Source organism: Struthio camelus, chromosome 1, assembly GCF_040807025.1.
Source record: "Struthio camelus isolate bStrCam1 chromosome 1, bStrCam1.hap1, whole genome shotgun sequence".
In the NCBI taxonomy this organism is placed as follows: domain Eukaryota; kingdom Metazoa; phylum Chordata; class Aves; order Struthioniformes; family Struthionidae; genus Struthio; species Struthio camelus.
The window spans coordinates 191,242,485-191,347,495 of record NC_090942.1 but is presented as its reverse complement, the minus strand read 5'-3'; the positions used below and the strand labels follow the sequence as shown (position 1 = coordinate 191,347,495).

At 40.9% G+C, this 105,011-nt stretch overlaps 2 protein-coding genes across 12 annotated transcripts; both read left to right on the top strand.

Annotated features, from left to right (window-relative positions):
* Positions 1 to 843: 843 nt before the first annotated feature.
* CPB2 (carboxypeptidase B2) lies at positions 844 to 21,874 on the top strand. Its single transcript, XM_009682401.2, has 11 exons — positions 844 to 972; positions 5,421 to 5,496; positions 8,034 to 8,158; positions 8,256 to 8,364; positions 8,907 to 9,008; positions 9,568 to 9,672; positions 15,867 to 15,983; positions 16,970 to 17,060; positions 20,192 to 20,394; positions 21,157 to 21,241; positions 21,378 to 21,874. Exons 1-11 carry the CDS (start codon positions 902 to 904, stop codon positions 21,560 to 21,562), a joined length of 1,269 nt encoding a protein of 422 aa, XP_009680696.1. The 5' UTR covers positions 844 to 901; the 3' UTR covers positions 21,563 to 21,874.
* Positions 21,875 to 22,405: 531 nt separating this feature from the next.
* On the top strand, positions 22,406 to 71,073 carry ZC3H13 (zinc finger CCCH-type containing 13). 11 transcript variants are annotated; one of them, XM_068929785.1, is made up of 21 exons: positions 22,416 to 22,602; positions 28,673 to 28,795; positions 29,213 to 29,322; positions 34,958 to 35,069; positions 41,720 to 41,828; positions 42,487 to 42,552; positions 44,798 to 44,937; positions 46,255 to 46,415; positions 47,775 to 47,972; positions 49,267 to 49,440; positions 52,823 to 53,133; positions 54,205 to 54,669; positions 55,743 to 55,925; positions 58,938 to 59,481; positions 60,583 to 60,686; positions 61,100 to 62,119; positions 63,189 to 63,698; positions 65,892 to 66,047; positions 66,973 to 67,173; positions 70,012 to 70,175; positions 70,583 to 71,073. In XM_068929785.1, the coding sequence occupies exons 7-21, from the start codon at positions 44,851 to 44,853 to the stop codon at positions 70,751 to 70,753; spliced, it is 4,449 nt and encodes a 1,482-aa protein (XP_068785886.1). In that variant the 5' UTR covers positions 22,416 to 22,602; positions 28,673 to 28,795; positions 29,213 to 29,322; positions 34,958 to 35,069; positions 41,720 to 41,828; positions 42,487 to 42,552; positions 44,798 to 44,850; the 3' UTR covers positions 70,754 to 71,073. The 11 variants fall into 11 exon arrangements, with proteins under 11 accessions (XP_068785882.1, XP_068785892.1, XP_068785885.1 ...); XM_068929781.1 differs by lacking the exon at positions 42,487 to 42,552 and having other exon boundaries at positions 22,406 to 22,602; XM_068929782.1 differs by lacking the exon at positions 42,487 to 42,552 and having other exon boundaries at positions 22,409 to 22,602; positions 28,670 to 28,795; positions 65,892 to 66,041.
* The last annotated feature ends 33,938 nt before the right edge of the window (positions 71,074 to 105,011 follow it).

The following is a 105,011-nucleotide window of genomic DNA, read 5'->3' as shown; positions in this document are numbered from 1 at the left end:
CTCTAAATAGGTCAGGCTTTTCTATCTGGAGCTGTAGTGTTGGTGGGTGGGCTTTGGACTATGAGGAGTTTGATCATTACCTGTGATTTACAAGCATGTGGCAGGTGTAACTGATTGTGCTGTTGGACAGCCACATACTCCTGACAAGCCTTTGACACAAGCAGACCAACCCCCTGAATACTTCCAGTAATTGTTGCATATTGCTTGTACTGCATATGGATGGCACTTTCAGTGCACATGATAATTACACTGTAAGAAGCTTGCCATGTCCTAGCCAAGCTGGATTTATTGTTCAGGCGCAGAACATACATGAAGATCATCTATGCTGGACATGTCAAATTCATTCAGCTCTCTGGTATGTCTTGTCTGGACCATCGTGGATAGAAATATGAGAGAAAAACCACAGGGTCATGCAAAACTTAATAATAATGTTTAGGATTTCTCTAGCTGGACCTAATAGCCTCACCCCCAACTCCTCTAACCCAGCTACACACTTGGCTGTGATTTGTTTTCAGAGTGCTCAGTGCAAAGATGTCAGAAGTTGGACCTCCGTAAATAGGACAGGATCACACTACCCAAAACTTGGTGTTCGTATTCTTTCTCATCTGTGTGCTTCCTAGCCACAATGAAACAAAATAAAAGCACAGATGACAAAAGTGATTAGTCAATATGAAAATGTCCAGAACGTACCATACCCTTTCCGGGCCCGGCTACATCAATACGAACAGAACCTACCCCAGGAATTCTGTCATATTGACTCAGGCACCAGGAGCATAGGACTGAGGTGAGAGACAGTATTAAATTTTAACCACTCTTTAAATAACATTTTTGAAATCCATAATGTGGGCCCTGAACCCTTGGCTTTCCAATTGCATTGGGTTTCATTGTGGATGCTGTTAGGATGAAGTTTTCCCTGCTCTTTTTTACTCTGTTTATCTGGATTCAGGAGAAGCATGGCTTCACTCTTCCAAGGTAAATACCTGTTGGTGCTACCAGGCTCTTAGTGTGTGGGGAATGGGAAAGGAAAATAGTGAGGTAAAATATCTCCAAAATGCATAAGCAAACATTTGGCAAAGGCTGACATTTATTCATTGCTCTTGTAATTGGATATGTGGTTCAATTTAATATATAGATGGTGGAGGAAATTAAATTATTATAAGTCGTCTTTGCATCCATAAATCTTATGTTTTTAATCATATTAAAACAATTCTTTTCAGTCTAAGTGCAAATCAGTTCTGTTCATTCAGTGCTTTTGAGTGCCAATAAAGGGCATTCTGAAACTTAATGGGAAAAAATAATTTGCTTCATTTGCCTTAAAACAAGACCTTAAATAAATTACTTCTAGAGGTAGAGAGAGAAACCATTTCTGAAAGTGCTAACAATCTGTCTTCTTTCTAAAGTTGCTTTTATGGTTGTTTTTCCAGTCATGAATCATTTTTGAATAACCATTTTGTATTTGTACAATGTTTCAGAAGCAGTTTTATTGTTACCTATCGATAAACTTCAGAAATGCCCTGAAACCAAACGCTTTGTTAAAACATGAAAACATATGTCAGAGACGAAGACAGCCAAAGAGCTTTTATTCTCTGTGTGTGCAGCTGGTTTGAAAAACTGAAATGTTGTAATAGGTGGAACTAAAAAGATAACCCCCTCATGTGGCGAAATCAAGCAAGCTGAACAACCTGCAGGAACCACGATTAAACGGCGCCTGCTCCCAGAACTCAAATAGCTACACAAACAATAATGAATTATGTCTCACAACCCTTCTGTAACTTCGCACCACAAGTCAGTGGCAGAACTATGACAGGCGAAAACCTCTTGAATTTGTGCCTTAAAAACAGGATCATTCATCTCACCTTGTGTTGCAATCATATTTTGTTGTGGATTACCATGGAGCTGTGGGGGTTAAAGCAAAGGGACAGATAAATAAGCTTTTAGGTGAATTCAGTGGAGCAACATTGCTCTGTGCTACTTGAAGGTTCATTTATTCAATGTTTAAATAAAACACCGAATATCTGACCCTTAGAGAAGAATATGGCATTTCCCACTGAATCTAGCCCTCCCGGGCCAGTTATGAAAATGGCTAAAAAGAAAGAGATTTTAAAGGTGATATATTTTATTTCTCTTTTTACTTTTATTTGACTGCTAGTGTTCAAGAATTCAATGGTCTTGTATTAAAGCTTCTCTTTGCAAGGATATTGCATGATTACTACATTTGAACCTCCAAGAAAAATATCAAATAATGCAAGACTTTCGAAAGAGTGGATAACACTGAAAACACGTGTAGCTCACTGAACCATTACAGGGAAAAGAGAAGGCTGGAGGCTGTCTGAGAGGCAACAGGGTGGGAGAAAAGAGCACCCACAGACAGACATCTGTTCTCCAAGAAGACTAACGGCTTAAATGGTGTTACAATTTTTAGCTGGCATCGCAGCAAAGAATTTTAGCAAAGAATCTGAAGGAATTCTGTGCAGGGGGTTTATAGCTGTACAAGGGGAGAGTTACCCAGACATCAACAACTGGAAGAGATGCAAGACAACAATACTTGTTTGAAAATGTCATATGAAATTGTCCACAGGAGTGCAGGCTGACACATCAGGGTCACCAGATTTGGGAGTAAGGCTTTCATCAGTGAGTGAGGGAGGATAGGGAGAGTGGAGATAGGCTCTTGAAAGAGAAAACAAGTAGTATGTGCCTCAAGTGAAGTAGATGAGGGACACAGGCAGCAGGTTGCAAGGTCTGACAGGGCAGGAGGAGACCTTTGCAGTACTCCTGCAGCAACGTAACCTGCTGAGAGCCTGGATAGGTCTTCCAGTTGTAGACAAGTAAGAAGGCCTCTCTCCCTTAGTCAGAAGGAACGTGTAAGGTTTAAATGAAGCCAGGCTATGAGGTCCTGGAGATACATACGTGCTGATGCCTTGTTTTCGTCAGCCCATGTGATAAGTAATGACGATGGCCTGGTGATTGAGAAACGCAATGGAAGGAAGGGTGAAGAGACTAAGATGACTGTGGAGAACTGGCGCTGATTTATATCTGTTTGTGAAATGGCGGCCAGGGCCCCTGGATGGGATTCTTCTGACCATATGGGTTTTCTACACAATTCTGCATAAGAACCAGTCCCCTTCACCTCCTATACAGCCAATGGAGAGAAACATATGTATGTACTAATGTACGGTAATTAATTACAGTTCAGCATACACATCTAAAACAGGTCAGATATTAACTGAAACCTCAAAATGTCTATTTCTTTATAAAGAGAGCAAGGGGTTCAGATGAAGATACCAAAACCATGGACAATGAACAGTGATGGAACCTACTTACTGTGTCACAGATACAGAATAAGACCTGAGCGTTGTAGTGTGGGGCTGTCAGCTGAATTTCAATTTACCCAGAAGTAAGAGGCAGAGGAAAAAGAGGAGGGGACCAGCAATAGAGTCCAGGGGGACCCTGACAGAAAGTGAGAGCCGGGGAATGGGAAAGAACTTCTTAGGGATAAACTCAAAGAAGAACTAGGGAAGCAGGGCAAGAGGACAGAATCTGAAAGAGAAGAGGTGAGTTGAAGGTGAACATTTTCAGCTGTACCCAAGGCTGCACACAAGGCAAGGAAGGTGGGCATGGAGGGTTGGTTCTGAGATTGGTGTAGGAGGCAATAACTAGAGCTTCTGATTGGAATAATTTTTAACAGGAGTGGGGAAGAAGACAGATGGGAGATGGTATAATGTTGAATCAAAGCAGAGGAACTGAGAAGCCCAACAACTACAACTTCAGCAGGGGCAGAACTCAGACCAACCTGTTTGCTATGTTCCGGTCCTACCAGCGTGAGCTATAAAGGACTCGCTGCTAGCCACTGGCTATCTGACACTTACGACACTCACCTGAGACACAAGTGCAACAAATTGGGGGTATAAATATATTCCCCCTTCCTCATTTTGTACTCCATGCTGCAGCAGGCAATGGGAAGTGTAGGACACAATGACATGCAGCAGTCCTCTTCTGGTCTCCCTTCTGAAAAGATTCCCTGTGGCAAACATAAGCATGAGAAGACAAGCTCACTTTTGAAGGAGTCCCAAACGCAAGCTTTGGAGTTTACTTGTCTAAAGAAATAGGCAAACTGCCAGCCCTGCCTAGCCCTGATTGCTATTTGATGCTCTGTCAGATGATGGTGGAAGCAAAAATAAGGCTGGCATATTGTTGGTTCTGCATGAGAAACAACAGTGATTGCTTGGAGCCTGGCTAAAAGTAGAAAAGATAAATCACCTGGTTGCTGGATGCTGTCAGGTCTCTGCTTCAAATCAGTCACAACAATGAGTTGTGACAATCATGTTCTGCAGCTTGAAAATACTTGTTTTGAGACCCCTGCCTGTTTTCTTTTCAGAATAGTCTTTTCAGACAGGGCTCTTAAGGACTTCTGCGGTGCCTGTTTTATGCGCTGCCATCAACTCCACACGATTAGAGGGCTGAGAAGCTCCCCAGCCCAGAAAATGGAAATAAGGGTCAGATATTTCCCCATGAAAACATGAATTATTTTCAAGCCTATCCAACACAATTGTGAGCTATGGGCTCTGAAGATCAGAACTGGATTTACAATGCGAAGTGATATATTTCCTAAGATAAATTTAGACAATAAAGATCTCTTCAGACAGCTGAATTATTTCTCCCCCTCACTTGCAAAGTGTGTGCTCCAGCTACTACTATTCTGTACTTGCACAGGGGTTGAATACTGTCCTTTCATTCTTGCTGAACTGTGTGTGTGAATTTTACTTCTGTCCTTGATGGTGGCATCAAGCACAGAGTAGCTTGGAAGGGCCATCTCTCTGTACAACGTGTTTGGGCTGTGGGTTTCAAGTAGAAGGAGGAATATCAGTTACTGCACAGGGAGGGAGGACAGTGGTACCAAGCACTGGAAACCCTGCATAACTGGCAGAGGGAGAGAAATGAGGTGAGCAGTAAGAATGGATTGGAGTAGGAAGGATGATGGTAGCACCCTCTGCACATCCATGAAATGCTGTGTTTGCCTTTTGCAGCAGGCTGGGAGGGCTCGTGTTACTGCTGAAGGGTGAATGAATCTGAGAAACTTGGGGGACAACAGGAGAGATGACTTCCCAATCTAGTCTGGTTTTATACCTGCTGCACTCTAGGTTAGCCAGAGCTGTGTTGCATTGGTACCAGCTCCCAGGAGCAATCTGGGATACAGTAGTAGGTAGTGGTTACCAAAGCCATATACCAGCCAGTTGGCTCTTTCATATTTTGGCAGATTGGCAGAAGCACAGGCTAGAACTGGGCCCAGTGTTCTCACTACTGAATCCTCTTTGAGTCCATGGTAGCCAAGTCAGGGAAGACAAGTAAGGCCAAGTCCATTTTGCATAACTTATAATGGTTTCACATACCTGTGCTTTATCTAAATACCTTTGCCTTTCCAGGGATGAAGTTTTGTGGGCTCTCCCAAAAACAGACGGACAGGTTGAAGCCCTTCAGAATTTACTGAACACCACTGAGGTAAATAGTTCCCTATTTCTCTCTGGTCTCTAGGGCAAAGTCTTCTACAAAGTGCACTAGTACTACTTCCGCTCAGAGGAAGATTTAGCCCTCTGTCTTTCATTCTTGTCTCCTAATACAGCAGCTCAGCAAACGCTTTGTTTTCATTGTTCTGGTATCTTATGGTTTACATAAGGAGGGCCTCTGCAATGTTTTAGTGAATTATATCAGAGCTCAGAATTCTGCAGTTGGTTTTGTGCACTAACACACTGCAAAGCTGGTGAAGTTCCAACACGCAGTAAGTAACAAACACATTTGTTAGGGAACCCCAGCACTTTAGACCAATGCAATTTTGAATCACATGGCCTGTAGGGCTTTGAAGATCAGGACTTACCCAAGGGGTATTTTTCTTAAAACAGCATTTAGATGATAAAAATCTCTTCCGTTGTTGCTAAGAATTCTAGTGGGACTTTTTCACTTCTGCCTGCCATTAGAGAAGAGAGCTTTGAATTAAAATAGGACACCTCCTCCTCTTCAAAAGCATTTTCCCAATCACACCCTCACAGTTAGTCTGAAGCCAACATTCTGCAACAAAAAGTGTAACCGTTCGCTCAACCACCGTCATTTACAACATGATTGAAGATGTGTCTCAGATAACTGAGAGCTTTTAACAATGTCTTTGCCCACACTCCTATCCCATCTTTCTTGGGCCCTATTCTATGCCCACGTCGATTCCTATTATACTCTTCCACTACACCTCCTAGCATCATCTTACCCTCCTATTCAGTCCCTACAAACTTTGATACCTTTACTTGCTCTTTTCTACCTCTGCATTTCAAGGAAAAGGAAAAAGAAGAGAAAAAGGAAAGAAAGACTCATATGGCACCTCCTAACAAATTTTAAACTCCCCAATATGGTAACAAGAGTGTTCAGATCATCACATGAACTTCTTTAACATCTGCAAAATCAACATATTTTTCTATATGTAGACGAGCTGTGTAAGCTAGAACTTTAAAAAAAAACCACACAAATCCTCAGCTTGTGGCAAATACTTGACATATAACAGTACAGCCCAACGAGTTACAATCTAGCAAAAAAAGAAACAACTGAAAATTAGAAGAAGAATTAGCAGGCTAATTTCAGGTGCTACTCTTGCAAAAGACAGAGAACAAAAATCTAAAAAAAGGAAACACTTCATCCTTACAATACCACTGATTAGAAGAGCCAGACCCAGAAACGTGTATATCAGTCTTTACTAGCTGTCCCTGAGGCAGTATTGACCATTGCTGATGATCGGCTGATGACCAGTAATCCTGCATGTTATGAAAGTTTCTCTTTTATCAGTATTTGTTGACTTTGACTCAGCTAGGTCAGTCTAGAATTCTTCGGATTTCCTTATTCTCAACCCGAAGAATGCTTTCACCAAAGAGAAACCAAATCCACACAGCTGTACCTCAGCGCAGACAGCAGGCTAGCCAGGGCAATAGGGAAATCAGCACTGGTGAACTTGGCATCCAGATTGCTTCTTGGATGGGTTTTCCCAACAACGAGGCATGTGATGCCTATAATAATGTCTGAGATGTCTACACTGAGACTGGTTCAGCTATGTGGACACCACATCACCTAGGGCTGTAGTGTTTTACCATTTATCATTCCAAAATCTTGATGAAAAAACATCTATATGACGTTGCAAATAAAAACATCTATACGATGTTGCAAATCAGTTCTGTCTAAGAAATGAGTAAGGTAAACAGTTGATAGCCGATATGTTCCTGGAAACATGGTATCCTAAGTTGAATATAATATTCCTAGTGTAATTGCACCAGAAAAGAGTAAAAATGCCCTATCTTTTAGTGACTCCGTGCTGTACCTCTTTAAATATGCAGCTAAGAATTATGTTGACCTTTTTCATATTGTAAATTCATGTGTAATTTTCTGCTCACTGCCACCTCTAGGTCTTTCGGCATTATTGCTTCTAAAGTGTCAGTCTCTTATTGAGTATGTCGGTTTCTGATTATATTATTGTATAAGATTTACTTTTACCAAGAAGAATCTCATTTTCTTATTCTCCTCCCATTTCTAATCTCTATATTGCTGCTTCATCTTGATTCAAACCCCTTCTGGCATTTATTTGGTCCCTGATCAAAGTAATCAGTGAATACAATAACTACAAAGCCTGGGCTGATCTTCATTAATTCCCCAAATACCCTGAGGGAAAATAACTCTCAGCAGACTTGAAAACATGTAACATAATAACCGGCTAAATGTATCTATTACACCAGAAATATTGTCTCAGGAAAGGTTGTGTTCCTGTCTTTGTTCTTGATTTATGAATTTATGTGCAGAAGTCATTATAAACACTTCTTCACTACACACTTTTCATTTCCAGCAGTAGCAGAATGTTCTAAGAAAGCACGTGGAACATTAAACTGCTTGTTATAGATGATCTCTGAAATTGAAAACATATGCTTTGATTATTTTCAAAATACTTATTAAATGTTAATGGTATATTTTTTCTTTCCTTGATAACACATAAAATGTTCTTGGAAACTTTGCAGGTCATTCTCTGGCAGCCTGTTATGGTTGAAAACATCAAGACGGACAAAGAAGTCCATTTCTACGTTAGCTTGTCCATTTTAAATAATATAAAGGCTGAGTTAAGGAGACTGACCATCGAGCACAAGTACGAATTCTTTATTTCTTGTTATGAATGTTTCGGGTAAGGTTGTTTGGCAACATTGTCATTTAATAGAAGGTTGTGCTCTTTCTTTGTTATTTAGAGTTTTGATGGGAGATGTTCAAGGACTTATTGAAAAACAGACTATCAATGACACAGTCAATCCACGCAGTTCGTCGTCGTATTATGAAAATTACCACTCTCTGAGAGAAGTAAGACATTTTCTTGTAATCCTCCATAGGTTTATTTAAGAGGTTAAATTTGTCTGGTGGCTGAGAATGGAGACAGGGAAAGAAATCACCACCAGGTAAACAAGTAGCATTATATTGCCCAGCTAGTGACAGTTCTAATTACTACAATGCCTTTATAGAGAAGGAATGCCAGCAAAAGAAAAAATCGTTTACGCATACATTACTTCAAACCACCACTCCAATACAGCCAACTCAGAAGGGAAATGTAGCAGCAAAACACCACATAAGTATTTAAGGCATGAAAAGAATAATATTTTAACCAAATGAAACTGAAGAACAATTTCAGGGTAATACTTAGACTGTACCGTGAATATATCTCACCGATTCTTTTAAAAGAAACCAGATTCTGGCAAAGGGTAAGTGGTCACAATTGCTAGTTTCTCTTTCCAGTTAGCTAGGGAAGCAACACTTTGGGAAGCAGAACGAATCCAGGTCCAGACCACTTTCAGGGATGAGGAGAAACAATAGATCCTTTTATTAATTGATCCACTTCATCTTTTTAGATACTTTTTTGGATGGATGAAATGGTAAAAACCCATTCGGACCTTCTCCAGAAAATATATATTGGATCCTCATATGAGAAACGACCACTTTATGTTTTGAAGGTAGAGCTGTGACTTACTGTGAAATCTTTCCAGGTAGTAATGTAAGCAAGTGAACAGTTTTGGCCAAAACACTTTCTTAAATCTATATTTATATGTATATTTTAACAATCTGTAATTCTTTGCCCTTTTCCTACGTTCTTCCAATAAGGTGCCATTATCTTTGACCAGTTTAGCTTCCTTGTTGGATCACTAAAAGCCAGAGGAGTTACCACATCTGGGCCACCATCCAAAGGCATGAAATATTGGCATGGTGGATATCCTCCTCTCTTGACTATAAAGGCAGTCTAGCTCCATATCCCAAATAGTTGGTGATCTGCTCTCCTGACCTCATGTACTGCTGAGGTCTTGGTGCCTGTGCTAGGGGCCTGCTGCAGGCTCTCTGAATATGGCCCTCTTACTGGACGCTAAAGTAAATGAAAGCGGTAACCAGCCCAGGATCAATCTAAACACTCCCTACAACACAAACGCTCCCTTTTCCACCTCGGTTACACTTTTCAGTTCCACTTTTATGTGGTATACTTTAAACAGTGACATTCTAATAAAATTTCTCTTTTGTCAGCTTTCTAAAAGGCAGGAAAAAGTCAAAAGTGCCATATGGATTGACTGTGGTATCCACGCTAGAGAATGGATTTCTCCTGCTTTTTGCCTGTGGTTCATAGGCCATGTGAGTAGATATCACATTGGATTACCGTTTTTAAAGAAAAGTAAAATGTCCTGACGCCATTTACCTTCTCTTGCAAATTACGCTCTAACTTGTACAATGTCTTAAGCTGTTTACTTGCAGAGCACCAACACATGAGATCTGTGTTTAATGTTTATACGTAGCAGTATGCGTGAGTGTGTTTATGAGTGTCTATGTGTGTGTCCACGGATAGGGATGAGAGAGAAAGAAAGAGAGAGAGGAAAAATGTCACATGGATCAAATGGGAAAGAGCTTAAGCGTATTCTCAGGTAAGAAAGAAAATTTTCAAAGTATGTGCAGCAAATTCAATAGAGATTTCTACAAGTATGGAATGGCCAGGGATGGAGCAAGTATGCCAGGAAAAGGATGTATTTGGAAATGCATTAGGGCTCTGTCTATATTGTGACATAGATCCTTGCAAAGGAATGATCCCGGCTCTGGGACAAATATCGCGTGGTATCTCACATCCATATTTACTACTGCTTGCACTGCTTGGAGTAGATCAGATGGCACCTAGAGCGAACTCAGAATATCCTACAATCCTTGATTTTTCCCTACACGCCTCTGCAGTGCGACAGATACCCCACACCCTCCATTTGCTTGCTCTAGGCATGACATAGCTCCATATCAATAGACTCTTCAAAGAGGCTAAAGGGCAGGCACACCAGCAACCTCTGTTGGGTTCTTTCTGTGAGGTGTCACCTGCTGCTCTGCCTGCTGTTACTGCTCTTGCGGTCTCTGATTTTCTGTTTGCACTCATGATTTTTTCTGGATTGGCCTCATTCTCTGAATGAGGCCACACAAGCCACCTTCTTCTGAAGGTACCAGCCCTGCAGGAGAAACTGTCATTTCAGACCTCCAGGACATGAATGGCAACAACTGCCAGCACTGATCACTGATGGGATGAGACTGTACTATGTACTCAGCATAAGCATAAGCAGCAGTAAATTCAGCACTTCAGAATCTGAAGGGCCAAATCAGAAGGTCTCTGTAAGGGTGTGATATCAAGCATCTCCATTTCAGGCACCAATACAAGTGGAGAAGACGCTCATGGTTGCCCTCTGCAGTCTCATCATTTCTGCCTCTTACTTACTGGTAGGAAAGCACTCTAGATTTGACCAGTTTACTGCAGTCCACATTAACAGTGTCATCAAAATTGTGAAGGTTTTGCCCTACAGGGATTCTGCTCTGATGCAGTTATTTCTCTAACTGGTGTTTTCCGTGAAACTCTGGTGGGTACCTCACCCACAGGGACTGTCATGTCCACTTTCTGCAAACCTAGTGGATCATGAAAGAATTGTAGATGGGATGAACAGGTACTCAGAATGCATGCCCAGACCTTCTGAGACTCTGCCCCTCTGCTACGGCCCCAAGCTGAGCAATCTTCCCTGCAGCACATGGCAATCGGATATCTGCAGAACCTGCTTGCCTAGTGCTACCATGGGTCACACAGTCTTACCGAGACAAACACAACCCCTCACCACACGCCAGTGGGGCTTCAATTTTAAATACTTGCAGGATCTCAGGCTAATGTGCGTTTGGCCTACCAGTCATGAATGGAGAGCTTTGACAGACAGGCTGGATGTCTGTGCGCTCTGTGCTTTGCAGACTGTCACTGTCTGCTATTTCTTGCACAGCCTGTGGGAGGCCACTGGTGAGCAGCTCCTTTCAGAGCTGCTGGCATGGGACCAGAGAAATACATTACATACACGTGGCTCAAAGTCAGTACCATGAAAGAACAAAACAAACTCAGAGTTGTATTTCAGCAAGGTCTCTGGTGCTAGCTCTGCCCAAAGTGAAAAAAATCTGGTTTACGTTTCCTTCATTCGCTTTTCGCAGTACAAACTCTCTAAAGAGACTGCTGTCTTTTTCTTCCCTTTTTGCTAAACAAACTCTAGTCGAGCATTGTCCTCTCACTGATTAACCCCATAAGACATCAGATATAAACCGACATCAGATATAAACAGTCTGCCTCCCAGTCCAGATGAGTTCAGCCTTCTCTCATGTCAAGTCTGCTGCTTCCAGACCTCAGCAGATACCCCAATAACTCCAAGAGACAGGATCTCTGCTACTTATCTCTTCTTTAGAATTGAGACCCCATGCCATTTGCTCTCTTGCCATCGTTAGGCAGAATGATTGGTCTAGAGAACGTGGAGGAAATTAAATTATGCAATAGGCCATACAACAGAGCACAACACCACTTACAATCAAATAATCAAAATACAAATGTGTTGTTATCAAGAAGAGAGTAAATGAAAATAGGTAAATGAAAATAGTAAGTGAAAATATGGGCAGAGGTATACAAATAGCGGCATTTACACAGAAATGCCTTCATTACCTAGATGTAAAATAAAGAAAAATGTTGCATAGTCCATGGCTTAAATATAAAACAGAATAAAACAAAAACTCAGGCCATGTTTCAAAATATATGCCGTCTAACTAGTTATCAGAATAAAGGTAGAGAGTTATCACCTAAACAGAAAATTAAAAAGGGTCTCACAGGCCAGGGATAAAAATGCAAAATGGCTTACATAGCATGGCCACTGTGTCTTGATTAGACAACCACAATGTGCACCGTAACGTAGGAACTATTAGTTCAGCAATGGGATTTGGAGATACGAAAGGTCTTGCTGCCCAAAAGTCTTGTGGTTTTTCAGGAGGAGAGAGGGATACTAAGCCTTTGTGTGCAGAAAGGCCCGGAGCAGCAGGGGTGTGAACAACCCTAGAAGAAGAGGTTGGTACCACTCCTGTTTTACTTTTTTCTGCTGCAGGAACAGCCTTCTCTGGAGAACAGAGAAGACAAATTGCTGCACTTTCATGCCATTTTCTCCCTGGAGCTAGACCAGAACTTCAATTTGCCTATGCAGACGCTTTCCAGAATTTCACCGAGAACTCATTGCCACATTATGGAGATGCCTGGGATCAAATATTTCCCTCTGGATAACTTTAAAAGGAAAAAAAAAAAAAAAAAAGCAAGGGTATCAGTCACTGGGGATTTCTACAGATACAAACACACTGTGCACTTGCCTAAACTGTACCTTTCTGCAGACACCTGCATCCCAAAACTGAATTTTGCAAATGAATTTGGGTGTTGGGCTAGACTCAAAACTTATGCAGAACTGGAGGATGGCTTGGAGAAGAGATCAGGATGGGATGTCCCAGGTACTGGCAAGTGTCTCGAGGCCTGGTGAGGAAGGGAGTATTTCTGTGGTTTTAAGTGCTGATAGGAGCATCCCTGTAACAGCCTGCACGGTGAAGGCCACGGGAGGAGAGGCAATTGGCTGTGTGTGCCATGAAAGTCAGTTTCCCTGCTGCGTCTTTGTAGCCTATATTGAGTGAAGAGCAGGCTGAGACCTCAAGAAGCCTCGCAGGCTCCTTGTAAAGTAGAGGATGCCTTTGAGAAGAACGAAGGGACATTGCTGTTTTTCACTCTGCAGCTGCAGAGACCTGTACAACTGCCCATATAGATCCAGCATTTTTATTGTATAATCCAGTGCGCTACCAAGCTGTGCTGATCACTGTAGGCGGCCCCTTATTGAAGTGCAACTGCCTGGAGTTTTTCCTGTAGGAAAAATGTGTTTACCCCACCCATGTCAGGTGGTCATGCACCTGGTCTGCCATGGCTGTAGTGTTCTGAGAAGAAGTTTCAGGGACCCTTGATGGTAGCTAGTGGAAGACATCCATGCCCACACCCCGATCCTGCTCCTGTGTCCAGAGGTTCCCCTTTATAGTGATATGAGCAATATCCATCTCACCTTGGGTTACGAGGGAATACTCTAATCCCTGATCCTCGTTCCACTTTACTGAAGCATGAAGTGTGCAGTGTCTTCTTTGAGCTCCACACGGTCTCTCCATGGACAGAGACAGAGCAATGTCCTGTGCTGAGGTGAAAGATGAAGGCGGTACCTCGCTTAACCTTGTGCTGGGACTGACTTGAGCAGACGAGCTGGAAAAATAAACGAAAGGGATGCTGAGGAGGTTGGGGGTGTTGCAGGTTACCTCAGTCAGTACAGTGACAAGTAAGCCTACGAAATACCACTACAGCCACATACGGTTGCTGCCTCTAAGTCTATGTGGGATGGTAGGGGTCTGAGGTATGGGCAGCACCACTTTGAAAGTGATCCCCAAGTCTTTTGATTTGTGCAAGTGAGATACTGAGGTGCGTTAAGCATGTTTGCGGATGACTGTTGGAGTTGGTCTTGATTGAGAAACACACTTGTGTGCATGCTGTGACAGCTGGTTGGCAGTCATTTAAGCTGTGTCACACAGAAATGTGATTCCCAGGCTGTGATGTGCCTGGAAGTCAAACAGGAAGTAAGTCAGTGTCAGATAAAGAGGCGCCTCAATATATAATTGTCACACGGAATATGTCCCCTAAGCTTGCTTCATGACCTGTCTTCTTCCTCTCCTCCTCATCCTCAAGCAAGTAGGAGAAAAAGTTATCATTGACCAGAATGACCAGACTGCTGCAGTGACAACTCTGAGAAGATTTGGGAGTACATACCCACTCCCCCTGTCCTGTTCTTTGCCCTCACAAGCAGGTGCTGAGAGGTGGAGACTGGCATCTTGAACCCCTCCAGCTTTGTTATGCAGCTCCAGACCAACGGTTATACCTGGTCTCTAACGAGCTCATACAGCTCAAGACAGTGAATAAAGATATGCCAAGAGACAAGAGACTTCTTTGGTCTTTTTGAATTTGCTCAGCACTGCAGGTAAAACTCATCATGCTGAGCTGTTTTTTCAGTTCTTAGTATGGGCCAGGAAAAAGGCTCCCAAGAAAAAACTCATTCTGGCCTAGCCGAGGTTGCCCAGGTTGCTCCAGTACTGTCCTGAGACATTGTTTATTCAATTACTTGTTCACAAAAACAAACCAGATGAGATTGTGACTTCACAGTCACCAGCACTGCAGCCAGAGTAACAGCATAGATGAGTCCTTGAAAGATGAATTACGGTTTGTCCACGATGGAACTAAAGAATAATAATAAATTATAAAAGAAAATAAATACGTTTATTTCTATCCTCAGTCACAACTATAAAACCTCATTGACTATAACATTTTTAAAGGAGATTGCAGGAGTTAGGTGCAGATACAGCTGAATATACCTTATGCCCCACTGGTAATTTCAGCCTTCAAGGCTCCCTTGGAGAGAAATGCATTTGCCCTTTTCATGCTGCTCCAAATAATTACCAGCTGTGCTGTCGCTGTGCCAGTGAAATGTCCCTGCGACATTTTTCAGCAGTAACAAGCTGAACATTTGGTTTCTCCATCCCCTTGATCTAATTCACGTGTTTTAAATTCAAATTTTATTTCCATATCACTTCACAAAGTAACATTTCAAAGTCTGACATTAGTAGACGTCTGCACACGCACATTAAGATTAGTAGCGCTCTGTTTTGCAAATATGAGGCATTTTTTACAATGTTTTCACTTCTTCTCATTTAATTTTCTTGTTAGATGGTAGAAAGATTGACACTTTTCACTTAATTCAGAGAAAGTCCATTGCCTGAGGAAAAGTGGGAAGAATTTCAAATAGGAGGTGCTTCAAGTAAGGCACAAAGAAGAAGAAGATATGATTAAAGACCTAATCTATCCTATTAGAAACACAGTCATTTATCTAGGTTAAAATTTATCCCAGTGTGCTGGACCTACAACCAGGTTAAGTATCATTTAAGCCTTCAAAATTAGCTATAAGTGAGGCAAAATTAGCAGTGTAGCTCTTATTGGCTCTTTACATACAGCTGCATTGAATTCGTAATGAAACCAGGAAGAATGCTGTTACGTACAGCAGCTGCATGAAATGTTATTTGTTATTTTGTGTTTGTGTTTGTGTTATTTTATGCTACTTTTGTGCTCTTTTGTGCTTCCCTCCACCCCTTATTTATTTATACAAGCAGCAAAAGCTCAAGCTCTGTCTCATGACCAACTCGTTAACATTAGACGACTGTAGTGTATCTGACTGACTGTACCAGTTCCATTCCCGGCCTCTCCCCTGGGAGTTTTAACCAAAGGGCTATTTGGAGTAGCAATTTCTCTGATGCGATACACTTCTACGAGGAGGCAGCCTGGTGTGATAATTGCACGATTATTTTACCATAAGGCCATCAGGTGCCTTCCTCGGAAGGTAAGAAAAACACTATTATAAATGCTTTTAATAAGTTTTCCTGGTGTCTTACAGACAACGCATTTGCGTGAGAGAGATCAGACCATGACAACACTTCTGGAACACTTTGATTTCTACGTCATGCCTGTGGTGAATGTGGATGGCTATGAGTACACGTGGAGCCAGCCCTCCGTATGTAGAAACTTTTTAGACATACTGTGGAACATACTGACATGCCATTTATGGTAACTGTCAGTGTGTATGCTTAGGACACAGTTTCCACTCTGGAACTGCACGCCCAAACTTGTTCGTTGCACTTGAAATTTCTGCACCTCTGCCTCATTTAAAGTACAGCAAATACTGTGACTACTTGATATGTGACCCATACAACCTTTGCATCCTCCAAATTGCTGGAAACGTATTTGGAAACGACAGCATCTCATCCTAGGATTTTAAAACTTTCAGACATCAGGGAACGCCTATGTCTGCCTTTAGCAGCAAGGTTACAAATACTGGCACAATCCAATACAAGCACGTCAGATGAGCCACAGCCAGTAACTCACTCCTTCGTCCTGCAGGATAGCCCGGTTCTTTGAGTATTTTTTTTTTCAAGTGGATGAAGGTACAACAGGTGAAAGCCATCTATTCAGGATTTTATTTACTCATTGGTTTGAAATTCTGAGAAGCTGAAATGGTTCTTTGATTTTTAGATCTTTCACTTAAGTTTAAGCAAAAATCTCTTCCGTTCTTTTTACTCTCTGGATTTTCATCCCAGCTCTGCTTGCATTTGGACAGCCACGCTTACACAGCCCAACAGCTGCACACCAGATTCCTAACTTTCCACATGCTGTCAGCAGTCCCTGCAGAAAGGTTGGACTTGTACTTGTAAACTCATATACCTGGCTAAACAGTTTGCCTTCTCTCCTCCTTCCACAGTGCAAGTCTGTTGAAATCAGACCAAACGTCCACATCTTTTCCTGTCCAGCACTTTGTCTCATCGCTCAGGCTTAACTGGCAGTCAGATTGTGGTTTTATAATCTTCCTTGGTTTTTTGCTCCTTCATTGGCACATGACCTGTAGAGATACATGAGAAGATATATTTAACTAAGCAGGGAAACGATGACAAAATTTGTATTAACATTTTCCCTACACCTCAGTTTGTGTGTCTCTTTTCACAGAAACGGCTGTGGAGAAAGAGCCGCTCGTCACATGGTAACAGCAAGTGTATCGGTACTGACATGAATAGGAATTTTGATGCACACTGGTGTGGTATGACCTCACTTCTTTCTGTTCTAGCTCTGCTTCAGTTTTAACCTTCAAAGTTCCTAATTTTTAAAATATTTTCCTTTACTCTTTCACAAAGTGACTGCTGATAGAAAGACGAATGCACCTGAATAACATTTATGAACAGAAGAGCAGTTCCTCAACTTCAGACACTTTTTGTGGGGACCCAGGATTTTCACCCTCAAGACTGTACACTGGCTACGAACCTTTTCCCAGTGTCATGACAAGGCCGGGGGGGGGGGGGGGAGGGCAGGACTCTATACCCTCTCTCTCGCATCACGTGCAGTGCGAGGAAAGGAAGGAAGAGGTGGCCCTTGCCATGCCACCCAGTGCCTGTCTCAACACTGAGTCAAGTAAATGCTCCACTATATTGTATGAACTGATCACCTTCAATAACGCATTCAACTTGCCAAGCACTTCTGGTGGTGAACAAATTCTGAGCCAGAAAAGTGATTCTTCTTTACAAAAAGGAGAATAACACAAGTAGACTAAAGAGTGGGTCTTCTCTGAAAAAGTGTTTGAGCAAAATGTACACCTTCTTACGGGGCAAAACTGGAGCATCTCATTTTAGTGACTAGGGAAGTATTCATACTGTTTTCAGCTGCGCTATGCTCCTCACTTACTAAGGGTTGGAAAGATAAAAGAGAGAAGCCTCAGCACCTTGTAGGGTCATCAAGCAGAAACAGCTGCTTGTACAGATGAGTCTAAGCATCAAAGTCAGATGCTTACAATAACTTACATGGTTGCAGTCATCTCCTTAGGTTTCTACTCCTTTTAGTTCTGCAGAGTCAGTAAAATGCTTATGAAAAAAATCCCATTTGTCTTAGCTATCGTAAAAAACATTGCTTGTATTTAACCAGATAAATCTTTGAATTGCAAGTGATAGCAATGGTTGAACAGATGTTATTCAGAACATATTCTGAACTGCAGAATCTCCATTATTGATATAGCTCTGCAATAGAGAATGATCTCAGCAAGATCCTCTAAAGAACCAAGCCCGAGTTTTACCATTTTATAACAATCTTGCAATTATTATCAGTTGCGTTAATTACTTATACTGACACAGCTGTGTTAAGTGACACAAAGTCATGGTGAAACGTTCATGGGACTTTGCATATTAGTCTTTACTCACATACCTTTCAATAGCCAACAGTTCTTGTCAGAGGTGTTACACGCTCAGACTTCCGTTGGCTTCAGCTTTGCCTGTGGAGACACTTGAAAACACCGCAAAATTCCAGGATTTAAATCTATGCATTTAGGACTTAGAACTGTATTGCTGTGTTTTTCTGTTCTTCCTCTTCAGCTGTTCAGATAACAACTTTCTGAACAGGAACAAAGCTCTCATGGTTTTTATGAAAAGCAAAATACACTACTTGATGTGCTGATATAGTATGCTTTTCTTTTTATAATAATAAAAGGTAAATTTACTCCACTAAAAGCTATGTGCTTTGAATTTGCTCTGTGGAACTAAATTTCACTGGACCATGGACCTAAAATTCCTCCAGGTTTTTCACGTTATTTTCTCAGCTGACTGTTCTCTCTATGACCAAGAATTTGGGAAAGCAGAATCCAAAATTGCCAGCAAACAGATTCTTCATTGTCTTTTATTGTGGGCAGTTACCCACTTCTGTGCAAAACAGAACAGTATAAAACGTAACATTCTCATTCTCCCACTTTTGCGAGATTTTGCACAGATGCCAGGAACTGTTTGTATTTTCGTGTGCATGCATTTTCACAGACTGCCTGTGAAATCCTCCTATCTCCTTCAGGATGTAGATATATATAGTACGTATACATGTACATATATTAACGATTGGACAGATATATACTGGAACATGAAAAAAAATTGTACCATAGCCCTCCTTGTCCCAACATCTGTTCCAGATTTCCCACAGTCTGCATGTCCCAGACACACTGTCTCTGTTAGCACTCCTCCCCCATGGTCTGCTCTCTTCACTGTATTTCTGTTTCTTCCACTATGTAACAGGAGGGTGTAGGTCACCTGAGGATTTATTTCCAGCCATTGATACTTTAAAGGGATTTGCAGATATCTGTGGAACAGTTAAATACACAAAAATACAGGTTTATTCATAGCATTGGCAGCTAGAGACCACTGTAGCATCTAGTCTTTCTGTCTGTCGCATCCCATTACATTTCATCCAAATATACTTGGCATTGAGCCTTGTGACTTTTATTTTGTTAAAGCCTATATATCTCAAAACTGTTACGTATTTTGGGGGTTGATACGCTCCCCACTACTTTCTGACATGCTACAGATGTTCCCTAGCTATCACTAACACCAGAAGACAACTCTTTCTCTCCTGTGTCATATGATACAGGGCTGCTACTTTGCAGATATACTGGAATTGAGTTCTGCAAGATGGGCATTTGTTAAAGTGTCCCAGGGCCAAGGGGTGAGGAAAATCTTCTGGTGTGTCATATTACTCAAAGTGATATTACTGGAAAAAAAATAAGGATAAAATGTTTATTTAAAGTATTGATTTGTAGCAAAGGGAAAATGTACAAGAAGATAATATATCAAAACACAAAGAGCTGACATTTAACAATAAAGATGTTCTTTGCTGCATCTAAAAAGTTATTTGATCTCATTCTGAAGCTATCAAAAACGGAGAATCAACTAATTCTTTTGATAGCTTGTTCCAGTGCCTACTTATCCTCATTCTTAAAAGCCTGGTACGTTATTTACAATTTGAGCTGTGCAACAGAAGTTGACTTTACGCATGAGATTAACTAAACTCCTAGAATCTGTCTTTTCCCTGTAGAAGTACTTCTAGAGTTTTAGAAGGAATCTCACAATCATGTTCTTGATGAATTTAAAGAAATGGAGCACTTTCATACTCTGGTGTAGGACTTTTTATCCAGCCTTTGAACCATTTTGATTTTTCTTCACCTTTTTCAATATTTCAGAGTATAGCAGTTGAGAAATCTGAGTAAGCTGGCATTGATTTCTGCAAGAGCGCGAGTTCCTTCCACAGCATGAAAGAGCCTACGCTTTCTTGCATATTAGCATCATAATCTGTTCTTTCATTACCTAAACAGATAATGCAGAAGGCAAGAACTTAAGGAGAAACATTGTGTGCTCTCCTTTGTTACAGGTGAAGGAGCATCTCCTTACGAATGTCATGAAACGTACTGTGGACCCTATCCAGAGTCGGAACCAGAAGTGAAAGCAGTGGCTCGCTTTCTCAGACACCATAAAGACATCATTAAAGCATACCTAACAATGCACTCTTACTCCCAGATGGTATTGTTTCCATATTCTTACACTACTGACAAAAGTAAAGACCATGACGAGCTGGTAAGTCTTCCCACTTTCTAAGTTTCACATTTATTCCTGAACTTCTCACCCCGCTTGGTGAGGCTTGTAATGAGGGAGTCACAACACTCTGAAGATAAGGATTCAGAAAGGAGATTTCTCCCGATATTCTGAAGAGCTTAAAGTGAGTATGGGCTGGCCTAGCAGCGGGTAAAACAGCAAGCTACTTTTGAAGAACAAGGAAAAATGAAAATATTTATTCCAGACTGATAGGGCATCATAAATCTCTTTTAGTTTCCAGATTCTGCTATAAACAAATAGAGTCAAAGTTTTTTGGACACCTTGATAAGATTGTTGGATAAAGTTGTGATTATGTTGTATGCTTTACATGAACTATAAAATTACTTGGGTGGCTATCTAAAAAAAAAAAAAAATCCCTCCACATACCTAAGCAATGAGGGATTCTGGTGGATGCTTGCTATTTTAGTAAGGTGTTTTTGTTTTGCTAGGGATATTTATTTCAGATGGTCCTAATGGTGTGATGAAAAGATGTCGCAATTATGTAGATTTCGAGAGTCTTGAGCCAACAAATCACACAAATGGAACAAATGTATCCTTTGCTGGCAGAATGTACCATGTACCTTGCTAATCTCATTCCTGAAGATTTAAATCTTTCCAGACTAGCCGAATGGTGCTATGACTGTCTCATAGGAGCTCTGGAGCACAGTAAAAATAAATCCTAACTCAATACATATGAACTATTATCATCAGGTCATAAAGCTTGTAATGCTTTGTTCATTTCAGGAGAGTCTAGCAAACAAAGCAGCTAAAGCTATTAAGAGGACAACAAAAAAAACATACAGACTTGGTGCAGGTGCACACACAATTTGTAAGTATGATTTTTACTACAGTGGTAAGCATCATAGAGCATCATATCCTCTCTAGCGTCGGAGGACAACTTTTGATCAGAAAACTAGAGTTCTGGTTTCAGCTAATTGTTATCTTTTTTTCCCTTCCTTATATAGACTTAGCTCCTGGAGGTTCAGATGACTGGGCTTATGACCTTGGCATTAAATATTCTTTTACTTTTGAGCTTCGGGACACTGGAACTTATGGATTTTTGCTTCCTCCCCAAGAAATTAAACCAACTTGCTTAGAAGCACTTGCTGCTGTCAAAGAGATAGCTAACCATGTCCTGCAGAATTTGTGATACTTTGAATTTGGCATCTCATAACCTTAGCGCCTTATTTACACAAACTGGTATTGAATGTGATTTATTCCAGCATGACAGTAATTAGTTAGCTCAGTATAATAAGAAAGCTTGCTGCGTTACCACAGTTTAATTTATACACAGGCCAAAAAAACCATGACTGCACCCCTTACGCTTCTTTTCATTTTAGAATGCCTCAGTTTGTTCTGCTATTCTTATATCCTTAAACCTACAGCGCTATGAGGACAGCAACACAGAGGGCAATGCTTCAAGTACAACTTCCCAACACTTAAATATATACTAAAAAAAATATAGACAGCTTGGAGTCTTATTCGCTCTTGTAAGCCTCTGATCAATCCAATTCACTCATCCTTCCATGCAACAGGGCTTTTGAACCCACCCAGCTTTTGCAAAGTAGCTGCTAACATATTACTCCTACGCATCAAGCGGCAGGAGTGTTTTAAGCCCTAAGAAGAGGATCGTTGCGCTGCTGGGGCCTTTATTTGTAAAGCCTTAAAGCAACTTGTGCTTTGTCACTGTTAAAAGCGCTTCGGTTCGGCTCCTGCTGCGCTGGCCAGGACAGCAGTGACCACCTCGGCACGCTCCTTAACTCTGAGCCGCCGCCGCCGCCCTCCTCGAAAGCCAACGGCCGCCGTAACGGCCGCCCGCCCGCCCCCATCATGGCGGCACGGCCGCTTCCCTCCCCTCTCCAACGTCACCGCCAGCGGCGGCGCGGCGGGAAGCGCAGGGGCTGCTGGGAAGGGCGGCGCGGCAGCAGGCGCAGCGGCAGGAGCAGCGGCGGCGGCGGCGCTTTTTCCCGGCGGCCCGCGCGCGCGCGCGGGGGCGGGGGTGAGGGGGGAGGGCGGGAGCGGCGGGCGCCGTTGGGCTGCGGGAGCGGGTGGCGCTCCCCGTCTTCCTCTCCGTGTCGCTCGGCGCTCAGGCCCGGGAGGACGGACTCCCCCCTCGCCCCCTCCCACCCTCTCCGCCCCGGGCGGCGGCGGAGGAGGCGGCGGGGAGCGGCGCGGCAGCGGAAGGAGCAGGTGAGTGCGGCGGCACGGCCAGGGCGCGGAGCGGGCCGGGCTGTGAGGGGGAGGGGGAGGGGCGGGAGGGGCCTCCCCGCCCGGCTGGGCCGGGGCCGGGGCCGGGACGGACGGGGACGGGGTGGCACCCGGTCTCCAGAGCTGGGCCGCGGGAGGCGAAAGCCGCCTGCCCGCCGCGGGGCGCCCCCGGGGCTCCCCGGGGAGGCGGGGTGAGCGCCGCACCGTGCCGGCCCGGCCCGGCCCCTCTGCCCTTAGCTCCGCTTGCAGCGTCATCAGTGAGCGGCCGTGTTTAAGGCCGCCTCCCCGCCAGTTTGGTCTTTGCTGGTTTGTTTGTTTGTGTGTTCCCCCCCTCCCCCCGCTTCTTCACTTCAATGGGGTTCTTCTCCCATTTGCTGGCAGTAAATTGCTTCCTGCTTTATGCGCTGAGAAGGCGCGCTAATTTCCCTAGGATAAATTCACTCATCGCCATTCCTTTAGATAGCAGCTGCAGCTAACTCCCATCCTTTCCAGGGCTTGTAGACTGGGCAGGCTTGGTGAATGTTAGGGATGCTCTTCCTAGGTCCTCGCCTTTGACTTCTCTGCTGGAGTCCCTCTCCACCACTAATTTCTTATTGAGCTTCTGCAAGACAGTGTGAAGACCAGGTTGGACAGGTCGTAGGCTACCAGATAGGACTTCATGGGATCTTGCCGTGGTGCTTACACACCGTGGTTCTCTGTAGACAGGAGTGGACAGACTCATGCTATGATTTCACTGTATCTGGAAATTATAGAGGTATATTAGCATGTGAATGTGCCCGAGATAGCAAGTGCTGCTTCTCAGCATGTTTGCTCCCGTATGGCAACATGCTCGTGTGGCTGTCCAGTTTACAGACTGGCCGTAACGTGTATCTGACAAACTGGACGTATAGGCAGAGTGAGCTTGTATCTGTCTGCTTCAGTCTGTGTAGACTGTCTCTTAATCTGGAAAAGCCTCTTCCTTGAGTGTGAGGACTTTGTTAGACAACATAGGAAACACTATCTAATACCTTCTTTTGTGATACTAGGGTCTCTTTTTTTGTTTATTTATCCATAGAATGCCAATCATAATTTTATATTTGCAAAAAAATATTAGCGGTTGCTTATCACTGCTAATGGAGAAATACCATACGTTAAATTAGAGGGATAACTTCAAGTTAATAAGATGCATTAACAGCATGAAGTTATAAAAGTAAACTTTGAATAATTTCTCGTTTTCTGTCAAGCAGACTTTGTGTCAGTTGAAGAGTGCTAGACTGACATCACATAAAAGCACAGCTAGTTTAAAGAGTATTTTTTGAGAGTTAGCTAACAGTATATTTTACTGTGTTTTGGCACTCTTGGGTGCCAAATAGAGTTCTTTGAAATGTCACTTTACGTATTAATATTGTCCCATGAAACTGTTAAAATAGTGATCTGGAAAAAAATCCCTTTTAGCTGAAAGCTCTTCATTTAGAAAAGTGAAAGGGAAAGAGAGAAACTCTTTCCAAGCTATTATTTAGTTGTCAACATTTAGCAATGATTTAGTTTATCCTAGAGTATTATAGCATAATCAGTTTGTATCCAAACTTCTATAAAATTTTCAGTTTAAACTTTTGCTTGTTATTTTAAATGGAATCTTACTTATCACTTTACAGGTAGGATCTTCTTAAGTAACGTAACGTTTAGTTTGTGGTGTGCACACAGATGCATGCACACACATTTACATACTTACTAGTGATGTCTTAGACTATTGAAGGGGTTTTATCTTCTTACGGATTTTGTGAACTTTGCTTTTGTTGAGTTTTTGTTACTTTTCAGTTACTAGTTTTTCTCTGTAAGCAGAGTTAGTTTTTACAAAGGACCGGGTTAGGATTTGCTAATAGAAAAAGCAGATGTTTCAGGTGGATTTCTCTTGATCGTGGCGTATGTGATATCATACTTCTATGGAAGACAAACATTAAGCGTACGTGACCCCAGATGTAGGAGTATGGATAATAATATGTAAGTGCACTAGGAATACTCACCTCCCTCAAGTCTATGTACGTTTTACATTTACTAATAAGTAACCTTTTGATCTATATTGCACTTCAAATGGAAGTATAATAATGAAATTAACAGATTGTCGTTTACCCTGGAAAAGTTAACTTCTTTAGTGAAATGATGTAGCTGTATGTGTAAGCAAATAAGTTATCGTAATGTTAAAGTATTTTTAATTTTTTATTAAAGATTCCTGTGGATGTTATTTTTGGATGTAAAAGTGGATACTTTATAGTTGTTACAATTAAAGCTTCAGCTGTAGAATTTAATTTAGGAGGATAAAATTGATTTCCCTATTGTCCTACCCTTCTTGTTGTTGATTTGGTTGTATTTGTTAGTTGTAGTAACCTCTGGGAAGTTGCAGATTCTGAGACGCCCCTAAGTCTATTTACTAATGTTGTTTTCTACCTAGAGTAGAGAAGTGCATTGTAGCTTTCTAATTAGAAATTTTTAAAAAAGATTTAACAGTAATTATTTAACATCTTGAAATGGAAATCTAAATGCTTAAGGCTCAGTCTGTGCTGGTACTTGGTGTTGTCTGATCCACCTGAGTGTGTGATAAGGAGATGATAGTTCAAAGAGACAGGAGCTTGATGGAAAGAGAAAGAATTGCGCTGGTGATCGTTGTGGGATTGATAGCAGGACTGTGATCAGCAGGGATGAAACAATGTAAGACGAAAATGTGCAAGAATTGAGCAAGTGATTTGAATTTTTACGGAATATTGCATTTCAGTTGGTTACCCATTAATTTGCTGGCTGAAAAATTCAGAAATTAAGCACTTCATTTAAATTGTCTTGTTCTTCCCCCTCACGCTACTTGTTTAGAAGCTGGGGGGGAGGAGGAGGGAAACATTTCTGTAACTTCTGTGCTTGTCAATATTACCCAAATGCCATTTTGCATTTAAAATTTCAACTGCAGCGTTTGAGCTTGCTTGGTCTTTGAAGAATGAAAATGGGAGTGACTGAACATTCAGATACAGTCTCTCAAATTTAATACATGTATATATTTCACTATGTGAACATTCCTCAGTTTGTCTCTGAGTAGCGTGTTCGGTCTCTGATCCTGCAGCCTGTTTTGCAGGCATATTCTCTTACAAGTGAAATCTCATCATGCAAATCTGATTGCAGAAGTGAGACCCTTATGAGATATTCTGTGCATACAGAAAGTAATATGCTGTGTGGTCACAGCAGGCTGTTTTCATTTTCTTGAAATGGTCTTTCATGAGATGTCTCTTCCGTTCATAAAGTACCTGTTTTTAAATTGCAGTCTGGTGGGTATGGGCCAGAGTGTAAGAATAGAACTGTCAGAATGCTACCTGAAAGAGTGTGGTTTTTTTTTTTTTTTTATTTTCACATTTCAAATTTTTATTTTATTTAAAAGTTGTTTTTCCTACAAAACTTAGAGGATTCAGGGTTGGATGCTGTTCTCTTAATTTCCTTCTAAGAAATTAATCAGCCAAAATTTAGAGATCTAGGGAGTTGGAATGAAAATACCTGTTCAGTTAGGATGATGAAACCCCCTTTATCCTCTCTATGTTTATAACTATCCTTTTAAGGCTAGTCATCATCATAATTTCTTAGACAAGTGAATTCCAGGAAGGTGTTAGTTGCTGGATAGGCAGTAACATTGCGGGGCGGGATCATTTGCCTCTGTTTCTTTGAAAATAAAAGGATATACATATTAGGAGGCAAGTTGAGAATATTTCTTATTCATATATTGTATACTGCTATCATGTCACTGTGTACTGTACTTATGTATTAGATGCACTCATTTTACTCGTCCTTCATGTGTTGAACCCTCTCCCTATGCCATTGCCAGTGCCGTTCTTCTAACCTTTTCTGTTTCAGATATGGTTCTTTTTTACTGTAACCATTTAAACCAAATTCGGTATTTGGTATGTGATTGTCTTATTAAAAATGGTTTTGCATATGTCAGTATATATATATTTTTTTGTATCCTAAATTAAAGGGTGTAACTGCATGGAACCTTACAAATCCAGTGTTTTGTCTACTAAAATACAGTGGGGAACAATCCTGAAATAGAAGGGTGCTCAGCTAGATTAGATGTGGTATTGTTTTGCTTTCTAACTTTAATGGTTTATCCTGTCAGACTTTATAACTACTGCTGCACATTGAGCTGTCCACAATGACTCCTAATTATTTTTCTCGGAAGACTGGACTAATTTGAACTCATCAAGTATTTAGATGAAAATCATTTCTCCGTGTGTGCATTACATTATATTTATTTGCATTTCATCTGCTGTTGTATTACTCAGTTTTCTAACTCTGTTAGGTCTTTCTGGAAGCCTTCTCTATTCTCCAGTTTTTACTAACCCGAATAATTTCTTACTACTTGCAAATTCTGTGTTACTGTCTGCTTCCGTCCTACAGAGCACTAATTAATGTTAACCATTGTTCTTAATGTCCAGTATATACCACATGGTTAACTTCTTCCTTCTCTGAGTTATCCTCTTGGTTATCTGAACCTTACTTATGAGAGAAAATTCTTCAGATAATCAAAGGCTTGGAGAAGTAGTCCTAGCGCTAAGCTGAGAAATCTTGTCAAGCACATACCTAATTTTTTTTTTTCTCTAGTTGTTTACAAAGGACCTAAAGTGCTTAGCAAGAGCATCGGCACAGTTTTATCTGTAGGAAGTGCACGGACATCAGACCTCTAGGGCAGTCTTGTCATTAAAGTAACCGTGGGATTCAGATAATGAAGTTTCACCGAAGTGCAAGGGAAAAAAGGGACACTATCCAAATGTCAAGTGTAAAATCTTGGTTACAGCAGTGTTACATTTTATATGTATACATTATATATTATATGTTTTACTGTAGAGTGGAACCTTATAATCTGAATGCTATGGAAACATATCACTGTTCAAATCATTAAAAATTTGTATTAATCCGGTCTGGTGGTGGTTAGTTTAAATATGTATCCTTCTGACAGTATGGATGAGTTTTTTTTTTTTTTCATTGAAAATTCTTATTTAGGCACAAGAGAAAAGAAATAAACTTTTTAAGTGTGCGTGTTCCAAACACAGTGATGGGTTGATGGCAGGAGCAGAAGAGACGGCAGAAGGGTAGACGATTAGCATTTGGCTGATCATGTGGTATTTTGCAGTGTAGCAGAGGTCCAGCAACAGGCAGAGTTTTCCAAGTTGATTTTATTCCCGTGCAGATCAGTAGCACCTAAAGAAAGGACAATGGTTTTGGAAACTGTTTTGCCCTCTCTCTGTAACCTGTCTCTAGTGCCCCGTATCTTCCTTTTTTTTTTTTTTTTTTATAGTTTCTTTCTATATTCAATAGTTCCTTCGTAACCCAGGTAAGATAAATTGTAACTTCCTTATTTGTCAAGCTTAAGCTGTGCCCATTTCAAAATCTGTCCTTAAATGAAAGGAGGTATTTCTGAAGTAGTGGATCATCACTTTTTTTTTTTTTTTTTTTTTAACTTGGACTCCCGTAGTTCCAAATGATTGTACAATAACAGAACGGTAAAAATACATTGTGTGGATGATGGCGAGTTTGTTTTCAGTAGGTTGTCACACACAGCAAAGGGGAAAAATGGGAGGTCTGATTTTGGGCATTTGTTTCTGAAACTGGGAGCTGTTTTTACTAGTTGGAACCTGTTTCTGAGAGGTTGGTGAAGTAATGTTAAATATTATTTTCACCTGAAGTCACTTGAGTTGATGCACAAAAATACACGATGAAGGAAAGCGGCTGTTCTGTCTTGTTTGCTCTCTGAATGAATAGCGTATCATCTGATCTTTCCCAAAGGGAAGCTGAAGAATCCAAAGCAGGTCATAAAATAAAATAAAATGAAAAGCAATCATTACTGATGCTCAGCTGAATAGTTCAAATCAGAGGCATTCTTTGTAATTAGTTACATTCCACTCATTTACGATTTTTTTCCTTTCTTCATCACCTCTGCAGCAGCTCTTACAAAGTATATCATAATATTTTATTCCAAGTTCAGTGTCAATAGCTCAAAACCTGAAGGATTTTACAGTTTTGCTTTTTTTTTTGGTTGAAGTAGTACAAAATGTCAAAAATTAGAAGGAAAGTCACAGTGGAAAATACCAAGACCATATCCGATAGCACATCCCGAAGACCCAGTGTGTTTGAAAGACTTGGACCCAGCACAGGAAATACTGCGGAGGTGAGTTGTGAAAATATTCTTCTTTTCCTCCCCACCCCAGCATCTTCTTTTCCAGGACCTAGATGGTGGGAAAGAGTAGTTCCCAAGTGCCAAATACTCAGATGTCACTGATGTTAGTTATGGTGAAAAGAACTCCTTAAAGCATGGATGTTCAAAATAATTTCAAATAACATATGTTGTCCCAGCTTCTGCAGAGGAGCAGTAGTACTGTGCATTTAAATAGTATTTTCACCAATCTAAATTTTTCTCTGCCAGACCTGATGTTCGATGTTGAATTTTTTATGAATTAAATTACTGGTGGACAGAACTTACAGATAAATGGGAGTTAATGTGGAGTCTTGTTTGTTCTGCCACACTCACACCAATGGTATTTCCAAAAATGAGTGTGAAATTCACCCAGTGATGTCTGTCTCTTAGACACAGTGCCGTAACTGGCTGAAGACTGGCAACTGCCTCTATGGGAACACATGTAGATTCGTACATGGCCCTTCACCACGAGGTAAAGGCTATAGCAGCAGTTATAGAAGGTAAATCAAGAACTCACTTTGAATTCTTCACGTGCTGTAGGAAAATAGCTTTTGCAACTATGTCTTCTGTTTTAAAAAAAAAATGAAATGCTGTGGTGTGCCTAATGGTATGTTTTAGCAATAACCAATTGCATTGTGAAGCTGCTCAAAACAGTTGATTTGGCAACTTGCAGTGGGTTTTCCCAGGATTTTGTACATAGTTTAAAAAAAAAAAAAAAAAAAAGTTGATGGAGTCTGCTGGATGCAGATTAACTTCTTACGTTACTTGAAATGGGAAATTCAGGTACCTTAATAAATTAATTATTATTTACATACTGTCACTGCAGCTTCTGATATGCCTTTCTGTCCTGTACTAAAATGCTGTTTTGCAACTACTTACGGCAGTACTCACATACTTGCAGCCCTTCTGCCTTCACAGTATTGTTTGATGGGTAAGATGTCTATCCTTTCTCTCCAGTTGTGGAAAAAACACTTCTCTCCAAAATGTAGTTTCATGACTGTATCTGTCAGGTATATGACAAATATCCTATATCACAAGAGGAGATCCAAAAAGTTACTTGATTTTTGAGAATTTTTTTATATGCTGCTTCATACATTAATATTTTTACAAAATGTTCTTTTACTCAGTGTCCTTTTATGTGGCACAGCAGCATGCTTGTTAGTAGAAATTAAACATAGCAGTCAGTTTGTGCTGTTCTTACTATAAGGGACAAACAAGATGGCATAGTTTTCACATGGTACCTCTTTGTATGAAGACTTCACATTTCACAATTATGTTTCATAATGCTACAGTAAGGTCAGTGTTACCTATTTTTTATGGATGGGCACACTGAAGCATCAAAGTTAAGAAACTTTGTGAAGGTCAAACAGGAAGCTTGGCATGAGGTTCTGGTTCTTTCTTCTGTTCCTGTGCTGTACTCTCAGGATGATCTTGATTTTCCTCATTTGATCCTTTATTGCTTCTAAAGGGGAAGTAGCTGGGATACACAGTATATCACTGAGCTTAATGTTTCTTTCAGTATGTAAGGGATCTTGCTCTATTCTGTACTGAATGTTCCGAATAGGAAAAAGAAAGGGAGTGATTTACTCATAAAGATTAAATTTTAAAACTTTTATATATTGAATGTCATTTTTGTCTTGCTTTCAATATTTGGAACATTCAGTGTATCATTCTGCTTGGTCATTTGGAAAAAAAGGCACGTTTCTTTGCTAGACTAAGGCTTTGTTTTTGCTTTGCTTTTATCACTGACATTTAAGACTAATGTTGGTTTAACTTCTTTTTGTTACTAACTTTTTCCTCCTGTTAGGAGTATATGAAAAGTCGAATGACAGATCTTAATGCTTGCTTACCTAATATGTTAATTAAAAAAAAAAAAAGGGGGGGGGGGAAAACAAACCTCAACCCTCCCCACCTCCACAACAAAACTGACAAAGGCCAGGCACAGAAAAAGCTATTTTATTTACTTTGCAGAATTTTGGCATTTTTCACGCCATTTAATGTTACAGACATGTTTGCAAATGGTTTCCAGGTATTTTAAATACAAATTTATAGGCTTTGTGCAAGTCAAGCTAATGCTGCATCAGTTCAATTCAGGTATTATTCCTGTTAGAGTATCTGGGATGTATTGGTAGTGTGGCTACATGCATTCAGCCAGTCCTGTTAGCGCAGTCCCTTGTCTGCTGTGCAAGCAGTTTGGTAGGACAAGGCATCTCATATTGCCTGTCTGTCTTACCTCTCCAATTTCATACCTGAAACAAGTCTTTTTGTTAATGGTTTTATCTGACCGTAATGCTCCCTTGTAGTTCAGAGCATCATCAAACAGTAGGAGAACTTTTCTCCAAAGTGTGAGAAAGCCTCTTAAAGGTAGCTTACATGTAACTATATTTCAGCATTAATACTCTGTCTTACACCATGGATTTTAATCTTACCATTAAAAAAAAAAAAAAGTAGCATGTTTTTACATACAAAGCTGGATTTTAGCAGACAAATGCATGGTTAAGTGTATGTTATCAAGAGTCGTTTTTGTCCCTCAGTAGATTATAATCAAGCTGTCTTCCAGGCACCTGAAATAAGGAGACGCTGTCAAAACATGCTATCACAAAAAGAATTTTACTCTCTTCCTCCACTCATAGATGGTTGGCTAGTTGCTTGGCAGCCTTCCTATGGTTTCTCATGCCATTGCCAGGGCTTATGCAATCACAGGGTCAGAGAGGCTACGAGAGGGATGCTCTTCATCCTGAAGATCCTCTCGTGTGGAGAGGTGCTTTGACAGATCTTGCAGCAGGGGAGTGTGCCACTCTTTGAACCCAGACTACAATTACAGATTTGCTATATGGAATAGCTGACGTATAGGAAAAACCATACGCTTCCAGTGAGTACATCTAGCCAAAGCTTGGCTCGTGCAAATCTCGCGTTATTCCAGCAGAATGAAGCCACTGGGTTTAAAAACCAAAACAGCAGTAATACCAGATAAGCTTGTTGAATTTTGAAAGGTACAAATATTGTTGTACATGAAACTAAAAAACAGGGCAATGTCTGAGCATTCAGTTATACGTACATTATACATAATAATTGTATCATCTTCCTATATAAATAAATACAGGCACACACACACACACACACACACACACACACAAATATGCTCAAATACATAAATTGTAATGTGTTCCCTTTGCTAGGGAGCTGGTCCTGATGTTCTGAGATAGGTAAAGAAGCTGTTGTGAGGAGGCAGTGTTGTGGATGGACATAGTCTAAACAAGCTGCTTGATAGGGAGAACTGAACTGTTGCAGGAAGTAATGCAGTTTAAAATCACTTAACATCACTATTTAAAATTTGAAATGGTAAAATTCTGCATTGTAGATTTTTTTTAAATGTTTGGACCCTGCACAAAATATTAATTCATTGAAGAGAAATTTTTTGGTAGTAGCTTTTCTCTTTCCATGTATATTGATAATATGTGGAGCCTTTTTTATGAGGGTTCTACCAGTTGCAGTCTAGCTATATCATCTCAAACTGTGAAGTTAAAACTGTATTTATCTTTTGAAATTTAGCAGGTTCCTCACCCCGTATGTATAACCTGAAACATTCAGAGGCTACTTAAAAAGATATATATGTGTGTGTGTGTGTGTGTATATATATATATATATATATATACACACACACACATATAAGCCATTATTTAAAAAAATATATTGTGGTACACCTAAAGAAAAGGAAATCGGTTAATAAGCCATCTTACTTTCTATACATTAAGACAAAGTAACTGAAAACAGTTATGGCTTGCTGAATAATTATGTCTTAAACATTTGAAAGATTTGCAGTCTAATAGAAGACTGTTTTGGCTTCTATGACTTTTTTTTTTGTTTGGGTAGGATAGTTACCTTGATCTTGCTCCAGTGTTATCTCACAAAGCTATAAAAAATGACAACTTCAGTTTGTCTTTCGTTACTGTGATTGGTGACTTTGGTGATCTTAACTAGATTTGAACAATGCTGTAATAAACTAAGCATTTTCTTCCCTCCCTTCCACACCAGGAAAGGTGTTAATGGAGAGTGAAATTGTTTGGATGCATGTTTTCACTCTGCTGTGTAACTTTGGGGGGAGGGAGAAAAAAGACATTAATAGTATCGCAATATCTTATGTCTCTCTAGAAAGTACATGAGCTGCACTCTGTGTAAGTTCTCTTGCTTTTCTCCTTCAGCTACAGGCTCCCCCCCCCCCCCCCCCGAGAATTATTGCTTTTGAGGAAGAGTGTTATTGGTACATTGTCTGTAATCTCTTTGCCTTTTAAATACATTTTGTCAGTTTCATAAGTCCAGATCCTTTGTGCCATAGCTGGAATATTAATAATAATTAAATGAACAGAAGGCATTGAATTGCCACTTTAACACTGACAGACATTTTCTTGAGGTAACTAATGGTTTGGAATGCTTCAGAGGGCTAGTTTTGATAATGCAAAGGAATTATGTTTCTAGGCTTAAAAATAGTTTGAATCATAACCTTTACTAAAGTTAGACACTTTAAAGATGATAGTCATGCATGGAAGGAATATACAATATACCTTGCTTTTTTGTATACTGGACGTTATTTGATCAGTGTTAGTGCTGAAAGAAACAGCATGCTACTGTGTTGTACCTTTCCTCTGACCCAGAGTGACCTGTATTTACAATTTCATGAAGAATTAAATGTATTTAAAAATGACAGCAGTCACTGGTCTTTTTCTTCTTGGATCTTAAGACATAGAACATTGTAATGCATTTAAAGCATTAAATATAAAAAACATTGCAAAAAAAAAAAAGGAAGTGGGAACAAATTACTGTGCTTCAAATATGCACAGTTTGAAAGTGAATTTGTATTATTAATTTAAATATTTTTTTATGTAGAAATTGTGAAAGAAAGTTGACCCACTGTGTATTATGTGACTGAGAAAGGGGTGGGGAAGACAGCTGTTTCTAAATGGAAACGTTAACTCAGTTTGGAAAATGAGGCGAATACAAATTTCATTATTCATTCACTAAGGTAGCATCAGCATCTTTTTATGATTGTTTAGTGGAAATTAATCTGTACAGATCCTGTACCTTCATAGAACCATTTCACATGAGAATCTGTAATTAAGGCTAACGGCCATCACAGAAGCACAAAACTCGATATCAAGCTAGATTTACATGAAGAGTAAATTGCTTGCTTGAACCAAAAGGTCATTTGCAGCAGCTCCTACGTCCCCTTTGGTGAGGAACTTGTCCAAATGCAAGAGTTGTTCTCTTTTAACCCATAAATGGTAGATGAATTTGTTGATACATAGTGACGGATGGTGAAATTATACAGATGTCTTGTAGCAGCGTAGGCTCTTCCCTCTCCCTTCACACCTCACAGTAATACGGACTAGTAGAGTTAATCCATTATTGTTTGTTTAAAAATAATGGAATAATTGTGCTATTGCAAGATGGAAAATAGACAAGGTCTCCAAGAGTGAATTTCTGATGCATGGTCCATTACAGCTTTTCTTGGCGTAGTAGTCCGATCAAGGCCTCAGAAGAATAGCAGCTAGGTTAGGTGGTCTCAGCACATGAATTTCATCCATATTTGGAGTTGTGCTTCTGTGTGACTATTATTGCCAGCCTACAGTAGTTTGACTCTGCTTTAATTTTTTATATATGTGTGTGTGTGTGTGTGTGCATATGCGTGCACACGCACTGTGTATATGCGTGCACACACACACTCGCACACACTCGATGCAGCTTAAAATATGGAAGAGGCTAAAGATGCCTGGAAAGACTTGATATAACTGATTGTGAAATGGATTTTCATGAAAGTCAGAAAAAGCAGATTTGCTGCGTCTAGGATCACCTGAACTGATCTGGAGTGCCATAACATAGTGGCATATATAAATACAAGGTTTTTCTTTTCTAGAGTCTTTCTTGGTGGTCTGGAAGAAGGTTTTTTTTGTTCGTTTTTTTTTTTAAAGAGTACTTAAACCTCTTAGAATTCAATATTTTTCTTCATCCTCATCACTTTTGGGTGGGAGGTTTAGATCTTTCTGTATATACTGATAACAGAATTAATCAAAAGATAGATAGTATTCTTTTAAAAATAATCCCATAGAACAGGTTATATTATGTTTCTCTATTACACAGGTCACCAGAAAGGCCAACGGGGGATCTTCGGGAAAGAATGAAGAACAAACGTCAAGACGTTGAGGCTGAGCCACAGAAACGAAATACAGAGGAATCATCCTCTCCTGTTAGGGTAAGAATGGAGTTTGCAAAACTCCAGAATCCCTCAGTAGCAATTGGGCAGTGTGTCCTAGAAACCTGGTCATGGTGACTTGTAATATTTAAAATGTTTTAAAATTTGGTCATTTTGTACATAGTATGTGACGTATTTTGTTATAAAGCGTCTTAACAGATGTGTTATTTTAATTATTTTGCAATTTTATAGAACTTTTTGATCTTCCTGTTTTGATAAATTCTGCAGACTGAAGTATGTTATAAAAAACAGTGCAAACTTTTGAGATTATCAAAAAAATGTATTAACTATTGTTCCAATCATTCACTTTTTTTTCTCTAGTGTTCCTTCATATCCATTGTTTATGTACATCCTAACTCCAGTTGCATTTTGTTTATCCCAAATACCCTTTTGAGGAGACCATACAGTTACCGTTGTGCCGATTCATTTCACCTTCCTCCTCACGTAGTCATCAGCCATCCCAAATGCTCACTTTTGAATTTTGTAACAAATTCAGTCATTATCGTTCTCACTTTCTAAGCATCTTTCTGCAACCCTGCTCCCTCAAATATCGTAATTTACTTATTTTGAAACCTATATTATCTGTTCATACACTGACGTTACAAAGAAGGGCAGAACTGGTAGCGTGACACTGCAGCCGTATAACAATAGCATCAGTGTCCGTGATGTTCCATCATGTTTTTTAAGACTATCTTCATAATAACAACAGTTAGAAGTTCTTTGTGAAAGATTGGTTTTGCTTCTGCAGGTATTAATGGCATCCTCTTTTTCTCTGAATCTGTTTCTACTTACTGTGTAAAATGGATTTTATGTTAGGTGTACAGAAATCAACAGCAGCTGCTCTCATTAAATTAACAGAATGGCTTACCTTCCAATCATGTTTTCAGTTGCTGTTAATTTGCGTAAAATTTCAGTCTTTTTATTCTTTTACTTAAATATATTTCTTTTATTTTTTAATAGTTTGAACAAATGGTTTAGTTATTGAGAACATGGATGGTGGGAAAAGTGTTTTTTCTCAACCATTATTAACAATTTACTGTAATTTTTTCTTTCCTGGTACAACTCTAATTTGGGTGTAGTTTTAGCTTTTGATGAGTTAACCTTGCTTTTTAAAGTGATCTATTAAAGTAATAATAAAATACTCTTAAGAAACAAAACCCCAAATAAAGTGAATTGAAAGGATCAAAAGGAATCAGGGAATTAGTGGGTCTTCTAAAGTGCTATAGATTTATTTACAGGATAAGTGTATTGCAGAGAGAAAATTCCTCTGCCTCAGTCTCATAAAATAAAGGATTCAGGAAATCACTGAGCTTTTGTACTGATTGCATGGAGGCAACTATCAGAAGCTGGGTTACCCAAAGAAAAGATTGTGGAACAAGTAGAGGAAGAGGGACAGCCGTCAACAGTTGTATTGCAAAGGACCAGGAGTTCCAAAAGAACAGAAGACTGAAGTGGCTGAACTGCTAACAAAAATCTTGCTCCATCATTAAAGCTTTTACTATGATGGAGATCTAATGATTGACAATTTCATGTTTTCTGGGATAACTGAGGAACTGCATAAGAAATCTTAACTTTATTTCAGAATAATGACAAGTAGCTTGTTCCATAAAAAGTTTTTTTTTAACTGTCGCTTTAAAGAAAGAAAGAAAAAAAAAAAAAGTGAGAGAGCACTGCTCCTGCACACGGCATTTGTGCTTCACCAGTCTACTAGAATTGAAGCTAAATAGCTTCTTCGGAAACAGAGCTTTTGGGACGATGTATAAGCAGTCAAAAAATAATATGTATAATGTTATCAGGTTTAGAGGCCAGCTAAAGGGAAAATGTTAGATTAGTTTCAAAATGGTGAAGTTACAGAGGATGCCATGGTGCTTCATCTAAATAGCTTTTTTTTTTTAAAGAATCTGGAAAGTTTTGAACACCCCAGACAGCAAACTTTTCAGAAAACATGAAAATGTTAGTGAGATTAATAAAGCCTGAGGAATGCCATAGGGCTTGGGGAAAGTTAGTTCGGATAGTTTCGGGCAGTATAATGGCAAATGAAACCTGGTCTTGGCAAATGCAAGTGATGCACAATGAAGGAAGTAATTAAAACTGAAAACCATGAGTGACTATTTTAAAAGTAACTGAAACATCTTGGGAGAAAAAGAAGTTATTGTGGACAGCTCAATGAAAACTTCTGTTCAAAGTGCAGTCACAGAATTAAATATTCAGGTGTATAAAAATGGAATAGAAAATGATCAATATTATGCTCTAAAAATTCATAGTCCACTTTTATTTGAAATGCTGTTTGGTTATGATCACCCATATGCAAGGAAATATAGTCAAAGAAGGTCTCTTTGAAGTGGGCAAGGAGGTGAGAATGAGACTGGAGAGAAGAAAGGAGATGTGAATGCATATAATGAATGATTGAGAGAATGTAAATCAGATGTGTCTTATTCATACTTTATCCCATAGAAACAATGGCAGATTTGAAAATGACAAAGGGGAATGCTGTTTACCTTATATATAATTATTGTACTGATTGCCACAAGATACAGTCAAAGACCTGAGCAGCTTCCACAAAAAGTTGAGACAGTTTAGCTAGTATAAAATATTTTTAGAAGAGAGAGACTTCTTGTTGCTTGGAGACATAAGCTGGCCAGTAAAAACTGTCTGTCCTTAGGAAGAAACTTCCTATATGGACAGCTTATTGAGTATCCCCTTTTTTTTTTTTTTTAAATGTCTTATATTGTTATTTCCAGAGACGATATACTGCATTGCATGGACAACTACATTGAACTCAGTTGCTTCTGTGTTTTTAGATTTATGTTTGGAATTGTTTCAGAGCTGTATGTTAGTGTATCAAACACATTACAAGTGATTAGATAAGGTTCTTGCCTTTGTTATATTTAGTTGGAAATTATCATGTTGAATTTTTCTCTATATTTTGAGAATACCATTGGAGGTATTTGAAGTATTATCTAAAACAGTTCCTGTGAATTTTGTGTGATTTGGGAGAAACAGTGGGAAGAAATTTACATTTAGGTGAAAGGTGATTGTAAGGAATAAATTGCTTGTAATTTTGTTTGCTATCTTTGTGTTTTTTGTCCTGGTGGCTTTTGAATAGCTGCACTGGAAATGGAAGTCAACATTGTCTTCCATCTCTGCAAAGGAATCAATATCTGCTCGCTTCAGGGAAACGTCAAATTCATTTTCTTGAATGTTTGTATCATATGGCAGTACTTTACACAATGAAGATATTATATGTAGAGCAAAATAATACTGTGCTTACCAAAAAGATTCTAGCTATAATACATAATAGCTTGTTCTAGATTAAAAGGAATTTGTGCTTGTAAATTAGTTTATACTGCTGCTTGCATGTATATGTGCTGACAAGGCTGAAGCTGAAGCTTCTGCCTTGTAAGAATTGTAGACTGTATGAATGTTATGAATGTTTTGTCCATCAGTATTGGCAAGATAACACTTGACTAGAAGCATGTTTTGCAGATTGCTTGAATCCTTTGGTACTTGGCCAAACTCTTCTGGCTTTAGTGGAAAATTTATTCGAATAGGCATTAAATCATGTGCTGTGGGTGCTGGTCACCTCTTATGAGATGTGAAACTTCAACTTAATTAGACGTTAAATGCAATAAAGTCTCCCAGAGTTCAGTAAGGTGAAGTTTTTTCTCCTCCTTAAATAGCGTTTCTCCTGAAATTCCACATTAAACTGCAATAATCTATGCAACACATGCAAATAGTATAACTTTGAGCATATACCTGAAAGTAGCATAGACAAAATCCGTTAAATTATTGTCTGTACTTAGGATAGTTAACCGTATTTTATTTTAGTAAATAATTAGATTCTTGCGAAAGTTTGTCGTTTGTCTTCTCGTAAATGTTTTTCAGAGTCTGCAGAAATAAGTTTACAAGTGTATATGAAGTGCATCCTGCACGTTCAAATACAAATAGAAGACATGCTTTTGGCCTTTAGGAGTTTGACCTTTTTTGATTTTGGCTCAGTAAGGGTGAGAGACAGAAAACCTGTGTAATGTACAAGATGATCTGCAAGGATATGAATGAAATATTTGCTCTTTAACCAGTATAGCACATAGTATGAGGGAACGTGCTGTAAGTGAGACAAATGCAGCCAAAGGAATATGTTGAAGACTGTTCCGTGAGAAATTTCAAATATATATTCTAAGATATCATAACTTAAATTCTTGGAATTGCGTGCCCCAGGAAAATGCACTCAAAAATGTCTAAATTGAGATTTTTTTTTTTTTTTAAGATGCTATATGACCAGAATCTTTTCTCATGACAACTAAACTGAAGTCGTTTAGTTTATAACGGGCTTGGATCAAGTTGTGACTTGTAAAATAGCATGCTGGCATAAAAATTGTCTGTATGCTTCAGCTATATTCAATAATTACAATAAAATTCCTTTCATACGCATTTTGTTCTCAGTTCTTTTGTAGAAGTATGATTGTCCCACTGCTGCCACTACTCAATCTCTCCATTGAAAGGAGAACATACAGGCCAGTGTTTCAAGATGCTTACGTCTGGTTGTAAGTTTGGAGATGTAGGCAAGATGTGTTCGGGTTGTGTATGATTTTTAGCATGGAGTACTTACTAAATTGGGTTGGACTTGAAGCATTCTGACTAAACTCTACTTGCTTTATTGACAAGTTATTTTATAAATTGGCTTTGAGAAGTGTTTTTAAAGGCAGTACTTAAAGGATGTCCTAACGTGTGTGTTTCAGTTTGCTAGGAACAAATAGTGTTGGATTAATAGAAGCTAGCATTTGTACTTAAGAAATAAAGTTTATTTGTAGCAATTAATTGGAGTATATTGTAGAAGTAAACAGTTTTAACTGAACAGTTGCAGTCAGCAAAGAGGGAAGTATAGAAAAATGAAAGTGCTCTAAAAGAAAATGGCTGCAAGTGAGGCTTGTTGATAAAGTCAGAAATTTTCAGGTCTCATCAGAGTCATTTTCTCTTGTAATGAACTCCAAAGTTATTTGAAGTGTCTTTTGTACATGTGGTGGTGGTGGTGGTGGTTTACCTGATGTAACTTGTCTGTAGTTGATGTCAGAGCAAGTAGTGTGACTTGCAAGGTTAGGGTCTTGTGCATCATTTAAGAGATCCTATCATGAAAAAGAAGAAAAAATAACTTTCTTTTCCTTCTTGCTGTAAAGCTGGTTTTAATTGAACTTGACCTGAATTAGTTATTTAGTGTGAAGTTCCTTTTTGGTTTTTTTTTTTTTCCCCCCAGTGGTCTGTTAGTTTTTTTCAAACCTCCTAAGGCTTTGAATATGATGTACTTAATGCATCAAGATGAGAGGCTTCAAGATAATTGTGCGTTGTAATATTTGTTTCAGTTCACTAGGTAAAATAAAAACAATACTTGTTATGTCATCACGTATATCATTAAACTAGAGATAAGATATTAATATTATTCATGAATGAAAAGGAAAAGTTGAATTTTGCTTGCTTGTGAGTGACTGTCCAAGGTGTACGATTATTTCCTTACTGTATTTCTATGGTGATGTTTAGGATTGAAATCAAACAAAGATCTAACTCCTAAGAAAGAATAGCTAGTGAAATTCTCAGGAATACCCTTTCCTTGGCATAAAAACAAAGGGTCCCACACAGCAAAACCGAAGAATCCCCAAAAGAAAGAATAAAGGGAGGTGAGGACACAGAGGAAACGTGACAGGCTTTCATTATGCTCTTTCTGATTTTCTACTTATTAAATTATTCTGAAATACTGCTGAACTTGGATGTACCTTTTTTGCAGGCAGTGAAAAAACTTTGTCCTGTACTCCACTGAAGTCCAGGTAGATTATCTAGAGGATATTGATTCAGCAGAGGCAGTGGTATAATTGCGCAGCTTTATTACTGGCACTTAGTTGGGGGGAAAAAGGAGAGCACAGGTCCAGTTGCCTTTTGAAACAGTTTAATTTCCTGTAGGAATAGTCTCTGGCTTCCTTAGGTATCTGTACAGCCATCTGCCATGTGCAAAGTGGGTGCTACTGCAATAGTTGACTAATAACTGGGCCAATGAAAGTTCACAGATAAAGCTATCATCAAAACTTGATCCCTGTGTGTTGCTTTTTATTTTGTTTTACTCCTCCTTCTGCCAGCCAAAGTTCTCTGATTTGCCCCCCCCCCAATCCTTATCCTCTGTAGAGTTGAGCAGTTCAACTTCTGAGGCTCATCTGCCTTGAATACAGATATTCTTGTTTACAGCTGAGAACTCTTACTCGAGCTCTTAAAAACATACTATTTAAATGCTCATTAAACTTCTGAAAACTTCTTATGAAAGTGGTTTGTTCTTTCAGTTCCTATTTTAAACCTGATTCTCTGATACATGCTTGATTCTTGCCCTGCCTTTAAGCCTTCCTATTTTATGGATCCCCTCTTCTTTCTTCTCCCAGTCTGCTGTTTACATTCTGATTGTATGAAATTACATTAGAATATTTTTGCCTGTGGAGTCTCTGCACATTTAAGAAGGTATTTGTTCAACATACTAAAGGGGAAAAAACTTTTTTACTGTTTTTTTTAAAAAAAAAAAAAAAAGAACAAAAAACCATGTAAAATGTATCTGCTTCTTCAGGCTTCTTTAACAAAAAAAAAAAAACTTGTTTAATTCAGCATTTTTCCCTTTATAGAAAGAGTCTTCACGAGGAAGACATAGAGAAAAGGAGGATATCAAAATTACAAAGGAGAGAACACCAGAAAGTGAAGAGGAAAATGGGGATTGGGAAACAAATAGAGAAGGTAAGTGGAATTTAACCAATGGTCCCCTGCAGTTCAAGTTTTACAAGGTTATCAGATTGTATGTAAAGCAGAATGGTTAAAAATTCACTTTCTGAGCAGTATACTCTTAAGGGGTTGGCCAAGAACATCTATTTTGGGAGAAGAGTGAAGAAGCAGTCTAAATGGGACTGCTACAATAGTAAAACCAACTTTAGAAAATGGACACTTTTTTGACTCCTCGGACAACAAGGAACTTGGCCATTTGGTGCTCTGTGGCTGAGGCTTTCTCATTTAGGTCAGTAGTTGAATCCAGATGACATCTAAAGTTTTTTTTTGAAACTGGTCCAATTGAGGAAAAAAACATAACTCATTTGAAGCCTAAAGGCAGCAGGAATTTTTTTTTCACCAATTTGTATTGGTGTGGACTGTCTCATTAATGAGAACTTGATCAGAATGAGTGTAACAGCTGAAGGTGAACTATTCACCTTTCGAAACAATTGAAAGAGTTGTAAGAGGTCTGCATTACTGCAGTAGTCTTTTTTTTTTTTTAATGATTAAAAGATGATTTCTTTGTCCGTAGTGTTGATAATACTCATCTATTTACTATGCAGACAGTTGAGGAAAAAACTGTCTTGTTTTCTCCTCTCTCTCCTGAGTCTTTCCATTTCCCTTTCGTTAGAGACCAAGTTAACCTGACAGTGAAATTACGACAGCTTCTAATGAAGTTTGGTGTTTACCTAGTTTTGTAAGTATCAGTGTTTCAGCAGTAGTTACAATATTACAAGAGAACATGGGGGTCCTGCTCTGCCTTTGAGGATTCTTTCTACCAAAAATTGTAGTCAAACAAAAAACAGTCCTCTTTCCAGAGTTTACAACTCTTGTGTAAGGCAAGAGACTAGATATACGTGTTTTATATAATTATTTATATGTGTTTTATTAAAGCTTCTATGGTGCAAAATCTTTTGAAATGCACAAATGATTCTGTATGCTTAGCACTTTTGCTTGCTGTTTACGTTAAACTGGAAGAAGTTCATGTTGGAAACAAAATGTGGACAGCCACAGTGCCTTCCTAAACAAAGGGTTTTGTATTAAGCATTTGAGAGGAGGAAGCAACTGTTGTAGATTGGGAGATAAGTTATATGACTTTAAATGTGCCTAAAAATTTACACAGAGCTGTGGTAAGAATTTCTCTCAAATTATAGAGATCTTCAACATTATGTTGCAATTTACCTTTTATGATAGCTTGAAGTCAAATTTGGCTAAACACGTAAATGAAATTTAGTTGCTTGTTCACTGGTTGCTGGTCTAGTAGTTGGTTATAATGTTAAAAAAAAAAAAAAAAGATTTAATAAATGAAGGAAATAAAGATTTAAGTTCCCATGTGGCACGCTTTGTTTTTGAAAAAAAGGAAAGGCATTGAAATTTCTTGAGTGAATTTAGGTATAATGAATCTATTCATTTGTGGAATGAGGCTCCACCATAAATTTCATTGAGTAGGTAGCTTTACTATAATATGTGTTACATGTGTTGCAAATATTGTTCTGCTGTGTCTTAAGCACAATGTGTGAATAGAGAATGTGAAGGCAAATATTAATAGAAATTATTAGAAGCGATTAAAAGATTAGTAACTACATTCCTTGCTATACTACTGAGAGGTTTTTGATATTTTGTTCTGCTGTCACCTCTGGTACCCATAGAATCCAGAATAAATGTTCTGTTCTGTGAGGTTTTCCAACTTTAAGAAAAGCAGCCATAATATATTTTCAGCCCTTGCTAAACTTGAACTTGTGGGGTGATTTAATAAATGCTGTCCTGTGGCATGCATGCCACAGGAAATAGAATCTAATTCAAAAAGGTTTGCAACGTAAAGACCTTCATTACATAAATATGTACTTTGACTGTCTTAAGCCTTAGACATTGAGCCTTTCAGCTTGAGAATTAGGAATTTTTCAAATTGGTATTCATACTAGTTACAACCTCTGACATGGAGGAATTAGAATTACTGCCGATTAAGTTGCAGGGGGTGTTAAGTCGGTTCTTTGCCACTCTATCTGTCTGTGCGCTTAGGAACTGCACCTATCTACAAGCAGCTCCCATGCGTTCATGACGTGTAAAGAGAATTTGTAGATTGAGCATATGAAGAGGGATGAAAGCTAAAGAAAGTTTAATGAGGTCATCTTTTCTTTGAAGAGGGTTTTCTTTGAGTGCTTTCTGAGCATTAGATTTAAATAACTATAAACAAAGTAAATGTAAACAGAATGAGTAAAACTGCTTTCTTTTTCAAGAAGATTTCAGTTGAATGATGTGAAGAGTGTGATATTAACTGGCCATGACTTAAAGAAAAAGTGAGAGAAATATCACCTATCCTGATCTGAAAATCAAGCAGTAATGTTTTAAACCAGAAATAAGCTATCAAAGTGTGATTTTTATCCAGTGATAGTGCTCATGCAGATGTGTTCTTTTTTAAATTACTTTAAAATCAATTTATAGTTTTAATTAAATAAGTATTTATTGCTTTGTGGGATACTTTATTTAAAAAATTTTGGTATCATGCATCACTGTATAAATCTGTTTCACGTGAGATTTCCCAATTAAGTGCTGTGCATAATTTTGGACTTTGTGGAAAACAGTCTTTTTTAATTTGTCGTTACATAAATGTAAAGTGGTAGTTTATCAGGAAGCAAACTAGGAGTATTCATTTTATTCTCCCTTTCTACCTCAGTTTAATAATTGGTCCAAATCTCTAAAATAAATCGAATAGTTTTTTAATGCAGTTTAAGTATTTTAATCATAGGTTGTTTGGATCTAACTGGAATTATTCCAGTTTTACACAGTATAATTGGAGAGGAGATTTGGCTTAGCTTTGATAATGCATGTATGCAGTGCTTAGAAGTTGTAGAAATATTTATGCTTTGCATCCAGTATGCTAAGTAACGTTATTAATTTCGTATGTAATCTATTTATTAATCTATCTACTTTTTTTAATAAAGACTCTGATAATGGAGATGTTAATTATGACTATGACCATGAGCTATCTTTGGAAATGAAGCGCCAAAAGATTCAGAGAGAACTCATGAAGTTGGAACAAGAAAACATGGAGAAACGAGAGGAAATAGTAATTAAAAAAGAGGTTTGTATTATGGAAGTGTGAAATTAAAAAAAAAACAAAAAACAAAAAACCCCACCCCTTTCATAGCCTTCTAATTGTTTCCTGGGCAGTCTGAACCTTCTGGATTACAAATGCACGATTGTGTTAGATAGCAGTAAATAAGTGGCATGTGTATAGCTTGATATGTGACTTGGATATTAGTTGCCAGTATCTGGTCAGTCCGTCCAGCCCCATAAACAAATTCTCGCCATTGTGAAGTCAGTTATTAATTGAGTACAAAACTCTTCCAGTAACTCAGGTGTGCCTTTTAATAACATACAAGACACTCTGTCTCATACAGAGAAGAGGCGTATAGGAAAATACAAGGCGTAACTTATACCAAGCTCTTTATCCAACATTTTCTGTAGTAGCAGAGTAAAACAGAGTGACAGAGCTGTTCCCAAAGTGTTAGAAGAACTAAAATTTAGGGGAAGATTTAAAAAAAAAAAAAAAAAAGTCTGAAAGGAGGTTTCTTTCTTTCAGAGGTTTAACTCTTGTCCTTGGCTGTCCAGTATAGTTGGTGCTTTCATGTTTTAGTGTATTTTAATCAAAAGCCTTCTGGCTTTGTGAAGAAGTGTGACATAACTATAAGAAATAAATACAGTATATGAGTGTGAGTATTCAGAAACTAAACCCGCAACACTTGTGGTCTGTCCCGCTAAATTTTAACAGGACCATATTCTTACTAAGTATTTCTTTCCTCTGGAAAGCCTTTATTACAGGAAGCAATAGAAGAGGAGTTATAGGATACATATGATTATAGATTCCAACTGATTGTCGCACTACTTCTGCAGAGTAGACGTGCAACTTGTTTTCCATATATCCTACAGCACAGAGAGTGAGCTGTAAGGGCCTCTTGATATGTCCATAACTTTTTTCCTCTTTGCTGCTTGCATTGTTAATGTTTTCTGGCTGGGAATATGAGTGAGAACGGAGGAAACGTTAAGGGCTAGCATTGGTCTGGAGATAAATTTCTCAGACAGACTGGAGTGTTAACTGGGATCTTACCAGTTTTGAATATAGTGTCTCTAAACTTTGTTTAGTAATAGTTTTTGTGATGTATGAGAGTGCATCATTTTTTCTTCCCCACTTCCCGTGGTCAACTTCCTTTTATAATGCTTAAGTAAACTAATAAACTGTTTTGAAAACTATACCTGGTGTACTTGAGGTAGAAGTGTGATTGGTTAAGATGTTAAATCTGGACTGTTCCTATGTGTACATACTTGGCACGTGTGTGTTCACACAGTGAAGCTTTTGGACATCAGTTATATTATCAGTTAATATATCCCTTTCCTCAAGATTTCTCCAGAGGTGGTTAGATCTAAATTATCACCATCTCCATCACCAAGAAAGTCTAGCAAGTCTCCAAAACGAAGATCCAGTCCCAAATCTTCCTCTTCAGCTAGTAAGAAAGAGAAGAAAGCATCTACTGTATCTTCACCGCTTTTGGATCAGCAGAGGTCAGTATGTAGATACATCTTGGAGAAGTGTGGGAAGAGAGAAACACGTTGTTATATTATTACAGTGAATTTCATAATTAATTGACAACGTTTTTCATTTTCCTTGCTCCCAAAACTATAGATTTTATAACTTCAGAGGAAGGTCTCTAAATTGTACGCTGTTGCAAGGCTGTGAATCATCTACTGTGGAAAATTGTCATATGCATGTAATTGTCAGTTGGCTAAATTCAGTGTTTACAGCAGGCTTAACTCTTTGAGTGTCCTAGAGTCTCTGGGCTAGGATGAGGAAATATAAGCAGTTACTGGAGAGTTTAGTTTTATTTTGGATGCTAGAACTTGTGAAATAGCTCCTCTAGCCTGAAATGAAATATTTTATAATTTGACAAATTGCAAATTCAGTTGATACTGCGTATTGCTGTTCAGGAAATAATATTTGACTTTCAAGGTAGGGAGTAACTTGCAGTTTGGAGGGGCGGGGGAAAGGGGGGAAGAAAAAAGGTAGGGTACATGAAAATACTGGAAAATTCAAACTGGGTGCCTTGTCACAAAAAGTCAGTCTCCTAAAACTGGTTTTAGGTTCTTACTGGTTGCAGAACTTTTGAATCTCGCTGCTTGCTCCTGTTAGGTAGGAGAAAAATTATCGTACCAGCACAAGCATAGACATCTATGTTTGCTACCAAAAGAAAAAAACTCAAAAAAACCCCAACAGCTCTTAAAACAGAGACAAAACAATCGTGTTTCCACTACAAGAGTATAGAAGAACATGAGAGAGTATGGCACTGATATGTGCCACGCTGTATGTGATGGCATCTAGTTTATAGCTTTGGGGCTGTGATAATTTGTGTGGGGAAAAAAATACATAGTGATATAAATACTTATTTTCATATGAAGTGAGATGCGTATTCAAGAATAATAGGATGCTTCTATCCTGTGTCAGGTAGTTAGCTTTAAAGCTAAGACATGAGCTATTGAAATCATAGGGTTTGCGTATTGATTTGCAGAATTGAGAGTCTAAACGGGCAAGATACTCTAGATTGTTCTTTGGATGTGTGCAGTTCTTGCAAGGGCATTGTAACTTTGGAAACTAGCGCTATCTGAATGGGAGCAGTTCCTCTTTGTTCACCTGCTTCGGAAATAAAGGTTATAAACTGAAGAGCTCAATGTGAATTTTTACCATATGCAGTCACCCTTCGGTCAAGTGTAGTTGTTGTTGAGCACTTTGCTAGTGGCATGGTGAATCCTGTCCTAAAAGCTTCAAGGCACTTTTACATTACAACTTATCCTGCCAGCATCAGAGAAATCCTTATTTGAAGTAGTTGGCAATCCTTCAATTTCTTTTTCCTGTTAATTTATCTCTAGGAGTTCTAAAAGCAACCAGAGTAAAAAGAAAGGTCCTCGTACCCCTAGTCCTCCTCCTCCAGTACAAGAGGAAACTCCCCTAGGAAAAAAACACAAAGAGAAACATAAAGCAAAAGAACGTTCGGAGGAAAAAACAAGGGAGGTGAAAGAGAGAGGGCGTGACTTTGAAAGACACAAGGAGAAAAAAGAGAAGCAGAGGTAAGTTCTGTTGCATTATTAGATTTTTAATATTAATGTAACCTTGCTTTTAACCTGTCATTTATACAAGCACTAGCTTTATACCTGCTTTGGCAGCACTCTTTTCAGTATTCATTGAATATTGTAAATGCGTTATTTAGATGGACTGATAAGCTGATAAGAGGTGTGTAGGTTTTAATTACATAATTTGTCAGCTGCCCTTCTGAAAGATTCATTATATTTTTCAGGATGTTCACAAGTCATTCACTTGTCCACTTGCCGCCTTTTCTGAAGGCTGAGAGGGCTGTTACCTTTCTACATTGGCAATGGCTTATTCTTCCTTTCCCTAATCTTCAGTAGGATTTAAAAAAAATTCTGAAATAGTCAAAGACTACTGTGCTTTTAGAATTTCTTCACTTCCGCATTTATGCATCAAATATGGCTATTCCCATTATTTTCCCATTATTTTTTTAAAGCGTAGGTGTCAATTTAAATTGAAAAATTTGACAACTGTATTTCTAGATCCTGTATTCATTGATGAAAATAGAGTGTATATGTAAGTGCTTGCTTTGAATCTAGCACAGCAAGAACTAAGGAGTTGAAGGTCAGTAAATTGTATATTTTTAACTGATACACTGAAAAAGTGTCACTTATTTAAATATTTAAATATTTCCCTCATTGTATCCCTCATACCTGCCCTGACTGAGTTGAATCTAAGGCCTTCAAATGCCTACTGGAAAGAGGAGCAGTAAAGAACGTTCTAGGTAGCGGTGAAAGGAGCAAGAGAGTACTAGGTTTGGTTTTTTTTTTTTTTTTTCTGAAATAAAAATTAAAAAATAATGTCAAGTCTTCATTATGCATGACAAGTGAAATATTTGAAAATTCAGATCTCTTTCATTCTTTTGAAAGTGTGACTAGTGTTTGAAAATGTCTGTGAACTTTTAAGGCTTCTTAAAGTTCTGACGTTACAGAACATAAATGGGTAGCCAGATAACTCTCTGTTGATGGGAATTCTGTTTCATAGGCACGTGAAATATTAGGTAAAAATCAAAGAGCATTTTGTTTTCTCCATCTTCAAACTTTGTGTTTTACAATCAAATCATTGGAAAGAAATGTAGTGTGTATTTTGCATTCCTTACTTCTGATGAAACTTAAGATGATTTCATATCTGAAATTACAGATGGAACAAATTATTTTGTAAGAGTAGTTCACGATCTTGTAAGCACAGGTTCTCTCTTGGAGTTATTTGTAATTTCTTAGAGATGTACTAATGCCATATTATGCCTGTTGAACAAGCTGCTGTTTGTGTTCCCAGGGATCCTTCTGAAGGCTCCCATAGACAGAAGCGTTCTCCTAGCCCCGCAGATCATTCTGGCAGTAATTCCTCCCCTTCCAGAGAGTATTCACCACCTGCTGCAAGGCGAAGGCAAGCCTCCCGAGCTCCAGCCAAGTCAACCACTCACAAGCATAGCTTCTCACCCTCACGCAGGTGGGGTGTCAGTTGCATAGATTTTATTTTCGTTAATAGTTCTAATTCAGAAACTTTCTCTACTGCTTTGAGTGCTTGTTTGTGTGGGTCTGTTGCTGGTATGTGTGTGCCTCTAACACTTGAGCTCCGAGACAGTATTTTATCTGGGTACTACACTGAGAGTACCTTTCACGTCATGAACACAAGTCGTGGTGCATGCTTCCATTTGTCAGTTCCTCTCAGATGTTTTATCTTCAAGTGGAGCTTTAGTAGTCTGATATGGGACATGCTCAGTCTGTGATCTTTTGGCATCTTTTTATTTTTAATCTTCCTCCCGCCTTCTTAAATAGTACAAAATATAATAGGAGAAATCTTCTGTCTTGGAGAGGGGGAAGGAACAGAGTTTCTCCATTTTAAAGCTGATAAGGAGATCTTGCTTCTGTGCATCTGTCCTGGAAGAAGCACAGCTGGCTAAACAGGACAGTATGAGGCCAATTTCAGAGACCCTTCTTGCGGTGCATTTTAGAGATGTCCTTTGTGCTGGTTCTGGAGGCTGTAGAGGAAAACCTTTGGCCACCCAGGAAAAAGTTACTACTTAGTTTTGAAGAAGAAAGGATCCTTCCTTCTTACGCTGGGCTGAAAGAATCTGGAAACTTAAGTTCAGAATGGTAATTCTAAATACTGTTATCCCATCTTTGTGATGGGAAAGGGAGGCCTACTTACTTTCCACGCTTCTGTTGAGAAGGTGAAAAAAAGGGCAAATGATGTCACATCTGCATGGTGATAGAGCAACCAAAATGAAGCTCATCTTTTCAGCCACCCTGAGTGTCGTAAGCAAGCTCTTACGCTGCTGTGGTGACCCAGTACAGAAGGAACGTTGTACTTCATTAACCTAGGCATCATTGATGAATGTTTTCTTCAAACTGGAGTATTTTTAGGGAAGAGGACAGAGAGGCCAGTTCCCCTTGAAGCTGGCAGTAGCAAGGAGACTAAAGATCTTTGTAGTGCCCCCTTCCGCACTTTCTCTGGCCAACCCCAATTTTTGCTTGTCCCTACTTGCTTGGGGGTTCCATGCAGAAGCACAAAATGTTGTGGAAGGCAATATTAAGCACGTAAGATGAGTGGGGGTTGTGCTGGAGGCAAGGAAGCATATTTGAAATATTTTGTTTGTCTCAAAACAGTTTTTGATGGCCTTCGATACAAGCACATCTCTGTAAGCCTCTGTTTCATATCCTTGATTTAATGGTGAAAAGTAAATGTAATTACAGTTGAAAGACTATAATTCATGAAATTATAATAGATTGTATCAGCCAGTTCTGACCCTGACTCAAGTTTTACTGCCTGAGTGCTTTGGAAGTTTTACTCTTATATCCAGTCCGCCTTTTTCAGTGTATATGGCTAAACGTCCAAGTCATCTTATAGGGATGCAGACTGTTCCCTCAGGAAGAGTCAGTGCTCTGCCCTCAGTGGTTAGACCTTCCCTCATGTGATTGAAAGGTGCAGCCAGCAAGAGTAACTTTTGGGAGAAAGTGTTGAGTTCCTTCCTTCCTGCCATCGCTGAAGAATGCTTCCCTGTAGTATGCGTATAGAGGATCTTCAGATTTTTAATTTTCCAGGCAAGAGAAGTCACACGCAAGCATTTTGGAGCTCACATTGTATGTAGAACTTGCAGGGATTCTTAAGCTACCTCAGGAGCCCATGGAGCTGGAGGTGCTGACAATGTAAGATTCTCACCCTTTTGTCTTTTACCCAGAAATGATGTCCTTGCAGACTGGAGTTTCTACCTCAGGCTGCCAGTGATTTTAGTTAGCATTCTGTACCCAAAGCTTTGCTCCTTGGAAGCTGAATTATTGCTGTTCTTGACATGAGAAGAATCTTTTTACCTGCACAGAATCCGAGTCTTTCAGATAGTTATCTTAGCCAGGAGATCTACTGCCGAGCGGCATTGCCCGAGAGGCTATCCATTTGGCTCTTGGATGGTGTCATGGCATGCTGCAAGCCTGCTAACCGAAATTATTCCAGAGCTCATTCTTTTCAGAGCCCGAGTGATATCAGCTGTCTCACAGAGAAGAATTTCTTGTGGCATTTGCATGGTATTCACCATGAGCTGTGTTGAATGCATACCTGTCTCGGGCCTGCAGGCAATGGGCCTCGTGGATAGCACAGCCCTTAGCATAGTGGGTGCAATGACAAAATACCTTTACCAGCTGCTGAGCTGTTGCAGAAGATTGCAGGGAAGATCCTACCTTTGGTAAAGTAGTCTTTCATTTGTGAGTCACCTGAAACTAAGAGCTTAATCTGTATGATCTGGGGATTTCTTTGAAGTCACCAACACTGTGTATGGACGTTCAAAAGCAGAAAGCAAATGAATTAAAAGTAGAATTTTTAAAAATGCATTGTCCGTGTAGTATTATTTTGACTGCTGTTCCTCTTCCCTTCTTTAGAGCATCTGGAGTTTTGTGCAGAGGTAGGGAGTTGGGAATTTAGGGTAGTGCACGTTTCATGAGAAAAGACACTTGCAAGTTGCTCAGATACTGCGATACTGCTAAGGTTTTTAAAAAAAAAAAAAAAAAAAAAAAAGAACTTGAAGGCTTGAAGAATGTGTTCCTCCACATTAGACTGTGCATATGATAACACATTAGGAAGAAATCTATTTACTGGTGTGTAACTGATCCCTTGTCAAACTGTGATTTCCAAGATGAGAGATATTTGGCATACTTTTTTTTTTCTCATTATGGTAGATGAAGTTTTTCCCTGAACTTGTAAACTTTCTTGTCTGCTAAGCTTATAAGCAGATAAGCACGAGTTTGCAGGACCTCGGCTTAACTTGTTTAAAGATCAGTGCCTTTAATAACGGAGTAAATTTCAATTTGTAAAAGAAGGAACCACTGCTGCTTACTAAAAAGTAGGATGCTGAATAGCTCTACTTGAAAAGAAGAAAACATTTTCCCCTTAGATAACGCTATTGAAAAGTTATCTGCCTAATTTTACTATGAATTCCAAAAGGAAACTTGTACTGAAGAAGATGACTGTTCTTGGCTTGGAGGCGGAAGAGAAGATCACATTTTTTGTGAATCCTCCCTCTCTTTCTCCAGGAAAGAGTTTTAGTGGCTGCAAAAAATATTTTCAGTTTTATTGCTCTGGAGTCTGTAAATTTTTCTTAGATAACTGATTCTTGAATAAACCGTTACCATTTATATGCTAAATATACTTTAGATAAATATACTCTGGGAATATATGAGGAAAAACTAGTTTGATATATTATAGAAATTGTTCTTTTATTTTCAGTAGACACAGGTAGAAAATGGCACAAGTTATTTTAATTCCTCTTTTTCATAGATTATCATCAAGATTATGTTACTCTAAAGTTGTTACATATGTGGCTACTCTGACTCTCTCCTAGGTCTGCTTCCCCATCAGGTCAGCATCATTCTCCCATATCCTCTAGGCATCACTCCTCTTCATCACAATCAGGCTCCTCTGTTCAAAGACATTCTCCTTCCCCACACCGCAAAAGAACTCCCTCTCCCTCCTATCAAAGGACAGCTTCCTCGCCTGCAAGGCGATCGTCTTCTCCCTATCCCCCCCGCTCTTCCTCTTCTCCTCAGAGGAAGCGAAGCCCTTCAAGACATCGATCTCCTGGGAGAGAAAAAGGAAGGCACGATCGTGATCGGACTTCACAGCCTCATGATAGGCGCCATGAAAGGCGGGATGGTATGAACAAGAGTAGCACTTCAGAGTAATTTTATATGGTTTGCAAATTGTATTTTGAAACTTGATTATTCAAATTGTGGTATTGCCTGCTCCTGTCCCAGTGGCTACATGGTGAAGAAAATACTGGCAGACGTTTATATTATCATTCTTGTGCTAGTCGTGCTGTTTCAGGAACTGTGCAATGGTGTGCTCCTGATAGGACCGGTTATGTAGGTTTGCTGATTCTAGAGATCCTATAGTCTAGGAGTTTCTTTTGTAATTCAGTGATGGTATCAGGAGGTAAGTAATCTTCTCATGCTACCAATCATATACTAGTGGATCAACTGAGTGATGGCACAACACTTGTAAGTGACCATTACTCTCTCCTTTTCTGCAAAGGACCCAAATGGTACTCCACTCCTCACTGGCAATGGTCAATGCAGTCTGTTGTCTTTTTCATTGAGATTAAATGAGCTATGTAGAAAGTGTGTCGCTCCCTCTGGTAGAAGTCTGTCAAGTTGGTAGAGCAATTTGTGAAGGACAAACATGCAGTTTCTCCCAACAAAAACTCTATGAAGAGTATATCTGTCAGCTTTTTTAGACTGACTGTAAAATTATATTCTTTTAGCAGCAGTACTGAAAAAAAATAATTTTTAAAAAATAAGATTTTAGTGAGGCAGTGAGGTCTTAAAAGCCAAGTGGTAAAAGCAAGTGCATGTGTAAGAAGAAAACCTCTTCCTATGACAAAGCATTTGAATTCAGTAGCCTTTAAAGGAGCATAATCTTACCATTGAATTGTTGAAATGTGCTTGCTTTCTGACCTGTCTGAGATTTGATTATACATATTCACTTTTGAACAAGCAGATATTTGTAAAGCACAGATTCAATTTCACAAAAAAGATCTTCAAAGCTTCCTGAATATATAGGTGGACACCCAGCATGATTTTATCCTTCTTCCATACTGATTTTATAAGTTTCTGCATGTATATCAGAAGTGTATTTTGACTGTATTATTTTAGTGTTGTTTGTCTTTTAAACTTTTGTTTGCTTTGTTTAAGCTAAGTGTGTAACATTCTTTTAAACGTTTTTTAGAAACTAGAGGAAAAAGGGAAAAAGAGAGAGAAACAAGAGATGATCGTGATTACGACCAGGAGCAGAGTACCTCCAGGGATCACAGAGATGACAGAGAATCTCGTGATGGAAGAGATCGCAGGGAGACAAGAGATAACAGAGATCGGAGGGAGCCAAGGGAATCCAGAGACACTCGAGACTCCAGAGATACGAGGGATTATAGCAGAGATAACAAAGACAGTCGTGATCAAAGAGACTCGCGTTCCACACGAGATTCGCATGACTACAGGGACAGAGAGAGTCGAGATGCTCATAAAAAGGATGACCAATATCAGGAGGACTCACGCAGCTATGGAAGATCCCATGGCAGAGAAGAGAGCTCTCGTTCTGAAACAAGGAATGACTCGAGAAGTGACTCTAGAAACGAGAGCAGAAGTGACCGAACTGGCAGAAGTCGAGGCAGAGGTCCAGAATTATCTGACAAGGGTATTACATGATTTTAAAAATGAATAAATGTCCTTATCGATGGAGACTGAATACCAGCATTCATAATATCTTGTTTGATATTTGATACTGAATTGCTGCCAAATAGTTCATGCTTTTAAAGCTATCTTCGATTCTATTTTCATTAATCAGAACAGCTGCTAAAGTTATATCATTTCTCTGTTCTCCATTCATTAAAGTGGCATAGCATTGGTATTCTGCTATATCATTTAAAAAAAACAAAAACCTTCACAACTCTATCTGATGTTTCTGCCACCCTGGGTTTTCCCAGGGACCGTGAAACACAAATAAAGGCTGAAGCGTAATCGAAGATTAGCAGGGGGCAGCGTTTCTCAGTGTCTGGGGCAGCTGTTAATTATCTTCTCTCAAAAGCAACTGCATGTCCAGGCAGGTACCTGAAAAATCATCTCCCCTCCCTTTCCCCCTCCCCCTTTCTTGACCAAAAAAGTAAGATTTTAATCAGTGGCAGCGTTTTTGAAAGTCTGATGCGCTTTATAGATGAACAGTTTTACTTGCCACATTTTAATCATCTATAGTAAATATATTTTGGCTCTTCCAGATTTACTGTGCTGTTTTCATTAGGAAAATGCCATATAATTTTTACTGTAAAATGGTCTCTGCTTATTTTCCTGCTGCATAGTCTGTGAGCTTGTATTCTGCTCGGAACCAGTTGAATTGTTTCTTGACTGCTTTATTCCTAGTCAGGAAACCTCGGTGTCTTAATGAGGTGGTGCTGTTTTAGAAATTCTTGAGTTTGCTGTTGGAAGCCAAGGTGTAAATTGTAGCAGTTCAGAATAGCAGTGTGTTGATTCTGTTTTTGGAAGATAACCTTCTTATTTTTCTAAGTTTTTGTTAACAGAGTTTTCTTCTATAATAACTTTAGAGTTAAAAGGTGTGAAATTTAAGCGTTCTTGGTTGGGTTTGACACTGTAATTTTTATTTCCATGAACGGTTACTACAAGTTTTTGAAAAATTACTTCTTCAATTGGTATAAAACATCAGTAGAGTTTCTTATATGTGGAAACCCATCTTCTATATTGATGTATCTCTGTTAGGAAGTCGTGGGACTAGAGGATCCCAGGCTGATGGTCACAGCAGTAGTGGAAACTACCATGACAGTTGGGATTCACGGAGTAGCTACCCTGACCGGGATCGCTACGATAGTCGAGAGCAAGCAAGGGATTCTTCCTTTGAAAGAAGGCACGGTGAACGGGATAGGCGTGACAACAGAGAAAGAGGTATTTTAATATATATTATTACACATATGTATGTATATGTATGTGGAGATGTGACACAAATGTGTGTGTATTATATGTGTGTGTGTGTGTGTATATTTATATGTATGCATATGGATGTGTGTGTGTATCTTTCTTCCTCCTCAGTTTATAAATAACTCATTTGACACTGCACTTTGACACAAGTCCTATCCTGGATGTAAGGTGACTTCTTTAATAAGATCTTTTACTGGCAGTTTATACTCGAGTGTTATGTGTTTTTCTCTCTCCTGTGGCTGAATTTTTGGCAACCTGTTTTTATTCATCCAAGTATACTTCCAATAAACTAAACTTAAAGAGATCTCACTATACAACTTCAAGGTAAAACATTATCTCCTCTTCTTTTCCCCCTCCCCTGCCATGTGTATGTACTTACATGAGCTTAGGATCGTTATTGCATGTTATTACTGATTTTGTTTGTGTAGAATCATTGTGTTTCCGTACCTTAAATTATTTGAATGTATTTTTAGGAAGGTGTGCCTACTAAAGGAAATGACAGTTTATCTGTAGTTAATTCAAAATTTTACTGACCTGAGGAATTTAATATCAATGAACACTTTGCTGCGGTCCATAATATATAGCCAATAAATATTGGTACAGATATTGGTGATCGTAGGAAGAGTATGCAGACATAGATGTCACACCCTTTTAGACATAGATGTCACACTTCTGCACCTCGAAGATTACTGTCTTGTCTCTAAGGAACTCAGTACCCACTTCCACTCTGGAGCATATGTGTATTGCTCATTAGTTAGGGGAACTGGAGGAGTCAGGCAAATAACAATAGCATGGGAAAAGAAAGGAGGAGCCGTGAAGAATAAATATAAAGTTAGATTTTTCCCCCCTGTCTTTAGAAGAGTTCTGATTTGGATGTGACAGCTGTGTTCTAGCTGTTGATTACCTTCAGTTTTTCAAAGGGATGCTACTTCGCAAGATGCGTTTTGGTCTACTGAAACATAAATGCTATATTGCTTGTTCTTATGAAAGGTTCTGCTTTAGCTTCTCTCTTGTCTTCTAGGCAGGATTTCAGAAACCTAATCTGCAGCTGCTTTTTTTTTTTTTTTTTTTTTTGTTAGCCAAAAATCCTGCAATCTGAATGTATCCTGGCAGGTAGCTTTTGCAAACTAGTTTTCATCTCTTTCCCATTCCCAATAATTGCCTATTACATTATAATGTAATTTGTATTTGTTGTCTCATACCGAGTTCTTCATTAATAAAAAGAAGAAAAAGCTTAGAGGTAAAAATATATCATCACAACAAAGAAATTTCTGGAAGAGATGCCACTTGGAATGGATTGAGTTTCACTTGCAAGATAAAAATATGTGAAGAGCTTGAATGGAGATAGCGTTTGGTGTTTTCTGTCTTAAAAACGTAGATCTCTTTATAACAGTGAATCCTTTTCAGAGTTACAAAGGTTTTGATTGGTAGATACATCTATCATATATATGGAACCTTTTTAGTATGATTTTAAAATACAAACTTGCGAATTTGGGTTCTCAGCTAAAGCAACTATTAGGTGTTCCCAGCGACCACAGGAAAAGCGCTTTTAAATATTTAAATCATGAATGCGGTTATGTAAGCGTTAAATACCCGTATTTACTTGTTTAATACACCTCCAGGTATTTTACTTCACATAAGAATATTGTCACCCAAACTAGCATAATAAACAAGAGTTACAGAACTTTATATAAAATCTAATGTTAAGTAATCATAATAAGTGGTATTTCAAAGTTAGAGGCACCATTAAAAGAATGTGAAACCTGTTCATGGAACCACTCGCATGGACTCATGGCTTATATTTTCAAAAAAAAAAAAAAAAAAAGTAGCAGGGGAGCATTAAGCTATTGTTATTTCACTCATAGATGAAAAATGATTAAACTGATGGAAGAATGTGTTTTATTGACTCAGTAGTGTTCAAGCTCTGCCTGCCTGCCCCTGGTAGACATTGTCTCGATTTACAGAGACGTGCGCTCAGCCTTAGAGTACTGGACCAAAAATATAACCTCTATCCATGTCATTCTTGGCCTCTGGAAAATGCTTTTAATATATATTGTTGATGAATTGTTCAGTTGGTTTTTGCTGTTCAAATACTGTTAACATCAGTGTAGAAATTGTTCTGAAATAATTGGAATTTAGAGAAATAATCCAAAAATCTGAAATACAACTAATAAAATGTAGCCAAGTTTTAGCCTTAAGTCCATTGAGAATACTCTTAGTTAAATCAGTTTCCCCGTCCTTCTGGATCACAGTAGTTTTCTATATACATACAGTTTTCTCCATGCCTCTAATCAACTATTTGAATATTTGAAAATTCAGCTGCTAATTGGAACCTGCAGTGAATGTCTGTGAAAACTTCTTGCAGTTATGCTTCCCATATCTCATCTTTGTCTCTCCCTTTCTCTTTGGTTTGATTGTGTATTTATTTTTGTGCAGGGATCTCTCCTCCTCTGAGGAGATAGGCCAGTATTTCTTATTTTGCTATAACTTTTACTGTGTGTTGTAAATAGCTTGAGTGTAAAACTGTGACTCTTGCTGTTTTAGAAAGGAAAACAAAATATTTGCCTGCAGAAATCTAATATTTCATTTTTAAATGAGTGTCATTCTGAGCTTTTCAAGTTCTTATACTGTATTTCGAATCATTCAGTAATACAGTATAATAGGTAGGGTGTGAAGCATCTAATTACATTTTGAAGCCATTCAGAAAAATCTGGTAGAAAATAAATTTTTTTGTTGACTGAAATAAGGAAAGCCTACTCCCTGAATACTAAAAAAAAAAAAAAATTTGAAATTAGTACTGCTTTTTGTTGTCTTCCTCCTCCCCAAGAGTGTTTCCAAGGTTCTGAAGGGAGTTCCATTTTATTTAATGTAAGTTAATACCTAGGTTGTCAAAACAGGGGTTTTTTGTCTTTAATTAGTACAGTGGAAGTAGTGTATATCTTTTTAATAGCTGGCAACCAAAGCTGATTCTCTTCACAGATCAGAGAGCGAGCTCACCAGTACGACATCAAGGAAGAAGTGATGACCTTGAGCGTGACGAAAGAAGAGAAGACCGAAGGGTAGATCGGACTGATGACAGAAGAGATGAAAGGGCTAGGGAGAGAGAGCGAGAAAGAGAGAGAGATCGAGAGAGGGAAAGAGAGAGAGACCGAGAAAGAGAAAGGGAGAAGGAAAGAGAATTAGAACGAGATCGTGCTCGGGAAAGAGAGAGAGAGAGAGAACGGGACAAAGATAGGGAACGTGATCGTGACAGGGACAGGGACCATGACAGGGAAAGGGAACGAGAGAGAGAGAGAGAGAAGGAACGAGAACGAGAGAGGGAGGAACGAGAAAGGGAGCGAGAGCGAGAAAGAGATCGAGAACGGGAACGAGAAAGGGAGAGAGGTCGGGACAGGGATAAAGAAAGAGACCGTCAGAGAGACTGGGATGACAAAGAAAAAGGAAGAGAAGACCGCAGGGATAAGAGAGAAGATCTCCGAGAAGAAAGAAGTACAAGAGATGTCCATGAGGAAAGAAAATCCAAGTGAGTGGATATAAATGTGACTGTAATCAAAGTGTGTTTTAAAAAAAAAATATATCTTCAGTGTCAATTTCAGTGAGTTAGTAAGCATGGAGGAAGGAGAAGATGGGGCAGGAAACTTGCTGCCCTGTTCTTGCAGAGGCCCAGTCTGGAGCCACCTGTCCCCTGCATGTTTGTGGCTGGTGCTGGTGTCCCCAAAACCAGGGTCTGAGCTCCTGCAGTTGGTGAAGTTGGACCATGCTAATAAAGTTAGTGTGATGCTTTGTTAGTGCAAAACTGTGGAGCTGCTCGGGAGCTAATAGTTGGGCCAGACCACGCCATTTGCCGTTCCAAGTATATTCTTGGGCCTTGCGTTCATTAATGCAGGCATTCTGTGAGATAGCATAGCAGACTGCCTGTGATTTTAGCAGACTGCCTGCCACTGAGTGGCAGGTCAGGTGGCAGCTGACTAGGTCAGTGTTCATGACTTTGTTCAAGCCTGCACTGATAGCCTCCGTGTACTGAAAATTTAGTAATTCAAAGGATAACGTCTGTTCCACAGAAACTTAATGAACTATATCCCATCTAAACGCGTGGTGTGTGTTTGTTCCCGGCCCCCTTCCCTTTTAAAGAATGTAATGGCGTTGATTCACCTTTGTTCTTTCTTCATTTAATACAATAAAATTCTCACTGTTGCATCAATATTAAACAAAGCGGTCTTGTCCTGAACGGTTGCCTTGCTTGGAAATAATTATTGTCCTTTTGTGTGAGAGAATTGTGTAATCTTACGAATCATCTAATACAGGATTATTGCCACAGGAAAAGAAAGATTTCAGTGGTCTGTCATATCCTTTATTAAAAAAGACAGCTATCTTAAGTTTGTGAGTTTTAGTTTAAGGTGTCTCATGTAATTATGACAGAGAAAAGTGATTGCACTTGAAGTTTTGGAATAACAAGGTGCAAAACTTCCTGGCATCCTGGAACATTTTATCTTCTGTATGAGGTGCTTATGTTTCAGGGATTGTATTGATGATGATACTCAGTTATTGCGTATGTATGCTTTTGTTTATTTTGTTTGGTAATACGAATCTTCAAGAAATTTGACTGAACGTGTTTGTTCCACAGGAAGCGTCACAGAAATGAAAGCAGTCCAAGTCCTCGTCAGTCACCCAAACGTCGCCGTGAGCACTCTCCTGATAGCGATGCTTACAACAGCGGCGATGATAAAAGTAAGTAGGGCTGGGCTGTCTGCAGGATGTAGCTTACCCCCTAACGATGGAAGATACCTTGCAACCTTAAATAGAAAAAACACAGGTTAAACTTTTAAAAATGTCTTCCTCCCCTTATTTTTCTGTGCAGTACCGTTTTTCTTTATGTTGCTATATTTGTTTTGTATCTTCATCTTGTCACTGTATGTTAGTGTTGCTGGGTGATAGTGGCTTCCACATTTGTTTTTTAAGATGCATGTTTACCAAAATGGAAATTGTCTGTTGCTTCTACAGCAGTATAAAAGCTTGAGAACTGTAACTGAAATAGTGGATTGTTTGTTTTGACTGACACTTTTTGGCATGCGCAAGATACCAAATGTTCACCTGTTCTCCTTCCTAAGCTATACAAGTACATCCTTTTTCCCGTTTTGTAGATGAAAAGCACAGACTTCTGAGCCAGGTTGTGCGACCACAGGAATCCCGGTCACTGAGCCCCTCGCATGTTACAGAAGATAGACAGAGTCGCTGGAAAGAAGAAGAGCGGAAATCAGACAGAAAAGAGAGCTCCCGGCGTTATGAAGAACCAGAATTTAAAGAAAGGGTTTCTTCGGGAGATAAGCAAAGAGAACAACCAGATGCTTCAGAAGGCTCCAGGTCCAGGATCCAGGAAAATCTCGGACACCGTCCTTCTGAAGAAAGAGATGCATCTGATAGAATGCATGATGACAGCAAGAAGAAGTCTAAAGTACAGAAAAAAGCAACAAAGAAAAAGAAAGACGATGATAGTGGGGTGGAAAGATACGCTAATGAATCAACGACTGAAGAAAACCAGGTCTTTTCACCTAAGAAAGGCCAAAAAAAGAAGAACGTAGAGAAAAAACGGAAGAGGTCCAAGGGTGATTCTGAAGTTTCTGATGATGAAATTGTTCCACATCATAAAAAGAAAAAGGGCCCAAGAACTCCCCCTGTAACAAAAGAAGAGTTGATTGAAGCACCACCTGAGAAAGCTGTGGCAGAAGTCCCCCCAAAAAGAGAAGATACAACATTTAGTGACTGGTCAGATGAAGATGTTCCTGAACGCAGTGACATCGTTGTTCCAGAAAGAAACACTGAGGACTCCCATAGAAAAAGTCACAGGACAAGGGGAGAAAAGGTGGAAACCCCTCATGTTACTATAGAAGATGGACCGCATCGTAAGCCTCTGGATCAGAAGCGCAGCAGCAGTCTTGGTAGCAATCGGAGCCATACCTCAAGCAGACTTCGATCCCCTTCCAATGAGTCTGCTCATCGCAGTGGAGATGACCAGACCGGACGGAAAAGGATCCTGCACAGTAGCTCTAGAGACAGAGATAGGGACAGGGACAGAGAGAAGAAAAGCTTAGAAATCACTGGGGAACGAAAGTCCAGAATTGATCAATTGAAAAGAGGGGAACCCAGTCGCAGCACATCTTCAGGTAATAAGATATGTCTTAGTGAGGCTGGCCTGTCATTCTGTATGAAAGTGAGAAGGTGCAAATCCCAAATTGGTCCTGTATGGCCGTGTACTCTTTTCTTCTGTAATTAGTGTGAGGGGAGAAGGCGAGGCGCTCTGCCATTCATAGTAAAAATAGAGTGAATTAAGATTTCTGCAAGCGTTAGCGTATTTGAAAAGCTGATCCTCAGTGGGCATGGATTACCACTTTGTTTTCCCCAAAATATTCAGTCAGATTTGGCAGTTCATGCTGTCTGGAGGATAAAGTAATTAGTGGGGCAAATGAAACTCATAAAAGGAAAAAAGCCACGTGCTAACAGAACATTTGAGGTAGTTTTATTAGATAAATAATGTTTTTAAATTCATTATTAACATTCATTTTGATATGGAAACTCTGAAATGTATGCAAAATTAAAATGCCCTTCTATCTAGGAGAGATCCGTTATACCTCAGGAGATGTTTTCACTGCAGTAAATCTTGGTCCTTGTTAGGCATGCTTCTAATGCGTATGAAAATCGTCTTTTTGGATCAAAATAATCGCAATTGAATTGTTTTTAGTTCTGTAGTTCTTGTAAAGAAAACGGCTAGAGCATTTTTCTTAAAATACAGCATCAGTGGAAAAATACCTTTCTTCTAAAGCAATTTGGCTCTGGTAGTGCATGAAGGAAGAAAAATGCAGTTATTCTCATCATGGCTATATGCCTGAAATCATCTTCATGAAGTTATCGTTTGCTTAGCCAAGGCATTACTATGCTTTGAAAATAATTTCACTTTTTTTTTTCTTGCTTAAATTTTGTACCTTCAGCATAAATGAGGTACTGTCAGTTTGGCTTCTGTAATAGGAGGAAGTAGCCACTGAAAAATATTTGATGAGAGTGGGAGAAGTACCTTATGTTTTAAAGTAAGGTTAAATCTATAGATAATCTGAAGGCATTATTAATATCAAGGTAATGCTTTTCAAAGTCACTGTCAAGTTTACTGCTTAAATGCTAGTAAAACAGTATTGCATTCACTTGCTGTAGTCATGCATATATTTAAAATATTTTATTCAGATCGTCAAGATTCAAGAAGCCACAGTTCAAGAAGAAGTTCTCCTGAATCGGATCGTCAAGTCCATTCCAGATCTGGGTCCTTCGATAGCAGGGAAAGGCTTCAGGAGCGTGATCGACATGAACACGATCGAGAACGAGACAGAGACAGGAGAGAGGGAAGACAGAGAGATTGGGATCGAGATGTTGACAAAGATTGGCCAAGGAGCAGGGAACGAGAGAGACTCAGAGAACGAGAGAGAGAGAGGGAAAAAAGAAGGGAGCTGGACAGAGAAAGAGACAGGCAACTACCTGATACTGCTGAAAGAGATAGAGACAGAACTCTTGACATTTCCTCTCAAAAGGAATCAACAAAACACAGTGAAACAAAACTGGACAGAGATCATGAAAAGGAGTTTGATGGTGTGTGTCGGGATGCTGCAGCTTCAGAGAAGGAAAGAACAGACAAAGATTTAGGACCTTTGCAAGGGTTTGAAGATGGAAATGAGGCGGAAAAAGTAGAGAGTTTAGAAGGTGAGATATTCTGGGAAAGAACCTGGGAAATCAAATATTTTATTCTTTCCTTTTCAGCACAATGCTGAGCTGTATTAGAATGACTTTCTACTGAAGGGTTACTCTCTGAAATGCGTGTTTGCTCTGGCCTTTCTACTGTAGAAGATACAATGTGAGAGCATTCTGACAAGCATCTTAGTTGTGTTAATATTAATGAGTGTTAATTTCTAAAGAAACCTTGAGACAAATAAACATAAATGATACGAGGTATAATTTTGCCAAGGTGTAGCATTTCTGAATAGTCAGCTTGCTAAAGAATAACACACAAAATTGCTTTGTCCTGTTATGCCATTATAAGATCTGTTTCTTCGTTTGGAAGTGCTAGGTAATGAGTGAGAAATTGTTGCCAAAGATGCATTTTAAATAAGAAAAATTGATGATTGTTCCTTAAGCAGCTTCTGCCTGTTTTTCTTGGTCCTAAAAAATAGAAACTTGTTGACTTGGAACTGCTAGGGGGGGCAGGGTGGGAGAGGAGGGGGTGCAGAGCCAATTATCATAGAAGTGATTATCTGATTTGTAGGTGAAATGTATGTATGACATTTAATGTAGCTTCAGTTTGCTGGCCCTAATGATACTGGAAAAAGCATGCTTAGGATTAATAAATAAAGTATAGAAAGAGGCAAACACTGAAAATCAAACTCAGTGAGGGACACCTAGATTAAACAGCTGGAGTTTTGCATGGAGAGGGCGTATGGGAAAGTAGCCTTAACCAGTATAAGAACTGGAAAAGCAACGTGAGTCTGGGATCCAGAGTAACTGGTGCATGTTTCAATTATGTTCAGTAAATTCTTTTTATGGTGATCTGAGGAGTTACCTTCTCAAACATCTGTTGAGGGGAGGCTTTGTAGGATTTGGAATTTTTGCTAATTGGGATGGTAAGGCCTGAAGCATTCACGAACGGAAAGAACAACAAATGAGTTGTTAAGCTTTTGTAGCTTTATACAGGATAGCAGGACTTTGATCCTGTTTGTGTCCTTCTCAATAGGAACTGTATCATAAGTAATTAACTCCTTACACATTTAGTTAATTATGATAATGTGTTGAACCGTAGTGTGTTTGCTGCAAGAGTAGGTTTAAATGCTGCCCAAGATACTATATGCTTCCTCCAGTGCCCTGCCAGTTTTTTTTGACTTGCACTCTGCTAGATGTCTTTTACTTGATTTTTTTTTTTTTTTTTTTCCTCCATGCTGATTTTTAGGTTAGTTGAGGTTTGTTTTTTGTTTGTTTGTTGTTTCTTTTTTTCTTTTTTTCCCCCTGTAGCTTTTACAAAGCCAGACAAACTGAGCTGTTAGGGCAACTTAACACAGAAGTGGTGTTACTTCCAGGTAAGGGAGGCAGAAGATACTAGAATAGTCATCTAGAGGGGAAGGACTTGTGTAAATTCTGTCTTGTTTGTCATGTGCAACTGATTGTAAGTGCCTTGGTCTAGAAACTCATACCCTAAGAAAGCCTGAATTTGGAGCAGTAGGGTTTCTAAATGCTTGAATTGGATCTTGTGATCTTGGAGGTGAGGACAAACCTTCAGACATGTTTTTCATGAACTGCAAAATTCAGCTTTTAAATCGAATGTCTTGTGCTTACTGGTTTTAAGGAACATACATTTATCTTCTCTTTGCTGTTATGCATGCAGTATATAGATGAGTACATATACATTTAATATGTGGATGGATAGGAGTGTAACAATGATTGAGGAAATTTAGCATAGTTTCCTTCAGGTTCCTGTGACTTCCACAAAGAGTCTAAAAGTGAATGATAAATTACTTCATTCCAGATGTCTTGCATCTTCTATTATTTGGGAGGTTTGCTGCTTCTTTCCCTAGCAGACCCTTTAAACTGAATCCTGAATTCAGATTTCTTTGCAAAAACATGAAAGACTCTGTGATGTTAACTTAGATTTATACTATTAACTACATGCCAGACAATCAACGTTTATTTCTTCTGAATAAGGCCTCTGTCGTAATAAACTGTCGCATGGTATGTGGGAAGAATTACTTCTCTGTCTCCATGAGTGAGCACCTCTTTTCTCGTTGAGTATACTCGTCCCCAAAAGCTCACAAGCTAATTTGCTGAACCTCTCTCATTTGCAGCCTACGTAGCATGTTTAGAAAACAAGAATAATTGCTTTAAACCTAAAGTATGTGTCTGTCTCTGTAGGAGGAGAAGATGAAGCGAAGATTGATGATGTACAGTCACTGGGGTCAGGTGCCGGAGAATACGAGCCGATCAGTGATGATGAACTGGATGAAATTCTGGCAGGTGATGCTGAAAAGCGGGAAGATCAACAGGAGGATGAGAAGATGCCTGGTAAAAGTATAGCAAAACATCTTTTATAATTACTTAAATATAAAGATTAGATCAGTTTGTGTTTAATGCTACTTCTTCCTTTTCAAGTTGTAATGCTCTGTAGACAGTATTTCTGAATTGAGAGTGAAGTTTATGCTCTTTTTTCTGGTAAATGGCCAGGTAAGCCTGAGAAGTACAGAGGTGACTAAACAGAGTACTGGAACTGTGTTTGGAAGCAATATTTATCTTTTTGCTTGTAGCTAGAAGGATAAGCTTCGTATTTATAAACATGTTTTCGCTTTTCCCATTTGCTATTGATTGTTATTTGGAATGAATTTTTTAAGAACAGATTTCAGCCATATTGAAATTCTGCCCAAATCCGCCGGGAAGAATGGGATTTTCTAATTGCTCTAAGTTCAGTTAAGTCATCTGGGATGTATGATCCGTGTTCATATTTTCTATCATAAATGTACCAGGCAAACATTGTTAATTGAATAACCACGTGACAATCTACCACACCTTTGGAAAGAGCCATTACAGCAGAGAACAACAGCCAAAGCTAACTGCTAGCTTTTTAAGCATTTAACTTGGACCTGTTATACCACGTTTAGTTTCACTGTGACTTTTGTGAATGCGTTGTGGTATGTCCAAATCTGCTGACTAAGCAGAGTGAAGCAGCCTTTCACAAAGAGGTTGCTATAAAAATGAAAGAGAATGTTTTCCTTTGAAATCCAAGAAGGATTAATTTTTTTTAATTAATTTATTTAAGGAATGCTCCTTTTCCCCACAAATCTAAATGAGTTGTGACACTTATCTGAACTGTGTAAGGACCGATCTTTGCTGAGAACTACAGAATGATGTTCATCTAATTTGTGTTGCTTTTAGGAGACAGGAGCGTATAGTGTGGTGGTAGGGGGTGATGATATGATAGCTAACTGTCAGTGTTTTGCAGATCCTGTAGATGTAATAGATGTGGATTGGTCCAGTCTTATGCCAAAGCAGCCAAAAGAACCACGGGAGCCTGGGGCTGCACTCCTAAAATTCACACCAGGTGCTGTTATGTTGAGAGTTGGCATTTCCAAACGATTGGCGGGACCAGAACTCTTCACCAAAATTAAAGAGACTTGCCAGAGAGCATTAGAAAAACCTAAAGGTAATTGTTGCCCGAGGATTAAACTGTCTCTTTGTGCTTAGTGAAGATGCTTGTGAAATTGTACTAGCTCGTTATTTTTAGTTTCAAGGTAGACATTGATCTATGTTGCAATATAGAAAGCCATAGAAAGTGTATACTGAGCACTGGGGAAGAATTATGTGAATGTAATACAGCGGCATGTCAATCAAATTTAATGTTTTAATTACAGCAGTGGTGAGGAGGTCTAGAATAATTGCCTGAAAAAATGTTTCATCCTGGCTGAATATTCTTTTCACGAGACCATCCTGAATTAATGCTTTCCTGGCCTAAAGTGTATTGGCAGCATCTCGGAGAGCTAATGATCTTCTGCAAAGAATCAATAGTAATAGTATGAACAAGAAATAAGATGTTCTTATTTTGTATGAAGGGTCTCTGCACATTCTTGCGTACGTTCTCATGCACATTCCCTTCTGAAGATCCTCTTCAAAACGTGTGGATAAGAGTTACTGGGTCAGAATGAAGGAGGAGCTTAGTGAAATTCATATATGGTGCTTCTGCTAGAAGTGTGGAATTAGATGAATTAATACACAGGTTTAGCATTTGGAGGGAGGATTTGGGCAGAAAACACCAGTTCTGCAAGTTAAATAACATGGGCATCACCTATATCAATGCTGATCGCTATAATTCTGTAGCGCAAGCAGGGCTTTCGCACGAGAGAGAATGCTGAATTTCTGTGGCGCCCTGGGGTCCAGTTGAGCTGCTTGCAACAACTTGCGTAGTAGAATTGTTAGGACTATGAAACGTTTGCTCTCTGTAAGATCTCTATACAAAGCATTCCAGGTTACAAATATGAGAAAATTATAAACTTACAGTATTATCTGTAGAACCCCTGTTTTTATCGAATACCAGATTTTTCTGACTCTGTAAGGTCTTAGCTCTTTATTTGAAACAGGGCTTTTTAATTCTTTGCAACGTTAATCGTCATGCTGCTGTCTTGTTAACCTAGCAGTTTCAGATAAGTTTGCTTCCACACAGCGGAGAAGTGAATTTGCTTCTCTCAGCCCTATTAATCTCCATGAATGTCACTGCTTGCATGAGCCATTTAAATTGTATAACTATTAATCGTGGGCTGTTGCTACTGCTTCCACTTTTTTTGAGCCAAATTAAATGCAAAAATTTTTAGTGCAGCATAAAGAGTATAATTTGACATGTGTACTTGGCATTAGTATTGCAGATGTCCCACTGCATATGTTGCTGGGGGCACTTACAGCCTTTTCTTTTCCTATACAACATGAGCGTGTTTCAGTTTAAAAATATTCCAGCTCTTACGCCTGGAAATTTACGTGAGCGTAATTGATGCAGTATTGTATCTTCTTGAGTCTGCAGAGCTGTCTGGCAGTGAAGGTATGAACTATCAAAGAAGTAAGTTCTCTCTCTGTATGCTATAATTTTCCTGTATGCTTGGATCATATCAGGGGTTCCTTGCAACAGAAACTGGAGTGCAGAATCACTCCACTGGCTATTTAAAATGCTACGTGAAATAACCTGTGGTCCTTGAATGCTTCTCTATAAAGAAAAAGAAAGACCAGAGGAGTGGTGTGATAAGAGACTCTCCAGCACTGCCTCTGGGTCATCTTAAGTGTAGGCAGGTTCAGCAGAACTTTGGAGAGGAGAGAGGATTTAAGTGCCTCCAATTTCCCTTTGGTATGTGCATAGTGTCAATCATTAAGTTACTACATGTAGAACTGCTGGCAGGCAGTATATTCAGACATGTATAGTCTCAACAGGCATGTACAGGTGTGTTCATTCTCAATTATGGCACAAATTTTGGTGCCCTGAAAAGTGAATTAAGTTAAGCTAGGCGTTCACATTGTGTTACAGTGACAATGTGGTATTTTCACTTTGGTCTTCTCTGTGGTGTTACGATTTCTGTGTTCCTCTTATTTTCTTCTGAGTTTGGTTTTCTCTTTCTTTTTGTTCATATTTGTGGATGAACAGTTTCTGGGGGTACACTGAAAAGCAGAAAAAGGAAACGATAGGTTGTTTCTGGAATTTTTGTTTGTATTCGTTTCTTTAGAAACAAAAATCTGTAGTATGTGGTGGAAGTGAGATTTGTACCTGATTTACCCTCATCTGTTAAATGCAGTTGTTTTCTCTAAGGATCCAGATGCTCAGTTACCAAATACGATCAGCATGGAGCACCTGGGCAGAACTCTACGAGCAGATAGTGTTAGCTTTGAAGTGGCCTTTTTGGTGTCTTGTCACTCGAGTTGTTGACTGTCCATAGGAGTTGTTTTGATGACTTTAGTTCAGCTATCCTTCCCCTGCCCTTGATTTCTTGTTACTTTTATGTTTCTTTTCACCTTGTTTCAAAACTGGTTCTGTTCAGCTTCGTGAGAAGATCAGAATGGATTAAAAATATATGCTTGTTCTATTCTATGTGCGTTCTGCCAAATTGCTGTCGCATGTTTTGCTTTTAGAAGTTAAGCTTTCCCCAGGTTTGCTGATATCTGTAATTGTGCGTTAGAGTGTCTGCTAAACATCGGATGCTTTACTTCGTAAAGATGACTGGATTGGACTTTGCTACATATCTTACTTAAGATAATTCTTTCAATTATTTCATTACATTCCTGTTTTATGCGAAAGAGTGATTAAATCAGTAAGCTGCTGTCCAGGCACATACACTCTTCTTGTTTATATCCTTGTTTAAAAGGCAGAAATACAAATAGTAAGACTTTAAGGGAGTTGTTAAATCTCTTATAGGATTGTTTTTAACTTTATTAAATTCATAGTTCTGCCTATTGCCATTTCCAAAATACCATGAACATGCTGATCTTTACAAATATCAACTCTTTCTAGATGCAGAAAACCTTTTTGAACATGAACTGGGGGCCTTGAATATGGCTGCGCTTCTACGAAAAGAAGAGAGAGCAGGTCTTCTCAGTAACCTGGGTCCTTGCTGTAAAGCGCTATGCTTTAGAAGGGATTCTGCAATTCGTAAGCAGCTAATGAAGAACGAAAAGGCAAGCGCTTCGTTTATAGAGCTTGGTTAAATAGGGGAAACACAAATTTTGCTCTGAAAAATATTTCTCTTGGGAGATTAGTTTGGTATTAGCCTTTCGTTGTTCTGGAACTGACCTGCTCCTTTGAATAATGGAGAAAAGACTTACTGAAACAGGTCATAGGGTTTTTATTTTTTATTTGGTCTGAGAGATTAAGATTGTGATTAGAGATAAGTGCAGTTTCTTATCTTGGAGTTACGTTCTGGAGCTATACTGTCTGCACTTAGAGAATATATTATTAAAGTAATGAGTTAAAATACAGTTCCAAAGGTAACTTGAATAATTCTTCTGCTTAAGATCCTGTGGACTTTTGGAAGAATTATAAGATTCTGTTCTTCCAAGTTAAGTTCTTTCTTTAATTTCAACAGGGTGCAACAAAACAAACTTACACAAATCCTGCAGCAATGGACAGTGACTTGTTACGGTTGAGTCTACGGTTATTCAAAAGAAAGACTGTGTGCCAAGCTTCTGGGCAAGAAAAGACAGAAGATGGTAAAATTCCACAGCCAGCTGTCCAGCAAGAAGTGTGTGTTTCTTAAGCAAATGGCTGCAACAGCACTTTCTCGTTGATTTTCCACTACCAGTGTTGCTATTGATGTTTAGAAGTGGTTGGCTGGAAAGCAGCTGTAGAACATGGAGGAAAAGACCCTCTTCTTACACCGAAGAGAATTAGGGGGTTTAGGTGTGAATAAAAGTGGTAAAAAGTAAAGACTTTCGTTTGCATTTCTCTGCAAGTTTTATAATATTGAATCTTACAGTGTAACATAAACCCGTTTTATGGTGCAGCAAGTGTAATAATGTGAAGATGTCTGGTTTTAGCAGTTTATAACACCACCTGATATTAAACTGAAGAAAACTGTTTGTGTTTCTTTTCCTCGTTATGAATGGGGTTTCGCTACCATCGCTCTGATCCCTCAATACATGGAACTTTTAAAATGGCTTGCTTCCTGGGAGTCTGTCTACCTCCACTTTTCAAATCACTTTCTCATCAGAGCAGTCCCTGGTGTGGTTCTAGATTTGGATAAAACTCTAGCTCCTTTCCATCCTTAGCATAGATTACCTCTTGTTATTTTGAGACACCAGTGTCTAGTCTAGTCACTTAAGGCTCCCCTTGTTGTTGTTAGAAAGAAGCAAGAACTTCCAGAAAGTGATTTATGACCAGTCTTAAGAGGCCTGTATGAGGCTAATTGCATTTTGGAAATAGCTGCTTCCTACAAAGGAAGCCAAGAATGACTAGTGCACATGTGCATATGATTTAAATTCTGTAAGTATCAGGGCAGATCAATCCCATGCAGCAACCTGAAGGTATTTCACACTGTACCTTTCAGGAGTCTTCAGATGGTTAGCAATAAAGGCAGTGAACAGTAACTCTTTATCAGGTGTTACAGATCAAGGGACCTGATGACATGCTTTTCAAGCTTGGGCTGAATTTCTTAGGAGTTGTTTTCAAGCTGAGAAGTAAATCTCTCATTTGGGATCTAGAATCCTGCTGTCCTTTTGACTATACCAGTAAGGTATTTTTAGGTAGTCTGTGGAAGCCTTCTTGCAAAACCGAGGCCTCGAGTTAGCGTAAGTCTCTCTCTGTATACATGGCTGTGCTTTTCCTGCATTTAAACTTAAACTATTGCTTTGAAGTCCACTCACAGGAGGTAGGAAGGAAATCTGTAGTTTAACCTTGAAATTGGGTTGCTGCAGAGCCACTTACTACTTTGTTCTCATTTAGGTTAAAAAGTTGAGTTACAAACCACTGGAATTTGTGCAAGTTGATTGAAATTAATTTCTTGTCCAGTTCTCCTCTTGGAACTAGCATGCTAGGGGTGGAGTGCTGACTGTGAAGTTTAAGACAGCAGACCTAGTCTCGCATCTGTTCTGTGATTCCTGACAGTTGCACTGGTTTCAGGCAAAGGCCTAAGTATGAATTTCAGTTCAGTTCTAATTCACTTCCTAAAATGTTAATGCAAAGCTTTCTTACTGTAACGCTTTCCTATAATGCCTGGTACAAAAGCATTCAGCAAAATGCTGTTATTCTACTTTTAGATAACTGTTACTAAAGAAAATGCGAGGGTTTTTTTTTTATATTTTTATAAGTGCCCACGCACTAGTGTATATGTACTTTTATCAAATGCAAATGACAGGAGAAATTTCTATCATTTATTTGATTCTGATTAAACTATATGATCCATGCAAAACTTAATCTTCCTAATTTTTTCACTTGAACATTTTTTAGGGGACTTGGTGGCTCTTACTTTTAATTTTATTGGTGACTTTATGCTAATAAAAAAAATAGCGTGTCTTTGAAACACTCCAGTAGCTTAAACTGAGCAAGAGTTAACAAACCTGTTCTATTCAGCCTTTAAATGTGTTCTTGCTATTTTATAGCTGCAATAATGCTGCCTTTAAGCTGACAGTATTAGATCATTGCTTCCAATTATGTTAAAGTCTATTTTAATCTCCGTCTCTAAAAGACATAAAAATGTTTGATAGCTAGAAACAGCCTTGACTAGACTGCAGTACACAAAGTAGATTCACTGTTTGGTATTTAATTACATTGAGGTTACTTTTAAACACTTACTTTGTAAAACAATCAAGGTGTATATATGTACTTAGTTTGCGGAAGGGTGTTTCACATTATCTTAAAAAATGCAAAATAAAATAGGCTTGATGGGCTGCTCTGAGTATCTCATGAAATGACATAAGCCCATTGAAGGTCAAATCCAATGCTGACTTGTATCATCGTTTAGTGGAAATGTATGAAAATGGTGGTGAAATTGCCTCTTATACACCTTTGTTTTGATTTGATTTAAAGTGCATATGAGTGCAGAAGTACATTATGGTGCTGGCAGGAAAAGTGCCTGTTTCTGTGGGTGGCACAAGACTTTGAAGCAATTCCTCTCTCGTTTGGCAGGACAGTGACTCCAGTCGTGGAGCCCAGGAAGTGTGAAGTTCCTGCATATGACATCTTTTGGTCTCTGTCATTTGAACGTAAACTATTATTTTGTTTGTGGGTATTTTCTCTGTCAAGGAATGTAAGTTACAAAGCTGTCCTCAGCTAATTTTACAAGAATTTTAAGAAAAGAAAATTTCCATAATTCCTGCTTGCAAAAAGGGGATGAAGCTTGTTTGAATCAGGGAACTTGTTTTAGGACCTTCCATCCTCTTTCCTATGTTAGTCATTACTTTTCTGATATGGTCTGCCTCGCCTTGTCTCCTTTTTCATGTCTTCCTTTCTCCCTACCTCTCTCCCAGTGTGATTTTGAGGCAGGGGTGGGTATACAGAAGAACGTTAGTCCGCTTCAGTTTTCATGAGTCCAGCGATGCTTCAGGCAGCAAGACGAGGATAGGCAGAAACTTTTAAGTCCCTATACCAAAGGAGAGATGTCAGTCCTTCCTGTTGCTAAGCCCACGCTGTATCTACCTGGATGATAAATTAGTTTTAAGCTTGCCTGAGGTGCAGTCTGTGATGTGGAGCTGCAGAAGAACAAGTTGCCATGTGACCTTGGAAGATGAGGCAAGCCTTCACCCAGGTGAAACAGTGTGCCCATTACTTGCGAACTCACAGGCAGAGTACACTTTTAAAGCCTGGAGACACAAAATATGGCCGTGACCTGTATCTGGGGATATTGTCACCTTCAGCTGTTATCACTTTAGCATGTGGAGTGAGATACAGGCTTTGCAAGTGGGCCATCTGTACAGTGTACTCAAAGACAAGAGTTTACAGAATTTCACTAAATTAAGGCTTTTGTTTGAATTGGCTTTACCCAGTTGTATTCTCCCCTTTCCACTGTAGGGATATCCTTTAGCGGAAGACAAGTTGGTTGGATCTGCTCTGCTCTTGGGAAGAAGGACACAGGACATCTGTGCAATTCTAATAAGTTGCTACTGGCTTGAAGATTTCAGGAACATCCTTTCTTTTGCAGTGGCAGCTGAAGTCTGCTTTTCAATGATTTTTTTTGTAGAAAAAGCTGTTTTTCCTGTAAAGATGTACTTAATGCCAAGGAGGAACCCAAGGAAACGGTGCCAAGTGCTTGGTCTTGGCACACTGATGATATAGTAGGTAAGTTTTTGTGGGCAGTGTGACACAGGAAGTTTTCTGGATGTGGTGTCAGAAGACAGTTTAAGAATGGCAAATGTATATGTTACAAAGAAAAAAATATGTATCTTAAACTGAGCAGCTGAGGAGTAAAGCCATGTGGCTAAGTATCAAGATGCAAAGGGGCCCTTGAACTGAACTGACCACTTGCAGAGTCTGGAAATTTGCCCCGCTAAAATCAGTAATGGAGCCCAAAGTAGGACACACGGGAGGAAAAAAAATGTTGAAATGGCATTCAAAGAGTAAAAAGTTGCCATCTGGGGGGAAGAAAAAGTATTTTATAAAGAACAGGCAGATTCATTGCATCTGCCCTATCAGCAAAGGATCGAAAGATGGAAGGTAAGTGCATTCTGGACAGGTTTAACTTCTTTCTATCAGCTTTCACTGTCAAGGATGCACCTACCACAGACTTGCTTCTTCCTTAGTAACGAAGCTTTAACAGCTGAAGTGTCAGAAGACGTGCTAGAATAAACTGCCGAGTTACAAAGGCAGCATGTTGCCAGATTTTAAGTATATGTTCCTGTGTGAAATGGCTGTGTTGGTTGCAAACATGCAATTCCTAATCGAGGAGCAGATTATTGAACTAATAGATATTATATATGGCTCTGAAGAAAGCTTACAGCTTTGGGGGGAATAGGAAAGTCAGGAAAGATCTCTTGTGCATCTATTTTATGATTAAATCTGCTGTTTGGACACATTATGTGTATGAAGGGTGCTTGAGACATATGCGAAGTACTGGAGGGAAATAGTAGAAACTGGATGGGACTGAGCAGGAAGGCTGTAGTTGTAGTAGTGCAGCCTGCAAGAGTGACTTCACGCTTCTGCTGCAAGCCAGAAGCTCATTCATCAGAATGACTGAGGCAGAAAGGTCTGAGTGTATTAAACGAGCCCAAAATGCATTAATACTAGAGCTCTGAACAAACAGAGCTAGAGTGTTTCCAGACAGGTGTTTCCATCAGGGAGAGGAGTAGGTTTGCTACTCTACATAGTACCTGTGAGTTGTCACCTAGTTTGTCCTGTCATGCTCACCTGTGTTTGCAGAAGTTGGATTCAAGCTATAGTAGGTGCAAGGGAAGGGAAGAGCTTCTAGAAGGGAAGACAAGGATGGAGTCTGATTGCTCGCACCTAATCCACTGGGAAAGTGAGGAACGTGGAGGGAAAAAAAATAAAAGGATGTCGACAAGTGAGCCTGTACTGTCCCTATGAACCTTTAAGACAGATACTGGAAAACCCCTCTGGAGCTGAATAGGTGCATTAACCCACCACTCAGGCTGCAAAGATGCTTTGGGCCAACATGAAACCTGCAGTTGTCTCTACCTTGGATGATCCATTCCTGCGTCTGTTCTTTGCAGGCTCGCAGAAAATGTGTTAACAAGAAGTTTCAGAGAACTCTTCAAGTGTCTCACATGAGGTTGCTAAAAAAAAATTAAGCTGTAGCAAGTGAAGGATAGAGAAATGTCATGCATTGAAAATTTAACTGGGAACCAGAAGGTAAAACAGAGTATTGAATGATCGCGACTCTTCGCTGTGCAAACAGTTCACGGCAGGTGATCTCCCTGGACATTTGTTATCTGGGAAGGAGTTGACTGAGAAGTAAGATGGGCAAATTTGCAAATCACAGTTAAAACTGGACAAAAAAACACGTGACGATTCATTTGCTGCCTTGTGGCCTGTTCACTTAGCTTGTTTCAGGTCCCTCTGCCAGTCAGCACCAAGATGTGTAAATTGAAACATTGCTGAAGGGGAGAATATAAACAACTTCTATACCTCACAGTGTCACAAGTTAGCAATATTAGTGCCAGAAGGAAAACTACAGTTCACAGAAAATTTCAGTCTGATATAGTCACGTGTGTGAAGCCAAAAGTAGAATAATACATAGAAAAGATGATGGAAGCAGAGGTAGAAACCACTATATGAGTAAGCCCTTATTTCAAGAAAGCTTATTGCAGAACAGGTGAGAAATCATTCAAGGCATGGAATATCTCATATCAAAATTAATTAAAATTATTGGGACTGCATCCTTGGAAAGGAGAAGAATAATAGCTGATACGATTAGAATTATGAGGCAGTGGTCCAGAAAAAGTGTAACAGAAGATAAACTTTCTTCTGCTCCCTGTAACACAGAGGTTAATGTAATAGCATTGAATGAAATTAAAGGGCGGCAGATTTGAATAATAATTTAAAAAAACCTTTTTTTCTTTGCAGTGCCTAATCAGGCTTAGACTTCAGGGTTGCAGGATGTTGTAGAACCCGAAATTTAGCAAGATCTACGAATAGATGGAGCTTGCTGCAAATATATAGAGTTGTTCCTTAGAAGTAGGCTGAGACTGTGTCTACACGAGCTTATAGTGTCTATACATACATGATCAGGGAGGTCCTTGGGCATTGAGAGCAGCTGCTTCTGGGCTCACAGGCTGTCCTGGCTCCGGACATGGGATGGCTGCATGCAGATCACGTGTTGGGATAGTCCCTGACCCCCTGGCCGAATCACGTGCGGGGAGAAATCAGGTCGGAAAGGGCCAGATTCAGTCGGATAATTGTTCAGATTCAGACAAGCATGTTCCTGTGCTAGGAAACGTCCCTGGGCACGTTTGAATCCAGCACGGTGTATGTGGGCCTCAGCTATTCATCTCTTAGAGTCTGTAAGACCTTCTGAGAAGGTTATGTCATCCTGTATCTAACTCTTCTGGAAATTAGGTTACCCGTTTTGATAGGTCTTGAATATTCCTTTGAAGTATTTGGTCCCAACCAATTTGGTCCCAATCTGTCAGAAGCAGATAAATTGGCAGACAACAGGCCTGACTGCAGCATTTTTCCTGCACGATTTTCTTTGCTTTATGCAATGGACTTTCTTGCCAACTTATCAAAAAGCAAGTTGCCCAAATAAGAATAAATGCACTATTAAATTCATACTTAGCAGCAGCTCTTCTGCTCTTTGCTTTCCCTGAAGAGCAGTACCCTGGTCTTCAAATTTCCTCTGATGCATGAAGTGTCGACACTTTGATGGGCAGCTGTGACTTCTCCACTGTCTGCTCTGCTCAGGAATGGTAGCACAATCTATTTGCAGTATTCAGCCCTTTAATTTCCATTTTTATTGCTATAATATTACTCCCCCCCCCTTTTTCTTTCTTGATACACAGATTGGAAAGATTGGCTTGTTCATCAGCCTACTTTAAAGTGCATTTGGTGCGTGATGCATGATTCTGTCTTGTTGTTTGATCTAGTTAATGCCGCATTCATAGCTATACATTAAAAAATGAGAAGTGCGATCTGATGACATCTTAACGTAAATCATGGTTTCCTCTTAGCCAGGTGGGAGTGTGGAATCATATTAGATTCGAAGCTTAAAAAGGACGGATAAACACTGCTTTTAAAGCATTTTCCAAACCTGTGAAAAACAAAACTGTACTGCTACGTTCAGTGTATGCGTTTGGATGGGCACATGAGCATTTTACTGGAACACAGCACCAATGGCATCACCAGGTATATGTAAATGCGGTGATAAGAATATTGCATAGCCACAGCGTTCATTCACAAGGAAACGCTCAAATTAGGGTCTCACTTTGGTGTCTTTTCAGGAAAAGCAATTTAATGTTACTCATATACCATAACATGAAAAGGTCTGATTTCACATTAAATTGCTGGAGCCTGTAATAAAATATACTGGATAGTTAATGAATAAGGCAGCTGGACAGCGAATTTCAGAATCAAACTTTTTTTTCCTTCTGGCAAAAGGCATATGTTGGTTCCAGCCTCAGCTCAGCCATGCACGTTTGGAGAGAAAGGGATGACTGCGTTTGTGTATGGGAGATTCAACTCTAATTTTCACCTGTATAAACCGAGGTGAGCTGTGAAGAGAATGACATGATTAAATTGATATACTCCTGAAGTGATAAATCCAATATCTGGAAAGATGTTTTCCTTCTGTGCCTGCTTTTAAACCGTAGAAATTGATTTTCAGCTCTTCACCCGACAGCAACAGAGGAGGATTTTTCAGGTGTTTTTTTCTTTTTTTTTCCTCAGAAATATTTTGTGTTGCGTTAAAAATATCTGATCACTGTTGTATCGATTTATGTATCGAAACGGAATAGCAGGTGAGCAGCGGTAGTTTCCTTTGCTCTTATCCCCGAATGTTACTGAAACATACATATGTTCGCCTTACGATTTCTGGCGGGAAATTTGAATTTTGGGCAGCCGACAGAACAGAAAGCGGGCCACCGTCTGCCCCCTGAGCTTCGCAATCAGACAGAGAGCGGAGTTGCCGTATCGAGGAAGCATCCCGGGCCGGCTGGCTGCCTGGGGCTGCGGGGCACCCCGCTCGCTGCAGGCGGCTCCGGCACCCGCGGGTGCGCGGGAAGCGCTGGGCAGGAGAGACGCTGGCTGTTGGCCGTGGGTGTCTTCCACACGACTGACTTGCTACCACCGTTTTTAACCAGCGGAGCAGCACAAGGTCTGCAGCTACAAAGGAAATGTTTTCCTCTAGCGACTTTGCTACGTTCCTTAATCTGATAAATTTTGGTATTGTCCTATAAAGGGAAGGAGGAGAAATCAATATAACCTTAAACTAAATCGAATTTTTTTCCTCTCTCCCTTCTCCAAGGCCCAAGCAGCTTTGCAATTCATCGCACGCTACTCATCAGGAGCTGGGAAAGGCTTTTTCCCAGCCTTACAAAAATTAAATTTTACGCAGCTTTTGACCTGGATAAGTGATGGGCGCAGCAATAGGTAGCCAGCTCCTAATTATTTCCTAGCTGTGTCTTCCCCGGCCTGCCCGGCGCCGCGGTGAGCGCTGCGGTAGATCCGTTTGTGCTCTCTGGAATGCAGGTTGCAAGGCGTCGTGGAAGTGCTATTGCACGGCAATAAAAAGCAGTTGTAAATAGAAACATTTAAAAGAAGCCAGCAGAAGCCTTAGATACGTTTAAAAATACATCATAAGGAGCATTATAAAGACCGTTATAGAGATGGAGTTATCTTCTGTGTGGCCTGCTTGCTAATCGAGTCTTAGGCCCCCTCTGGCGAAATGACTGGCTTTCTATCTACATGGTTAAATCTGCATGTTGTGGCTAATTCATTATGAATACTGCTCCTGTTACAAATCGCGAAGCACAATTTATATCAGCAATAAAACCTTTAACCATTGTTAAAACAGTTAACCAGCTCACTGGAACGTTCCCCATCACGGGTCTAGCCTCAGGAAGTTAACTAACAAACATGTTATTAACCATTGATGAGGAGCTGTTCTGAAGAGGTTATTGCTTAATTAATCTTTGTATCGAGCTAGTGAGAGTGTGGAATGGGTCTCTTAGTTGAATTGGGTTGTTAATGCAGAATGCTCCTTCCCTCAGGGGGAAGTCTGAGACCACTATGACATTAAAGTTAGCCATCCAACAAAGAAGATATTTTAGTCATTAAAAATTACAGAGCCAAAAGTCTTCATTAATAATGTCATAAGATTCCGTGGCTGTGTGTGTATGAGTGAATGTACGCATGTACGGATTGCTGTGCTCTTTCCTCCTCTGGTAAGAAAGCTATTTTGAAATTCTTATTTAGATTCAGCATTTTCCAACCCCATTCTGTTGCAGCATAAATTAAACTTGTCTCACACGTCTGTAGTAAGCAGGTTACGCTGATGGGGAAGGCAGAATCTGAAGTCAACCCTAATGTGATCTATTTAGCCTGAAAAGGAAGTAAGATCAAAAAAAATCTCTTCATATTAGTGAGCGGAGTAAACCTTCTACTTAATACTGTTGGACGCAACAGTGACAGGCAGTGACCAGGTTGCCCTAGTGTTTCATGGTATTTTTAGTAGTGAGAGCTCAGGTCTTAGCCATGAAGATGTCAATATTTAGTATTAAACCTCTGTTTCTAAAGGCATTATAATTCCCTACATAAGAAGTTATCTGCTATCTTCAACTCCCTTTCAACGTACACATCTATCTTGTGGGAGAAGAGAAGGATTCCATAAAAACAAAGGCTGGGAAGGGATAATTTGCCCTTGAATATCTAGTATTTGTAATTCAGAAGGGTTATTGCTACAGTCCCTTCCATGCCAGTCCCTGTCTCCGTACCTCATGAAACCAGCTTCTTTCTCTATACCTTACTTGCAGGTGTCTACTCCATCCATGTCTCCGTTCCAGAATCTGAATGTGTATATTTGATGCATGATCAAATTTATTTTGTATAAAATAATCGCAAAAGGACTAGGAAAATATTTACAACATAGAACTAGAAATATGACAAAAATGCGCTCATGCATACCCGTATTTTTGACGTTAGGGTTTTGTCTTGCATAAATTCTTGTCAACTTGAGGCTTAATGTACCACAGCCCTCCCCTCAGCGAAAGCCTGGATGTGTCTAGGTGAGGTTAAATCCTCATTTGGCTGGCTCCTGTGTAAATAGCCTTTGATATTTTACAGGTTTATAGTATCTTCTTGATATACACGCTTATCTAATATCGATGGGATTTTTGCAGTTGTGGGATGCGGTCATAGTACAGATCACTGTTTAGTGGTCTGTTGACTTTCTTCCCTATGTTGTCCATGTTGTCTCTAATGCATTACACCAAAGCACCAAGGCAAAACCTTCTTAATTAGCACACCCTTGGAGACCTCTAAATATTGCCTCACTTCATTACTACTGCAAAATGATCAATATGCCTCTCCAAAATTAACTGTACTTTGGACATTTCCCTTGCATGATTACCGTGCATTTTTTGTTCCTCGGGGATAAAGGAGGTTTGTGCCCAGCCAAACTCTGCCGCTGTTGTAGGTAAGACAGCAGAGTCCCCCGTGCCAGTGTCCTTTTTTCCAGGAACGGGTCTTAGCTGCTAACCAAAAATAGTCTTTGTACATGTATGTGGGATTTGTGTTTGGCAAGTATGTGCTGGAATTCATAAATGGGGAAAGATTCATTAAAATAACACACTCCTGTGCTTTTGTAAACATCAGGGTAAGGGCTTGTGTACTTGCAAGAGTATTCCTAGTGACTGTCTACGTCGTATGCCCACAAATCAGAAATGTTGTTTTCCCATCCTTCATTTCCTGCTGACCTTTTAATGCACTAACTGAAGCTAATCTTACATGTACAACAGCATATTGACTTGATATATTTGTTACAGATAATTAATATTGCTCTAGTTGTCTATGTTCTCAATTATTATTTCCAGGTTCTTTATAGTTATTAAAACTGTCACATTTACAATGCAGACAAGTGTCCATGATGATATATGGAGGCTTGTTAAGTGGAAAACTTTCAGGTGCTTTTTTTATTACTCCGATCTCCAAGGAATACCACTGTGGTCATGCTGTCTTCAAATATATATTTGACCTATACTTCATAAGCACAGTTAAAGGTTAGAATAAACGTGCATGCTTTCTCTGCTTATTAAGCGAAACTCTAGACATTAAGAGAACACAAGAGGAGGCTCCACTGATCTCTCAACTAACAGAATAAATTGCTTATGCTGGATGCACCTGCCTGTCTCAGCTCCTCTCCACTCACCCATGCCACTGTTTTGCAAAACATACATGGAAATCCATTTACATAGAAATATGACTCACTACTTAAAACGTTTGCATTGTAAATCCAGCTTTAATGTTATCAGCAGTGCTTCCCGCTGCGCATCAAGTTGCGGTGGATCAGTCCTCCCTGCTGGGGGTCGGAGACCCATTGCACACCCTACGTCTTCTAGGCTCTTGCCTTCAATTACACCTTCTTGCATGAGTGACGCCAGGTCCCTCTTGCTGCTGCGGAGGCCAGCTGAGCTGCTGTGGTAAGTGTAGGAGCCTCCTATGCTCACCGCCACTAACTTGTTCATATGTCGTCCTCAGTAAAATCTCCTCATGAACCCTCTTCTTGCAGTGTCCTTGCTTAATAGCTGGAGTTTGGCCCCGAGGGATTTTGAGCTTCAGTGCAGAGATCTAAGTGACAAGGTCAAAGACTGCAAACCTCTGCCCCTCCCCAGCTCACCTCACTTTCTCTGGGGTATCTGTGATCCTGAGTAAGGTTATTTGGAGCTGAGCGCTGCCAATGCACGGAAAGAGAGCAACAGAAAGCTGAACTGGAAAAGCAGGGGGAAAGAGTTGCAATAAACGCCTGAAATGGGAAGTGAGAGAGCGAGAAGATGGCAGAATGGATATCACGAAATCTCTGCTCACCGGATAATAAAAATCTCCCCGTCTGCCTACCGAAAAATCCCAGGACAGATACAACCTCCAACAAAGTCATGTTGGATTCATGGAATTGTCTTTTACATGCCTCATCCTAAGCAACAGAGGTCCTGGCTTTTCATCGGGAAAACTGTGGTTGCCAAAGCAGTCAGGAGTCCAGCTGAAGATAATCTTGTCCAGTAGAGTTATTTACCTGGGATATAACTTCCCCTTCCCCTCTTCACTACCAAACCCTGTCAGCTAATTTTCTTCTGTATTCATTTAAGAGAGCTTTTTGTTCCCAACCACAGCTAACCTGCTGGAACAGCAGCCCCCCGCCCCCACCTCTTCCCACTCCTCTTTAGGTAAGTTTCCACCATTGCCGTGACCTTCAGAGCTGATGTATGGCGCATCCCTGCAGGATTGTTCTTTCTGACATTGAGCACGAGGCTGTGCAATAAAATGAGGAATTAGCAGGCATTTACATTCTGAAGTTAATGAGGAGAAGTGTGAGCCTTCTGAACATCTGTTTCCAGTGTTTTCAAGGGGGCCTTCAATTTACTCCTGGTTCTCATCCATGCAGCTGTTACCATTAACCATCAGCTAACAGTGTCCTGGGCCTGGGAATAGAAGGAATAGAAGCTGGGCTGTGAAAGAGAAGCCTCTAAATCATGGTAGGTTTCAGTTTTTGAGGAACAATTGTAACAACCGTGGGGGTAGGAAGCAATTGAAGAATTTGCTTGTGGGTGGCAATAGAGATGCAGGGAAAGCTGTGCTGTCCTCAGGCCTGGAGCTGGCCTCAGGGCAATGTAATGAGGAAAATATTCTTCAAGTGACTCTGTTCTCTCTCCCTGGCTCCGGCTAGTCTGCCTCTTCTGCCAGCCTGCTAAGTCCTACACGTGACTATCATTTCCCAAAAGAACAAAGCTCTGCCCTGACGACAAGAGAAGGGCCAGGAACCCCCAAACCAGCAATTCCCATGGGAAAAAGAATGAAAGGAGAGGAGAGGAGAAAGGAGAGGAGAGGAGAAAGAAGAGGAGAGAGGAGAGGAGAGGGGAGGGGAGGGGAGAGGAGGGGAGGGAAGGGAAGGAGAAGAGAAAGGAAGGAGAAAGGAAGGAGAAAGGAAAGGAGAGGAGAGAGGAGAGGAGAAAGGAAAGGAGAAAGGAAAGGAAAGCAGAAGAGAAAGGAAGGTGAAGAGAAAGGAAAGGAACAGAAAGGACAGGGCTTGAATGAATAGGGAAAAAGAAGGCAGAAAGGATGGATGAAGAGAAACTCTGGGTAATGATCCCTGTTTTGCAATGGCCTCAGCAGTCACAGGGACAGAGGGTCATTCTTCAGTCAAACATAGGAAGAGGAGAAGCTGTCAAAGCTCAATGATCTTGGAGAATTAAGGGGAGCTCCTGACACCTGATGAGGGTCAGAGCAAAACACAACAGCGACCCCTGAGGAGAAACTGCCAGATGATGCTTGCAGCTTCAGGATAAATGATGGGCATTGCCCTGAGAATGTCTGTCCACACAGGAAATCTGAAGAGGGAAACAGGTCCCATGTGGAGGAAACATGTCATAGATGACCATGGTTTCGGAAGGAAGTCACTCCATTGCATGTCAGCCCATTGAAATAGACCTCTCTCCTCAGTAGAAAGAGGGTCGGCAAGCTCAAGAGTCAGATGAAAATATTGAAGAAAATAACAAAGCCAGTCATCAAAGGACCTCCCTTGAAACTCTGTAGGGACCAAGCAGAGGGATCTATCCTTTACTCATTGCTCTGCAGCCATGTCTAGGGAACTGGCAGATCCGTACTCTGCCCGGAGATGTGTTAGCGTGCTCACACTTTTCTTTCCACCTTCTTTCCCTCCAGTTTGGCCAAAGGGATCAAAATGAACATCCTACAGTCTAAATTCCTCAATCCCAGCAGGAGCTATGAAGAGGAACTGTAGGCCTTTTCTTTCAGTGTGCCACTGTCAACTCCAGGCATAACCAGAAGTAGTAACTTTTGGAGGTAAAAAGATGGCTCTGTTCTTTCTGACCCTTGATAAGACAATCCATGAGAAACCACAAAACTCTGTCCAAAATACTTCTCATGTTGTTTCACAGAGCTCATATTGCCAGCAACACTCTGGACAGTGGCTAATCTTCATTATTATCTCTCCTGTTCTGGTGCACGTTCAATGTCTCTCAGTGTTAGTGGGCTTACGAGCAAGCAACAAGGAGAGCATGTACGAAAAGCCTCAGTGGCACACAATGAACAAGGAACTGCATTTAACATTATCTGTAAATTCCCGTGGTTTTGGAGGGGTTTGGCTGGCATCTCCTTTAAAATTCATTGTACCTAGCTGCCCATATTACAGAATCACACAATGGTTGAGGTTAGAAGAGAGCTTGACAATCATCTAGTCCAACCGCCCTGATTAAAGCAGGGTCTGCTAGAGCAGGTTGCCCAGGACCATGTCCAGCTGGGTTTTGGATACTCGCAAGGATGGAGATTCCACAACCTCCCTGGGCAATCTGTTCCAGTGTTCAACCACCTTCACAGTGAAGAAGGTTTTTTTAATGCTTAAATGGAATTTCCTGTATTTCGTCTTGTACCTGGTGCCTTTCACTTGGCACCACTGGGAAGAGCCTGGCTCCATCTTCTTTACTCCTCCCATTAGATATTTATATACATTGATCGATCCTCCCTGAACCTTCTCTTCTCCAGGCTGAACTAGCTCCCTCAGCCTCTCCTTATATGACAGGTGCTCCAGTCCCTTAAACTCACCTTCATAGACCTTTACTGGACTCATTCCGGTATGTCCATGTCCTTCCAATACTGGGGAGCCCGGAACTGGGCACAGCACTAGTAAAGACCAGGATGAAGAAGGCTTTTGAGTACCTCAGCCTCTTCTGTGTCCTTCACCACTAGGTTCCCCTACTCCATTCAGCAGGGAACCCACATTTTCCCTAGTTCCTCTTGTTGCTGATACATCTGTAGAAACCCTTTGTGTTGCCCTTTGCATCCCTTGCCACATTCAGCTCCAGGTAGGCTCTGGCTTTCCTAATCCCATCCCTGCATGCTCGGACGGTGTCTCCGTATTCCTCCTGGGTGACCTGATCCTGCTTACAGCTCCTGTATGCTTCCTTGCTATGTTTGTGTAAAATATTGATCCCTCTAATTTTAACCCCCTCCAAACGGCAGGTGTTGAAAGACTCCAATGAAGAGCACCACAGCCAATGCACTACAGAGGTGTTCGGGTGGCAGAAAAAAAGGCCTTTCAGGGGGTGAAATGTCCATAGAGAGGGAAAAAGATGGAAGACAATGTCTGAGTGAATTATAAAGGCCAGTACAATGATAAACCTTCCTAGTGCTTCTGCCTTTGACTTTCAAAGCTTTGTAAGAGGGCATGTTATTCAGCTGTTACAACCCTCCCTGATTTAGTGATGCTGAAAGTAGCCTTCATCGCTGTGAGTCCCCCACTTCGTTGCCTTTAACAATCTCGTGAAGAGTAATGAAGCATTTTAGGTTTTCCGTTGAGTGGGCTTAGGTATTGGGGTGGGCCACAAGGGCTTTAGGATGCCCAAGCTGCCGACTTTCCCTGCTTTCACCACCACTGCTGAGTTCCGACTCTGAGCCTGGGGAGCTGCCTGTGTATTCAGTGCTGGCTCTGTGTCCTTCCCAAAGCAGCCTTGCGTCTGCTCCCTGCCGACAGGCAGTGTTGGATGCGGTCTTTAGCCTGCTCCCTCGTCAAAAGCTAAACATAATAATAGCCTCGGGGGACTTTAAAAGTCTGATGCCAAAAGCAGCTTTCATTATGCATCACTCTGCTCACAGTCATCAAAAAACTGTGATTCCAGTGTATACCTTAAATTACAGATCTATGACAGCTGGATTCAGCATAAAGATGCTGGAAGCCTTCTATGGTTTACCAAATAACAGGGAGAGACAGGAAAATCAACATGTCACACAAGTGTCTATCGGTAGTCTGACTGATTTAGCCGGCTCTATGGTTTTTAGTGTATGTGTTGGATTATCTTCCCTTTTAAGAACAGATCGGTTTTCAGGCAGCAGCCATTTCCGAATCAAACTTCCACATATCAATCCTAACCCCCTATACTACTGAAATGCTTTTTGGCTGGCCCTCCTTTTTTAATGAGGATTTTGTTCTAAAATGACATATCCAAGCTTGTGATAAAGATCTTTCCTCCCCCCGCCCTGTTTCCCTTTTAAACAAGCTAACCAAGAAAACATAATTCGCACGCAGGAACCGTGATTGCACTAAGTAGTTAAGTACATCAAGTTCCCAGTGACACTTCTGTCTGGGAGTTTCAGATAAAGACAGGGAGCTAAAGTAGCTTAATGGATTAAAGCAATTGCCTTTGCCATCTAGACACCTAGGCTGGAATCCGATTTCGACTCACCACTGAAATTGCTCATTCGCTTTGGGCAAGGGATGCAGGGAGAAATCGCCTGAATTAGCCCGGGCAGCTGTTGCAGCGTGGGAGGATGGTGGCAGGAAAGTGCAGGATGTCATCGTATCACAGCCCAGGAGAGGATTGGCTGGTACCGCAGGCTTGGGGTGAGGAGTGAAAATGAGGGGCTGCTCCCTCTATTGCACAAAGGGAAAAGCTACTGTGCTCCTACTTCATCCCTGAAACTGCCAAGGTCATCGTTACAAATTAGCCGTCAAAGCCTGCTGCCTCTGCTGTCACTTGGAAATCCTGCATGGGATTTACCCCCCCCCCCCCCAAATAAAACTGTGAACCCCCTGGTATGGAATAACCAGCTCTTGCAGCAAATAATAGCCACATTGCCCAATCGCGGAAAGAGGGAGCAGGTGCAGAAGTGCACTGAAATTGCAACTGTGAGCAGACCTAGATGCTGGCAAGGGGCAGGTAGCTGCTAAGAGGCTGGACTGAGTCCAGATTCAAAGCAATGCATGAAGATGTACGAATGCATACAGAAGCCAGCAAACAGTAGCACACGAGAAAGGAAAGTGAGGTGACATCAACCCAAGACCTCCTAGACAGCCATGCGGTGGTGATGCGGAGAAGCTCGTCCTGCTAGTGGACATGCCGTGACGTTTCTGCCAAATTCCCGTTCACTTGGAAAATGGTGTTCAACTTGAGAAGGTGCTAAATGGTTAAGCTTTCCATCAGGCCACAGAGCGGCTCTGGCAGTGAAAGCACCAGTAATTTACCTTCCATTAAGATGCTGAAGCTTTTCATCCGTTTGAAGGCTGACAGAAACTGTTTTCTAAATAATAAGGCTTTCCCTGTAAAAAGTACCATAAGTAACGGAAAGATTAAAAAAAAGTTGAGACATCACCAATCTATATATTTAATCAATGCTACCGTCATTCTCTGCTTCTGGATGCATTTTACTAGGAACAGAAAGCTCAGGAGAATTTCCAGGAATTGAGACTATTTAATTTTTTTTTTTTTTTAGTTCAGCTTTGAGGGCAAGAAGAGAATAATTGAAGGTTGTGCAAAGGACCTGAGATCAGTGGAAAATCTTGCAGAGAACCCCACAGCTTTTCGTTTGCAGTCTTAGAGCCACATCCAAAGAAGTGGTGCAGCGCTCAGGGCTCTTCCTTTTAGCCCACAGGTTGGCTAATAAAAGCTGACTTTCTTAATGTATATCATTGTTTCTGAGTGTAGCTCAGGCCCATCACTCTCCATTTCCCAAGACATCCCAGAGACAAAACGTATCCCAGAAGGTCACCTCTTGGTTGTTGGCATCTCCATGGTGGAGCATCACAATTTTGTGTGGGCTAGTGCTGGTAAACAGCAATTTTCACACAGAGAGAATTTCTCCAGCGTCACTAGATTTTGATTAGGAAGAACAGAATAATTCAAGCCATGTTTAGCCAGGCAGTGTCCCAGTTCTGCAAACTTCTTTTTTTTTTCTTTTTCATGTAGTATTCAGAAACGGTGGCTAGGAGGACAGGAGGGAAGAGGAATCCCTTTCTCACCTCTGCAGATGGAGGCTGATCCCGTACTGCTGGCTGCAATTCACATGAGACACAGCAAGGCCAATGCTTCACAGCAACTATGGATCTGTGTGACAGAGGAAAGAGACAGAAATACCAGTTAATGCCAGATTAATCCAAAACGATTTAGTAATAAAGAGCAAAGGAACATAGTTGTCATTTACCGTCGGCTTTACAATGCTTTGTCTTAACTGCATTTACTCTGCTGTCCTATGTAAGCTGGCCATTTAAACCCCCTTGACATGTCTGCTCTGTTGTCATTTCCCACAGATCCCTGTTTTATTATTCCTTTCTTCTGGGCTTTTCCTGCCCCATTTTTGATTGAGGTGTGATTGTAGCAGAAAAAAGGCCTGAAAGCTGCTCCAGCAGGAGTTCATTTTCCTCACGTGATTTTCTGTAAAGAGTCTGAAACAAAACTGAGTCTGACGTAAGACACAGTCATCATCGGTGCCCCACACTACGGAGAATAACCTCTACTCCCTCGCATGATGCTGTAGGAGGAAGACAGTTCTGCAGACCTAACCAAAAGGGAAGTTTTCTTTTCCAATAAAGTAAGCAAAGAGAATGTGAAAATGTTCCTAGAGCTCTGCTCTCTGCAGAGCTGATTTTAGATTGCAGCCGTAGCTGATGGGGAAACAACTTTTGCCACAAAAATAGGGACTTCTGTTGTCTGTGCTGACATTTTCCAGGTTTGGTGCTGGGAGGTCAGGAGGCAGCCTGGCTTAGGCCACCTTGAGCCTGCGTGATGGGCAGGAGAGGGAGCAGCAGATCCCACTCCTGTGCCCGCTCCCAGCGCTCCCTGGTCACAGGGGCATTGAAACAACCCGCACAAGCTCCTGGTGATGAGGCTGGGTTCCCTTATCCCCATGGAGAAGTGGGATTTCATGCTATTCTGGAGTCAGGGGTGCAACCACCTAAACTTGTCCCCATGTGCTTCTTTCCACCTTCCCGTCACAGCTCTTCAGCTCTGCTAAAGCCACAGCTTCTGTGGCCATCTGGTAAGCAGGACGGCGGAAATGATGTGGGATAAAAATACTCTCCCCTCCCTCCATTTCTTTAGGAGGGCTATTTTTAACCCTCAGTGTTTCAGGGATCTGGTAGACAGCAGTGGTCCCTAAGGCAGCAGCAAGGTGCAGCCAGGGTGAGGGAGCACCGATGGGCAGCTCCACTCGCTGTGCTCACCCAGCCCTTGCAGCCACCTAAGGGGAAAAACATAAACAGATCCTGGCTAGTCATGACTTGCTGCAATCTATTTAGTGTGTGAAAGTGGAGAAAATTGCAATAGCTGGAGGAGGGCTACCGAATTGTCCAGGCTGGGGAGTGACTCAGATGATCGCGGGAAGTAGCAGGAGGCTGGAGCTGGAGCAGGGAGCCAAGTTCTGCAATTCAGGACATGTGGGCTTTCTTCCAGGTTTTCTTCCAGGCTTCCCAGATTTTTCTGCAGGCACGGATGGATTGCCTAACCCTGCACCCATCTGCAGAGGGACATTCCTGTGCTCACAACCAACCCACCCACCTGCCTTTTTCTGTCCCCCAACTGCCCATGTAAAGCACGTTGGGATCCTTCACTGCAGCCTGTCTATGCAACGGCAGTATTATTAGAATATAGGTGGATGTTTTATTTCCGTCTCACTGTTTAGGCTCCGCTAGCTAAGGGAACTGCTATTTTCCAGTCTGCTACCACCAACCATGGCTACAAGTCATCTGGTTATTTAGTTTACAACATGCAAATGCACGGGCAATCAAAGGGTTAAGGGAAAGCAGTGACTAAGTACTTGTAAATTGATGTAGTGCCCTGAGGGTACCTCTGCTGGTAATAAAGTGCATCTCATAAACAGATCTGACTCTGTGCTACAGTCCAGCAAAGTGGAGTGGATCTGTCCCAAATTAACTGTAAATGAGACTGACACTCTAACACAAATCGAGCGCCCCTCAGGGCTCTGCTTACATTAATTATAAAGCCTTGGAAAATGATCTAGAAGGGTTTTCTCTTCTCCGGGAGAAGTAATGGAAGGGATCTGCAAACAGTGGAAAGCTTGGATATGCAGAAGCAAAAGCCATTTACATCCTCTGTTTTTGCTCATGCTTTCTTATGATAAGAAGCAGTAATATTAACAATAACTGCTACGTGCATATTTTTCTGGGCTCCGTTTTCCTCCTCTACTGCTCTCCTTGGCCTGACCTTTGATGCAGAGAAGTCCATCTCTCCCATGGCTGTGGCCACTTCCAGCCTCACCCCTGGAGGCAAGAAATCGCCACTTTCAGGCTGACGGCAGAGGGGAAGCAGGGCTGCAAGAGAGGAAAGTGGACAGGTTAGAAAAGGATGGATTCCCAAAGGGGCTTAAGATAGCCACGTGTTGTGAAGTGCCCCTAAATTTGTGTTTCAGGTGCTGCTGGCGCTCACCGCCCAGCCTGGCCATGGGGCACCTCGCCCCTCTCCGTACTCAGTCTCTGCTGTGAGGATGTCCCCAGCGTTCTTGCTGCTGCGGGCCCTGACTGACATATCTGCCCTCCAGCCGATGAGGTCTCCAGCTTTGTAAAGCCTCAGGACACTGAACTAATGGCTAAGAGAGAGGGCAGTGGTGAAGCCTCCTCATGCTGCGTTTTGGAAGAACCAGAATGAGGGGTTTTTTTTAAAAAAAAAAAAGAGAAAAAAAGAAAATAGGCTTAATACCCAAGACTAAAGGAGGGTCCTTGGCTGTGAAGTCTAAGCAGAGATAGATGCTGCCTAAGAGACAACTAGATGCAATTGAGCCCCTGAGGAGTGGAACTGAGCAACTCCTTTCTGCCCGGTTCAGTGGCCTCTGGCCAGCAGGTGGGCTCTCTGGAGACCCATCCAGACTGGACATTACCAGCCAATTACACCGCTGATCAGTCCTCTTACTCACAGCTTCTCCTATCAGCCATGAGCAAGCAGCAGAGCCACCTGAAATAAGTATAAATGCCACTTTCAATAGCAACTGGCACAGCCCAGTCCAGCATCTTGCATGGCTAATCATCTGCTACCCATCCCGTTCTGGGGCCACACACATTCCCATGCAAAACACTGAGGAAACCGTTTGAGAAATGCTCCATTGTGTTGCAGAGAGCAAAGGACAGCTGTTAGCTTAAACAGATTGGAGGAGTTCGTCAAAAGCCTTTTTCAGGAGCCCAGGGACCTTCACAGGATCTGAATGTGGCTGCAGTGGCTGAAAACAAAGGGCATAAGTTTGGACCCCAACCCCTTTTGTTATTTCAGGTGCAGGGGGAACTAAGCTGGGTCAGAGCAGAAGCCCATCCAGCCCTGGGTCTTGCCTGGCCAAAAGCAGATGCTTCAAAGAGCACATGAAAATATTCCCTCGGCATCACAAAAGGGTAAAAGGCCTGGGTAGATGTGAAAAGCATTACAGCAACCTGAGTGGTCTGCGCTCAGCAGTTTGGATACAGCTGATTTTTTAGTTTAATTTTGCCCCCGCGACGTGCTATGATGGATCTCCTCGAGGGCGGCTCTTAACCTCCCGGCCCCGACAGCGAGCGAGGGATAAACCAGCGGGGCTCTCACGGATTACGGAGAGGGCTGCGAGCGCGCGGCTGAGGGACTACGCCTGCACCCGCTCCTCTGCGAACGCGCCCGCTTGGCTGTATTTTCTCCTACAGGACTATGCTTAACGTCACAAATCACCAGAGAAACAACAGCTCAGTGCTTTGATCTATGTACAGCTGCACTGACTTACCAGATTTCTCCAAGTTGGTTTGACGACCGCAGTTAGTGCTTTACATGCTTAAAGCCTTGTGCAAATATTAACTCATCTCTGGAGCACCTCAGCTGAGCAGTAATTTTTATCTGGAGCAGGCGCGGCGGTAGCACAGATGCCACGGACCTCCCAGCGGATCAGTCACTGAAAGAGGTTTGGAACCAAAAACTCCAAAAATTCCTGATGCGAATTTTGGGACTGTAATTTGCCACAGGGGCCGCTTTCTGGAGGCCCCTCCAGGGAGGTGGGCTCTGGATCCAGCGCGGGCGGTAGCTCCTCTTGTGCTTTGATTCATGGAAATCTCCACACCGGCCCTCAGAGAGGTGAAAAAGCTGCATTATACCTTTTCCTCCAGCTCTACTGCTTTTCTTTTCAGGTGCACAGGCATGGTTTATAATCTAATTCCAAAACAATGGGCGGATGGATGCCAAAACGATAAGCATCTATTTTTTATGTTTTAAATAGCCTGTGTGGATTGTTATTGTTCAACTAATATTTATACTTTTTTTTTTATTATTTTGAACAGCAAACCAATAGCAACATTAAATAAAAAGTGGAGTCTCTATTGATTTGCTTTTAGTTAAAGACAAACATGTCATATATAATCGAGATGTATGCTGCTTGTAGACTGTAGAGAGCACATTTATAAAACCATCAAAAGAAATAATTAAACGGAATATATCACAGCCACCTTTCCAAATCATTCAAACAGGGATGTTGCACACATAAAATGCTGATAGTCCTTCTGGCAAACTTTTAATACAATCGTTTGGTTTGCACTTTAAATGTCTGGCATATTTTAACCCTGGAGATAAATTAATCTCAGTGGGATTGCTGAGTAATTAAGAAAAGTGTCTCTGATGAGCTTGCTTCATACAGAGAGGTGAAATAACACCAGGTTATTCAGCTGATGATTTGATATCTTTACAGTAAAAAAAAAAAAAAAGAAAAGGCAAACCCTGAGGCATGCCATTGTCATACTGCATGGCAAGGACTGCATTTCAAAAAAGTTGCGTCTTCAGCATTAGCTCTATCGTGGTTTTATAAAATGCCATTTAAAATGTAAAATATCACATGTTCTGGTATGAAATCTCTTGAGACTCCTCCAGAGCCCGAGCGCGATGGCCTTGAGGCCACGGGTCAGGGCTCATCTGTTTAATCTGGCTTTTGTTGATTGAGGGCGATAGCTTGGTGGGGAGATGTCAGTGGTGCAAGGGTTTGGGAAGGAGTGGGCTGTTGTCTGGCAGCTAATCGCTGGCAAAAGATGTGGAGGAGTCGTTTGGTTTGAGTAATGGATCACAATACGGTCATGATGGTCCTGATAACCAACTTTTACATCTATACCCTCAGTTTTAATGGACACCGAGGGCTTACATTTTTATATAAGGGATGCCAGACAGAAATTTAAGCACAGAACCAGAAGCAAGAAATCAAACCTTGAATTACTGCCTGACTTTTTGATGTGCCACAGTTAGCAATGTATGCAGTTTTAGTCCCAGTGGTATTGCTTATAAACTACACCGGGATCTCTTCTTAAGATATTACTGCTAACAGAGGAATGTTTTTATATCAAGACAGTTAACTCAAGATAGTAATTTTTCTGGAAAATCTTCTTGGAGAGCAGGCTCTGCTAGTTTTCACTTCAGCGTAAAGCACCAGAGCTAAATCCCAGGTTGGGTGCTGTAATGTTGATCACTGCTGGCTCTGTTGAGGTCAGGCTCTACTTACCTCTTGAGGGTTAGCTCCATCACATTAAAAAATATGTAACGTCAGCTGAGATTTCCACCGACAATATTGCTCTCGGTTTCAATTCGCATCCTCCGGCACGAAAGGCATTCCAGGAAGAAGGCGATTGTGCCCCCCGAGGTGAAACTGATCTCGTTATGAAAAGCATTAGTTATTCTCTGGAAAACCGACCTGGAATTAAGACATGAGACAGTTAGGACGGTTGTCCCTTTAAACGATTATTTTCAACCAGAAAAATGTCGTTGTTATTGGCTGAAAGGTGACCGCAGGAACAGCCCATTTGACCATTGTGTTTGCGAGCAGGGGACAGAAGCTCCCATTTATTGGCTATATAAATCAAATTAATTTAGTTAAATTTACAAAAGGAGGAAGAAAAGCAATAAGGTCTGTCCTGCGGTTGTGCCCTGAAACACAGGCAACCCTATACCACCAGTATTAAAACAGTTCTCTCCAGGGAAACCTACAGTACGATACGGCTGCAAGTAATTATTTGTTTGTTGTCGTTTTCAGTGCTACGTATTTTAAATTTACTTCAAGCCCTCCTGACAGCCTACATTGGTGCACAATTACCTGCCCAGGCAGACCCAAGGGGGTGACGTGCCCACCAGCGTGAAGGAGAGTTGCGCCATCTTTCTCCAAGGAAATGATGAACTAAAGGCTTATAACCAAGGTTAATAATTCCAGATATATATTTTTCCACCCTACGAGGAAGATAGATTGGTTATTTATAGGCACATGAGGAAGGAGTCTAACTCAGCGTAACACTGCTTGGGAGCTTCCCTGGAGCAGCCCTGCAGACTGCATGGGCCAGCTGACTCACCAATAAGAGATGCTAAGTCAAATCTGCAAGGTCTTTTAACTCCAGTTTCTTGAACGAGAGGTCTGGTGCCACCCAAATGCAGTCTGAAGCACCACAGCATGGCCAGCGTGACGCCAGAGGTTCTTGCGACTGGTTCTCACTGTGCCAGCGGGTCTCATGGCCTGGCCCTATCTGAAGTCTGTAATCTGTCTTCTCCATAACATTTCTGAAAGACTATCTTTCCACTTAGGTGCACTCTATGCCAGGTGTAGATCATCTCCCATCCTGACAGCAGCATCTCCCTCCATTCTGCCCCCACAGCTCTCACCACCTGGCCCACTGCACTGCTCTACTAACATCCTCTGCCTTGCCTATCATTCTGAAGCACTGCGCAGCATCCCTTTCCCCCCTTCAATGCGAAGAGGAGGTAAAAAGAGATCAGACGTGGATAATCTTCCACAGGGTTTCTCGCCTTGGCATTTGCTATGTCAGTCCAGGCAAGGTCAGTATCTAAAGGTGCATCCTGGACTTCATAGCCTCTCTAGCTCACGAGGAATCCGCTGTCAAGAAGCTAGTCCTCATGTGACAAAAGAAAGCAGACAAAACCCTGAGAAAGCTGGGCAGCTTCCGCTGCACTGGCTGGCTGGCAAAGGCAAACATTAATCTGCTTCATATCTGCTAACATCAGAATAAGTGAAAGGGTATATTGAGCTGAAGCACAGCCCGAAAATCCATTTCAGGGAGGACTAGCCATTTCTCTTTTCCTTCTGTGACTCTGAGGAGGTGAAACAAATGGGCTAAGAGTCAAATGCTGCCATCAGATACCTGTCTATGAACGCAGCCAGCATCTGGGGAGTGCTGCACAGGAACTTGAGAAGAGGCTGTGGTGCTCCAAGTGATGCCTCCATGATCCATACCTTTTCTTATTCATGCTTTTGGGGGATACAAGAGTCTCTGTGCCATCTCTGACCTAGCTGGGCTCTATTTTAACTGGCTCTTGTGCTGATGGTCTGAAAAAATGCCACCAGCTGCCAGGGTGCCTTGGATGCATGCAGATATGAAGGGACATGGTCCAGACAAGATATCACCTGGTGCAGCGCATGTTGGATGGATGCCTCTGGTAATACACTGAGATCATGATAACAGCACTTGGCACCTCTGTACTGGCTCCCATCCAAGTAGCTCTCTGAAACTCGGTGCCATTAGCTAATGAAGCTCCACAGCAACACCTCAGTGAAACTAGCATTGTCAGACACATTTTGCAAATGAGTAAATACAGATTCAGAAAGGCTATATGGTCAGTCAAGACCTGCTTGGTCAGTGGTCCTCAGCGAGACCCATAAGCCCTGAAACAGCAGGAACTGGTGAGACCTTCAGATGATGTTGCACATCCCTTGGGCTCACCACAACCACACAGGAGGTTACTGCTGGGCAGAGTTTTGTCCTGAGCAGGAGGACACAGAGTGAGGAGGTGGGGAAAGACACTCAAGAAAGGAGTTTAGAGTTCTCTGAAATTCAGACCTTACTAGCACTTACCCAGCCTTCTCTGGCCCTTTTCTGTGCTGGCGAAGGGCCTCTGGCTGAGTACAGCTTGCAAGGGTTAGCTCTTTGACCTGATATCTTAGGACTGAACTGGGGACTTCTACTGCCCAAAGTGGGATGGGGACCATAGGGGACACACAGGTGCTTGCACTGGGTTGCACCCCCTGCCCCCAGACTAATTTGGGGTCAGCAGGACTCTGGGACCTTCGTTAAGGTCAGGCCATAGGGCTGCTGTAGCTGGAGAGGGCGATGCGGGCTGTGCATGTACCCTTGCAGCAGGCAGAGTCTGCTCCCACCCCATCATGACAAGGACTGGTGTTCATGCTAGCTGCCTTTTTTCCTCACAGGAGATCAGGGTGAGCTTCAGGCTGTCTATGGTGGCTCCTGAGACAGACTTAGATGCTACCTTACTGTCTGCATTCAAAAGAGTGATGAGTGGCTGAAAGTGCCTGCTCTCCAGGGCTGCCAGACCCGCTTCCTCAGTGAAAAAGGGTAATCTTGACACCTCACTGAAACACATACATGTCCTTCTTTTCCTCAGTTCAATTTTTCCATGTCTTCAGCTGGTTCAGATATGCCTCAGTTTCCGCCTAGCCATTTCAGGAAGGAACACTGTTGTGTTGCCCTTTGCTGTGGCTGCAGCAGGATGTAGGAGTACCACTTGCGTGTGCAGGTTACTTCTCAGTGAAAGGCTCTATTGCCCTCAGAGTTTGTAGTGGCCAAGCAATGCCAGCGTCAAGCAAGACCATACCGAGGCAGTCCCCACTATGATACTTAGACCTGCCCCAGCCAGCAATCAATGCCTCTATTTCCACCCAAGCTTGCTAGGATGCCTTGGAATAACCTCCCAGATTGGACCTGACCACTCTTGGGAAGCCCAATGCTTTCCAGACAGGCTGGACTCCCTGCATCCATGCTGGCTAACAGCGCTGAGTGTCAGGATGCCAACTAGCTCAGCTGGAGCTGCTGCTTGCATAGTCGTGCGCGTGTTGCTAGGGTTTGAGATCCATCTCATCTGATTTTAGAAGTCTGTGGTGTTATACCTGAGGTAGCTGCAGATGTACAGTCTGTGGAGGCAATATGGTACTTTCAGGCTGTGAGTCATCTAACGTATTTTAGATATCTGCTTTAACCTGAGATGCCCCAGACCTTCTTCTTCTCACTACTTGTGGAGGCAAGGCTGGCTAACTCAGACACAGGCATCGGCCAGAGGAAGATGTGTGCCATCTCTGATGGCTAGAAAATCCTTGAATCCAAAGTCTGTCTGGACGAGATTTTGAAGACAGAAAAGTTCAGTGCCAGGAAAACCTGCACATAGGATCTGAAACCCTGAAGCTAGCCTGAATTGTTCATTATTCCTGTGACCTAGAAGAGCAGGGACTTCAGTCCGACTTGCTGGGGAGCCTGGAGACAACCCCCATCTCTTTTTTGCACAGGGCCTGTCTCCTGTGCGGATAAGACAGGAACAGCATGACCTGGTTCAGTGTGGCTCGTTTGCAATCGCAGAGGCTGCTTACGCTTTGCTGTTAGAGCAGAAAGCTTTTCTCGTCCCTGTTGCCTGTCTGTGCTGTGTACGTCTGCGTGCGTAAGTATCTGTGTCTATTTTAAAGCAGCTAGATTTAAAAAAAAAATGCCTGTAGTGACTCTGACACTGTTCTAGGGCTCAGGGAGGCAGCCCAAATCCTGATTACAAATCAGCGCTGGGGCTAAGAGCATACTAAGGAGATTAAACAGTGACACCAGTGCCGTCCCCAGTCTGTGTTGCTGACTGCTCTTTACGCCAGCTAAGTGAAGCACTCAGAGCAAAGTGCCAGCGCACAGAGCATGACCAGAGACAGCCTCTCAGATGGGCTCTCTGGCAAATGAGAAACTCTCCAGCCCTTAAAACCTGCTGAGAATTAGATGCTGTCCCTGCACAAGCCAGTACCCACGTGGTCAGCAGGAAAAGGAGCACCCTTCGTTCATAACTGCTGGCTTTGGGTGCTTTTTCTCTCTTCGACATGAGGCGATAGAGGCTGTGGCGGTCCATTTGCCTTCTGCGCTGATGTAGCCCAGTGCAGCATGTTTCTCCGCTGGGCACTACATTAGGCTGATGATTGAAAGCAATACATCCTTATGTTAATGTGGGCACCAGGCAGTCACTATGAATAGGAAATGATGGAGGTTACTTTATCTAATAATGGCATGAAAATGTAATGTGTCTTTATTGAGCTGCTGGGTTGCTGGTGAGAGTTAAAGGAGATGCTCTCTCGGGTATAACATTTGCAGAGAGAAGTGGCATGAGATATTGCCATAAACTTTCGTGTTAATAAGCGAGCAGAGGAAGGGAAAGCATAACAAATGCAGCGCTGAGAAGGGGAAAAATTAAGAAGGTGGAAGCAGCAACCTTTCTCCCTAGGCAGGAGAGGTCCCTCAAGGAGAAATGAAGAATCCCCCTCTTAACCTAGTGACTAAAACACTCATGTACTACTGCTAATAATGTAGAAAGGGTGTCTCATAAAGGAATTAAAAAAGTCTCTGGCCATATTAGTGTCCTTCAATGCTAGAGGGAAATGTGAGTTTCTGCAGAAGGAAGATTAACGTGAAAAGCCCGGCTCAGCAGCTGTGCATTGGACACTCTCTGCAGGCAACCACAAGGCACAGAAATGATTTTCGCCCTGTGACACACCGGGGAGATGTGGCCCAAGCTGAGGAACGAAGGTCAAGCGCCAGTGAGAGGGCTCATCCCAAGCTGGTCTGGGGCGATGTTGAAGGTGCCATGTTGCAAAGTACCCGGGAGGGACACAACTGAGCACTCCCGGGGTGAGCTCCTGAAAGCTAGGAGAAAAGCAGCAGCCCTTCCACCACGTACCTGCTGTGGTCCAAGCAGGACCAAAATGGCACAGACACTGATGGATCAGAGAGCTAGAGGAGCTGGGTCACTGATAGCAAGCCATCAAGGTTATATAATAAACTAGTCAGTCTGATACCTCTCATGACGGTCTACACTACTGGAAAGCCGTGACTCTGCAGGAGATTTGGAGTCCTGACTGAATGGCTGAAAATAGATTAAGGAAAAAAAGTGTTGGGAAGAACCTCATAATTATGAAATTAGTTCCCATTCACAAATTCAGTTTTCTCCCTAGATTTGTAAAATTACCTCTGGTATTTATCAGCGATATTTTTAATTGATATATTATTTAACTGCTTTGAAGATTAAAGTTCTTGATTGTGCTTGTCAAATAAAAACTGGCCTTTTGAGAAAAAGAAAACTGTTAAAATGTTTATGATAAGCTTCTGATTAAAACGTCGGTAGAATTTCATATCGTCACAGAAGATATCATATCGTCACATGTTCATATCTTTTCATAGAAACAAAACAGAAATTTGAAAACATATTTGGTAAAATACTTCGCTAAAAATAACATGTTTTGATAAAGCAAACAACTTTAACTCTACTTTGCTTTTGTAAAACAGTTCTTTTTTTAAAAGAAGAAAAGAGATTTGTCCACACTCTCTTGCCGTTTCTCAACCACTGCAGATATCAGGGAATCGGAGAAGAGAGAATACATTCACGCTGGCTGAGTTAGGGGTTCTCCAGCGGTGTTCGGTTCCCCTCCCTGCTCCCCGGGCTACCAGTAGCTTTGGCTCTCCACATGGCTGCACAGAGTTGAGTGGTGGGAATTGTCCCCTGCAGATGAGGAGGACGTACGGGGATGAGGCAGGCCCAAGGAACCGACGTGCCGTGCCCACAAACTGTGCAGTGTAAAGCTGTGAGCCAAACGGGCCATTTTATTTCTGCATGCATCAGCTGTGGGGAAAGATCAGGTTTGGGAAAAGATGAGGAGGAGGTACAGAAAACGCATGGAGAAGCTGCAAGAGTGAGCTGATCCCTGGAAAGGGAGGTGCTTTGCAATGGAAACACTATTGTTTTTTTCTGAAGGAGACTTCAGGCAAAAACTGTGCTTTCACATGGAGAAGATCTGTGATGCTAGAGACTGCCTTAATTTAGCAACAGAGAGCACATTGACATTCTGCAGATAGAAGCTTAAGTAAGAAAATAATTCAAACTGGAAGCATGGTAAATATGTTAACAGTAAAGATAAATAACCTTTGGAAGAACTCACCAGGAGGTGCCATGGCATCTCCTTCCAGGGAAGCTTTCAACCCAGACTGCTCGAGAAGGACAGGCTGAGCTGTGGATGCTGGGGGAATCCAAGGAGAGTGGATGAGTGGTAGTTGCTTTGGCTTATGTATTGTCCTGAAATAGCACCTCTTCTAGTCATTGGTGGAGACAGGACTACCGGGCTGGATGGTCCATTGCCCTGAGCCAGAAGGTCATTTCTTATGTTCTTATTTAAAAGGTCTGGTGGACAACAGAGGAAAACGTTAGCTAACCTCAAAACCTTGCGTCAAACCTGCCAGGAGATCCAGAAGAGCAGATGAAGCTTCATACATTACGTACTCATCCAAAAGATGCAGAAAGATATGTAACAAAACCCATCCACTTCAGAAAGATCTAGGGAGATGTAAAACCTGGCAATTTTAGCTGCTGAAGCTGCTGATGGAAGATGAAGCCATCTCCTCTCTCTTCATTTCACCACTACTGCTCTCAGTCTTTGTCATTTGACCAGGCATCCTCTCTGCCAGCCCAGTCATGGGGGAAGGAGGCCTCTGGCTGACCAGCGGTAGACATGGCAGAATGAGGAGCCACAGCTGAGTTAGTCCTGCTCTGAGATAGTGGGAAGAAGCAGCACGCCTGAGCTGCCACCTGAAAGCTGACATCCAAGCCAAGTCAGAGGAATCACATCCCCAAAGTGTCTGATTGCCCCTGCAATTGCAAGGGAGTCAGAGTGACTCACTCAGATGTAGACGTTCACATGAGAGGTGTCTAAAGTTAGCTGGCATGGATCCTGCTCCTGAAGTCTCTTGCCAGGCAGAAAATGGACTTGAAGCCTTGGGATACACTCTATTGGCAGTGTCATCTGAGGAGCATTATATTTCCCCTACCACCTGTAGATGACAGCAGACTGTCTCATGGCAGCTACACAGGAGAAAGCTGTGTAGCTTATGCAGTTAAGCAGCCTGAGAGTCACCCCTTCGGTCTCAGTGGCTCTGACTCAGATTTATACAGGTGGGGATGAGAAAGGACTTTGGTTCAGTACATCCGTGGTGTCAGGCCTATCAGAGGTGACTGAGAGAGAGTTGGGGAGCAGGCAGGAGAAGAAAGTAGGATATAAAAGGGTCACACCACACAGGGCAGGAGGAAAGAGAATTCAGACTGAAATCTTGCAGTTTAATGTTTGTGACTGGTTTTGACCGATCAATGCGTTTCACAGCCTGGTGGCCTGTGAAGTTGCACTGTGCCAGGACACCCGTGGTTTCTAAGGAGTTTTCATTTCGCCTCTGCAGCTCCTGCTGAAAGCAAAGCCAGCACCAGGTGCCGCAGTACCCAAGTGGAAGGGAGGCAGCTGCCAGCAGACAGGGCTCCTTCCTGCCTCCTCCTAGCAGCACCCACGGGCTCCCATCCGCTTTTCTCCCTACTTTGCTTAGCCTTAATTCGAATAGGCTTTTTGGTGATACCTTTGTAAATCCCAGCAAAGCAGAGGGGGAGGTCTTCAAATATCAGACCTGCAATACTTGTGCTGGCAGTACGTGTTTGAAGAGGCTTAAATAAGAAATTTAATTGTGTGTGCAGCATCGTTACGCTCTCAGGCTGCTTAACTGCATAAGCGACGTCAAGGCAATGGCAAATCAGGCCAGTGGCTTCCTTCAGAGGCTCGATCCCTTGGAGGGACGGTGTCAAACACGTCCTCTGCAGCGTCAAGACTTGAGCCATAAAACCTCGTAACTTACCAGTCTCTGATGGGCCCAAAGCTTCGTGACTCGGGGCACCCCGACAGCTGAAAATCTGGTAGCGAGGCCTGAGTCAGCCTTGCCAAGCTTTGCAAGGGAACCGTTTTCAGCTTCTTCGGGGATGAATAAGGCTACTGAGAAATTCACAAGCATTTGTAGCTCATGTGAATTTTAGCAGGAGCAAATCATGAGCAGTTTTTTTTTTTAATAGCTCAGTAAATCGAAAGTTTTAACCCTGACTTTTCAGATCTACAAAGTTTTTATGCCTATTATCATGTTAATACTATGCAGCAGCACCAGCATTTGAACTATTAGAGTATTATAATCCCACACATACTATAAAGGCGTCACTAGAGCTGCTAATCTGGCAAAATCTGGATCCCGATGAAGATTTAGCCTATGGTCTTTTGCCATATTGCACAACTTACATGTTACAGAACTAACTACCTGGGAAATAATGGAAACAATCTCTATAAATTAGTAACCAGCAGCTAAACAGGGTTCATCAAGTCTGTCTTGCAGGTGGACTTTCTTCTCCTCTCTCTGGCTACCTCTATACAGCTAAGTAAAACTGAGGAGGGCTCATTCTCTGAGGCCAAGTAGCACAGCAGACATTGTGAGCTGCAGTCCCCAGGCATTGCCTGGAAACATGCTAGTTGGCCCTGGACAAAACTGTACCAGGTACATGACAACAATTGACGTGTATGAACAGTTATGAGGTTAATTTACTGGTGCTGATGCAGCCATTGGGACCATTGTGAATCCAAAGCAATGGAGTGATGCTGGCTGAGAAAATGGGAAAGCAGAAGAACCTGGATTTATATCTATGTGCCCAATGACATTGCTCAGCTTTTACAACTTGTACGAGACTACGCATGCAGCCAGTTGCCACAGCGCGGTTGATGTAGGGTACCTTGTCAAGCTGATGCTAAGTTACTTGTTGAAATGTAGCCAAATAGTGCTATGTTTGGGCCTTGAGACACAAAGAATACGGACAACATAAAGTGCTTGTACCACTTAGCTTGTGGGTAAGACACATTTTGCAAAAGCACAGCCACGAGCATGAACTCACGCACTGCCCAGGAGTTGCCTCCAGATGCTTTGAGCACTTATTTTAATTTGTTTTCCACAAATATTTCTACTGGGGAGCTGCTCCTCAGAAAGTCACGTGTAGAAAGTGAGACGAGCACGTGCCGGCCTCTGGAGGCATCTTTGACTGTTCTCCAAGAGTCAGATTTTTTCAGCATCTAGTACACATATTTGAGTACATAAACCCAGGCTGATACAGCAATTTAGGCACTGCAAAGATGCAAACTGCTCTGCCTCAGTGTCCCCTGCTCACCCTTGAAGACCCCCACACACTAAACCAGGCTGTCTGGTGGCTCAGCAGGGCCTTCACAGTGTCCGGCGTGCTGAGTGCATTTAGGCTCTGACCTCTACCCTGGAGCAATGTAGGTCTCTGAGGCGTGTTTGACAGCACATATTCTTCTTCAAGGAGTGGACTCCTGATTTACACATCTCAGTGTGGACGACTGCTTGCTGTTTTCTTTGCAAGAACGACAACCCCTTTTTTGCATACTGGCCCAGTGGCCAATGTACGCATTTAGGATGAAGAAAGTCCTCGGCCCCTGTGTGTTGAGTCACACCACTTCTGCCTCCTGGGAAAGCACAGTGAGCGCCAGGCTGTGGGCAGGAGCTGCAATATCAGTGAAATAAAAGTAATCCCAGGAGGTCCAAGTAGCAATAACCAACACAAGTAACGGGCACCTTTTGCTCGTTTAAGACCTTGACGCAGAATACTTGTGCTGGTAACTTGTAGGCTGATATCTCCGGTATAAAGTGTTTGTGCTGCTACAACCTACAAATTCATAATAAATAAATAAATAAATAAATAAATAAATAAATAAATAAATGATAGATAGATAGTCACGGTTACTTTGGGAACAGCAAAAAAGGATACACTGAAGCAAAGCGATTCACTCACTTGTCTATAAGCCTATCTGAAAATATTCTCAAAGTCTCTTTCAGCACTGCAAAAATTATCTCCTGTCCTCATTTACAAGTAAATGCTAAGAACAGAGAGATACATATTCCTCCCATTTTTAATGTTTTGCTGGGGGTTGTGCTGCCAGCTGTTCCAGCATTCACAATATCTCACTTATTTATCTACTCAAACCTTTTTTCTTTCTTTTTCCCTTTTTTTTTTTTTCCTCCATACAAAGATTCTCTGCAGTCTGGCGGAGCCCGTATTGCAGTATTGATTTGGGAACTAGCAGTTGTGACAATTCGGTCACAGACTGAAGCTCACTTTGTATGTAGGCTGCTCCGTCCTGAGCAGAATCCTGATCCCCAGTGCTGGCCTCACATTTAAAAAGAAGTGAAAGAAGAAAGACAAGCTACTTTTATCTGTTTTGCTTTGAAAGGAGAAGGATTACACAGGGCTAAATAAGCCATCTGAGTACTTAAGCTAGCAATCCTAAATAGCGCCCTGATAGGAAGTCCTGGCAGAAAGCTAATTAAATTAGCCCTCTTTGATTTATTAACAAGCAGAGCAACATATCACACAGGATTGTCCCACAAAATGAATGTGCTTTCTGATCCCCATGGCTGCTTCAGTGCCTTCACCTCCTGGAAAACCTGGTTATGGGGCCTCAAGTTTAATGAGACTCAATGGCGTGAAAAGGATCCCTGCCCACCAACGTAGATACACCCTGGTAATAATATACAAAAGCATATTATTTTCCTTGCACTTTCCTAATTCCTTTTTTAATGTCTAGGACAATCTAACAGCTAATTAGCAATTTCCTGCCCACCAGTATGCACATGAATGACAAGGAAAAGCCTTCTGCATGTTTAATTATTCTGTTGATTTAGATGCCACTTCTCCCTCAGTGCAAGTTTCTCTGTGTGTGTGCTCTCATGCATCATGTATTTC

Bases quoted from the DNA above. Each gene is read 5' to 3' on its own strand.
- ZC3H13 (XM_068929781.1), top strand. From the start codon at position 28,679: ATGTCAAAAATTAGAAGGAAAGTCACAGTGGAAAATACCAAGACCATA. The intron at 41,829-44,797 runs GTAAGTGGAATT...TTTTTAATAAAG, and splicing joins TTGGGAAACAAATAGAGAAG to ACTCTGATAATGGAGATGTT. The intron at 55,926-58,937 runs GTATTTTAATAT...TTCTCTTCACAG, and splicing joins GCGTGACAACAGAGAAAGAG to ATCAGAGAGCGAGCTCACCA.
- CPB2 (XM_009682401.2), top strand. From the start codon at position 902: ATGAAGTTTTCCCTGCTCTTTTTTACTCTGTTTATCTGGATTCAGGAG. The intron at 973-5,420 runs GTAAATACCTGT...TTGCCTTTCCAG, and splicing joins CATGGCTTCACTCTTCCAAG to GGATGAAGTTTTGTGGGCTC. The intron at 9,673-15,866 runs GTGAGTAGATAT...GGTGTCTTACAG, and splicing joins GCCTGTGGTTCATAGGCCAT to ACAACGCATTTGCGTGAGAG.